At 39.4% G+C, this 144,179-nt stretch overlaps 1 protein-coding gene across 3 annotated transcripts; it reads left to right on the top strand.

Moving 5' to 3' along the window:
• Positions 1-33,279: 33,279 nt before the first annotated feature.
• On the top strand, positions 33,280-136,965 carry RASGRP3 (RAS guanyl releasing protein 3). 3 transcript variants are annotated; one of them, XM_060169272.1, is made up of 18 exons: positions 33,280-33,501; positions 93,046-93,174; positions 95,977-96,168; positions 97,182-97,284; positions 99,115-99,177; positions 99,715-99,846; positions 101,279-101,426; positions 102,884-103,057; positions 103,442-103,558; positions 105,540-105,815; positions 112,771-112,848; positions 116,222-116,338; positions 122,223-122,338; positions 124,914-125,061; positions 130,032-130,068; positions 132,806-132,931; positions 133,277-133,641; positions 135,201-136,965. In XM_060169272.1, exons 3-18 carry the CDS (start codon positions 96,099-96,101, stop codon positions 135,207-135,209), a joined length of 2,079 nt encoding a protein of 692 aa, XP_060025255.1. In that variant the 5' UTR covers positions 33,280-33,501; positions 93,046-93,174; positions 95,977-96,098; the 3' UTR covers positions 135,210-136,965. The 3 variants fall into 3 exon arrangements, with proteins under 3 accessions (XP_060025255.1, XP_060025254.1, XP_060025253.1); XM_060169271.1 differs by lacking the exons at positions 33,280-33,501; positions 93,046-93,174; positions 95,977-96,168; positions 97,182-97,284 and having other exon boundaries at positions 98,985-99,177; XM_060169270.1 differs by lacking the exons at positions 33,280-33,501; positions 93,046-93,174; positions 95,977-96,168; positions 97,182-97,284; positions 99,115-99,177 and having other exon boundaries at positions 99,384-99,846.
• The last annotated feature ends 7,214 nt before the right edge of the window (positions 136,966-144,179 follow it).

Below are 144,179 nucleotides of genomic sequence, written 5' to 3'. Positions count from 1 at the left end.
ATTTAAGAGGATAGAAATCACTTCAAGCATCTTTTCTGACTACAACAGCATGAAACTAGAAATCAACCACAGAAAGAGAAACAAGAAAAAACAATAACATGGAGACTAAACATCCTACTTAAAAAAAAAAAAAAGGCTCAATGAGGAAACCAAAGAGGAAATTAAAAAATACTGAGACAAATGAAAATGAAAATACAACCAAAGTTTATGGGATGTAGCAAAAGCACTTCCTAGAGGGAAGTTCATTGTGATACAGACCTTCCTCAAAAAAGAAAAATCTCAAATAACCTAACCTGTCACCTAAAAGAAAAAGAACAAATAAAACCTAAAGTCAGCAGAAGGAAAGAAATAAAGATCAGAGAGGAAATAAATAAGAGGTTAAAAAATAGATAAAGTTAATAAAACCAAGAGCTGTTTTTGTTTGTTTGGTTTTGGTTTTATTTTGCGGTATGCGGGCCTCTCACTGTTGTGGCCTCTCCCGTTGTGGAGCACAGGCTCCGGACCCGCAGGCTCAGCGACCATGGCTCACGGGCCCAGCCGCTCTGCGGCTTGTGGGATCTTCCTGGACCGGGGCACAAACCCGTGTCCCCTGCATCAGCAGGCGGACTCTCAACCACTGCGCCACCAGGAAAGCTCCCAGGCTCCTTTTTGATAAACACTCTGATGGGGAGAGATTTCTAATTGTCCCAAGAGGCTCAATTTCTCCCTTTGTCTGCTTGTTTATCCTTAACATAGCTAAGATTTTTATTTAACTTAGCTTTTAAACAAGTTTTACTATGAAAATACCTTGTGCTTTCTAAAGTATAAAGATTTAAATCACAGACTGCCCATGCTCACCCCACCCCTTTTGGACCATCATGATCAATCGCAATCGTATTCCAGTTCCTTCCTCAACGTGCTGTGTGTTCCCCCACCCCCCCACCCCAAAACCCTTTGCAGACCTTGTTACTTCTGCCCGGAATGCTTTGCCCTTCTTTGTGGCCAAGTGAATACCTACTTATTCTTTAGGACTCAGCTCCAGTGATACTGTATCCATAAGGATTTTTCCAGCCCTTTTCAGTCAAAGTTACATGTTCCTTTGTTTCTGCTCCCTTAGTCGCCCCCTCCCATGTTATCATAAAACACTGCTTTATAGTTGTTTTTCTTATAAGATGGCAAACTCCACGTTTTAAAAATTTATCTTTATACACAGTGCTTAATGAATGGTAGGCCTTTAGTAATATTTCTTGAATTAATAAGAGACATTCTTAAGTGATGAACTCTGCAAAAAAGGGATACTGCTACTGGATTTCTATACCAGTGGTTGACAAGGCCAAGAGGCAATTACTCCGAAAAGGAGTAAACTATTTAGATTTAGAACCTGAGAAAACAAATTAATCTTCAGATGCTGGGAACTCCATTTTATATTTTTGGCCATGCCACACGGCTTGCGGGATCTTAGTTCCCCAACCAAAGATCGAACCTGGGGCCCCTGCAGGGGAAGTATGAAGCCCTAACCATTAGACTGCCAGGGAATTCCCTGGGAACTCCATTTTAACCTCACAACCCTTGGGAACCACTTGGGTCTCTCACTGGTTGGTACACTGATGAGAGCACTTTTGGGTGCTTTTTGTACAGCTTTGTCATCCCCCCATACAATTGGAGAATAATTTGTTGGCCATAATAGTTATAATGCTTTTAACTCATGTATTTAAAAAAACAATGAACAACAACAAAAAACCCCCCAGAGTTACCATATGATCCAACAATCCCACTCCTGGACATATATCCAGAAAAAATGAAAACTCAAAGATACCTGCACCCCTATGTTCACTGCAGAATTATTTAAAATAGCCAAGACATGGAAGCAAACTAAATGTCCATCAACAGATGAATGGATAAAGAAGATGAGATATATATATTATACATATACGCACACAAAATGGACTATGACTTGGCCATAAAAATGAAATATTGCCATTTGAAGCAACATGAATGGACCTAGAGGTTATCATACTAAGTCAGACAAAGATAAATATATGATATCACTTGTATGTGGAATCTAAAAATTACAAATAAACTTACTTACAAAATAGAAACAGATTCATAGAAAACAAAGTTTTGGTTACCAAAGGGGAAGGGGGAAGGAATAAATTAGGAGTATGGGATTAACAGATATACACTATTATATAAAACAGATGAACAACAAGGACTTACTGTATAGCACAAGGAACTATATTCAGTATCTTGTGATGACCTATAATGGAAAAGAATCTGAAAAAATACATGTATACATGTAACTGAATCACTTTGCTGTACACCTGAAATAGTACTGTAAATCAACCATACTTCAGAAACAAAATGGGCAGAGGACCTGAATAGACATTTTTCCAAAGAGAAAATGCAGATGGTCAACAGGCACATGAAAAGATGCTCAACATCACTGATCATCAGGGAAATGCAAATCAAAACCACTATGAGATATCGCCTCATATCCGTCAGAATGGCTGTCATCAAAAAGTCTACAAATAATAAATGTTGGTGAGGATCTGGGGAAAAGGGACCCCTCATACTCTGTTGGTGGGAATATAAATTGGTGCAGCCACTGTGGAAAACAGTATGAAGGTTTCTCAAAGCTAAAAACAAACCACCATATGACTCAGCAATTCCACTCCTGGATATATATCCAAAAAACAAAGAAAACACTAATTCAGAAAGATTCATGCACCCAATGTTCATAGCAGCATTATTTACAATGGCCAAGATATGGAAGCAACTTAACTGTCCATCAACAGATGAATGGATAAAGATGTGGTGTATATACAACGGAATATGACTTAGCCATTAAACAGAAGAAAATTTTGCCATTTGCAACAACATAGATGAACTTGGAGGTATTATGCTAAGTGAAATGTCAGGCAGAGAAAGAAATACTGTATGATGTCACTTATATGTGGAATCTAAAAATACAACAAACTAGTGAATATAACAACAAAGCAGCAGACTCACAGATATAGAGAACAAACTAGTGGTTACCAGTGGACAGGATTAAGAGGTACAAAGTATTGTGTATAAAATAAGCTACAAGGATATATTGTTCAACACAGGGAATATAGCCAATATTTTATAATCACTATAAATAGAGTATAACCTTTAAAAATTGTGAATCACTATATTGTACACCTATAACTTACATAATATTGTAAAACTAACTTTAAAAAAGTTTAAAAAAGCAGATGTACAATATATGTTTGATAGGACACCAACAGCCTGTTTTACTTAGTATAAAATTCAAGTTAAGTCACGTGTAAGCGGAATGACTTTCCCATATATCAATATGTCAAAATTTCTTCCGTCAGTTCCAAACCCAAAGATTTTAGAAGGCTGAGAAATCTGTGCCTTTTTCTTTGACTCCTTATAGCCTCATTCAGCCAAAAAGTTCAGTCAAAACTGTATTTTGGTCTGAGGGGTCCTTTGTCTTACTAGCAGAGTATCATCCACATACTGGAGCAGGGCTCCCTCGTTTAGTTAAGGGTCCCTCAAATCTTTTGCCAGGATTTCTCCAAATATTGTGGAGGAATTTTTAAATCCTTGCAGTACTGTCTAGCAGTACTGTTGTTTAACTTTTGTATCTAGATCTTCACATTCGAAAGCAAACAACTCCTAGAATTCAAAACTGAAGGGTATAGCAAAATAAAAGGCCGGGGGGGGGCATCCTTCAAATCCAATACGGTAAACCAACAAAAATCTCTGGACAGAGTAGTGAGCAGAGTGTATGGGTTAGGGACTACTGGATGAATATCTTCTAGAATTTGATTATTTGCTCTCAAGTCCTGCATAAACTGATATTCATCTGTGTCTGGTTTATGGACTGGTAAAATTGGAGTATTGCAAGGTGACCAGCAGGGGCATATTAAAACATATTCAAGGAAGTCTGTTAGCAGGGGTTGAACTCCATACTTTCCCTGCTCCTTTATGTTTGGAATTTTTGCCCCAGGGCCAAGACTAACCTTTATAGACATAGCCTCCTTGCTCTTGCTGGTGTCCCACCTACCCATACCTCTGGTCTCACCTTCTGTAGTATCTCTTCCAGAATGGTTGCTGGCCATTCTCTTTGGGTTTCGAGCAATAGTCTGCAATGCATAAGCCTGCTCTGGTGGTACTTCAATGTCCATTCGTCCAGGTGCAAATGTAATCTTGGCATTTAATTTAGTTAGTAAATTTCATCCCAGAAGAGGAATGGGGCATTCAGGCATGTATAGAAAGCTATGCTTCCAAAAAAAAAAAAAAAAAGCTATGCTTCAGATGGATCTCCCCTTTTGACAGTTTATCAACTGGAAAAAAGGTTTTTCCAAAATTTCTCTGGATACCCCAGTTACTAAGTCTCAGAAGAAAGTTTAGAAAGCCGGGTATTTAAAACCAAGTAAGTGGCCCCCCAATAGATCAGAAAGTCTAAAAGTTGATTTCCCACCAACATAGTCACCTGGGATTCCAATATTGATGTACTCAGTGGGATTTAAAGGAACCCCTGGGCCCCGTTGTCATTCACTGTCATTCTCATTTACATGGCCATCTGATGTGCCATCTGTTATTTACCTTCAAGAATCTTATTCAGGATGGGACAGTCTCTTTTCCAACGTCCCTCCTATTTGCAATATGCACATTGGCAGGTCCCTACTATCAGGTGCCTCATTCGAGTGGAAGGTAGGGGCTTGAGGCCTCCTACCTTTTGCTGAGTCCCTTGCTGGGGTGCTTCATTGGGCCTGGCTCTTCCCTGTATAAAGACAGCTTCAAGCAGAATAGCCTATTTCATTCTTTTTTTGTTCCTTTTTCCTGAACCTGGTCGCTGTCGTTAAAAACTTTGAAGGCAATTTCAACAAGTTGAGATGAGACAGGCTGGAACCTGGAACCCTTTGCTGCTGTGCTTCACCTGGACAAACGTATCCTCGAGCAACAGAATACAAAGAAATTATAAGGAACTAAAAATAACTGCATGCAGTTGGGACAAATTATAGGCAACAAGATACAAAAAGACCAAAAGGATCCAACTGCCACTTCTGAAGAGCTGGGAGCAAAAGCAGGGTATCGCACATGCTCCCTGTACACCCACCACAAACGGCTGGGCGAAACACCTAAGCCACTCCTCCAGCCCAGCCCCTGGACACACCCCTACACTCACCCCATATAAGGAACCAGCGTGCCCCTCCTCGAGGAGTAACCAAGGGAACCTGTTACTTGCTTTTGCTCCCTTGTGCTGCAGCAGGAGCCCCAATAAAGCCTTGCCTGAATTTCTTGTCCAGCCTCTTATCAATTTCTATTGATTAAGGAGGCCAAGAACCCTGGTTGGTAACAGAGACATAGGCAGTCCTAAAGCCTCTTCCACCTTCTGCAATTTCTTCTGTGTATGGGGGCTCTCTGACCAATAAAAGCCATTAACCATATTTAAATTATCTGGTTGCCAAGTGGGGGTGGGGCAGGGGAGGGTTGGATTGGGAGTTTGGCACTAGCAGATGCAAACAATTGTATAGAAATGAGTAAACAACAAGGTCCCACTGTATAGCATGGGTAACTATATTCAATATCCTGTAATAAACCACAATGGAAAAGACAAAAATAAATTCTCTGGGCCTCAGGATGTAGATCTGTATATTGCTTCTAGGATTTAAAGACCTCTTCTAGAAATTCTGAAGGATCCTAATGCAGTTTGTTTTACCTCCTGTACTTCATTAGAATCCGCTGTTGGCACAGCTACTCTTGCAGCAGCCAGTACTGGGTTACCAGGGGTTTCTTTATGAAGCCCACCTGCCTCTCTCCTAGCTTTATCCAGCACCATTCTACATTCTTCTCAAGTGAGGAGGTTATTTAATACATTTTGAACAGCTGCCTAGGTTGGGTTATGGGTTGCAGAAAAAAAAAAAATTGATGAAAAGGATTTTCCATACTCTTTGGGTCATCTCTAAGTTGACATATTGTTCTTCCAACTAAATAAATCCAAAGTTGAAAAAGGGGAGTGGACCCAGATCAATCCCATCAGCTACCCAGTCTCAGCATTCACATCCCCAGTGGGGACCTGACTTAACGGAGATTGCTCCACCTGAGTTTGGGTAGCTCCCTGGCAGGTACGAGGGGGCAAGACCATTCCTATTTCTCCCTCTTCAGAGACAAGGGTGGGAGTCGGGGATGCTAAGCCTGTGGCTGAGGCCTTGGCAGCAAAGGAGCAGCGGCAGCATCTACGTAAGGTGGGAGAAGGAGCCTTCTGAGTGTCCAACTAAACAGCAAGTTGTCCTCCTTTTCATTAGAATCAAGAAAAACAGGTTTGCCTTTCCTTCCTGTTGGATCATAATCTTATTTTCTTTGCACACATTTATTTTGATACAACATACAAGACGGTACATAGGTATTTCATCCCATTTTTCTCCCCATTTACAAAATACGTCTATTTGCAAAATTATATTGTAATTTAAGGGCCCATTTTCAGACCATTTTGCTCTGGAGTCTAAAAGCTATTGTGGCCATGCAGTATTACCAAAAAATACCATCTTTTTCTTTTCCCCAGATTCATAATTGAATGTACCAGTTTTGGAGAATGCAGCAGAGAGGGCTGCAAGAGGGAATTGAATGAACGTTTCCCACCTTAAAGAGGCATTGCTTCCAAGGGTCACAGCAATGAAATCTTTCTGAGGGTCCTAGCCAAGAAGTTTAATCCCCAATAGCCAGGTTTTGTTTTTGTTTTTGTTTTTGTTTTTTGCGGTACGCAGGCCTCTCACTGCTGTGGCCTCTCCCGTTGCGGAGCACAAGCTCCAGACGCGCAGGCTCAGCGGCCATGGCTCACGGGCCCAGCCGCTGCGCGGCATGTGGGATCCTCCCGGACCGGGGCACAAACCCGTGTTCCCTGTCTCGGCAGGCGGACCCTCAACCACTGCGCCACCAGGGAAGCCCCCCAGTAGCCAGCTCTTAACAATTAAGACAATCAGACGTAAACGGACATGGACAAACAAGATGAAAACAAAAACCAGAGCCCCAGGCCTTTAATCCAGGTAGTGAGTATCTCAGCAGCTGTAACTTTTTATACTGTCTGACAAAATCCAGACAAAACCAAACTGTTTTTGCCCAGTTGGGCCACCAACCCACTATCTGGTCAGAATTGCAAACACAATCTAGAAACGGGTGTGGTTCTTTATTGAAGTTACTCACCCAAAAGATGTCTTCCTAACCAAACCTCCAAAACCGTTTGTTTCTCCGCTGCAAAACTAAGCACTGAAGGTCGGCAGCACCTCACCGCGGAAAGCCAGGGATGGTGCCAGAGCTAATGGACGAGACGGCTGCTGGGACTTGTCCACAGGTTCTCAGTACCTGCACGGGGCTGAAGAGCCATGGGCAAATGGTCCATCCAGACTTCCCTCCTGGACTTGCCCTCAACAAATCTGTTACCAACTCAGGTTTGTTTTGCCTGACGCACAGCAAGCCAAAACACGGAGACGCAGAGGTTTGCAGCAAAGAGAAACCTTGTTCGCAAGGCAGCCAAGTGAGAAAACTGGAGAACAAATCTCAAATCAGCCTCCCAGAGGGCGTGGGCTCGGAGTATTTGAGTTAAGGAATAAAGAGGCAGGCAGCGTATGGAAACTGGTGGGGAGTGTCGGGAACGTGGGGGGCGTGGAAAGGCGTGGAGCCGTGATTGGAAAAAGGTGCGGGAATCATGGTAATCATCATTCTGCACAGGCGTAGCTAAACTACAGGTCTGTGTACTTTCAGGTCACCAGGTGGACACTTGCGCCTGCCCAGTTGAACAGTCAGTGGTCCCATCTTGTCTTAACCAGCTCAACTGAAATAGACACAGCTAACTCCAAGTTTCTGGAAGACACCTGGGCCAAACATCTTACTCTTTAAGTTACTTGCCCCTTGGAAGACATGTAAGTCTTCTGTGGCAACAATTAAAACGGCCTTGATAGGTCAAGGCAGGTTACCGGTGAATTGGATTTAACTAACGATTACCCTCCGCTTCATCAGCAGCTTTCACCTATCTTTGAGAGTGTAGGACAGCCATTGTTGAAGGAGTAACAGTTATCTTCCAAGGCATTTATGAAGAGTGTTTTTCTTTTTTATAGATGACTCTAAGCATAACTAGAACATGCAATGCTTTCTTGTGAACAAACACAGAATATTGACTAGGACTCATTATCCTGATGCTTCCTCCCCACATGCTCCCCATGCCCACACATGTATTTACATAAGAATTCACTGAAGCCTGCATGAGAATTCCACCCCCTCCCCAAATACCCCTGAAGCCAGGCACACTCAAAGTGTGGTCCTCAGACCAGCTGTATTTCCTGAGAAACCTTCAGAAATGCAGAATCTCTGGCCTACAAACAAGATTCCGCAGATGATTCCTCTGCATATTAAATTTTCAGAAGCATTGTTTTAAAGAAGTGGGTTTTGTTTGGCTGTGTATTGGAATCACTTGGGGAGCTTGAGAAACTGACGGCCCTATTTCCAGAAGTTCTGATTTAATTGGCCTGGGGTGCAGTGGAATTCTTAGAACTGTTACTCTTTGAACCATGTTCCTTATCTATAAAATAGGGACAATGATACCTGCCCTTACTACTTCACAGGAGTGGAGAAGGGATCAAAATAAGATCATATAGGAAAAGCTTTACAAACCAGGATTCATTGTGCGCAGATAAGGAATGATTATTCGTTGCCCCATGTCACTAAACACTTTAAAACCTTGACTCTTCTACATGATCCTTTTACTACAGCAAAGAATTAGTCTGGATTCCTTCTTCTCTCTTCCCTTCCCAGCTGCTTTCCTCCAAACCCGAGGCTTTGTTTTGATACACTTTCACTTAAACTCTCCACGTCTCCAGGATCTAGAGACCCTATTCCTTGCCCAGATACTGAAATAATTTTCTGGAGGAAATGGCTGCAATGGAGGATCAGAAACAAAAGATCTTGGAGGGTCAAACTAGAAAAGTTATATGTAAAATTTAGGAGTCATCTAAACCTTCTAACAAAAAGACATCGTATAGCAGAGGGAACTCTGCTCAATACTCTGTAATAACCTAAATGGGAAAAGAATTTTTTTTTTTTTTTCAATACGCGGGCCTCTCACTGTTGTGGCCTCTCCCATTGTGGAGCACAGGCTCCGGACGCGCAGGCTCAGCGACCATGGCTCACGGGCCTAGCCGCTCCGCGGCATATGGGATCTTCCCGGCCTGGGGCATGAACCCGCATCCCCTGCATCGGCAGGTGGACTCTCAACCACTGCGCCACCAGGAAAGCCCCAGGAAAGGAATTTGAAAAAGAATAGATACAGGTATATGTATAACTGAATCACTTTGCAGTACACCTGAAACTAGCATAACATTGTTAAAAACAAAAAAAAGCATGGGATTTTGGAGGCAGAATCTGTGTTAGAAGGTGTGGGAGAAAAAGGGAATTAATCAGAGAACAAAATGCCTTTAGCTGCACAAGCTGGTTAAGTGTCATTTGAGACACAGTTTAAAAGTATTCAATTTTCAAGGTCTTCTTGGATCCTCTCTTCTTTGGAGAAAAATGGCCACACTGACCCACATAATCTGAAGTGTACCTGAGGCTTTATTCTCCCACCCTGAACGGGATCGTGAGACATAGCCAGGGCCCTAGGAGGGAGGCCCTGCCATCAGTGTAGCCAGAGTCCTGCCATCACCAGAGTCCTGGTGATTCAGTGAGAATAGGCCAGAAACCTTCCACCACCATGTAGAGTGAGAGGCAAGCAATTCCTGGATAGCATGGTAGGCTCGGTCTGAGAACACCCAGGCTGTTTTCCTGGGACACCTTTCTTCCCAGCAAGGCCATGACATTGAGCTTGAGGACCAAGAAGCTGTGTGACCAAGAAACAATCTGTTGACCAGAAAAGCACTCAACTCATTCAGTGCAATTGCCATTCATGATTTTCAAGCTCTAACTGCAAAATTACTTAGCTGGACAAGGGCCGGGACACCTTTGGACGACTTTCACCTTTGTTCACTGAACTGAAAACACTGCAGTTTCTGCAAATTGTCTGAGAGCAGTTAAATGTCCTCCAAAATCTTCCCAGCCTGGTTGATGGGCCAGAAACTCACTTCCCGAGGGATATCACTCCTTCCCTCCTTTTCAAATCCTCCTTTGCATTCTCTTCATTAGTTCTCTGGACCAGTGCTGTCCCATAGAACTTCCTGCCATGATGGGAAGGTTCTATATCTGAGCTATCCTGTATGATAGCCACTAGCCACATGTGGCTATTGAGGACTTGAAAATTAGCTAGTGCAACTGAGGAACTGAGCTTTAGATTTCATCTACTTTTAGATAATTTTATCTAAATTTAAATAGGCACCTGTGGCTAGTGTGGACAGCACAGCCCTATGGTCTGACCGTACACTGGCCCTCACACTTCACGAGGATCCATTCTCTCCCAATTCCCTCCTCCAACCTGTAGCTCCCCAGTGAAGTACTGGGCAGAAAGCTGTTTATGGCAAAGGAAACAATGTCTTTGTGGCTGCCACAGCCCTCCAAAGCAAATTTACAATCAATGTTTAAGAAAAACAACAAATGAACTCACATAAATCATCTTGTCTTACCTTCAGAGATCACTACACACATTTCACTTCTGCCAAATATAATCAATCATTTTTGGCATAGCAGCAAACAGGGGCAAAAGGAGGATTACGGAGCCCTGAACCCCGGAGAAAGAAAGCCAGAGATACCTGCCAAGACAGAGAAAACTCCATCTCTAGCTCCTCTGGCCGTCATTGCCATAACTCAGGTGTTCTCCAAGTGTGGGCCCCAAACAGCAACATCGGCATCACCTGGGAACTCATTAGAAATGCAAATTCTCAGCTCTACCCCAGACCTACTGGACCAGAAACTCCGGGGTTGCAGCCCAGAAATGTTTTAATGTTTAAGCCCTCCAGAGAATTCTGATGCATGATAATGTTTGAGAATCGCTGCCATAAATAACTGGACTGGGGCACGAACAGTGCCCACTAGGCTCCAGAAATCATGGGACTTCTTTCAAGAAGATCCTACACACAATGAGCTCCCAGGCACAGATCTTGAGATAAAAGCTCAGTTTCATTCTCTTTTTCCTATTTCTGCCCCCCAACCCACCAGCTTTTCCTATTAACCAGCCTGAACTTCACCCCTCCAAGTGGGCCCAAAGTAAATGCCTTTTTTCTCACCTTATCCAATAGTACTGGATAGTATTTTATTTATTGATGGTCTACTAGAGCACTCCACTAATTATTTTTCATACATTTCACACTTAATCATCATAACAACCCTGTAACCTAAGTATTAAGAGGTGTTGCTGGAGCTGGCAGTTACCAGCTCATGAGAGCTAATCGTGCATATCTATTCCCAGCTCACTGGTGGCTGGAAACTGGCCATGTGAGAGTATTTACACCAAAGAAATTGGCAGATGGAGAGCAGATTATTAAACATTTACCAGAGCACCACTGAATGATTCTTTCTTATAAATGAGGGAAACAGGATCAATGAAGTTGAGTTGGCAAGATTCCATATATAGGAATTTTAACCCAGGTCTTGTAACTCCCAGATCAGCCTGTTTTTGTTACAAGGCTCTCCTGGTGATACCTGAGTTTGTTTCAGTCAACTGGGGGGGCATCCAGAAGGCACCAGGCTCTGCCCTTGTGTAGGGCAGAAAGAGCTGTATCAGCTCAAACTGATAGAATTAGGTGGGGTGGAAGAGGAAATGTATTAATTGGATAACAATAAAGCCACGCCTTTGAGTACAGCCTTAACTAGTTTTGAAATCATTCCCCTTTAAGAAGGTCTTTTATGTTTAAGGTTTTCTTGGCTCCTCTCTTGGAAAAATTGGCCACACTGACCTGCAGAAATCTCAAGTTTAACTGTGGATTTGTTCTCCCATCCTGAACAGGATCTTAAGACACAGACAGGGATTTTGATAGGGATTGCGCTGAATGTGTAGGTCAATTTGGAGAGCAATGCCATCTTAACAATATTAAGTCTTCCAAACCATGATCAATCTTTCCATTTACCTAAATCTTCTTTAATTTCTTTCAACAACTTTATGCAGTTTTCAGAATGTAAATTGTACATTGCTTGATTAAATTTATTCCTAAGTATTTTATTCTTTTTGGTGCTAATATAAATGGAATTGTTTTCTTAACTTCAATTTCAGTTTACTTATTGCTACTGTAGAGAAATACAATAGTGTTCTACATATTGGTCTTATGGGCCCCACTCCCAGCAAAGCACTTTCTGCCACAGCTGCATTAACCATCCCTTTCTGTGCCATCTCTTTCTGGTCTCCTTTTCCAAACATTAAACCTGCTACTTATTGATCCCTTGTTCTGTGTCAAGCCTATCGTCTGATTTTCATGAGAACCTTACTCCATCTCCATATTATACACGAGGAACTGTGGCTTGGAGAGGTTAAAGAAAGGCCCAGGGTTCCACAAGGAATATTACCCAGAGCCTCAGCTGAGTTCCCAGCCCATACTCCCATCCATCATGTCTCAATTGCCCACAGTCTTGCATACTCTTGCTTAGGAAGAAAACATACACTCCTCAGTTTACATCAGGAAATTAAAATGGGTGTAGAGGATATTCTCCTGCAGAGTCTCTTAGGGCAAGTCTTTTATCAGACTCCTGGTTACTTAGCATTAATTAGCCCCAGGTCACAGAGGCTGAAGAACAATGTCAGGCTCAAGTGCATATATCTCCTCCCATTCATTCATTCCCTCAATAAAGATTTACTGAGTACTGCTATGTACCGGCTGGCATATGAGGTGCTAGGATACAGCAGCAATCTTATAAACAATATTCCTGTCTTCATGGAACTTCCATTCTAGTGAGGGGGCAATAATAAGTATAACATCATGCTAGTAAAACCTCTCTAAAGTTAGATGGAGGGCGATGGAGACAGCTATTTCCTGTAATATCAGGGAAGGCATCTCCTGGGATTATATTTCAGCAAAGGCCTCAGTGAAGTAAGGGCATGAAAGGCCTGCAAATATCTTGGGGAAGGAACTCTTCTGTCTTAGAGGAAGTACAAAGAACCTCAGGTGGGGATGTCTGGGGAACATTCGGGCCAGCAAGGCCGGTGTGGATGCAGTGGAAGGAGCACCGGGTAGAGCAGTAAGTGATGGCTTCAGAGAGGCAGAGGGAACCCTTCTCCTGTGAGGATTACGGGCCCGGGTAAGAAAGTTTTCCTACTTCTTAAGACTTGTTTTAAACGTTCCCCTTCAACCTTAGGCATCTCAACTTTTCATTCCATTTCCAGACTCAAATGTCCTTAAATGGTGAATCATTTTTCTGCTATTTGTAAGCAAACTCTGCTTCCTCGCCATAGGGGTGATCTCCGCTTGTTCCTTCCCTTGTGGCTTTTACAGTCCCCTACAGATTATTCTGGGCTATAAAGATCCCAGGGCATCCTACGGCATACAGAACAGGATGTCACGTTGCTCCTGAGCCTTAGGTGGCCAGCTCTTGGAAGAGAAAACAGCCCTTTCCTCTCACCATTTGGAAGCCCAAAGAGCAACTGCAAGGGGTGGTCACTAGGAAACACGCCCAGCAGGGTCCATTTCAGCTCCTTTCCTTTTAGACCCAGGAGTTCCTACCAGGTGGGATCCTTGGGGTGTTATGTACACCTTATCCACAGGTGGGCAGGGAGCAGAGGGAAAGTGGTTGAAAAGGGGGAAATGATTTGATTAGATTTTTCCCACATAGAACTGGATGGGCACTAATTAGCTTCTGCTGAGATTTTAAAGGCCAAAGAGAATTGTCATTATCTCATCTATCCAATAAACATGTGTTAAATGCTTATTTTACCAGGTATTGTGCTTGGCCCTGGGAACACGGAGATGAATAACTTGTAGTGTCTGACCCCACAGCTAGCTCAGAAAACAGATGTGAGCCCAACTAGCTGTACTACAACGAGGTAAGTAATTCAGTGGAAGCTAGAGCTCAGTGTTATGGAAACAAGGATGACCCAATTGATTCTGCCTGGCTGCGGGGGTGGGGTGGGATGGGGTGGAAGCCCTAGGGAGAAGATGAGATGATTGAAATTGTATTGGACTTAAATTTCACTAGGAAAAAGAAAGCAACGTCACAGCCACTTCATCTGTCTTTCCTTAGAGCACCGAACTTGGCATCTTAGACTACCTACCTGGTCCTAATTTCTGGCTCTTCCACAGCCAGCTATGAGACCTTGAACAAGACCCTGTATCTCTTGTAACTTTGGTTTTTGATCAATAACATGAGCTCCGAAGTCCCTACCATGTCAAAAATTGTCTAATTCTTCGATTTCCTTTTATCGAAATGTCTTCTCTTTCCCAGCCTGATTTCTTAATCCTGTTAAGTGTGAGCACATACATGATTCCTTACTTTCGAATGGCTTAAGCAATCTCAGGAAAAATCTTTGGAAAGCTGGCTGTTTCTGTGTTCCACAGATGCATAAGAACAGGCGGTGAGTGCTCTAACAATACACTGCATTCTGCAGATTAGAGCTTCAACATTTGAAAGACTTGACATGAAAAACATTGATTAGACTCCAAACCCACTGGCATTATGACAAGAAATTTCAATTTTATATTTGCCAATGTGAAAAAGGAAGAACTTCTTTAAATATTCTTTTAAATGTCTTAAGTTTCTGAATGATTTTTAGAAGATTTAAAAAATTTTAGCCATCTATTTGTGCAAATTTTTCACTCAAGGTGACTGTTAAAGTCTGAGAGATCAAAGCAAAAGTCTTGATAAGAACTGCAGGTGGTCATTTAAAAGATAAAACATTAAAGTTTGCAGCTACAAGCTCGAGTTTCTCAATAAAACTTTAAAAGACATTTTATTAGGAAGGGTTAGGAAAATTGTCCCATACTTAATATTATACCTGCTGCTTTCATATTTTATCTTTCTTAAAAATGAGTATACGTATAATGTAAAGAAATTTTAATGAATTTTTTTCCTTCAAGCTCCATTTAGTGGCCTCAAATTTCCTCCCTCTTATCCCAGTGTGCCAAATAAATACCTGTGAAATAGGCTTTTTCCCATCATTTGAAAAACACTAGGAAGCATTATTTCAGGGTATTTTCCTGTGGGTGGAGGCAATCGTTTTATTTAATAGTCATCCTTTACCCCACTGATCTGCAGTGACAGCTCTGACATAGATCAAGTTCCCACTATGCATGGTTCTACTTCTGAGCACTCTGTTCAATTCCATCACTTTTGGTTTATCTCTGAGTCTATACCATAGGTTTTTATTATTATAGCTTTTTCTTAAAGCTTTCATTTTTGGTAAGATCAATTCCTCCATTCCCCCCCCTTTTTTTGTTTTAAGGAGTATATTCATTATTGCTTTTGTTTTTTTTTTTTAATTAATAGACTTTGTTTGGGGGCAGCTTTATGTTTATTGAAAAATCGAGAGAAAGGACAGAGGGTTCTTGTCTACTGAGCTAGTTAAGACCTCCAGTACAATATTGAATTGTAGAGTGGTGAGAGCAGCCATCCTGATTTGAAAGAAAATCCTTTCACTGTCACCCTCTTTAATATGGTGTGTGCTTGTTTTCATGTATGCCTTTTATCTGGTGAATGTTCCTTCCTATTCCTAATTTGCTAGAGGGCTTAATATGAATATAAATGTTGAATTTTATTGAATTATTTTGCAGCTGAAGAAAATATTCCTTTTGGTTTTGTTGCCTACAGAAACCTCATGCAACTCAAGAATAAACCTTTAAGTCTGACATGCCTGAACTGGCCTCTGTTTGGGGGGAATACTCAGTGAGTCATCCAAGAAACCCAGGTCACATAGGATTATAAAAATGTTCATTGATCGATTGAGATAATAAAATCTTTTATTATTCTCCCTTTAAGCAGGCAACTAAGTTAGTCAATTACTGGAAATTATAACTTGACTTCTCAAACAGTGTACAACTCTAAGTACATACATTGGTGCAAAATTAAAACCATGAGTGTATTATATTTCCAGAGGGGCTTGTCTAGGAAGCCTTCAGTTCAGAGGCATAGAACAGTCAAATGCAGTGCCCTAGCATCTAGGAAGCACAGATTTACTTTATTTGCTCTGGCGGCATACATCCTCTCCACCCCATCCCCCAGTGTACGCATATTAAAGATGAAAGAGCCAACAATGTAGAGAGGAAGTAAGGAAGGGTGGAGTAAAAAACAGGAAGACAATAGCAATAATGAGATCTCCTAGTGAAAAGAGCATGGAGACACCAACATCAGAGCAAAGTGGATATTGTCCATCTAAGAGCCAGTGGAGGCATTGCTATGATGTTAGTGTCAAGGGTTTGCACTAGAATCCATTAATTTTTTTCTGCTGTTTACTGTATATAGTCGGCCCTCTATATCACAGGTTCTGCATTCTAAGATTCAAGAGTTGAATCCTCTGGGATATGGAACCTGCAGATACGGAGGGCCAATGGTCCTATGCCATTTTATCAATGTATGAGGCGTCTGAGGATCTGTGGATGTCCTGGAACGAATCCCCCACGGATACGGAGGGATGACTGTACTAATATCCTGTGAAATATTTACTTTTACTATATGTATGAGTGTGAAATGGGCATTCTTTCACATTTATTTTCTTGCTGTGTGTTTTGTACCAAGTTTTTACTGACTCCTTTTGCAACCGTAGAAGAAACTGTTCTTATGTATTCTGTTTTGCTAGTTGATTTGTCTTAGCTTTTGTAAAAGTTTATTCAAATTTATCTCATGTTGTTATTAACTTTTGGTTTCCATTATTTGTTGGAAGAGTGTATTGATATCTATTTATACAGAATTCCATGTGGGATATGGGATTTCACTTACCAGTAAATTTGTTTTGTTTTATAGCCTACTCAGTACCAAATGTCACTGATATATTTCTTTTTAACCATGTGAATTTATTTTTTTTCCAGGATTAGTAGAATATTCTTGCATAATCAAAACCAGTGATTTTCATCTGGACGTCTGTATATTGAATACTATATCTACAGAACCCCTTTAAAACTCTCTTTAAAACAAGTAAGATGAAAACTATTTCAATTTTTTCCTCCACATTCCCATCTACCAAATTTCCTTGTAAAACTGGCATAAGTTATCTGCCAGTAAATACAATATATATTGACCTTTTATTGGATGCCAACTGCTTGCTTTGGTCTTTACATCCTTATGAATTATATAAGCAGAGCTTGCACAGCATTCTCTGGAGGTGGTTTGGGGTTTTTGTTGTTCTTGTTGTTTTGGTTTTTGGTCTGGGCCAGTCCCTGGAAGCCAGCTGCTCAAGCCACTAGATACAAGCAAAGCCCTGTGGTCTCCTGAGCCCCTACCCATTGGCATCTCTACAATGGACTACAAACCTGCAGGAGAAAGGAAACAGATCTGGGTGGTGTTTGTTTTTAGTGTCAAGGAATGACATCACTGCCAGAGATTATGGCATTGTACAAGCTGGTGTGTGGGCTTGGATTTATAGCACAGAAAGGTCAAACTTTGGTTAACAGGACACATCGTTAGTGCACAGAGAACACTATATGTGAATTTTAAAAGTAGGAAACATTAACGCTTTTATGAGCTTTGTGTAAACTGGATGGTGTTTGTCAAGGCCAAAAAGTGTGCTTTATATAAAACTTACATGATATGCTTGGGCCAATTTTTTTCTTTTATTCTAAATTTGGTGATAATTTTTTTTTTTTCTCCAGTAGGCAAAGGCTCTTGCTGGGTTAAAATTAATGAGTTGGACTTTGGCCAATTCCCTTTTTTATTTCCCTGGGCCTGAAATAGTCAATATAGGCGCTCACAGTTAAAATGTAGGCGCTCACAGATAAAAAATGACTTGGAAATGTCCAGTAGGGACTGAAAGGTGAATCAGTGATGTTCTCTCTCTCTCAGGGTGTGTAAATGGGCAGAGCTAGGGAGAACAGGGCAGGGGTTTGGGGTGTCATCAAGACAAGGGCTCTAATGGGCCAGATTCTCCCCACATTGAATAACTCTCAGAGTAAAGTGGTTGCTCTGGAAGCATATGATCTTCTTCAGGACCACAAGAGGACAAACTGAAGTCATTACTTTAAAATCAGAAAACCGTAATACAAATTTCATGGCAAGTTAGCATTGCAATTTAGTCCCTAAGCTTGAATGAATGGCATTTGGGACTTTGCAGTGGAAAACAGAGATTAATGATGGGCTTTGAACCACCTTTATCTGAGAGCACCACCACTGGATGGCAGTAACAATCCTTGGAGTTCCCCCCCTCTTTTTTTTTTTCCCTTCTACTCATTAGCTAGTCCATCTTGTCCACTTACAAATGCCATGCTTTTAGAGTTAACTTCTACCAGAACACCTTAATGTGATATGCTTATGACTTGCTAGGCTAAAGTTCAAAAATAAAAAAAGGAAAGATAATTATGTGTACTGTGGTTAAAACAGGATACAGAAATTTGGATGCCCACAAAAGTCAGGCAATTTCTCCATCATTTAAGGTCAATACTCAGTCATTATGTCATTTAAAAATCAAATTAGGTCCAAAGAGATGAGATATTGTTTACACAAGGTCTCATAGGGACTTCAAACTTCTAAATGCTAGGGAGAATAATGGTCTCAAAAAAGGACACAGGAGTTATATCTTCACTTGTTACCTTCAGAATTGAGCAAAAGGTTATTCAGTCCCTAGAGTGGACTTTCAAAAGAGGACTCACAGGCACTCAAAGGTCTCCATATCCAAAATTGAACTCATTATCTTAACTTTCAAGGTTACTCATTAACTCATTCATTTACTCAATAAATATTTATCGAATACCTACAGACTGGAGCTGAGTGCTGGAAATATAATAATACCCAAGGGAATCAGAATCTCTGAGAATGGTATAAGGTCTAGTCATTTTACTTTGGTAATTTTTAATATTGATGTAAATTCAAACTTAAAAGTTGCAAGAAGTGTATAAATAACCTCCACAGTTTTTACCCACATTCGCCAATTGTTTCCATTTTGCCCTATTTTCTTCTTTTTGTCTGATCTTCCACCTCTCCATGTACAATTTTTTTCTAAATCATTTGAAATTAAGTTGCAGATATTGTGTGCCTTTATTCCTGTTTTTGTCAGTGTGTTTCCTAAGAACAAAAACATTCTCTTATATAAACACAATATATGATCAAAAATCAGGAAATTTAACATTGGTACAACCCCATTGTTTAAAAAAGAGTCCATATTCAAATTTCATCAGGTGTCCCAGTGTTTTTGTAGTAGGGTGGGGTTCCCAGGAAGCAAAGTCTGGGATGGAGATCAGTGTGCAGAAATTTTTCTAGGGAGCACCCTCAGGATCAGGGAGAGAAGGAAGCAATAGAAGAAACTGCACTGTGATGTGGTCTCAGCAAAGGCTAGGCTAACCCTCTGGGGACCCTGAAGTTCTGATGTCCTTTAATGTCCTGAAATAAGGTGAGGGATTTGGGCCTTTATATTATACATTGACCAGTTATTAGATCTGAGCTGCCCTGGGGAAGGAAGCATGGGAACTTTGTGCAAGGCAGAACTCTCCAGCCTATAGTAATTTCTGAGGACTGTCAGCCAATGGTGCCCTGAATAGCTGGAGGAATAAGTCCTTCAGTCTTCGAGGAGACAGAGTGGCACATCACAGCTTCCACTATGGTCCACCATTTGCACTACTCAGATCCACTTCATATAAATTCTGGGAAGAGTTCCTCCAAGATTCTGTTGGATCTCTTTTCCTGGGGGATATGGATAAGAAGGTTAATAGATAAATTACACCCCTGGCTGTAAGCAGTTGGAGCCCAAACACTTGGGACCACAACTGATACTCATCATCTACTACCCATTCCAGATTGTCTCATTCTCAGCCACTGTCTTTGCCGAGTAGATGCTTTACCTGTTGGCAAGACCCAGAATTCATTTCTGAGGCCTCTGAGCTCCTGATCTCCATGACTTTCTTAAGTATTACTGCTGTGTTTATCCGTCTATCATCAAGATGAGCAAGGAATTGTCAAGAGGCACTCCAGTGGATCAGGAGGATACCATCACATTCTTCTCTGTCCCATTATATAGAGCAGCCCTCCTCCTTCTGATGATCAGGGTCCTCACTGCTAGCTGGCTAGTCAGGTGGCAGCTTCAGAATCCCACATGAGCATCTGTTTTCTTGGACCACTCCTACCACTGTTGCAAGTTGAGTTTCCTGGGAAGCAGACTCATCACACAGGAATTGCATTAGGGAGTGTTTTTGGGAACATGCTTGTAGAAGGGAAGAGAAGGAAGTGATATTAGGTAGAAGAAGAAAATGGATTTTCAAACTCAGCAGACTCTCCATCTCCTTACAATCTTGTAAAGTTCTACTGTTTAAAGGTTTTCATTAAAACCAATCACATCAGTGGCATCAAGTAGTATCACTGGCACTTCTAGCCTCAATTTCTTCACTGAATTAGCTCCCCCAAAGAATGAAACATTGGATGAACACCACAGAGATGAACATCCCTGTCAGGGTTTCCAAAATCCTTGTATTCCTCTGCAGGAATACCTTTTATTCTTCGAATTCAGTGGTTACACTTCAATAGGTTTCCCATAAAAATATTGTTTTTATTTATGAAATCATTTATCACTGGGATATTCTTTGGTAGGATTTTTCAGTAAGATTTTTTAAATGCCTCACAAAAAAAGCAGTTCTTTGGGAATGTAACTGTTGAAATAGAATCTAACAAGTACCATAGATGTAGACATGTTACAAACGTTTGTACTTTCACCCCAGTACATGGCCAATCTGTTCTAATATTTGTTTCTTCATATCTTCAGCAATGTTTTCTATGTGGCTTCACCAAAAATGTGCTGACAAAGCAATGCTTTTGAGTTTGTTGGTCCTTTGTTTTATAATTACTTCAACCATCTTTTACTGTGGCAGGAAGAACCAGAGACACTGATGGTTCGTGGCTTTTGTTCCTTAATTGTAAACTGAAAAACCTCAAAAGAGGCTTCTAAGCAATTATCAGTAGGTTTCATGAGATTTGTCAAGAACTGGGTTTGTTCCACGTAACTTTAAAAATCTCCAAAAAACTGCTGAAGTTTGTCTCCCTGTTCTGAATGCTTAGCTTTTAAATGTCTGGTTAATCACTGGAATTCATATTATTAATAGGTAAGATCTCAAGACATAATATGCTAGCCAACTAGGGAGAATTTTATCATGAATGTATATGTCCATTAGTGTAAGTCGATGTAAATCCATATTTTAAATGGTCTTCTTGATAATTTTAGATTTGGAGGGACTCCTTCTTGCTGTTCTAATCGCATTATCATTCTTTTTTTTTTTTTTTTACCATAATGCAGCTGACTTGTACTCAGAGTAGAAAGGCTTGCTATGCCATTTTCTTTAAGTTCATTTTGCTGTTATCTTTCTTTCACCAGTTACTTTTTTGTAGAAAGCTTTTTAAACCATTTTTCCAAAATGAGTGTTAACCTAGTTAAAATGAGATATTATCTGAAAATCTCCTTACTGGGCACACGTTAATGGAATGTCTGAAGACTTGCTAGAAGCAGTCAATTGACTGAGCCAGGACTGTCATCTCTTTGGCACTTTTTCCTCCCTTGGATATCTTAAAACCACTGAGGCTTGGAAATTATAGCAATTAGCATACGCTGACTAATGTAACATCAATGACAAGTTTGAAAAGTATGGGATCCTGTTAAGCCATGTCTCCCCCTTCTGAATTTGTGCAACTGTTTTTTTTAACCTCAATGCAGAATTTTACCTTTGCTCCTATTAATTTCACTTTCTGTCATTTGTCCCTGTACTTTAGCCTGTCAAGATCTTTTGAGATTCTGATTCTGTCATTCAGTATGGTTGCTATCTCTTTCAAGTTTGCATACCCTCTACGTCTTTATTCACAACTTTAATATACATATTAAGAAGGATATCTCTTTAAGACAAAAATAAAACAATACAAAAAAACCACAACTTCCTTCTGCTCCAGTTGCTCAGCCCCTTGTGTGGTGGACAATGGCAGGATGGTGTAGTCTGTACTCTCCACAGGGTTGCCTGCCAGGGCACTTCTGCATTTCAGAATCAGGCAACAGGAGTCAAACAACTCTTTGAATTTGTGTTCTCAAACTCCTCCTGCAGATCAGAGCTAGAGATCTTCAGAATTCTCTCCCCATGTTTCTAATCACCAGCCCCACCCCCCATTTGCTCATGATTCCCTTGTAAGAGAGACATTTGAATAAAAGTCTTTCCCAGATTTACCTTTTACTGATTTTTTTCCCAATTAGGCAACAAAATTTCATTTTATTCACTGATATGTCACATAGATTATCCAAGCAGTTTGAAGTCAGTAAGAGAGAGGAAAAAGGGAAGATTCTAGGATGACACCAGATTTCTGGTTTCAGTGGCTGCATTGAAGAAAGCTATTGCTTCTCACCTACTTCTCATGAGGAAAATTGAATGAAAAAGAAATGGAATCCAGTCTTGAACATCATGAGTTTGAGATGCCCAGGAACATCCAAGTGGAGATGTTGAGATGCCATGAGATGAACCAGTCTAGAGCTTAAAAGTCCACTGGGATTAGTACTCTGCAATGTTCAGGTAGTAATTCTGAGGACACATTGAGTAAGTGCTCTCATAACTTCAGTCTCAAAGCAATTCTGGTCCTTGCAGTAAACATGGTGGGCCAGAAAGAGCCACAGGGCAAAAAAAATCCCTCTTTTCCAGGTGTGTCTTACTCTATGACCATAGGCAACACACATTAGGAATCATTTTGCAAGCTGCCTTTGGAATTCATCAACCCCAAATCTAGACAAATGGAGATTGCTACCTGAAGAGTTAGTTTCCGTCCTCAGCCTACACAACTCCAGGGGTGAACTGCAAGCCACAATAGCTGGTTATGGTCACCACTCTCTGCTGCCACCTCCAGGTGGGCACATAGCCATCCATGTATTGTGCTGGGGCACCTCACATATATGGGGACTGCTCTGAGCAGCACACATCTGCTACTGGGAAAATGAAGCTGGCCAGGCCCCCCCCACAGAGATCAGAACAATCAGTGCCCACCAACAAGTTCAAGCCATAGTAGAATCAGAGGCTCCCAACAGCGTCAAAATTTCCATGCATGACTTGGGGGCAGCAATTCAGCTGGGAGGGGGAGCTAAGGAGTCTGCCATTAAGCTGCTTTTGCATAACAAACATCCTATTTTTACTTACTTTGTATGCTTATTTGGGATGACTTTGGGTGTGGAGGCTAATGGATGTCATGGGAGCTAATGGCCCTCTTAAGACACCCTTTGGTGCTATGACTTGGACCACCAATTCTGCTATGAAAACCACGCCATAACTTAGGGATCCGAATAACCTATTAGCCAAAGAACTCTCAGACTTCCATATACCTCCCAGACTTCCTTGTTCCTTCTCAACCTTAGGATCCTTACCACATCTAATTCTTAGCAAGATGCTTTCATCATTGAGAAGAAAAATTGTGCCTCTGCACCAGGAGAGCATCTTCCTGTTACACAGCACTTGACCCATGTCCTTCCCCAGTAGGTAGTTATTGTTAGAATTTGAGGTGTAGATAGGGAAATTGATATTTAGATGGTTTAAAGCAGGGGTCCTCAAGCCCCCATCCGCGGCCTGTTAGGGACCGGGCCGCACATCAGGAGGTGAGTGGCGGGCGGGCAAGTGAAGCTTCATCTGCTGCTCTCCATCGCTCCCCATCGCTCGCATCACTGCCTGAACCATCCCCTCCCTTCCCCCGCCCCGCACCACTGTGGAAAAATTGTCTTCCACAAAACCGGTCCCTGGTGCCAGAAAGGGTGGGAACCACTGGTTTAAAGGTCATCCGGATGGTAAGCGGCAGTAGAATTTGAAGTTGGGTGTGTCTGGCTTCAAAGTGTAGGCTCTTTCTACTTTTTCCATGCTTTCTTTCCTAGAGCATGGCTTGGATGAGCTGCAGAGCCACCCCAGCATACACAGCAGGAGAGGTGTCTAGTTCTCCAGATTGATTAGTTTAATGTTTTGGAGGAACCTTCATATAAGTTCTTGACTTCCTTCAGGCCATCTCCCCAGCCCTGTTGGACAATCCTGGCCTACTCAAAGCATTAACCATGGTCCTTCAGAACTTCTGATGGCTCTGTATTTCGAATGGTGCCTTTTGACACTTAATTCTAATGACATCTGTGCCCAGAAAGCAGAGACCCACAATGCCCCACAGCCTGCCTCAACCACTCCAGTCCTAGTAAATTATCACAGTGGGTTTTATCACAGATCTGCCCATCTCCCAAGTCTGCAGCAAATTTTGGAGGTGGTAAATATCCTTTATAATCCCCAGTCTTCATCCTCTGACCTCCTTCTCATCTACTTTCATCATAGTCATTTGTTCACCAAAGATGTAGGAAGATTATCTGACATGACAGTGGCTTACAGTTCTAATCTGGCTTCAGAGAGCACACCTCCCTGGCCTCCAACACCCACAGCCAGAAGGCCAAATTCTATCAACCCAGTTCTGGAAAATGCCTCTGCTTCTACATCCATCTGTCTTTGCTTTGCTCCTTCCTTCTGCTTTATGATCTCATTTCTTAACTCCAACCCCCAATTTTGGTGTTTAGACTCAACTCTCCTTGCTCTCTTTTTCTCAGACCTGACACTTCGTCATTGGATAGTGTTTTAAAAATGGCTCCTTCATCTTAGAAACAGAAAGTAGCATGGTGGTTACCAAGGGCTTGGAGGAGGGTGGAAAGGGGGAGTTGTTGTTTTAAGGGTATAGAGTTTCAGTTTTGCAAGATAAAAAAGTTCTGGAGATCTGTTTCACAACAATGTGAATATACTTAACACTACTTAACTGTACTTAAAGTTTGTTAAGATTGTAAATTTTGTGTTAGGTGTTTTTTACCACAATAAAAAAAATGCAGAAAAAAAATTTTTTTAGCACCCAGAAAAAAATAAATGGTCCCTCCATCCTGATTTTTTCTGAGAGACACAAATTAAATTTGCTACAAATTTGAACTTGTTTTAAGGGAAGTTTATGCTATAACATGTATTCCAATATGGAACCTTGATGTTGGCTACGGCTATAGTCAGAATTCATGCAGTAATTACATAACCTGATCCTTTGGATCACTCTCTTGTATTAGTTAAAAATATATGTTTTGACCCCTGGACCATGGGTTCTCAAACTTCAGTGTGTAATAACAATCACAGGCTTATTATATATGCATATTCCAAGGCTTACCCTATGCCTACAGAATTAGAAATCCTCTGAGTCTGAGGCCCAAAAATCTGCATGTTAAATAAACTCTATGTTATGTTGAAACAGGCTGTCATTGAACCACAGTTTGAGAAATTCTGTTTTAGAAGGTATGCTGTTTTTAAGGCAAGGACCAAATATTTAATTTTATTTTTTCTTCTATGGGCTCAATCTCAGAGATTTGTACTTAGTAAGGACTCCCATGTGGTTGAAAAAATACAGTAAAAAAAAAAAAAAAAAGCATTTTGCTGGACTTGTCCAAATAAAATACAATCTGTAGCATGTGGTTTATTTTAGAATTAATTGTGCATTAATATGTATTTGAGCAAGCCATATAATAAAGAGCTATAATGTGATGCTATCTCCAAAAATGTGGCTTTAGTGTTTAGTGTTTTGAAATCCAGACTCTGAGAGACTCTGATCTCATATAGCTCTAAAAATGTCATTTCCTTTTTGAACTTTTTATCCCTCTTCAGCCTCTAGATGGAAATGAAGCATTCCTAGTTTCAACCTGACTTGCAACTTTCAATGTGTTCTCAAGGAAGTATTGGAGAACATTTATAGCATTCATTTCATCGTGTAGTCTGTCCATACAAGAATAACTGTGAATATACTTTTAAATATCATATATTTTAGAATTTAACTTTTTGTCTGAAGAAAAAAAGTGTCATTTATCTAGTGAGCAAAGCAATTTGGAGTTGCCTCATTCAGATTAAATTCATAATTTTAATAGTCATTTACATTTATGATATCACAAGGATGTGCAATGACAGTCTTTTTACTTAGACATTAATAAGACAATTTGTTCTTCATGTTCTGGAGGATTTTTGCCCATTAGATGGATGTTTAGATAAATGTCTGTGAAGGCTCTATCTAACCCTGAGAATCTGTGAATTTATACTGCCAAAGTAATTTTTGATACACTCAATATTACTTGGATGTAACGTGAAATGTAATCTGTTCCCCACGGAGAACATAGTTTTAGCCCAAAATTTGTCTGTACAAAGTGAATTGTCTAATAGTTTTATCTTCATGTATTTTTAGAATGATGTCATACTTTAGAAATATAAACATTCAAGTGGAAAATCAAACATTGGATCAGATAGTAACACCCCAACTGATTTGTCTTTTAAGTTTTCTAAGGGATTAAGCTTTTATATATGCTCTTCCCCGCCCCCACCCCCATTTTAAGGTTTCAACAGTAACACAATGGTCACCAAATGCATTGTATGAATACAGCCAGGATTTGTGACATTCCAAAATGTCTTGAGAGGCTTGAAGGGGCAGGTCCAAAGTCACAGAAGCTTAGAACTGAAAGGACCTCAGAGTTGGAGCAGAAGAACATTTAGGTTACTGAGTTGCTCAAGAGTGTATAATGGTGGAGAGATGACCTGCTTCTCTGTTGAGGCAGTGCACTTCCCACTGCTTTGAAGGAGGAAAAATTAAGTTGTTTTGTCTGTTCTGCCTGTGGATAACACTGTCCTCACTATCCTTTAGAAATCCACTTGGTATTATGTCTACTTGTTTCTTCTTTCTAGGTTGGTTACCCACTGTGGTAGACAAACTCTAGGGTGGCCACCATGATCCCCTGCCTCTTGGGATTCACACACTTTTATCCCCTTCCCCCCGAGTATAGGCAGGACCTATGACTTCCTGCTCACTAATAGAATGCAGCAAAGGTGATGGAATATACATGGTTATGTGTATATGATGACCTTACACATGACTATAAACCAACTTGATAGGAGACTCTCTTAGCCTGCCTGGCCAGACATGAAATAGCTGGGTCCACTGATTCAGAGTCTTACAAGGATGCAATCAAGTTATCAGCTGGGGCTTTGGTCTCATATGAGGCTTGACTTGGGAAGGAGCTGTTTCCAGCCCATGTGGTTGTTGGCAGCGTCCAGTCCTTGCATGCTGCTGGATTGAAGGCCTCAGTTTCTTGCTGACTGTTGGAGGGAGGCTGCGTCAGTACCTTGCCACGTGGTGCTCTCCAGAAGCAGCTCACAACATGACAGCTTGCTTCTTCAAAGCCAGCAAGGGACAGTCTTTGGGTCACATTGGCTACAACCAGAAGACTCAGTTATTTTATTTTATCTTTTTTATTTTTTTAACATCTTTATTGGAGTATAATTGCTTTACAACAGTGTGTTAGTTTCTGCTTTATAACAAAGTGAATCAGCTATATATATACATATATGCCCATATCTCCTCCCTCTTGCGTCTCCCTCCCACCTCTCTAGGTGGTCACAAAGCATTGAGCTGATCTTCCTGTGCTATGCGACTGCCTCCCACTAGCTATCTATTTTACATTTGGTAGTATATATAAGTCCATGCCACTCTCTCACTTTGTCCCACCTTACCCTTCCACCTCCTTGTGCCCTCAAGTCCATTCCCTATGTCTGCTTCTTTATTCCTGTCCTGCCCCTAGGTTCTTCAGAACCGTTTTTTTTTGTTTTTGTTTTTAGATTCCATATATATGTGTTATCATATGGTATTTATTTTTCTCTTTCTGACTTACTTCACTCTGTGTTACAGACTCTAGGTTCATCCACCTCACTACAAATAACTCAGTTTTGTTCCTTTTTAGGGCTGAGTAATATTCCATTGTATATATGTGACACATCTTCTTTATCCATTCATCTGTTGATGGACACTTAGGTTGCTTCCATGTCCCAGCCATTGTAAATAGAGCTGCAATGAACATTGTGGTACATGACTCTCTTTGAATTATGGTTTTCTCAGGGTATATGCCCAGTAGTGGGATTGCTGGGTCATATGGTAGTTCTATTTGTAGTTTTTTAAGGAACCTCCATACTGTTTTCCATAGTGGCTGTATCAATTTACATTCCCACCAACAGTGCAAGAGGGTTCCCTTTTCTCCACACCCTCTCCAGAATTTATTGTTTGCAGATTTTTTGATGATGGCCATTCTGACTGGTGTGAGGTGATACCTCATTGTAGTTTTGATTTTCATTTCTCTAATGATTAGTGATGTTGAGCACCCTTTCATGTGTGTTCGTTGGCAATCTGTATATCTTCTTTGGAGAAATGTCTATTTAGGTCTTCTGCCTATTTTTGGATTGGGTTGTTTGTTTTTTTGATATTGTGCTGCATGAGCTGCTTGTAAATTTTGGAGATTAATCCTTTGTCCACTGATGTGTTTGAAAATATTTTCTCCCATTGTCTTTTCATCTTGTTTATGGTTTCCTTTGCTGTGCAAAATCTTTTAAGTTTCATTATGTCCCATTTGTTTATTTTTGTTTTTATTTCCATTTCTCTAGGAGGTGGGTCAAAAAGGATGTTGCTGTGATTTATGTCATACAGTGTTCTGTATATGTTTCCCTTGAAGAGTTTTATAGTGTCTGGCCTTACATTTAGGTCTTTAAATCAGACTCAGTTATTTTAACTTGCTGCATCTAACTGGTGTGAATTTGCACCCCGTAATTTTTTTTTTTTTTTTTTCAGTACACGGGCCTCTCACTGTTGTGGCCTCTCCTGTTGCAGAGCACAGGCTCCGGACGCGCAGGCTCAGCGGCCATGGCTCACGGGCCCAGCCGCTCTGCGGCATGTGGGATCTTCCTGGACCGGGGCACAAACCCGTGTCCCCTGCATCGGCAGGCGGACTCTCATCCACTGCGCCACCTGGGAAGCCCTGCACCCCGTCATTTATATTAGGATTCTAGAGCTTGTGATTGTGTTCACCTTGACAACATCAATATAAACTCAGTTTATAGTTTTTTCATTAATTGTATAGTCATATGTTTCAGGGGATTATGGAGTATATTGACTCTATTATGAATTCAAACTAATCTATTGTGTAAGCAAGGAACCTGTATGAACTATTAAATCAGCAACCAACCTACCTCTTGGCCTCCACTAGACTAGAGTGTCTGCCAAAGCAATAAATTTTACCTTAGGTAGGTAAATCAATTTCACTGCCATGTTCTCTCCCCTACTTCCTTCCCTTCTTTCCAAATGTTGCACCAAAATGTTATATTTGGGCACCAATGCTCTTGGAGCCCATGGCAATCTCCCTCTGTCTTCAGAAGTGTGCCATGCACTGTGCCTACAATGATCTGTTTTCTTTTCTGCATATTTTCCTCCCAGTGATGGTTTTGCTTCTTCTTGCCTCCACCAGTGATTAGCTTCACAAACCACCGTATGGTTGAGTCCAAAGGTTTTTCCCCAAAAGAACACACAACTGACAGAAACAATAAAATGAAAGTGTCCATGTTTTAAAATTAATAGAAAAACTTTTACTACAACACCAGTTAGAATTTCCTTTAGTTATTATGACATCAGATTTTAGTCTTGACAAAACTGATAAGCTCTAGACATTCATAACTGGAGAGTTTCAAGATCATTTTTTTTAAATCATCATTACACGGAAACTAGTGCTGTTTTATTTTAGGTGCATGGCAAACTGACAGAATACCAATCCAGTCCAAAGCTAAATCCAGTGAGGGCAGTCTAATTTAGATTTCTCCACTGAATTTTAACCAAGGCTGGGCTTCTGCTGGGCGATACTGTGAACTGTTTCATTTGTGCCAGGATTACTGTAATTTTGCAAGGTAACTTTAACATTATTAGGCTAAGTAAAAAATAAACTACTGATGAACAAAATTTATGGAAATTAATGGAAAAGTTTCACCTTTATCCCACTAAGTCTTCTAATTCCTTCAAAGAGTTAACTTTTATATTTTATTTTTATAACATAGAGCTCATTCCTGACTTTCAACCAGCTTTTCAATGTTCCTGCTAAAATTTAGAGACCCATCCTTTACTGATGTCCTTTTGATTATTCATTCCAGCAGCTCTGATTTATTTTTATTAGTATGATACAACAATTCAAGTCAAAGGAACACAGTTCCCCACAATTTGGTAATACCTAGAACTTCTGCACTTTGTGAACGAAGACAGGCTTTTTAAAAAAATACCTGCAAGGCACACAGGCTCAGATACATGCAGTGCATTCAGGTCATTTGAGAAATAATATGCAGACTTCTTTCACATTTTCCTTGAGGACTTTTGCTTGGGTTTCCTTTGTATTGTATACATTGAAATTCTTTGTAGATGACTGCAATAAAAAAATGTATTTTCCTCCACTTGCAAAACCAAAGCAGTTGAAGAAATTTGCACATTACCTTTCCTTGCGAGGCCTTTGGCTTTTTCCCCTAATGCCTTTTAAGAGAGTCTATCGTTAATTTTAGATGAAGAGTACAGAGCCTTTCTGTTTCCATAAATGTTTTAATGCTTCGTTCCTAGAGATGGGCTATATGGGGAGCTCTGTGAAGTTGTTCTTTTTGAGAAGTAAAATATTTCCCCACGAAAAGAGAAGGAAAGTTTCCAGAGAACAATGAAAGCCTGGTAATTGTACTCGGAGTTTCTTAGAAGAGTTCATTCTTCGCACACGGGAGGGTGGTTTGCTCCCAGAAACTTATTACCCCGTTGCCAGTCATTTTTCTGCCAAAGTCAACTCATGTACCTTTTAGCCACTTCAGTACACTGCAGCTGTTATATCCTGACCACCGTGGACTTCCTTCTTCCTTTCTGCTGTTACAACGAGGTCATTCATTCCTTTCTCTCTCTCTCTCTTTTTTTTAAAAGAAATCTTTTCCTCCCCATCTGTGCCTGGGATGCAGATACTGTTGCTTTTCCCTCACCAGCTGGGGCTGCGCTCATTGTTCAACCTATTGTTTCTCAAAGATAGGGCTTTGCATTAAGGCTACGAACGGACAAAAAACGGCTGGCTCAGAAAACCGTCATCAAATTACTAAACAAAAATAGGGAGTGGAATATTTTGTCTGCATTTAGAGACTTTACTTTTAATTTCTTCATATTTTCTTTGTTTTGCTTTATTTCAGGTAGCAACGATTTTCAAACATCCACATTAGTAAATTCTGCCTTGAATTCATCCTTTTTAATTACGATTAACCCCAAATGAGAGAGTGCTTTTGTCTCTCCCTTAAATACCATCAGCTTGCTCTTTCCACTGCTTTTGCCTTGCTTTAGATAGTTTCCTCCTAAGTAACTGGGAAATTAGTATGTCTTCTTAACCTTTATGTGTAAGAACTCTTCTAGCCTTCTAAACAGGAGTCACTGGCATTAAGTGTTTAAAGTTATCCTTATTTTTCCACAAAATAAAATCACTTGTCTCAAACCCTTTCATTTTCATTCATTTTTGCTTATTTTAATTGAGGTATAATTGACATATAACTTACCTAACCTACCTAATGGTTTGATATTTGTGTATATTGCGAAATGATCACCACCGTAAGTCTAGTTAACATCCCCACCATTCATAGTTACAAAAAATTTTCTTTCTTGTGATGAGGACTTTTAAGATTTCCTCTCTTAGTAACTTTCAAATATGCAGTATGGTATTATTAACCCTTGCCACCCAGCTGTACTCTCAAATTCTTTTCAGAGGGTGGGATACTAATAAACAAACAAACAAAATAATTCTATAGGCTGGTGCTTCTCATACTTTAGTGAGCATGAGAACCATCTGGAGTTAAAATACAGATTGCTGGGCCCTGCCCTGGAGGTTCTGATCAAAGTGCTACTGATGCTATTGATCTGTGGACAGTGCTCTCAGTACTCAGCCCTTCCCCCACAAAGAGATTCCTGGGTATTCCAGGGTTGCTTCTTAAAGCGTTACCCAATGTAAACCAATGAAAAGAAAAGCTTGTTGAGACGGTAAGTGTATAATGATTGACAGATAGATGATGGATAATAAATAGATAATAGAATCCTATGAATCCTATGTTATTATTTATTACTTAAGTAATAACAGTTTTAAAAATTCTACCTTTTAATAAGTTTTTAAAGCATGGCATACACAGTATAAAAGTTAAAAGAGGGCTTCCCTGGTGGCACAGTGGTTGAGAGTCCGCCTGTCGTTGCAGGGGACACGGGTTCGTGCCCCGGTCCGGGAAGATCCCGCATGCCGCGGAGCGGCTAGGCCCGTGAGCCATGGCTGCTGAGCCTGCGCGTCCGGAGCCTGTGCTCCACAACGGGAGAGGCCACAACAGTGAGAGGCCCTCATACCGCATAAAAATAAATAAATAAAAAAGTTAAAAGAGCACAAAATATGTATATCAGCAACTAAACTGTTCCCCCTTTCTAGATCTCCACTCCCGCTTTGCAGAATCAAGCATGTTTAAGTATCTTGTTAGAGTATGTGCACTTAACATTTTGAAAGAGGTTGCGAATTGCCCTCTATCAAATAGTCAATGCCAGTTTACACTCCCATCTACTATTATACAGATGCTTATTTCTCCACACTTCAATGGTAGCAGACAATATCCAAAATTTTGATCTGCCATTCTGACATGTGAAAAATGACGTCTAATTTTTATTTTACTTTGTGTTGCATATAATTATAAGAGAAGTTAAACAACTTTGAGTAGCAAGACTGTGCACAATCTATTAATTTAGTACAAATAGCTGACTGGCTTATAAATTCGACGTCATATTTTCATCCAAGCAAAAGTATCTGCTTTTCTTGTTCACCTGATATTTTCCTTTTGTTGAATCTTGCTTCAAAAAGTACTGCTTCACCTCCTTTTGAATGAAAAGAAACAACTACGGTAACCCCCCTTGTCTACCCCTTTCCTCAGTTCCCCCAGAAAATTTGATTTATTTGGCAATCCTTTGAAAAATGAAGGCTTAGATGTAGATTTTCTTATGGTCTGTAGAAAATAATACATCTCTAAACCCAAGCTTTGCTTATGAGAAATGACAGCTTATAGCCAAACTGAGGTTATAGGAAATCAAAGAAAATATTGACTATGGTGCACGCACCAAAGCTGAATTTTCCTTAACTTGTTTATTGGTGTTCACTTGAAAGAAACACACACACACACACACACACAACCCTAAGACTGCTTTTTGAAATCAAATGTATTTCCTGCCTTCTTCTTTCCTCCGGACTCTTACGACCAGCCTATTTATAGCCCAGGAAAGGAAAAAGCTCCGCTGGAGGCAGGAAAACTAAGTTCAGAAAGAATAGAAGGAAGTGTGCCTGCCATTTAGCCAAACAACCTTTAATTCAGTGAGCTCAAAGCTTAGCAGCTTCGCTGTCGTCGTTAGGCGTAAACAGCTTGCAAATTCGAATTTTTTACTCTCCCCATTTTTGAACTGGATTTGGGCAATGGAGGTGAACGCAGCATTTTAGAAGAGAGAATAGGAATCTCTAGGTGTTTAGATACGTGGAAGAGAAACTTGTAACGGGTTGGTGAAGCAGAAGAGAGGATTCAACAGAGGGATGCCCTTGAAATGATTCCACACCTGCGAGTTAAGGTAAGTGTCCTTTTTAAGACTGTCTATTGTTGTGTCTACATGCATATTATGCACTGTGGATATTAACCCCAGACGGTGCATATAATTTGAGGGCGGTCACTCATGAAGAGCTCATAAGCTTTGCTTATATCTCTGAAAAAATGTGGAAATCAGCCTCACTTGTGACATCTTCGCTTTTTAACAATAATGTTTTTAAAGTAGTTGTTTCCTTAAGATAGCTTTATAGCCACTAAGTTTTCTTTGGTTTCATTATCACCAGGGGATTAAACAGTATACATAATTTCATTGAAGATCATTTTTGAAAAATAATTTCTTGATACTTGTCTGTTTTTCTACCCTTTTCAAAGTGCTGATGAGTGATCCATATACCATTTTGGGGGTATCAATACTGGTTTAGAATATATTTAATACAGAGGCCCTCAAGCAAAATTGGTCTATTTTAGAAAAGTTATTTTAACCAAAAATTAAATTTTGTATAAAATTATGTAAAGATTAAATTTTTTTTAATACAGAGCTTCTCCTGAACATTCATTTTCAGACCAAGAAAAACCCTCTAGAAGCACAAAAAACAGCACTTAACAGCTCCAGTGATAGAAACTGTTCACAATAATTATTTACATTTAAGTTATTATTTCAAAACATTCATTCAACATATATTTTTGAGTGACCTGAAAAAATGTCCCTGGGTTTGGAAGTGGAAAGGTCAAAAGGGAATGGATTAAATCCAAGAGCAGTTGATGCTGCCCACAAACACTTGTAAAGCTCCTAGAGACATTCCAACTTCTGTTAACGTTCTTTGCCATCAAACAAGTACGTTTGTTTAGATGATGCACCGTATTTGCATTCACCGCTGATAATATCCACATTCGTGTCCTGGAGAAACGTGATTAATGTCACCATGATGTCAACCAAAGGAATAAGATTCTGGTGGTTTATTGAAAAGGAAGAGCCAAAGGAAATGTGTTGTTGTTATTTTGGCTTATCCCAGTTTGAGACTGGTATGTTTAGAATCTGTCTTAAGAAGATAGCAAATCTGGAAGCCAGAAAAGCTGAGCCAGCCAGATTGCAACTAGTGCAGGAGGCCAAGGCTCAGTTCTGTCTCAATGTGGATCGCATTGGCTGTTCTCTTTCATGGAAGAATTTAAGGGTTATTTTCTTCTGATTAGAAAATTATAATTCATTCCATGGAAATATCAAAGTATAATATTCTTGAGTAGAAAGAGCGATATTTCTTAGTTAAAATTAGGTTGTAAAAAATAGAGTAAAATAAAATTAATCTGGACAAATATGATGGGTCTGAAGAAACAAATAAAACAAACTCTTAGCCCTTGTTTCAAGGACATTCCGGTGCTACAAAGTCCTGAATTCAGTGCTGAATCCATTTTATTATTTCCACAAAGAAAAGTCTGAGGTAACCTAATTAATTGCTACTCCAGGTGGGTCAGCGATAGGGACATTGCTTACAGTGATCCTGATTTCTGTTCATGTTGAACCTTTCCTCTTATAATTTCAAAACAACATTCTCACTTGACACATTCATATGTTTACATGATGAGAATAAAAATGTTTTAAACACTATTGAAGGTTTAAATAATAGATAAAATAATGAGTTATGTATTTTATTCTAAGAATATGTATTTTTTCACTTTTAAAAGTCTTGTTGTTGGTCATTGGTTTCTGGTTGCCCATAGATGCTTATAAATGTATCCATGAAATGCCAGTTATTTAAAATAGATTTCTTGGGAATGGCTTAATAGTTTCATAGCTTTCTTGATGTATTCTCAAGCTCCTGAGAATACGGTACGTTATTAGAGTTAGCTAATTCTGAAAAAAAAATTGCCAATTTTTTTAGCTTCTCTATTAATTAAATAGTCATTTATTTCTTCATTTCCTGCATAACTCCTATAATCACTATATGTTTACAGGTTGCATAGTATAGCCACCCCGACTCTCACATAGAAATATAAGTGAAATCAGATTACTCTTCAGATAGAGTGGAGTTTTAAGAAATTTAGTCACCAATGTAATCCACAACTTGTAGGATGTATTGAAGGTGGGGTGTAGGAAGAAGCATGCCAAGGCCAGGCAGCCATACCCACCTGGCCTGATGCTATGGAAGGATGGGGAATTGCAAATTGATTTTTGTGGGTCTATGAGCACCTTAAATCCAGATTAGTGGCCTCTGGATGTTCTCTTTCTCCTGTGCTCTCATCCTCTCACATCCTATATTACAGGTCAGCACAGCACCACACCACCAAAGCATATCTGTTAAGTTCTCCTACTTATAATACATTCTCTACCTTTGATAAACTCAACATTTACTTGGAGAGTGGGAGTTATACAGAACACAAGGCATACTATATATGGAACGAAATGAATGATGTAGATAATAAGTACAGATAAGGAAGGCCTGATCCAGGCAGTCTTCATGGAGGGATGAGGCTGAGCTGAGCCTTGAAGGGCAGAGGGAGATCTCATGGGTATGGCAAGAGATAAGGGCATCCAAGACAAGAACAGAGCTGTGTGCATGGGAAGAGATAGGAATGTATTGATACTTGGGTTGCTGGATGAAATACAAGATTCCCACTGAAATATGAATTTCAGATAAACGACATATACTTTCTTTAGTAAGAGTATGTCCTATTTCACTGGTGTGTATGAGGCGTATTGCATGAGACATACTTATACAAAATATATTTGTTGTTTATCTGATTCACATTTAACTGAGTGTCCTGTGTTTTTTATTTACTACTGGCAACCCTACCAGCGAACTCTGTGTCAACCAGCTTGATAGGAGCAGGGGCAATGCCCATACAGAACAAGAAGAAAGCATCTGGAGGAGGTTGAAGTCAGACTGCAGTGGGACAATAATGCCAGACTAAGGAATTTAGAATCTAATTTGAAGACCCTGGGGAGTCACTGAGGATTTTGAGAAGGGAAGTGACATCAATAAGACCTGCCCATTCAAGGCAGGACTTGCTGGGGCAAAGAGCAGGTCACCAAGGTCTGGGTGCTGGTGACAACAGAGAGAAAGAAACCATCCCGATTGGGGACACATTAGAGAACATATCCCACATGTTTTGTAAACTGATTGGATATGGTTTTAGGAGGAGAAGAAGTGTTAGAGAGGATATTATGTTTTACGTAGAGTCCATTCAAAGAAATAGCCAAAGAGATAGAAGTAGGTCAGGGAGTTAGTGAGGGAAGCAAGGATTTTATTTTCAGACATATTAAATTTGAAGTGATGATGGGATAATCAAGTAGAAATAGTAAGTGGACAGCTGGAAATGGGAAACAGCTTAGGAGAAAGGTGAGGGCTGGAAATAATAACAACGGCCAACATTGATGGAGAATTTTCTATATGCCAAGCTTTTTAATATACATTCTCTTATTTCGTGCTCACAACCACCTATGGGCAGGTTCCATTGCTAGCCACATTGTATAAGTGAGAAAACTAAGGCTCAGAGAGGTTAAGGGACTTGTCCTTAGTTACCTAGCTAGAGACAGAAAATGGAAGCCAGGTGTGCATGAGCTCAAAGCCATGTACCCACTCATTCCCCTGGAGAATGTATCTGCTGTGGATTCACTTTCTCCATCTGCAAAGATCTAAGGGCACAATTGTTCATGCTGTAACCCAATTTTTAACCAGATGCCTGGTCTTTGTTCCTCACTACGGTAGCCCTCACAATTCTGCACCTTTTGGTTAATCTCTCTGAGGAAACGGGAATAGTTTATACACAGAGATTTTCTTATTGATTTTACTTATTTGTATATTTATTACCTAAATTGTTTTTCCCTTCAGTGCCTCATTTTTAGATTTCTCCTCGGTTATCTTATGAAATAAAGATTATACCATACCGAAGAGAAAACAGGACCAAGAAAGGGGTTAAACACCTCTCCCTGTCCTTGGCTGCCCTCTAGTGGCAGAACCAGGTAACAATGCTCAGCCCAGGTCAGGGACAGTGCAGGCAGCCGCTAGAAGCAAGCTCTTTAGGAAACTAAGAGGTCACAGAATCACTGCAGAATCATCTGTGGGCTCCTAAAGGGTTTGGAGGCTAGTTGTGCTAAAAGATTCTGGAAAAGGACTTCGTGGAATTACTTAGACTTTTACAGCTGGCTGGCCCAAAGGGCATTTCGGATAACCCGTTGTAGATTTATCTTAAACTTTGTAATCATTGAAAATATTTCACTTGTTTATCCTGTTAGGAAGGTACGTATATCAAGCTCGGTTATTAAATTTTTAATGCACATCTGTGCCTTGATTGTTAAGGAATTTTCCTAGACATTTTATTCTAAATATTTATTTCAAAATACACAATATTTTTTCTACTAAAAAGTAAATAGTCTGGGGCTTCCCTGGTGGTGCAGTGGTTGAGAATCCGCCTGCCAATGCAGGGGACACAGGTTCGATCCCTGGTCCAGGAAGATCCCACATGCCGTGGAGCAACTAAGCCTGTGTGCCACAACTACTGAGTCTGTGCTCTAGAGCCCGTGAGCCACAACTACTGAGCCTGCGTGCTGCAACTACTGAAGCCTGTGCACCTAGAGCCCATGCTCCACAACAAGAAACCACTGCAATGAGAAGCCCGCGCATCGCAACAAAGAGTAGCCCCCGCTCACCCAACTAGAGAAAGCCCACGTGCAGCAACGAAGGCCCAACACAGCCAAAAATAAATAAATTTTAAAAATATATATATATGTACATAAAAAAGTAAATAGTCTATCTTTTAGGAATATATCCTAAGGAAATATTCATAGATTGAGGCAAAAATGTATGTAAAAGAAAGTTTATCTATTTGAAACAGACAAATTTTGGACAAATATACAAAATAAGGAAATTGCCAAATAATATCCCACAATATGAAATTACAAATAGCCATTAAACTACATTAAAATATTTAATGGCATTGGAAACTCTTTGTAGTAAATGTTAGGTGAAAAAGAGAAGACAAAAAATTATGTACATGGTGTGATCTCATTTTCTTAAAAATTATAAATGTATATATGAAAAAGAGTTAAGAACTAAAAATTCATACACCAAAATGTTAACAATAAGAATCTCTGGTCAGTGAGGTAATGGTGATTTTTATCTTCTACTTTGTCTCTGGGATAGCATGTACTACTTTTATTTTTTATTTAATTTGTATTGGAGTATAGTTACTTTACAATGTTGTGTTAGTTTCTGTTGTACAGCCAAGTGAATCAGTTATACATATACATATAGCCCCTCTTTTTCAGATTTCCTTTCCATTTAGGTCATCACAGAGCATCGAGTAGAGTTCCCTGTGCTATACAGTAGGTTCTCATTAGTTATCTATTTTATACATAATAGTGTATATAAGTCAACCCCAGTCTCCCAATTCATCCCACTTCCCCCACCTTGGTATCCATAAGTTTGTTCTCTACAACTGTGTCTCTATTTCTGCTTTGCCAATAAGTTTATCTGTACCATTTTTCTAGATTCCACATATAAGCAATATTATACAATATTTGTTTTTCTCTTTCTGACTTACGTCACTCTATGACAGTATGACAGTATGACAGTATGTCATGACACTCTATGACACTCTATGACAGTATGACAGTATGACAGTCTCTAGGTCTATCCATGTACTTTTATAATCAGGTACAAAAACCAGTATATTTTGAAAAAGTGGAAAACTAAGTCCCAGTGCTCTAATTTCTTGCTGTCATGGCTGACAGTCAGGTTTGTGCTAATTCAACCCCATTTTGGCTTCTTTGCCCAGTAAAGCACTGTATCCTGTTTGTGACAGCATAATTCATTGTAATGGAAAAGATTATGATGCACTAGTCTGGTCTATGACTTCACTGTATTCATGGGCAACAGGAAACAAAGACAGACACTTGTTTTTTTCATAATTGTTTTAGCAATAATTGACAATTGGAGGAAATGAATGGCAGAAAACAATTATGGGCAGACAAGATGGTCAGCAAATCAGACTGGGAAATGCAATGGAGCCTGTCTTAGTTCTATTAGTGCAACAATTTCAGAACATTACAAAGATATTATTGTTTTGTTTTCAATCTACTCCTGAAATCACTATTGTTTTTACCAGCAGTTACACAACTCTTTGCTGGCAGTAGTGACCCCCAATGTGTTTTTAATTCAGTAATCTGGTAATCCCACATCAGTGATTTGGGAATGAATTTTGATGTATGTTAATATTCAGTGTCAGTGTGAACTTCTCCACGTGCATGACGTGTCCAGTTATAATGCTGCTATAATAATAACTAGCCCCCTGTTGCCCGTACACAGAATCTTAAAAGTTTTATTTTCCATTAAATTTTTAAAAATCAAATTCACGTTTCTATTTTCTGTGAAAAGATCCCTTGTCTTCATTTTAACAGCAATGGTGGGGGAAACCAACAACAAAAAGTCAAAACAAGTGAATTCATGATTCCCTCTCTTGTTTCCGTGCTATGAAATGAGTACAGTTAACAACGACTGAGATGAAAAAGAAGGATGTGTTATCAACTGGGAAAGAGCTAAGTAAGGCAGGTACTACGTGCACTGCAGTGACATTTATCAGTATCTCAACCAGTGACTTGTGTCCTTAGACATGACTTAACTTTCCTGTTGGGTATTATTAAAATGCTTTGGTTGGGAAAACTAAACATGAGAGGCTGCTTTAATCTTTACTCCTGGTCATATTCTCCTCTGATTAGCCCAATTTGGAATAAAATTCTGCAGCGGCTCTGACTTCCAATCTGAAAGACTAATTACTGGTCATGCAATTTATTGTGGAGGCCTCTAGACTAAGCACTGTCCAGTAGAAATATAAAGTGAGCCACAAATGTCATTTTATATTTTCTAGTGGCCACATTAAGGAAGTAAAGAGACAGGTAAAAATTAGTTTTAAGAATCTCATTTGTTGAACCCAATATATCCAAAACATTATCATTTTGACGTGCAATCAATATAAAAGATTGTTAATGAGATATCTTACCTTCTTCTTTGGTCCAAGTCTTTGAAATCCAGGGTGTATTTTATGCCTGCTACATATCTCGGTTCACGGGCCTCATTTCATGTGCTCAGTGGCTTGAGGTGCCTAGTGGCTACTGGAGTGGGCAGTGCAAATCTCAACAGCAGAACTGCAGTGCTATGCAGTTACATGAATGGCATGTGAAGTTTGGGCTGAGAGATTCTGCTGTCTGTTCAGGACTCACAGTCTTCTTTCTGATGTACTCAGCAGGCCACTCTTACATGTATCAAATAAAACTGAATCACTGAAAGGCAAGCAAAGGATTGAGAGTTTCTAAGTTTTGGCCTCTTAGAACAGTCCAACTGTTCGTTGGATCAACTGGAATGCTGAGAGTAACGATGGATTTTTCAGTTGAGAATAAGGGTAATAGAGGTTTTAAAAAACTCAATTTTTGAAATCTGGGTTATATGATTATAAGAAACTTTATTTTATCATGATGTTTCCAAGTGAATTTAGACATGGTAACAGATATTACACAGCCTAAAATGAACTTCTAGAAAGCATTATAGATGTTGTGCTCTTAATAATGCATAAAACTTAGTACAAAGAAATCTTTAGCAATTCACTCACACACACACACACACACACACACACACACACACACACACTTCTTCTACCATTGTGACCATTTCTGATGTCTTTTCTGCAGTCTGCATTGTCTTATTTGAAGGGTAGGAAGTATGCTTCAATAATCTTGTATAACTACTATGCCCTGGGGACTCTCATGCCAGTCAGCTGGAGTGACAAAGATAGTTCTGTGTGCTAAGTATGGAGATACAAAAATAGAACCAATGGAAGTGGATAAAACTAAAAGACACTGTAGGTTCTTAAGGCCCCGCCAATAGCAAGAGACCTGGAAACAAGGGCTTCTGAAGTCCTGGCAAGGAGTCACAGCCAACTGAAATGATCATATTTTGGGTTCATTTCTTATTCCATGAAGGTTTGGTTACGGAGCTAGATTTAAAGCAATCAGAAAATTCTAAAATCAAAATAAAAGTTAAAGACATTTAAAATATAAATAATGACCATCCATTGCATGATATACAGATTGGAAGTGTTCCAAAAGCTTGTTTTTAAGAATGTTCTTGGCCCTCTGAATAAACTTTTCATTTTTCCCATAGAAGCAAAGTTGTAGAGTGACTGGTGTGTGCACCTAAAATATCATATCTCATATACTTACAATGAAATCATTACAGTGTATTTACAACGTATTCACAATGTATTACATTAAATTATTATGCTTAAATCATTATAATTATTATAAATGTGTATTAATTATTCCAATGCATTTACAATGAAATATAACTATTAATGTATCATTTCTACATTAATACATTATACCATGCACTAATACTATGTTAATAACTACATTACATTTATACGTTAATAATACATGAATAATTAACCTAAACAGAAAAATAATATATTGAATCAACTTACAATCTCCATCTACCCAAAGCAAAAGCACTGATAGAGAATCTAGGAAGTGCCAGGTGCTCTATCAGATGCCGGGACAAGCATAAAACATAAATTGTATTTATCTTCTTTGCTAATGTCAGTAGGAAAGCAACTTCACTGGAGAAGAATGAGGAAATAGATGGAATTCTTTTCTCAGGAGACGGCCTTATTATCTGTGTGACGCCTAGGTGGAGAAGGCCTTTTCATTTGTGTCTAATTTTAACTTCTAAACTTTGGATTCTCCTATTTTTCCCCCGTCCTTAGGACCGAGTACCTCTAACGCTGCTCTTCAGGGTGTAGCCATAATTAGGAGCTTTTTTTGGTTCCTAAATAGGGCGTGATTTTCCTAAGTCACATTTGGCAGAGAGGTTAGAAGAGATGAAGGTAGAGAAAGGTTGCAGTGAAAGTGAATGTAGGGACACCTGAGAAAGAGAATTCTACAAGCTTGCTCCGTCCTTCTGGGGGCGTGGGCGGGCGTGGGCGGGCGTGGGGAGGCAGAGCACGGGGGAACCAGGACTTGGGTCATTCTCTAAATTTTCCTGTGCAGCTTCCAGAAGGGGAAAAAGGAGGGGAGGGAGGCGGCGTGTGCAACTGACCTTTGCGTGTGGAGTGTGCTTTCCGAGTCAGTCTTTCATACCTTCGTGAGCGCCATTAGCTGTTGGATCCTGCAGATACTACTGCTGCTTTTCCTTATCACTAGTAAACGAGGAGCAGGTGGCAAGGTTAGGCACTAACTGGTCTTTAGGCAAGGTCAAGAAGTCTGAGTTGAGTGGGGCCACTGATTGATTTCACAAATCAGCAAGAGAATTCAGGGACGTACAGGTGAGTTGAGATTATCCCATTCCTCCTTTACCGTCACTATTGCTTCTATGTTTGCTCCTTTTCCCCTTATTCAAGGACTCACTCCACCTGATTTCCTTCCCTCAGGGTCCCCCCTCCCCACACATTCAACTCTCCACACGCCTGGGAGCAGATTCGTCCCTTAGTATTCTCTATCTACAGGGATTGGTTCCAAGACCCTTGCTGGTATGAAAATCCTCAGATGCTCAAGTCCCTTACATAAGATGGCATAGTGTTTGCGTTTAAACTACACATACTATACTTTAAATCACCATCTCAGATTATGTGTAATACCTAAAACAATGGAAGTGCTATGGAAATAGTTGCTAGCGCATGGCAAATTCAAGTTTTGCTTTTTGGGATCTTCCGAAAAAAAAATTTTTTGAACCCACGGATACAGAAGAACTGACCAACTGTAATCTGTCTTGGGGGTTGTTGTGACTTCGTTGAATTAACATTTGTTAAGGAGAGCCCCAGGTGTAGGATGGTGAGCAAAACAAAAGACCACAAGAGAAACTGAAATGGAGAGGTTTATCCTGGGGGAAGTACTCAGCAGCCCTGGAGGGGGAGGTCAAGGAAGGGACAGGACATGGGGCACACGCTTATATTAGGGTAGAATCCGTGGGTGGAATGCTTTGGGGTTCCTGAGCTAAGGCTCAATTCAAACCAAAAGGAGCAGGGTTTTGGTAAGCTCCACGGGGCTCCTAACAAAGGGACACAGGGCTCTTGGAGGTAGGGGAGACTTTGATCACGAGGGTTCTTGGGGAAGTCATAGCAGGAAGTTAACTGTGATTCTTCTGGCTGTTTTCTAGGGCATGCCCTTGTATGAGGGGCGAGGGTCAGTTTAAGGCACCCAGACGGCCACTTAGCCGAACAAAATGGATGCCGAGGCCGCAAAAAAAAAATGGAGTCGCTTAGCTAAACGCTCGGCAGCCAAACTGCTTGGGATCTTAGCCAAGTTGCAATGAATGGAAATACATTCAAAGTAGCTATAGTGGTTATAAGAGAAAAAGTGTATCTCACAGAAGCACAAGTAATGAAGCTGAGACTGGCAGGGGCCTCCCTCCAGAAACCAGCTGATAAAGGGTCTGAGACCTGACTGGAGAACTTGATGGTTCCTTACCTCCACTCCTCCTGGGAAGTTCTGCTTCTCTCTGTCTCTCTCTCTCTCCATCTTTCCCTGCTTCACCATGACAGGGAGAAAGAGGATGTCCATTAGCTCCTGTTTGTCCTTTTTGTTCAAGCACTGATAGCTCTAAATTCCAAATTCTCTTGAGAAAGAATCTAATTATCCAGTTGACCTATACTTGCCTCAGGTGTCAATACCTTGTCTAGTCATTTATGGCCTTGGGAGTGGGGGGTCACTATACTAATCCTGCAGATGGGGGCAGTTTTCAGCAAAGAGGGGCTTGAGCTGAGACCGCCAAAGTCTCCCTCCAGACTTTCCTGTGCTGATCTGGCCAGCTAGAGTTATGCCACCCCCCTCCTTTCTCTCAATTCAAAGCCTGCATATGCTTCCAGATGCAGCACAGATGTGCTCTCTTTGATAAAACCATCGCTAGTCTTCTGTGACATCACCTCTTCTGAAATACTATAACACACTAATTGTCTAATATATTTAATCACATGATGTTTGGTGGTATTTCTTTCATTTATTCAGCCATTATTTGCCTATATAGTTAATTTTCCAGGAGTTCCTTCTCTCATCGACCTAATTATGAATTCCTTGAGGTATGAGCCATGTTTTGTGCTTTGAAAAACTCCCTCTGGAGTAGGTCAGTGTTCATAGAAGCATTATTCACAATAGCCAAAGAGTGGAAACAATCCAAGTGTCCATCAACAGATGAGTGGATAAACAAATAATGGTATATACATATGATGGAATGTTCTTTAGCCATAGAAAAGAATGAAGTTCTGATATATTCTACAACATGGATGTGTCTTGTAAGTGAAATAATCCAGACACAAAAGGAGAAAAATTGTGTAATTCCACTTATGTTAAATAACTTGAATAGGCAAATCATAGAGATAGAAAGCAAGTTAGATGTTATTGAAGGCTGGGGGCAGGGATGAGTGGAGAATTCTTCATTAATGGTTATAGAATTTCTAATCTGGGTGGTAAAAAACTTTTGGAAATAATGGTAATGCTTGCACAACATTGTGAATGTAACATCCTTATGAATTGTAAACTTAAAAACGGTCAAAGTAGTAATTTTTTGTTACATATATCTTACCACATTTTAAAAATAATAATAATGTAATATACCCAAACCAATGAATTGTATGGTATGTGAATTATGTCCCAATAAAGCTATTTTTTAAAAATTCCCTCTGGGAACCAGATACTATGTATAATAAGTGTGTAAGTAATACTTTTATCATTTGTTGTGAGTCATCACGACATTATAATTTGTAATGAGATTCGTTAAGACACAAATTTAAATGTGATAGAGGAGCAGATATGTTTTCTCAGTTATATATACAAGGTATAACATGATTACTCTGCACTTGGTGCTAAGGTAGGTGTTGAGACACATGTCAAGTGCTGCCCAGGTATGATTTGAGATCCTAAATTCTGTCAATCATTTTTATCTTTTGTGGAGTACCTGCTATAAAGTATTACACACCAATATACTAATTTTATGTTTGGTGAAAGAATGAATAAAAATATTAATAAGGTATACAGAATTTCTACTCATATATGTATTTTTTTCCGCCACCAACTTACCATCACTGGGGTTTCATTCTTTAGGACTGAGACATTGTTTTCCAAATATCTGCTCTTAAGACATAATATATTAAAAGAGAAGTTGATTTGTGAACTAGATTCCTGCTTCTCCATTCTCTGGCCATTAAATAAAGCTTTATGCTCTTTCAGTCTCAAAAAAAAGACATAATATAATATACTATGTAAGTAAGATGGAACATTGTGCAACCATGGGACAAATCATGTTTCAGAGGAATATTTGATGACATTGGAATCTTTGAGAATATTTATTGACATTGGAAATATTCATGATAAATTAAAAAGGTAGACTGAAAATCTATATGCCCATTTTAAATTTTATAAAAGATAGGAAAGATATTTATTAGTTACCTATTTCTGTGTAACAAGTCATTCCCAAACTAAGTGCCTTTAAAGAGTGGGTTGCAATCAGGTGTCAGGTGGGGTTTCAGTCATCTGAAGACTTGATCTGAAGTAGGGACTTGAAGACCTACTTTTGAAGCACATCATGCTCATGGCTGGCAGGTCAGTGTTGGCTGTTGGCTGGGACCCCCAGTTCCTCTCCTCTTGGATTTCTCTGTAGGCTGCTTGAATATCTTCATGACATGACATCTGACTTCCTTCCGAGTGAGAGATCCTTGACTAAGATGAAGGCTGGAATGCTTTTTATGACCTTGCCTTGGGAGTTACACACCACTGCTGCTCTTGTATTCCAGTAGTCATGCAGGGCCAGCCCTGGGTCAGCCTTTAGTCAGCAAGGACAACACAGGGCATGTGAGGATCACTGGGGACCATTGGCAGGTGACCACAAATATACACTGAAATAAGAATTTTAAAAACAGTATGATTAGAGCTGATCTTATTTTTCTTTGTGCTTTTCTATACTTTTCTTTTTTTTTATGGTGAACATACATGATTTTTGGAATCACACACAGTTTATTTTTGTGTATGGTGTTAGGGAGTGTTCTAATTTCATTCTTTTACATGGAGCTGTCCAGTTTTCCCAGCACCTCTTATTGAAGATGCTGTCTTTTCTCCATTGTATATTCTTGCCTCCTTTATGAAAGATAAGGTGACCATATGTGCATGGGTTTATCTCTGGGCTTTCTATCCTGTTCCATTGATCTATAGTTCTGTTTTTGTGCCAGTACCATATTGTCTTGATTACTGTCACTTTGTAGTATAGTCTGAAGTCAGGGAGTCTGATTCCTCCCCCTTCATTTTTTTCCTGCAAGATTGCTTTGGCTATTCGGGGTCTTTTGTGTCTCCATACAAATTTTGAGATTTTTTGTTCTAGTTCTGTAAAAATTGCCATTGGTAATTTGGTAAGGATTGCATTGACTCTGTAGATTGCTTTGGGTATCCTTCAATTAGTTTTAAGGCTTCAGAAAAATAGTTAAAAGAAGTTGAGTCAGGGAGCATTATCTGATCCTCTTATCTGTGTGTGTGAACACATACACATACACTCATATACACATACTCTTACACTCATACACACACATATCCTACACCTGTGGAACTGAATGGATTAAAAATGGATCCATCTTTTTTGTTTGTTATTTAATGATAGTCTTTGCATTTTAATGGTGAATTCAGACAATCAACACTGTGGTTGTTGAGGTATTTTTTATTTTCTATTCTTTTTCTCTCCTCTCCTGCTTTCTTTTGGATTTTTCAAGTTTTCTGTATTCCAATTTCTCCACTCTAGTGTTTTGAGAGTTATGTAATCTATTTCTTTTCTTTTATTAGTTATACTTAAAAATTTTAAATACATATTTGATTTAGTAAAGCCTAATGTTAATATCTTCATATTAACATCTTCCGAATAACATAAAGAAATCTTCTTCTGAATAACATAAAGATCTTAGAAACCTTTAATTCCAATCTCAGGCTCCCATCTTTTATATTCTTACAGTTGCAAATTTTAGCTCCACTTTTTATAAACAATTTTGTTGAGGTGTAATTGTCATATAATAAATGGCATATAATAAAAATACACAATTTGATGTCTTGACATATGTAATACATCCATACGTATCACCACAATAAACATAGCAATCAACCCCTTAAAAAAAATACTGATTGAGTTCACACACGAACATACCTGATTGCATGTAAACTTGTTTTATTTAAGGGGTTCTGTTGCTTCTGGACAGAAGTAACTATGATAATCACCATTCATCCAAGCCCGCTAGGCATTCTGCTAAGTGCTTTACATTAATTATTCTCATTTCTTTATTTATTGTCTTTCATTTTTAATTATAAATGCACTGCGAGTTTATTATAAGTGAATGTACTCAATATCAAAATGAATAGTATAAAAGAGGAAAGACTTGCAATCCTCTTTCTTTTTTCTTCAGAGTAGATACATGTTTATTGCTTGTTGTCACTGCAGATATTTTCTATGCATTTGACAACATAAACGATTGTAATAAAAATGGGGCTAGATACATTGGGGGGTTGTTTGTTGGCTTAAAACAATAATCATTTTTGCTTACTGTTTTTTGCAGCTTGCTTTTTTCACTTATTACATCAAAGCCATCTTCCCATCCATCCTTCTCATGACTGCATGATTTATTCAGCATTGATAATACATTGTGATTATTTTGATCAATCTCCCTTAATTTTAGGTTGTTTCCTTTTTATTGTTGTTATTACAAGTGTTGTATTGAACTTGTCTTATGTATATCCTTGTGCATTTATTGAATATTTTTAATAGGCTAGAAGTCTGAAATGCAACGCAATGCATTATTTCCAAACCATACAGCCATGCTTTGAGTCAGATATTATCATTTCCCTTTTGCAGTTGAGGAATCTTACACAGATCTTCCTCTACTTACAAGGGGGTTATGTTCCAATATGTCCATCATAAGTTGAGAATATCGTTAAGTGGAAAATGGATTTAATACACCAAACCTACTGAATATCATCGCTTAGCCTAGCCTACCTTAAATATACTCAGAACACTTACATTAGCCTATAGTCAGGCAAGATTATCTAACACAAAGCCTATTTTATAACCAAGTGTTGAGTATCCCATGTAATTGATTGAATACTGTACTGAAAGCGAAAAACAGAATGATTGTAGGGGTTCAGAATGGTCGTTAAGTGTATGGGTTGTTTCCCCTTGTGATTGTGGGGCTGACTGGGAGGTGCAGCTTGCTCAGCATCTACAGAGTATCGGAGTGCACACTGCTAGCCTGGGAAGAGATCAGAATTCAGAATTCAAAGTACGGTTTCTACTGAATGCATATAGCTTTCACAGCACCATAAGGTCAAAAATTTGTAAGTCGAACCATGGTAAATCGGGGACCTTCTGTACTTAAAGGATTAAGTGACTTAGCTAGTGAGAGGCTGATGAGGGTATGAGAATCCTGATTTCCCAGTTCTCCAATGTGCCAACATCCTCACCACTCACTGCTCAGCCTGTCCTACTAGTTTGGAAAATGGTTAAAAAAGGAAAAGTTTATTAATGTTGGAATTGTCAGGAAGATTACTGGGGATTTTCAGCTAATAGTAGTCCTATGGAATTAGAATGCAGGGGACATATTTCAGGCAATTTATAGTTTCACTTGGCCCTGAAGTTGAGGACACGAATATAAGAGTTGAGGGGCTATTTTTAGCAGGTTACTTTTAAGCATCCCTGGAGGGGTTGTGAAATAGCCTGTCTACCACAGGATGCTAGGAATTGCTTGCCTAATTTTTTGTTCTGAAGGAAAGGACACAGACCATCTAGGCCAGTAAGTTGGGTCCAAAACCGGACTCATGTTTATTTTACTTAATAAATGTGTTCTTGAATAATATGAGTTGAATTTTGGTTGGTCGAATGCCATTTTTAATGCACCAGGGGTACACATATTTCTTGTAATCCTGCAATGAGTGGCTTTCTAAAACAAAGAATGCTTTGGTAATGTGAACAATTTTCCCTTAATTTATGTTGAATATAACTTTTTTTTTCCTGAAGGCAGGGAACCCTATGCTCAGTCGCTTGTGTCTTAGAATGTGTTGGCTGGTATAGCCATATTAGTTAATGGTAATGTGGAATATATATGCTGTTAAATTACAGACTAATATAGTCCAAACTCTCACTCCAAAGTCCCAAAGCAAACGACATGGTGAAAGCATATAAATCAGAAGAGGTGGTTTGTGATAAACACCCCACGCCAGGAGGAGTGTAGTTGCAGACCTTGGGTGCTCCTATCCTTATGTTTGGATTGTGGGCCCCATTCCTGCCTCACTGAGATGGCACGTGGAAGAGGTGTCTCTTCAGTTACTACAGCCACAGTCCAGAAAATAAGATAGAAACAAGTGAGGGTGCATGAGACCCCTTTTCACACTAGTACCATTGCATGCTTTGAAAGTATAGTCCAAAATTTCTAGTCCAACCTTAACATTTTTGTTCTTTCTATCAGTTCACATTTGCTCATACACTTTAAAAAATCAATCAGCAGTTGATTTTACAATTGGAATGGCCTTTAGAGTTCATGGAATTTTTGGTGTATGCAGATAATAAGGATTAGCCAGAGAGAAATAGACTCCAGCTTTTAACTTTGGCCAATTTTAGTCAATTTGTCTTAAGATGCTTTGTTTTTTTTTAAAAAAATATTATTCTACATGAAAAGCAGGCAAATATCTTCAATACAAGTGATTTAGTTAATATGCCTGGTAGGATAGGATTCAGAAAATGAATAATGAATAATCTTGATGCTCTAAGTTGACATTTATCAGTCTTTTAAAGGCCATGACTCTTGCATTGCTTTTAGTTTAGTCTTGGGAAAATAAATGAGAATGCATAGTAAAATGAATAACTTTGCAATCCCAATAATCCCAGTTTTGGAGATCTATACTCTGGAAATAAAAGCACCAGAAACTAAGATATATGTGCTAGAATGTTTAGTGTAACACTGCTTACAGAGGCAAAACACTGGGAGCATCTTTAGTGTTCAGCAATAAGGTGAATTAACTATAATATAACTACACTGTGAAGGAGTATGAAACTATTAAAAAGAATAAATTAAATCTGTATTCTTGATCTTGGAGCCAATATATATAACCATGATACACTGTTATGGGGGAAAATCAAATTACAGATTAATTTTTAATTGAAAAATAGAACCCTACATGTGTATGTATGTAGGTATGAGATACATTTCTCATAGGTGTGTGCTATCTCAGTGAGAAAGAGGGGTTCCATAATAATATATTTTCTTTATGTGTATCTCTGTATTGTTTGACTTGCTACAATGAGCATTATTGCTTTTTAAGTTTAAATATCTTATAAATTAAAAAACACACAAGCATACTGTTTTTCTTATTTTGTAAAGGGAAACAAGACCATTCTTCCAAGTGATAATGTAGTTTTTCTGACCACTAAAATATAGATTTAAAAAGAATTTATAGGCATTCAAATACGTATTGAAGCCTCACCATTTAGGTTACTTTTCAGCTGTTTTAGCCCATGCTCTCCTGCATTGATCTCTCACTACCATGTGTTTATTTCCACCAGCCAAGAAGCTTTGGCTGACCTTCTTACTTCCTATGGTTGTATTAAGGAAACAGCACCCACCTCTCAGCTCTGACCCCTCCCCTGCGCTTGCCTTTCAATTTGAGAGTTTTACCACAACGTAAGTGGATCTACTGCCTTTCACTGATAAGAATGGCAATCACCAAGAAAAACCCTGAGAACAAACACTCCTTGTTTAATTAAAACATGAAGGAAAACTAGAAATGTCCCTACCACTTTTTTATGTGCTTCTAAAAGGGCTTTCTTAGTTTATTCCCTGTGATCTGCAAATAAAAAAACCCTGTAGCAAAATATTAGATCCTCATTCCTTGGCAGGTTCCCACTCTGATTGTGGTTGCCTTTGTGTTTTGCCAGGAAGTCATAAAAAAGAATATCTTATCCAAAGGATTTCTACACACAAAGAGTATAAGTAAGCCTGAGATGCAGCCAAAAGTTTCAGCAAATAAAGTGCAAGTAAACCATGGCGATATTTAACCAAGTGTATGATAAAGACAGTGATACCTTAGGAAAAGATATGGAAATGAGGTTAGAAGCTCAGGCCTCACAGATTTATTACCTACAGGTGGTGATGGTTGGATTAAAACTTGAGCAAGTAGTTTGGCACTAAAGACTGGAAAACAGCGTGGAGAAAAGCGAACCCTCTTGCACTGGTGGTGGGAATGTAAATTGATACAGCCACTATGGAGAACAGTATGGAGGTTCCTTAAAAAACTACAAATAGAACTACCATACGACCCAGCAATCCCACTACTGGGCATATACCCTGAGAAAACCATAATTCAAAAAGAGTCATGGGGCTTCCCTGGTGGCGCAGTGGTTGAGAGTCCACCTGCCGATGCAGGGGACACGGGTTCCTGCCCTGGTCTGGGAGGATCCCACATGCCGCAGAGCGGCTGGGTCCGTGAGCCATGGCCGCTGAGCCTGCGCGTCTGGAGCCTGTGCTCCGCAACGGGAGAGGCCACAACAGTGAGAGGCCCGCGTACCGCAAAAAAAAAAAAAAAAGATATTAAAAAAAAAAAAGACTGGAAAACAGGACTTGTAGTCAGCTGACTGGGTTTGGATAATATGGTATAATGAAGAGCAAAAGTGATTAAGTAGAACATTGACATTGTTTAGAACTATGCACAATTTTGAGCAATTGGATTTGGTATCAAAATATTGTGGCTATTTATAAGTATAACCATGGTGTAAACATAAATTCATTCATTCAGAAAGTGTCCACTGAGCATCATCCTGCAGTTCAGGCCAGTGGGCTGTGGTGTGAACCCAGGACAGCTTAGCTGACTCAGAAGGAGGCCAGTGTCTAACAGGAGCAAAACAGCAATGAGAGGATGGGGAGAAGTGAGGCCGAGGGGGCCTATAGTTTGCATATGAGAATAAGAGGGTTCGGAGTTTCTCACTACTCTTTTCCTATGATTCCTAGGAAGATCAAATTGTGCCCCACCTCTTGCACTTAGCTGTCACACATTTCAAGAAAAAAAATAAATTTAAATATTTTCTTTGCCTCATTTATCACTGAATCAGATTTGTATTTTATGCTTTGAAATAGCAATGATGCTGACCCTTAAATAGAAAGGAAACCATAAATCTGAAAACTCCCCTCCTATTATTTTCTACACACTAAATGATTCTCAGAAAAATGCACAGAGGTGGCCTCAGGGATTTTATTTTTATTTATTTATTTATTACTCTAAGCAGCCTTTTTCAAGAACTAAAATAATTGTGGAAACAGCAGTGGCATTTTAGAAGATTTAGATTTAGTTTAACTTTACCACGAGTCTGTGGTTTCTAGGGGTGAGATCTTCAAAGACCGATGAAATTTGCTGTCAAGTCAGGGTTTTGAAATAAAACTATTGGGGGAAAAGTTATTATGTAAGTAATTATGCTAAGTAAGGTGTTTTATGCCGTGAACGCTTAATTCTCCTTCCTGGGTTATTGAATACAGCTTCAGCTAGAAATCTAGCATAGTCTAAGAAGCTATGCTAAGAAGTCTAAGAAGCTTAGATGGAGGGAAAAATGTTGCCATAAAGATAAATTTAAATGAATTAGATTGAATAAATGCAACTATACTAATATGTAACGTGTTTTTAAAAAGTAAATGAAATTTTATAAAAAAGGAAGAAGAAAAGAGAAGAGATAGGCAGGAAAAAGAAAGAGACTGAAAGTGGAAGCCTATTTTTAATCTGGACTGATTTGTCCAGAAATTTGCGAGTTTCTTCAGGGATGGTGCATAAAAGGGAGGCGTAGAGGATGGGGTGTGAGGGCATCTTCTGCTGAGGCATCCTCTGGTGAAGACTGTCCTCCTTATTCATTCTCCTCTTTATTTTTCTACAGCCCGTCTCCAATTTATGAAAGGCTTCGGTTCCAAAGTTTCACTTGTGAATCAGTTATTTGGAACTCAAGATGTTTTTAACCCATAGAAGCAGTATCCACAGAAGCAATGTTATAAATGCCACTCAGTCTACCAGGCCACCTCACGACCACTTAACCAATATCACTGGCTGAAACAGCGTACATTTGCAATGGATAATAGCAGCAAACTACTGTGGTGATGCCAGTAGTTAGCCCCCAAAGTGCAATACAATTGACTTGGCTGTTGTGCTTGAGGATAAGCAGGTTTAACTAGAAAAGGACAAGCAAGTCTATGAAAACTTCTATGATTACTAAATCATTTTGTGGGATAAATGTGCAGGGTTTGGAGTCAGACAGGCAGTCACATCCAAATGTCTCCTTTGCTGCTTACTAGCTGTGGGCAGGCTAGTTAATCTCATTAAAGGTCATCTGGGGATAATAACAGCATCTCCATAGAACATTGCTGTGAGAATTAAAGGAGCATTTTGCAAAGATGTTAGCTTGTTACATACTATTAACAATATTTTAATATAGTATAGTATCGGTTAGGCCAAAAAGTTTGTGTGGGTTTTTCTGTATGATGAAAAACCTGAACGAACTTTTTGGCCAACCCAGTACTGATAGATACTGATTGTTATGATATATAATTATCATTATTCCTATATATGGCTTTCTACATGTTCCACTTTTCTTCCAGAGACATTATAAGCCTTGAGAGCAGAGATTTTTGTCACGTACTTTGGTGAATCCCTAAATGCAATGCACATTAAACACAAGACACTGTATTTTCTCATTTATTGACAATGATTTGCTTTGTTCAAGGGCTTTGGAGATTAAAAGCTCTACTCTGATTCTTTCACAATTTTTTTCTTTCTATTTGTTACAGGCATGTAGCCAGCACAGCTCTTATAATTGATGGTGATTCGGTATTTATTTTGGTTCACACATGGTTCAAGGGGTAGAAAAAGGGAAGAACAAGAGGGGTAGAGAAAATTCCCCATGAATTTTAGACAAATGTTGGACAAAAAAGAGAAAGAGAGAAAGGACCCCAAAAGTATATGTAACTGAGAAAGAAATGATCAGGTAGAATTTACTGAATTCAAAAAATAAGAGAGTAATGTTGCCTACAATGTCCCCTGAAAAGAAGGTGCGAGTGGGGATGCAGCATGGAATTAGTACCTCAAGTTGACCAGCAGGTGGTGTGTCACCAACTTGGAGCAGCTTGTTTGGAGTTTGGCACAAAGTAGATGGCTGGCTGGGCAGCTTTAGGAGGGGGCAGCTGGCAGGGCTTGGTTCGTGCTACCTGATCATGCGTGCATGGGATGGATACCATTTGGGAAATTCTGCTTATGGGAATGCCTCTGATAGGCACAAAGGCCCATCAGGACGTCTCTGAGAAACTGAATCCAAGGTGTTCAAGCCAGACCGCATTTCCCTCTTCTTCCTGCATCCTTTGAACCTGGTAGTTCCACCACTTCAGTGATTTGCAATATTTATTGCATCCAGGACCAGCAGTTTAGAGAATAGAGACTTAGTTGAGAGGAAGTGTCTGGCTTTGTTAATGGATGGTGAGGCTTTCCTGCCCTTGGTCCTTTTTTCTTGATCATATTTCTTGTCAATGGCTTTCTCTTTGCGTAGATGATTAAAGTACTTAAGTAGAGTTATAGGTCTGTATCTTTTTTCTTTTTCTTTTTTTTTTTTTTTTTTTGTGGTACGCGGGCCTCTCACTGCGTGGCCCCTCCCGTTGCGGAGCACAGGCTCGGACGCGCAGGCTCAGCGGCCATGGCTCACGGGCCCAGCGGCTCTGCGGCACGTGGGATCCTCCCGGACCGGGGCACAAACCCGTGTCCCCTACATCGGCAGGCGGACTCTCAACCACTGCACCACCAGGGAAGCCCTATATCTTTTTTCTTATATAAAAAAGATCTCATTTGAAAATGAACAACTGATACACATTTGTCATGGAAACAGTAGAAAAAAAGCTGATAAGCATAAAGAAGGGGGGAAAATTGCATGTGACCCCAACTCCCAAAGATAACCACTATTAAAAATTTGATATCTAAAGTTTCAGACTTCTACATGTTCACATCTTTTCTTAGAAAAATGAAATCATACTGAATAAATTGTTTTGTAACTTGTGTTTTTCACTTAATCTATGCCAAATATTTTTCCACGTTAATATATTTCAACATTATTTTATAATGATTCCATAGTGCTACCTCTTATGAATGTGTTATGATTTATTCTACTACTTCTGGCACATAGATTGTTTCAAATTTTTCGCTAGTATAAACAGTGCTGTGAGAAACACCATTATATATGAAAATCCATATTATATTTTTGGGATATATCTCTAGAACAGGAACTGAAGAATTAAATATTATACATATTTTTTAAAGTTTTGCTACATATTACAAAATTATCTTCCTCAAATGTTGTAACAATTTATACTCTTGCCAGCAGACTCTGTTAGTGCCATTTTCCAGACCTCCTGCCAACATTGGGAAGTATCAATTTTCCATCTTTGTCAAGCTTATAGGTAATAAATGGTATCCTATTATTGTCTAATTTGTACTCATTTTTAGGAAACTGAGTATTTTCCAGATGTATATTGGTCATTTATATTTCTTCCCTTGTGAACTCTTTATAATATCCTTTGCCTAGTTGTTAATTACAAATGCTATTCATATGTTAAGGCTCTTAAACCTTTAACATAAAGGTTTCATTTTTTAATCTCATTTTGTCATTTGTGATTTAATTTTGGCTATGGTGGGATTTTTTCTGACATACACAAATTTTACATTTTATTCATTTAAATAGTAATTTTTTTCTTTATGGTTTCTGCTTTTATGATCATAGAATAATTTTCATGATAAAAATATTTAATCATGATTAAAATGATTTTAAGGTTATACATTTTCTTCAAGTTTGTGGTTTTATTCTCACATTTTACTCTTCGGTTCACTAGGCATTTACTTTGTGTATGATATGAGGTAATAATGGATCTTCATGTTTCCTAATAATTAACTATTCAACAAGTTACTGAATAATTTTTCCCCACTGGGTTTAAATACTGTATTTAACAAATAAACATTTTATTATAGTACTTGTATTTATATTTCTGGGCTTTCTGTTCTGTTCTATTGCTCTGCCTCTCTTGGCATCAGTATCAATCTTCTAATTCTTGATTTTTTTAGCCTATTTAATACCTAGGACCACTCCCCTGTTGTTTTCTAAAAATTTCTTTACCATTCTGTTTTTTATTCTTTCAGATAAACTTCAGGATTTCTTTTTTAAGCAGTTCAAAAAATCTCTTTGGGATTTTAACCAAAAATTAATTATGTTTATAAATTAAATAGGGGAGAATTGACATCTTGACAATGTTGAGTCTTCCGGTCCCAGAAAATTGTATAACTCTCCATTTATTGAAATATTTTCTATTTTCTCAATAGAGTTTTATAAAATTTTTTAATATGTTATTCACTTTTTTTTGTCATTCCTAGAAATTTTGTTGTTGTTGTTACTATTATAAATGAGGTTTTTTTCCCCCATTATGTTTCCTATCAGGTTTTGGCTGTTATGTGGAAAATTCTATTAATTTCATGTATTTATTTTTTAACTGTTCACCCCACTGATATTTCCAATTATTTAAAAAGTTGATTCTGTTGAGTAAATGATTATAACACGTACAAGCTGGGTAATTTTGTCTCCTGCTCTCTCATAACTCTTTTTTAGCTTCTTTTTCTTATCTGGTCCAGAATAGTATGCTAAATGATGGTAGTGACAATGAGCATCCTTTTCTTGTTTGTTTCTGATTTTAATGTTAATACTTCTAGTATTACACCTTTAGGTATGATGCCTGTGTTTGGTTTGAGATACACAATCTTTACCATGCTAAGAAAAATTGTCCTATTTTATTTTTTAAAAATTGATATTTAATTTTATCAAAAGACTTAAGATTACCTATTGTGCTAAACTGAAAGCTTTTTTCCATTGATATATTTATGTTACTATGCTAGTGCATTCTTTAATATTGAGTTTTTTTTTTCATCTCAAGGGTAAACTATGTTTATACAGGAGGTTAGTCTGTGGTTTCCTTTATTATGTTTTATCAGTTTGTTTGTTTAAGTCAAGGGTATTATGTTAGCTTTCTGTTAGTTTTGTCTACTTGAACATTTTATATAGCCTGGGAATTATCTGTGGCTTCAAGCCCCAAGAGAACTTGATTGTGTAAGTAATTTGGACCAAAAAGTTTTCTTGGAAACAAGTTCTCAATAACTTTTGCTTTTTTCCATGATTATTGAGCTATTGTTTTTCAGGTTCTTTTTGAGTCAGTTTGCCTCTAATGAACCGTTTTGGCTTTGTGCACACTTTTTGGTATGTAGTGTTCTCATTATTGAAATCTTCTAAGCATTCTATAGATGTTTTTTTCTTCTTTACCAGTCAATGATTTTTTTAAAGAAGAGTTATAAAAATTTTCCAAGAGCTTGGCTCCTTTCTAACTTACACTTTTGTAATTGTTTTATAGTTTTACTATAGCATGGTCATAGAATGTGGACAAAATAATTTCTTTTGGGGGGAAATTGCTTAGGATGGTTTGATGACCTAATATAAAATGTTTTTGCACACTTTAAAAAATATCTTTTCTTAAAGGAGTAGGCAGAAAATCCTTCTCTTTAATCATTCATTTATTCATTCAGCATGGTTTCAGCCATGTGTCTCCTATATGTCAGGCATTGTATTAGGCGTTGCAGGCTATAAAATGAATAAGTCATACGCTTTTTCTAAGCTAGTCAACGTTTGGATGCAACATAGATACATGAAGACCTAATTATAATACAGAGTAAGAAATGCAACAGCAGCAGAAAATACAAGAGAAAAATTCAAGCCCAGTCATAGGTTCTGGGAATATGAAGGTACCAAAGACACCACCATGGCCCCTGAGAGGCTTTCATTCTAAAAGTGTAAAAATAAATAAATAAATTGAAGGCAGAGACAGGCTTTTGGAGGCAAAGCGACTAATTAGGAAACCACTATAGTCATTCAGTAATAAATTAAGACATATGAGAGATGTAAGAAAACATGAAGAAAAGTGGGGATTTTCACACTTAAGGGGCAAGTAGAAGAAAAGTCCATATAGGAGGCTGAAGGAGGTAGGAGTAAAATTTTACGGTAGTCTCAGGAGAACATTTGAAACAGTTGGGTCAAATGCAGCTGAGAAGTCGAGTAAAATAAAAGCAGAGCCAATAGCCTTGGTGTTTGGTGACTTGGGGAAGGCAGTTTCACTGAAATGGATGGCAGGAGCCAGACTGTAAGCAGGTTGAGACTTAACTGGGATGCGAGATGATGGAGACATGGAGTATTTCCCCAGAAGCTTAGTTGTGAAGGGAATGAGTGGGTTAGGGCAGGAATTAAAGAAGCAAAGGATCCCTTTTTTAGGAAATAGAAAACTGTGAGCATATTTAGATAATTAGGAGGGTGAGCAGACAGGGAATGAAGGCACGGCTATTGGCAAAAACATCCTAAACATTTAGGAGTTGCAGAATTAGACACAAACCCAGGGGGTGGATGGCCTCTGATGGGAGGAGGGCGACTTTTTTTAAGTTGAAGGAAATGATTGGTACCTGTAGACAGTATGGGCAGGGAGGTGGGATCTCCCCATTTCTTCACGAGGCTGGAAGGTGTCATTGTAGAACCTTCTATTACATTCCTGGACCCGGGAAGTTCCCGGGTCTTGGTCTGCAGTTGACAGTTTGCTTCCTAGGTATGATTCAGGATCCATCCCTTCCTCTCTGCCAAAAGGAGAAAGGCATTTCTGTGTTTACCGTTTCCTGAGTTTGTTTTTTTTTTCTATTGGTTATTGAAGGGTTTCTCTCTTTTGCTAACGATGTGGTATGCAATAGATCCTCAGAACAATGAACAAGTCAATTGCAAATGAAGTAACTGATGGATGTCATAAGGTCACAAAAGTTTCTGTAGTTACAAAGTAAAAATAAATCAAAGTAATATTTTAAATCTTCAATAGGCCTCCTTTTCTGTTTCTGATTAATGATTGTCATATCAACATACAAGGAAAAAATGTTTATGAAGCTGACATGTATTTTAGCACATTGTATGTTGATGTCTTATTTCTATTACTAACTTTGAACCCTTAAAAAGGGATACAGTTTGAAGCTTGTAAAAAAATTTTCATTTGTACTTTGGGCTCTCACATGATGTTAACAAGTGAATCCCCTGAAAGACTGGTAAGACTGAGGGGTTTTTAGTCCTTTGCTGTTATTCTGGAAAAAGAGTCTATCTTCCGTATGGAGGGAAACTTCTGGTTTGATTAACACTGTAAATAATTAAGAGACAAAAATCGAGATATGAAAAATTGCCCACACAGGCTCTTCTATTGAGTAAGATCTCACTTATTAAAAATCAAAGTTGAAAGTTTAACAGGCTCATTATGGTTCAGAAATCCCCTGGGACATTTTAACCTTTTAAAATCTTTTTTGGATGTTCAGTTTGCCCAAAGGGCTTACGCTCTCTGTCATATCTCCACTCTACGCTGCTTGGGCACTGATTTGGGGAAGTGTCACTCTTACTACACCAAGAGGTCAGATACCCGAGGTTAGATACCACCCAAAGTCAGATAGTTTAAGGGCTTTCTTTGGAGAGAGGGACGAATAGGAAGTGGGGGGTGGAGGGATTGGGAAAAGCAGCCCAGGTGAGAAGCATGAATTCAACAAAGCATTCAGGATGATTTGCCACTTTTGTGAGCAACACAGGAAACAGCAGGCTGGTCCCATTTCCTAGCATACCAAAGGGGGCAGCAGCACATCTGTAAAGTGCTTTGTAAATTTCTATAATTTCTGTTTCCACTCTCATTCCCTGGCTGGTAATTTCAACAGTGCCCCCAAATGTTGACACAATCCAACAGATAACTATGCGGAAGTTTGGTCTTCGGCTGCCTGAAATCATTTCCATTAGCTCTTTAGATAAAGCTGCGTTTTTGATATTCCTCATTAACCCCACACACATCTGGCCCTCAGCATCACTGGGCACAGCAGCCCTGTCCTTTGAAACTAAACCTAAGCATCCTTAGGCTGCTAGTCTGCCCTCCTCAGAAGAGTCCACTTAGTCTGTGGCTCTTCCAACAAACTGGAGGCTGGGATGCTGAGAAAACGAAACCAAGATGGAGCAAAGTAAGTGGCAGATTGATGTAGTCTAGGGGCACCTGGAAAGAAGAGCTGCTGCCACCTGCCGTACTGCCTGGGGTTCCTTCTTCCTGCTGTTCACGTGTCCCAATGAAAACCTGCGGGAGATAAGAGAGCAGACGGACTGCCAGCCCATCCCTCCCAACGCCCTCCCCAATACAAACACATCAACTTTCCACTTGCAGTGACCTGCTCTCCAGGGTGACCTAACAGCTGTTTGGGTTTTGTCACTAAAAGAAAACAAATTATGGAATGTACTGCTTTACAGGCTAATGAAATGGCTGAGCCAGCACAAGGGTTACGAGAAGGTTTGTGAATTAGGAGAATAATGATCTTCAGTTTCTGACCTCCTGGCATGCAGCGGCATTTATCAGGAGGTGCATGTGACTGGTTAAGACACAGAGCCCCAGCATGAAGGAAACAGCTGCTCGCAGAGTGCTCTTGGCACTTGGCAGCTGAACAGGCAGGGTGCTGATGTGAGGAATACCGCGCCCAACCGCCCCAGTAAGTAACTGGAGAACTTTCTTCTGTGTGCGTGTGCGTGTGCGTGGTGTGTGTGCGCGCGCGTGCGTGTGCACACGTGTTTTGCAAGCCACTGACAATTTTTAATTTTTATTTCCTTCTGGCACTAAAGGAGGTATTTTATTTGTTCCTGTTCCTAATAACCATTTGTCTTTTTACTGATTTTTTTTTTTTTTAGAAACTGTTCTTTTCAGCAATGTTGTTTTCTAACTTTAAGGATTAGTGAGGCATATTGCTTGATTCCTATCTAGGAAACAGCGAGTTTATTTCCTGGTATTCGGAATTTTTATGGTCCATGGTGTTTAGGTTCAAAGCCAAGATTCAGGTTACGAAGTAGAGACTATTGAAGTGAGTTGATGACTAGATTTGATTTTAGTCAGTTTTATCACTGAAACTTTTTCTTTAACCATTGAAAATGTTGTTTGAGAAATAGCTTGTGAATCAATTGTATGTCTGACTGGACCATTCCTAATCAATTTTGAAGACTGTCTCATTTAACTATGTGTAAAAATCTGCAATACAGAAAGCTAACAAAATATTTAGATTAGCAATTATATTTAGATTTTAGGCATGCTTTCTAATTCTTTGAAAGATATACTTTATAATTCTTTTCTTCTCATCTTCATTACTTTACAGCTTTTCTAACTCACTTTCATCACTTTACAGCTAACATTTTTAGTTGTCCCTGGTCTTCCTTCTTTTAGATACGGGAAAGTTCATGTTTTTATGATGGGCAGAGTCTTTCTTCCTTGTTTATGACCTGGATCATAAAAGTGTTGTCTGAAGCCAATTATCAGCTCTAGGGTGTGTGTGTTGGGGGGGTGTCCTGGCATCCAAAACTGAGAGGACTTGTTCTTTCTTTGGTTCATTCGGCAGTCACGGAGCTTTCTCTTGGGAAAGCAGCAAAGCAGGCACAACCCTGGAACAAAGCTGTTGTTCACAGGCTTTTGTCCTTCCATGGTTGTCACCAGACAGAATGTTTAAGAAGAAAGGAAAAGGGGAAAGGGAGAGGGCAGAGCCCTGCATCAATGATGTGAACCCCTGAAAGCGACAGACCTCTGAATCAGACCAATGGGGGCAGGTGACCAAACAAGTTCGTTTTTCTGGATTGCCTGGACATTAAAGAGGGGGGCAGAGAGTGGTGTTTTGATTTGAATTCTGACCAAACAGTTATTTTGCTTGTGAGAAACCCAGGGCACCCCGAAGTGTGCTTGTTTCCCCAAGTGACTGACAGATGGTCACACAGGCTCAAGCTGTACAGTTTGCTTGCAATTTCTGCCTGCTACACGGAGGGAGCACTGCTCTCCCTGCACCCCTGCCACCTCTCCTCGTATATGGAGGATGGATTGAAAATGACACGCTGGTTCTATCCAAGTTTCCCTCAGCATGGTTGGTCTTGAGTTGCCACATCAGCCAAAGATCTGGGATGGAAGCAGATTCAGATGCCTGGCTAGTCTGGCATTGGGAGGTTTTTCTCCTTCTTTCCCTTAAAATGTAGGATTCACAAAACCTAGAATGTCCAATGAGAAAATAATATTTGCAACTCTTGTTCCTCTTTATGCCAGTTGGGTGAGGTCCTTGGGTCAGCCTGTGGCCACGTGGCCAGTGAGTTCACTGTCTGACTGCAGGGCACCGGCTGCCCAAGGGGCCATTCTTTAGGGAGTTTGCTTCTGGTATAGTTTCCCTTTTTCTGAAGGCTGATGGTGGAAAGGAACTCTCAGGTGAAATTGTGTCTCCAGAATCAGAGTCACACACCATAAAACCGAGAGGGTCTTAATGGCAATCTGAGTATCCTTTGAATTATAAAGAGTGTTGCATTTTTGAAAGCCCACAGATTACTTTGAAAAACCCCATGATATCTTGACTTTCAAAATATTAATATCAGAATAACAGAGATAATTATTTTACATGCAGATAGTATGTCCATAGAACCAAAGCTTTTAATTCTAGGATAGGAATTATAGAACATGCAACTTAATACCTTCATTTCAAAGATGAGGAAGTTGTAGAACATTTTTCTGGGTCCCAGTGCTAGTGAGTGGTAGAGCTTGAAAAGAGCTCAAGGCTTCTGCTACTACTACCATCATAATATTAACACTAATAGTTATAACTTACACTGATTGTGCACTTTGCCAAATGATGTGCTGTGCAAGTGTATTTATATTCATATAATCCTCACAGCAAGTCTATGTGCTTTATATAATTATTACAGTTTTATAGCTAGAGAAACTGACGTTCAGAGACTGTAGCCACTCAGCTATACATGACACAGGCAGAAGTGACACGGAGATCAGACTCCAGAACCTGCACACATTAAACAAATGAAAGTGGAGCTCATATGCTAATCTCACACATTGAAGCTTAAAAGCTCATGAAATGCAAATGAGACTATTTCAGCACAATACAATTAGACACACAATGTGTGTTCGGCCCTTTCGAACTCTCCATGGCAGGAAGGGTGAGGTTTCCCCTTGGGACAGTCCAAGCCCAGGCTATGTAGCAGCACTGACCGGCAGCATGTTTTTCTCCGTGAGAGTAGTTCACTGATGGCCCTCACATTGGTCAGAACAGCAATTGAGAGCTTTTTTATTTCCCAAGAATGCACTGCTCTCGCTGCCCCTGCTGGCCTTTGCCTCGTTTTTTCCTGTCACTCCTTTCCTTTGGAGGACAGCCACTCCACCCATGCCCCACCCCAAACAGCTGGCTTAGTGGTGATAACACTAGTGTCAGTCCTGTTCATTGTGTGACTCAACCTGGAAGGTTGGTTGTCCAAAGAGGTTGTTGTTGTTTAGGACTTAGAAGCCATGCAATCCTTCCCTCTCTTTGCTCCGTTTGTTCCTGACTGTGAGAGAGGGTCGCTGGCCAGGGGACGGGGTGGGGGTGGGGGTGTGTGTGGGGGTGTGTGGGGGTGGGGGGAGGTGGGGGAGAGGAGAGATGTGCTTTTCTCTGCTGACTGGGAGGCTACCTGCACCTGCATTTTTCTGGGTGCACACTCCTCCCCCCACCTGCCCCATAGCTGAAGACTGACCTTCTCACTTGTGGGCCATGAACCTGTGGCTTGCCTGGGTCATCAACCAGAGACAGAGCCCTGAGAAAAACCTACTTCTCAAACTCTTCTAAAAATTTAATTTAACTCTCTGTATTCCTCCATGTGGTTAAATGTCAAAATGAGGGCTGACGATGAGAAAGAGCACTGAATAAGTAGCAGAAGGGTCTTTTGGTTAATCAGGAGGAAAGTTTAGTAAGCAGAGCATTCAGGCATGTCTTTGAGAAAGGCTTCAATGTTTTTTCAAGGCTGTTATAACAATATTACACATTTTGAAGACCAAGCTCTTTGTAAAAAGAAGAAAGAATTTTTCATCTACTTCTCACCTGCCTGTTGCTTCTAAACCTAAGCCCAATTCAAGAGCAGCCAGCAATACAGTCTGCTAACCCAAAGCCACTGGAAATTACCTCCAATTCTTAGCAATTGGTGTGCTGCGGTGGGTGTTATGTGGGGACTTGTGAGATGGATTCAGAATCGCAGCAGAATCCACAAGTCATACTCCAGACCTGGTTTGAAGTAAAATAAAGTGATTATTTTCGTGGGATCTTTTATAAGGAAACAAATTTTGTGATGCAGTGCTTGTTTTATTTATTTATTTTTTTTGCCAGCTTGTGTTCCAAAGAACCTGTTCCCAAAGAGTTAACTCCCTTGGGTCTCACTTTCTCTTTGTACTGGTTGCTCATGCGCCCCCGCTGGAGTTGTTTAGCTGTTTGTGTGTCACATTCCCATTGTTTTATGGATTTGAAAGTTTGGGTTTCTTGCTTTCAAATGATCACAGTAGGGTACCTCTGGAGTCTGCGGTGTGTATCTGAGTTCGCTGTGCTTTCATCTTTTTTGAGCCCATCAACTCTATCGAGAAGACAAACTCCTGCATTTTTATGGAACTCTTCCAGTATTAGACACTTTTTTGCACGTTGCCACAATCCTATGAAAGAGAGGAGACACTGTTACCATTGTTTACAGTGAGGAAACTGAGAATGAGAGAAAGTGAGTGACTTATCCATGGTCATGGGACCAAGCCCAACTAAATCCCCAGTTTTCAGACTCTGAATAATATCCACGGAATTGTTCTTTGTGATCATAGGGCTATGATTTGTGTTATCTTCTCATGGGTGAAAGGTAAATGGATGATTGATTCATGATGTGCCATCTCACACATGTCAGTGATGATGTTTCCAAAGCCTTTGGATATTTGGCTTCAGAAACAGGGTCAGCTTAGTTAGAGACACAATAATATTTGCTTTGGTAATATTTGTGAAGGAACTTAGTGGTCATTTTCCTACCCTGCAGACCCAATGTGGTTAAGTTGGAGTCATATTGACCTTGGCATGATGTAACATTCAGCTTTTAGAAGGGATCTTGTTGTTTTTTGAGATTAAAAAGTATAGTCTGATGTCCACTATGCACTCCCCTTACCCAACAAAACCATCAGCATTCTTGGAAGTTCTGCCTGGTTTAGTACCCTTATTCCCATGGGAAAATAGTGTACTCTGACCACCAGGAAGAGAGTCCCTGCCACCATTTCCCTCTGCAAAGTTATCTGCCCACAACTGAGAGAGTCTTAGCTTGCTAGACTAGTTGAGAATCTTCACTACTAGTCAATTTTCTGTTATAGCAATCCAGTCCATTGTATAACAGCATAATCAGTACATTGGCAAGGTCCTAAAAATGACAGGGTGTGTTGCCTGATGATTTTACAGTGCAGCTGCACGTTACGATGGCTAGGGCTTAGAGGCAGAGGATGGGCGAAACAAGTGAACAGCTTTATCACAATAACAGCTATTATGTTTTTTCTTTCTAAAGTAGCTTTTTAAAAATATGCATGTGAAAAATATCCTTCTTCAAATTTAAAAACTCCTGAATAATATTTAATTCATAAAATGACTCAAAGAGCATTTTTCCTTAGTGATTACAGTGTAATAATCAGAACTTTCTGCGCCTGTCAAAGAAAAAAAAAAAGAAAAGACAAAGATGAAATAGTGGGTTAAAGGCTTACCTTCCTGTGTTATAGTCTGTGGAACCTGAAGTAATATAAACTTAATGCCCCTATTGTAAGTGGAAAATTCAACTCAATATATGAATGACTTACACTGCAAATATCCCAACATCTTTTAGGTTTCTCTGTGATCAAACTGGTAATTTTGTTTTCTGAAGCCTTCTCTATTTGCCAGTTGCTGCCCTATCTTTGCACTTCACTTAGTGTTGGTTTAGGTGAACCTGTCCCTACCTCACAAAATGTTCCAAGACCCTTGCATAGATCATTATGCCATTGGCTTACTTTAGTATTATAAGCGTACTCAGAGTTTCGTCTTTGAATGTGTTCCAGGTACAATGTTTGATCGAGAACTAATAAGGAGGGAAAATATCAATAACATGGAAAGATTAAGTTCATAGTTAATCACAGAATTTCATTTTAGTCACCACTTTGCTGATGCTTAATTGTTGCAAAAGTCACAGACAAGTAACTACATTGGAATGTGTGTAAGTGATTTTAATTGCTTCTCTTTTCCCCCTCTGAGGTATTTGTGGCAGAGACTTTAGCAATTGATGAGCTGGCTAAATGGAAGGAGAACTCAGGCAAAGGGTCCATCAATCAGCCATGGAATCAGACTCCATAGTTTTTAAAAACAGAAAAGAAAAAGGGACTATTTAGTCACTCCTCTGATTTGTTTTGAGAAAGTAATATTTTTCCTGTCATCCAACAACTCAAAATGGGCTGAACCAAGTTTCCTTAGAGTCTTTTACTTAAGTTCACTTTGGGAATGTTCCACCTAGGGATTCCTTTTTAGGAATTGACACACTGTAAAACCACCCTGGTTTTGCAGAACTCTTTAGACCTAGGATCAAGGAGCTAGGAAGGACTAATATTGTTTTCCAGCCACACTAACAACTTGCCCTGTAACTATGAAGAATGAACGTTCCCAAATCTCTAGTTAATATAGATTTCTGGAGCTCATAAACTATGCAAGAATTTAAAACAGTCTTAAAATAGAAGAACTGAGTATAATTTCCATATTTGGTTCTAGAAAACTAATACCATGAGTTCAATTTGACTAAACTTTGGATTCTGCTCCACTTAACAGTTCTGCTTTTTAGAAGCAGATAGAATTTCTTTTATGCATGGAATGACTGCCATTCAAAATCCTATAAGTTGACAGAATATTTTAGAGATCGCTATTTTTTTATGGCTAGGACAGAGCTCAATCTGAATGGTGGTGCTCAAGATTTCTCTGTGGTCTCTTTCTGTCCCCGGTCACATCACTCTGATTTTAAGATGAATCTGTCTCTTTCTATTTTCCTTCTGTAGTAGGCATTTAAACTGAATCTGCTGCTGGGAGAGGAAAGAAACTGATGTTTATTTTTACAACACCCAGAGGCAGACACTACTGTGACACTTACAGAAGAAAAACTAAATTTCGGGGAGAATGAGGGCCTTGCCCAAGGTCACAAGGCAGTGAGTAGTAAAGCCAGAATTCTGGCCCTGGTCTTCATAGAAGCAAAGTGCATGCCTTTTCTATTCTATCACACTGTCTATATCATTACGTTTATGTTAAAAACTGATGCTCACTATGGAAAAGGCAGCCATTCTGTGGAGTCCGGATTCTGCTGTTCTTGTCATGCCCAATGCATAGTGATATCCATTAGAAGCATGCTGCAAGACAAAGAAACATACTAGGAATCTGGATTCAAGATTGGATTCTGCAGTATCATCCTGTTTCCATTGCTGAGGTGTTCCCTCAACTGTGGTGCTCTGTACACTGGCCAGGGCACCCCTGCAGAGCTAAGCCTCTGGCAACACTCAAAAATTATTATACTGTCTCAGATGATGACAGGTATAAAAAAGATCATGACTCTAGGACCTGGCTGATTAACCAGCAGTGACAGTTTGCTTTACATTATGTTTGGTTTTTACAAGAAATGACACAATATTGGCACCAAGATGGCAATTACGTTCACTCCATGAATTGATTCTTGGGGCCATAGTTACAAGTAGATAGAAGGGCTGAGCAGAACTTGAAGCAGGACCAGTGGAACATATTTCACCTTATTTTATTTCTCCATGTTTTAGAAGAAATATCTTCAAACTCTTTGGAAGATGCAAGAACTTTGATTGACTTAAGCCACTGATGGTGTTATTGTGTAAGAATTAAGGCTTTATCTTTTTAGCTACAAGGATGACTGAGTAGCATGCATAGCCTGTCATTTTATGACATGCATAAAATTCTGCAACTATTTGGAATACTGTCTCACATCAAGTTTGTGGAAGAGGCTAAGATATTTGAAAAATGGTTTAGCGTTGTAATCCTCATATTTGGAAACTTCACTCAACCAGAAGTTATCAAAACCTCACTAAGTACATTCTAGTTTATGGGACCTCTTACATGGAAGTCAGAATTCACATTTGGGTGACAAAAGTAAAAGAAAAATCCAAACTATATTTTCCTATGATTCATTTGGCAAGTATTTTTAAACATATGCTTTGCACTGCATATTGCACAAACATAAATAATGGCACAGACTTTACAGGACATTACCACTTAGTTAAGCACATTGATATTTAAAAAAATTATTACATCAAACATCTTACAAATACTTTTCTATAAAAGAGGTTTGTACAGTGTTCTATAGATGTCTGGGGAAAGGAGATGACTATATTAGGGTGAGTCAGGGAAGGTTCCTTAGGGTTGGTGACATTTGAACTGGGTATAAAAGGATAAGTAGTCATTGTTCAAGAAGAAAAAACTATATTTTGAAAGATTCCTTTCCAGAAGTAACATGTAACTTGGTAGAGCTGAATCATAGGGTACATGTTGGAGGAGGAACTGGATAAAAGGCTCAAAGATAAGGTAGTTCCCGATGGTTAAGGGTACTGTTTGCCCTTCTGAAGCATTTAGATATTTTTGAGAACAATTTAAAGTAAAAAAATGTTTTTATTATAGAAAATTTCCAACATACACAAAAGTAGGTAAAATTATATAATGAGACCCCATGTGTTCATTACCTGACCTTAACAATTTTCAATAGCCAATCTTGTTTCATTTGTATCCCCACCCATGTTCTCTCTGTCCCATATTAGTTTTGAAACAAATGCCAGACATTTCATCATTCTACCTGTAAATATTTTAGTATACATTTCTAAAAGATAAGTTCTCTTTTGAAAAATCCATAGTACCATTAATAAATGTAAAATAATTAACAATAGCTTTTAATGATTATTGAAGCTTGTCAAGTAAAGGAGTGATATGAATATATTTGCATTTTGGAAAGAAAACTCTGGAGGCAATGAGGAAGACAGGTTGGAGAGAAAAAATGCCAAAGACCAATAGACGACTCCAGAGATGAATATGAATCAAGCCAGTGGTGAGGATGGAAGAATTTTCAGAATGTTTAAAAAGTAAAGTTGATAGTTCTTGAGAGCAATTGGATATGCAGATGAAGGAGAGGAGGGAGTTGAGAAAATTTTAACTTGTGTTAACTTGGAGATTTTAAACTTGTGTGGTCAGCATATGAATATGCCAATAACTGATGTAGTGTAGGGATTCTGTGAAAAGAAATTTAGCCTGGTTCTTCATTAGCCAGAGACTACTGGAAACAAATCCAAAAATATTTTCTTATTACCCTCAAACAAAACTTTGAGACTTGGACTATTTGGAGTAAGTTTGATTGCTCCACCTTAAGAAAGTCATTAGCAAAAATTGGAAAACATCCAGAGAATAGCATCTAAAATTCTCCAGGGTAGAAAGGAGCCACTTGGACAGCCTCATAACTGACACCTCTTTGGTTTACATATGACTGATAGTTATAAAATCATAAAGGCTAATGAACGTGACTTATTCACCAAATCCCCAAACACTAAAAGTTTGAAAGATGTAAATTTAAAATGATGACAGGACCCAACAGATAAAAGTCCAGGACCAGATGGCTTTGCAGGTGAATTCTACCAAACATTTAAAGAGGAGTTAACACCTATCCCTCTCAAACTATTCCAAAAAATTGCAGAGGAAGGAATACTTCAGACTCATTCTATGAGGCCAGATTCATCGTGATACAAAAACCAGACAAAGATACCACACACACACATACAAAATTACAGGCCAGTATCACTGATGAACACAGATGCAAAAATCCTCAACAAAATATTAGCAAACCGAATCCAACAATACATTAAAAGGATCATACACCACAATTAAGTGGGATTTATCCTAGGGATGCAAGGGTTCTTCAATATCTACAAATCAATCAATGTGATATACCACATTAACAAATTGAAGAATGAAAACCATATAATCATCTCTATAGATGAAGAAAAAGCTTTTGACAAATTTCAACATTCATTTATGATAAAAAAAAAACTCTCCTGAAAGTGGGCATAGAAGGAACATACCTCAATAAAGGTCATCTAAACACCCATATATAACACACCTCAGCTAACATCATATTCCACAGTGAAAAGCTGAAAGCAATTCCTCTAAGATCAGGAACAAGACAAGGATGCCCACTCCAGCCAATTTTATTCAACATAGTATTGGAAATCCTAGCCATAGCATTCAGACAAGAAAAAGAAATAAAAGGAATCCAAATTGGAAAGGAAAAACTAAAACTGTCACTGTTTGCAGATGACATGATACCATACATAGAAAATCTAATGATGCCACCAGAAAGCTACGAGAGCTCATCAATGAATTCGGTAAAGTTGCAGGATACAAAATTAATATACAGAAATCTGTTGCATTTCTATACAATAACAACAAGCTATCAGAAAGAAAAATTAAGGAAACAATTCCATTTAGCATCACATCAAAAAGAATAAAATACCTAGAATAAACCTACCTAAGGAGGTAAAAGACCTGCACTTGGAATACTATAAGACATGTCTGAAGGAAATTTAAAGATGACACAAACAGATGGAAAGATATACAGTGTTCTTGGATTGGAAGAATTAATATTGTTAAAATGACCTTATTATCCAAGGCAATATACAGGTTCAGTTCAATCCCTATCAAAATACCAATGGCACTTTTTTACAGAACTACAACAAATAATTTAAAAATTTGTATGGAAACACAAAAGACTATTGGTGGGAATGTAAACTGGTACAGCCATTGTGGAAAACAGTATGGAGGTTGCTCAAAAAATTAAAAATAGAACTACCTTATGACCCAGAAATTCTACTCCTGGGTATATATCCAAAAAAACACCCCAAAAACACTAATTAGAAAAGATACATGCACCCCAATGTGCATAGCAGCATTATTTATAATTGTCAAGATATGGAAGCAACCTAAGTATCCATCAACAGATGAATGGATAGAGAAGATGTGGTATGTGTGTGTGTGTATGTATATGCATATATATAGTGGAATATTACTCAGCCATAAAGAGGAATGAAATTTTGCCATTTTGCAGCAACACAGATGGACTTGGAGGATATTATGCTAAGTGAAATAAGTCAGACAGATAAAGATATGATATCACTTATATGTGGAATCTAAAAAATACAACAAACTAGTGAATATAACAAAAAAAGGAGCAGACTCAGAGATATAGAAAACAAACTAGTGGTTACCAATGGGGAGAGAGAAGCTGGGAGGGGCAATATAAGGGTAGGGGATTAACAGGTATAAACTATTATGTATAAAATAAGCTACAAGGATATATGGTACAACATGGGGAATAAAGCCAATATTTTTAATAACTATAAATAGAGTATAACCTTTAAAAAATTGTGATTCACTACATTGTACACCTGTGACATATAATATTATACACCAACGCTACTTCAATTTAAAAAAGATTGGTTGACTGTAAAAAATGTAAAAATAAGATATAAAATAATGGAAGGAATTTTTCACACTTTATGATGAAAATGTTCAAACAAGAAGAAGTTGAAAGAATTGTATAGTGAATATCCATCTACTGCCAATTCAATTTTACCATTAATAATTTACTATGTTTGCTTTTTCACATATCTATCCATTTATTCATTCCTCTATCCATCCATTGGTCCATATTTTTTTTCAGTATTAGTTGTAGACAGCAGCACACTCCATTCCTCACCATTTCTTCATACATATCATTAACTGGAGTTCAATATTTGTTTATGCAGAATTTATATTTTACATGAGAGATTAAATTTATACATTTGTTTTGCCAAAAGGAAAGGCTGTGATTCAAGAAAGATTAACAAAATTCATAGCTGCTTGTTACTGGGTCATTTATGAAAACGAAAAGCTGTTTGAGAACCTCTTGATCCTCAAAAGTTGTTGCCATATGGAGCAGACACACCCTCCCACAAAACAGCCTTTGAGGCACTGTCAAGTATTGACTTGGCCAAACTACCTGCCTCTCAGTAAATGTTAATTGGATTTGAATGTGAAAAAAATGAGACCCAGAAGCATAAGCTATTTGCCAGTAAGTGATAGAGCTGGTAAGAGAATAAATCACCTCTAATAGTTTCACATTGAGCATCACTCCCTGCCTGGAACAACTCTGCAGAGTAACAAGGGAACAGAGTGGATGATTTATAAGTAAAAACTGTAATACAGGCAATGCATTCTATATAGAATCATCCTGAGATTATTCAAGGGGAGCCAGTATTTGGACAATGGGAAAGGAAGTGAACTGTTCTCGCAAAATAGGATTCTTTATTCACATATTGAAAAAAAAGCCTCTGTTCATAAATATTTATCATCTGATATCATCCAAAAGGGGTTAAAACAGCTTATGATAAACAGCAAAAATAAAATAAAATGAAACTCCAAATCATTAACATAGGAATAAAACAAGCATCAAAATATGCCAGTTAGTAGAGTGAGGAACAAGTTTAGACTTAGAAAGCTTTGAAATGTTGTAAATTGAATCAAATTCTGCCATGTTAAATCTTGCCAGTTGGTTCAAGAATTGAAACTCAAGCTGAGATGATGTCTAGAAGATGTGTTTGTTCAAATGTTTGTTGTTGCTGAAGATATCTAAGATTCATTTGAAAACTGAAAAATTCAAATAGTCAGACATTTGTCTACACAAAAAGCAGACATTCTGATACTAGAAAAAAATTTTAAGTGTTTGATTGACTTTTTCAGTTTCCATTTTGATGTTATGACATCTGTCTATATCAATGGTTCCTAACTAGGAGCAGTTTTACCCTCCACGGGACATTGGGCGATGTCTGCAGGTTTAGGGCTGTCCCTGTTGGGGGGGGGGAGTGGAATGCTCCTGGCACCTCGTGGGTAGAGGCCAAAGGTGCTGCTAAACATCCTACAATGCACAGGCTGGACCCCTGCAGCAAAGAATTATCTAGCTGAAGTATCAATCGTACCAAATTTGAGAAACCCTGATCCATATGGGTCAGTTACAAATCTTACTCTAACATGCCTTCAAAAAACTTTAGATTATTTACAGACGACATTTCTTCTCCGTAACTGCTGTCGAACAGTAAGTAGTGACAACCTAATACTCTTAATGAAATGCTACTGCATCATCACCAGGGCAAAAATAAGATGTAAAATGACTAGTCATTCAGAATAAGGTTCACGAAAAGCCAAGCTGAGTGGTTCACAACACAAGCAGACAGCACTCTTTGGTGTGCAAGAGCATCAAATGTTGTCAGGCAAGAATACAGATATTTAACTAACAGTATTTTTACTGTTAGTTGTTAATAGTACAACAGCAGAATTCCAAGGAATTAGGGCCACATTGTTTACTGGAGCAGGAAAAAGGATCATTAGATCCTAAGTCATGGGACGGTTCATCCTAGGACATCTCCCTCTGGGACTTGGGGAGTTCATTTCTCTCTTCATTTGCTCCTTTTCAAAAACTCAGGAAGGAGATCTGAGGGTATTGGAAGCAGGTAGATTAGATAAACTCCTGCTGCCAACCTGATGATTATATGCCTCTGATTGATGTTATTCTCCTTCCTCTTACCCTTACCAAATGTATATACTCTACCTATGTTTGCAACCATGTTGTCCTTCTTTCTTCATTCTTGTTACAACTGGCACCCATGCCCTCATCTTCAGTTATCTCTTCCTCCTTCTGAATCTTTAACGTCTTCCTCTCTACTAGATCATCCCCATCAGCATCCCGGTATGTTCCAGCAACTCTCATCTTATAAAAAACTCCCTGATCCCCACATCATCTGCCAATTTCTCTTCATTCTAATCCTAGACAAACTCAATAAACTCACATTCTACACGTGCTGTCTTTGTTTCTTTATCCCCCATTCACTCTTCAACTTACACTAACGTGACTTCTGCCAACAGGTCCGCTAAAGCTGCTCTTGTCAGCGTTACCAGTGATCTCCTTGTAGCAAAAATTTTAAAGCAGATAGTTTTCCATCCTTCTCCTATTTGACCTCTCAGTAGCATTCAACATAGTTGGTTGTTTTAACTTCCACGATTATGTTCTTCTCTTGGCCTCATGGCACAAAATGATCTAAGTTTTCCTTCTACCCCTCTGACAACTGCTCCTTAAGATGCTTTGCTGCTTTGCCTCTTCTCTCTGACCTTTAGATGTTGGAATGCCTGAGGCTTAAGCCTGGACCCTTTCGTCCTTTCTCTTTATACTTTCTTCCTAAGGAATCTGAACCATTCTTATGGCTTTAAATGCTATTCACATGGGGTTAACTCCCAATTTTAAATTCCATCTCAGAACTTTTCTTGGAGCTCCGTATTTGTATAAATAATAGCTTCTTGAGACCTGCACACAGGAGTTTCACAGGCGTGTTAACATTAAGGCATCTTAAGCATTGGATTTCTTCCAGTATACCCACTCCCTCCATCCAGTCAACCTTCTCCAACTTGGCAAATGTAATTATGATCCAGCCAGTTTTTCAAGCCTTTCTTTCCCTCACATCTTTCTCTAAATTAATCTCCGAGTTTTGGCTCTTGGCTTAAGTATTATCTTTTCAAAGAGATCTTTACTTATCACTCACCTAGAATAATCCCTCTTATTCTCTAGCTTACCATCTGGTTCGGATTTCACAGCTTTCATAAAAATTTGTAATGATATGCCAACTTGTCTGTCTATTTGTTTGATGTTGGTTTCCCTTGGTAAATTGTACAGTCCACTGGACAGGGACCTGATCTGTTTTATTCACCACTGGATACCCTGGCCCTGGCATAATGTCTGGAAGGTAGAGGTATGTGCTCAGTTGATATTTGTTGAAACAATAAAAGACCCGGGATTGGGATACTGAACATAAAACAGACTCTTTTTTTTTTTTTTTCCTGAGAAAGTAAGAATCAGGTCCTTTGCTGTTAGAATTATATTTTTAATTATATTAAAAGGTAGCATTTAAACATCACCCAGAGGGGGAAAAAAAAGAGAAAAAGACAGGTTATTTAATAAATGCCTGTTGATTGATGGATAGATTAACCAATTAAATATTTACTTAATTCCTTTAATTCCCATTTAGTTATAACAGAAATAACACTATTAATTCTCTTTTCCAGAATTATTTTATAGGGCAAAGTTAGATTATTGCCCTTTAATCTCCTTTGAAGAAAGACATTAAACACGCACAAAGTCCCATTTGAGATGGTGCAGAGATTACACATACTATCAATTTCTTTAGTCTGAGAACTGCGCTGCACTAATGTCTGAACTCCTGTGGTTTGTGAGCCAACAAAATGTCATCAGTCTAAATCGTTATACGCCCTATTTGAAAGGACACCATTTGACAGTGTTTTTGTGGAGTGGGTAGAATTATATCATTGTCGATGCAGCCTCAGAGCACTCCTCTCGGCTGCCCTGCCCTGTGGGAAGTGTCTTATGAAGCTGGTGGACCACACAGAACAGTGCCTACCCCCCACTTCCCTGGCTGATGGCGTCTGACCAAGGTACTGAAGGGTAATGGAGGTGAACGAAGTGGTATGAAGGAAGCAACTTCACAGGGAGGAGTAGGGGTAGTATTTCTAGACCTTGACAGGGGCATAGATGCCTCTGCAAAAAGGAAACCTTATGTTTTTTAATTGGATATTAAGTCTAAGGTGGCTCATGGACTCTTGGGAGGGTGTGAAAATTTCTGTATCTCAAATTTTTGTGACTCTAAAAAGCTGGTGGTGAGAATCAGGGAATAATGTTGTGTTTCCTCTCCTTCTGCATTAGGCAACTTTATCTGTTTTAAGATATAAAAAAATGACATCAGATGGTGCAACCTCAGGGAATACGGATTTTCCTGTGTCTTCTGAAATCCTCTAGGGCAATCATTCTCTGTGTGTTTGAGCAGTGGTTCTTTAACTTTTATTGATCACAGGCCCCTTTGAGACCCTCTCTCCAGAAAGAAGCTCATGGGCACAAAAACAAAATTCTGCATATGATGTCAGGGGTTTTACAAATCTCTGATTCTTGGTTAAAAGCCTTGGTGTGGACTGAATTGTGTGCTCCCAAATTCATATGTTAAAGCTTTAACTCTCAATGTAACTGTATTTGGAGATAGGGCCTATTAAGGAGGTTAAATGGATTAAGTTAAATTAAATTAAGGTTAAATGGATCCTTAGACATGGGGGCCTAATCCAATAGGGCTGTGCTCTTATAGGAAGAGACACCAGAGCTCTTGCTCTCCACCATGTGAGGACATAGCAAGAAGGCTGAAAGCCAGGAAGAGAGTCTCACCAGGTACTGAATTGGCAGCACCTTGATCTTGAACTTCCTAGCTTCTAGAACTATGAGAAATTTCTATTAAGCCACCCAGTCTGTGATATCTTGTCATAGCAGTAGGAGCAAACTAATACAAGTCTCTATCCTAGAAACTGCTCTTCCCCTCAAAGTAGCTATGTTTATGGTCACTGATTCATGAAGGAGTGGAGCTGGGGAGGGGGCTCCCCAGTGAGCAAACTCTGTGTGTGGGAGAACTGCCCTGAGGAGTGTGTGGGAGCCTGGAAGCACAGGGACAAGATCAGCTGGCAGCACCAGGCCTGGCTCTCTGTCAGCCCTGGGCTTCATGAGTCCACATTACAGAGCAAAGTATGAAGGCCATGCAGAAGGATGATGTGCTCCTATGCTAGGCTTGGACATTTTCTATAGGTTCTCCTTCATTTCACTGGGCAGTTTGTCCATCTGAGCCCAGAAGCCTCCTTGAATTTCTTTCAAATATTTAATAAGAGGCAGGTTCCTCCTGAATACAAAAATCCCTTTTTGTAAAGTAGAGAAATCCTTTCCCCCGGAGTTAAGATTGGAGCCACCTGAGCCAAAAATAAATTGCTGGGAATGTGGGAAGTATTTGCTCCATCATTATCCCTCTTGAAAAAGCTGCTGCTGTCTGATGTGAATGGAATTTGAGGACAAGGACAATGAGAGCTGCAATTCGTAGACTATTTGGTCCCCAACCTGGGAGAGCAGGAACAGAGTCTCAAAGCCCGTAGTGGTGTTGAAGAAGCGAGTTTAGACTGGGGGAGTGGAGCATGTGCAGCTCTTTTCTAGAAGACTTAAAAAGAGAAGTCAAAGTTTGAGTGACCAAAGGTAACCAAGAAAATATGTGGGGTTCCACGTGATAAGAGTAAATGACTGGACAGGGTTTAGGATCCAAGCATCAGAACCAGAGAGCCAGATGTGCCAAGATGAATTTTGAGTTCCAAGGCTCTACCTTCTCATTTCACCTTCACTACACGTCTTTACTCATCTCAGAGGTACCCAGAACTGCTTCTGATGCCCAGCATCCACCAACCAGGGATTTAAAACCTCCGTTATCATTTTAGACCCCTGAATACAAAAATTATTTTGACGAAGGGAGATGATTAGGTTGGAATAGTTTTTGCAAAATCAGAGAGTCAAATTCCCTTGAAATCAGACTGGTGAACAGAAATTCCACATCATCAATGCTGATTCATTTCTCCATATCTAAATGGCAAAAGAGCTGCTTCGTATCAGAAAACTCACACTTTCTTAAGCAGATGGATTAGTTCAAAATCATCCTCTGAAACATGCACATTTTATGTCCCAGGGACCCCACCCAGTATGATCCTGGATTCTATGGAAGCTCTACTGTGATGGCATGTTTTCCTTTCTCCCATTAACTCACTGTTTAAACTTGGGCAAATTATGTTATCTTTTTGGTCCTGGGCTTCTCCTTTATAAAGTGAGGCTGTTAACCAGATAAACAAAAGGTCCCCTTGAAAAATGGAAAAACATCTTTCTGTCTCTCCTGTACCACAAGCTGTTTTTCTATTAGAACTACAGAGTTTCTCTGAATAGACAAAAAAAGTTCCATCAGAAGACTTGAATGAGCAAAATGATGAAATCAGGTGTTTAGAGGCTAATCCTTGCAGCTGCACTGACTAGTAAATAACCCTCCCCTGATTGCTGGTTTCTTTCTTTACAATCATAAACAACAACAAAGGAAGAATACCAGCTCAACTTGTGTAGTCCCTAGTCATCCAAGTGATGACATCCAAGTGACTTATTGTCTAAGTGCTGGAAATGATCTTGGGAGTTATCCACAGGAAATTATCCTGAGAAGTCCATAGTACCTCTGAGTTACTTGAATCTGACAGGGAGGAATAAGCTGCCACTAATTGTAGTCAACAAATCCAAAGCAGCAGAGAGAGGAAGTGGGAGAGAGTGAAACTAGATACTTACTGTAGTGTGAGGAATCTGAAAATGTATTTGCCTCTAAGCATGAGTAGGTACATATTTGTTGTATAGCTATCCCAGTATACATTCTATTTTCCCATAATCTTTCCAGAATCTACAAAGCAAAGTGTTGAGAGGGCATTGGCACCAAGTCCCATGCTCTTTGGGAATCGTTAGTGAACATCTGTTTTGTTGATTATGAGAACTTTTCTTTCTTTTTTCTTTTGGCTGTGCTGTGCGACTTGCAGGATCTTAGTTCCCCGACCAGGGATGGAGCCAGGGTCCCCTGCAGTGGAAGCATGGAGTGCTAACCACTGGACCACCAGGGAATTCCCCAAGAACTTTTCTGTAAAAGAAAAACATAGAAATCTGTGGAAATTGCAAAAGTTGGAGGTCATCTGGACATTTTAAACATACTGTAAGTGGAAATAAATAAGAATTTATTAGCCTGATCAGCGTTGACAAATGCTATAGAAATCCCCAAACTTACTTTCTTGCTTGGGCAAGGGTTTGTCTTGCAGTTTGAACCTACTCTTTTAATGGAAATAGGTCAGAAGGCATAGTAGTGGGCTTGTGACTCTTCCTTGTCTAATCCAAAAATAGGAACATTGTGAAGAGTCCTCCTTAGCATCTGTGATGTCAGGGGGCAGCCTGGTGGGCCTGAGGTAGGGGCTTGCAAAGGCAAATGTTTGCAGGGCCAAGAAGATACTGGAATAAGTGATGTGGATTAGGGATAAAAAGAATTCTCTTTGGGACAAGTGATATTTCACTTTCCTCTTAAATGTACTAAAAAAGAAAAGGCACATAGTGGGATAATAAATGGCCATGACACTTGGCCTCAGATTGGGGAGACAATAGAGGGTAGTGGAGACTTTGGGGAACTGGGAGGCAATTGCTACTCAGTTCCAAACACATGTTGCCTCGTAAGAATGCAGCCCTAAAGCCGGTAGATCTGATGTTTCCACAAGAATCTAGAAAACTGGATTGTTTCAAGTGGAAGTCTGGGTTTGTACATTTTTGCAACTTTTGTGAGAGCCAATCCTGTGTGAGCCTAACAAAAAAGTACATCTATGAGTTAGATCTCTGTTTAGGAGGTCACTATTTTATAACCTGCAGATGCTGAGTGAGGAAGAACTTGTTAACATACACCCTCTTCACTTTGGAGAAAAAGCTAACACTTGTGGTTTATTATTTGTATGTCTTTAAGTAGGCTTTCTCAGATAAAGGGAAAAATGCAAAAGAGAAGGGCATTTGAGAACAGTGTTTATAATGTGTATACAGCCACTAATACTTTCATATCTAATTGCTATAACATCAGAGCTAGAGTCCTTGGGTTATTACAGAAATCATGATTTTGTGTTAAGACCCACAAGCATATCTATGTGGGATGTTGCTGATGTCAAGCATGACATCTGTTCAGTCACCTTGGTGTGAATATGGTTCTCAATTAAAAAAAACCAAAACAACTCATTGGAAAGACTCAGGTTGTTCCATATTATAATGAAGAGATGGAGGTTTGGATACATTATAAAACAGATGTTTGGCACTTTATAGACAACACATTATTGAATTTAAAACTCCTTATCCAAAATCAAAATTAGATTTTAGGAAAGAACCTATAATTACTGAAAAACAGAAACACTTTTACAAAACCTGGACTCCCTTCACATTACTTTAGATGCATGAAGGTACTATATTTTGGTCTTGAGCCTTCTTTGATTTTTCAGTGAGATACTGCTTCAGATATTCCAGTACTTTTTGCTAGTCATTGATGTTTTTATGGTGGGTTTTTGCCTTTATCTCCCAAACCAAGTTTTACTACATTATTATGGAGTGGTAAGTTAATGATTGATTTAAACATTTTCTTTTGTATTTTTCTGTTTTTAAAATGCCATTACTAATTTGTGTTGCATTTAGTAGTGAGGAAGTATCTTTTTACCAAGTTCTTGGTGAATACCTTCAAGTTTTAAGTGATTAATAGTTAAAGAGGGTCTAAGGTAAATAAATAAATACATGTCCAATCTCCTGGACTAGAAATTACAAGCAATTGTTGAAAAGAAGTCACTGAAGATAAGATATTGTGGTGAGATAAAGATTGGCAAGGGTATAAAACTGTGTGAACATGTAGACTTGTGAAATCCCCACAAATTACCACAGAAGCCGATGAGGTTCTTGTTCTAATTTTAGCACACAGCTCGGTTTCACTTACTATTTCAACTCTTCAACATCTTTCTTGTGGCAAGTAGATCCATCAGCAAAACTTCTGGTGGAAATGTTTTTGTGTAATACCCACTCTCAAGAATTGTTTTTGAGGATATTATTAAGCTGACATTTATTTCCATTTTGCAGAGGAATGAATGCAGTGTCGGGACTGGGATCCCATTCATGACTCATTGGTACACATGAGATACTGCTGGCATTTCTATATGTATTTACTGAACTCTCCTGGTCTCTTTGGGGGCATGTATGTGTCTTTGTATCCCCTTAAGTACATATCTTATGTGCTTGATAAATATTTCTTTAAAAAAAATAGACTGTAACTGACAATAAAAATATAATAGGTTGGGTTGTATGTCTAGAGACAACTAGGTCTATCCTTCCAAAATAATGAATATTAGAGTAGGTAGCTGATTACAGAATCTTCATTTAAAAAATTTTGGGGACTAAGCCACAGTTGGTAGAAATGGAATTTAAACTAGTTCTTATTTCATTATTCAAATTTCCGGCCTATGCTTCCTTTCCCCCTTTTTTTTTTCTCTCTCTCCCTTTCTCTTTTTCTTTCTTCCTTCCTTCTTCTCTCCCTCCTCCCCTCCTTCCTTCCCTCCCTTCTTTCTTTCCTTCCTTCCTCTCTCCTTATCACTCTCTCTCTTGCAAAATGTGTATATATAGGTAAGATATATGTGACTTATGAGTTTGAGAGAGATGACATATATAGGAATCATTTTATCCCACAAGTTGAAGGCAGTTATTGGTTACTTGCCAGGAAAATAATAAAAGTAGCTAACATTTATGAGAATATACTATGTGCCAGTGAATAAGCACTTTAATTGTATTAACCCATTTAATTCTCATAACAACCCTCCAACAGAGATACCACTATTATCCTACCATATAGAGAAAGATACAGAGACAGAGTTTGCTAAAGGGCACACAGCTAGAAAGCACAAGAGTTGAATTAGATCTCAATTGTCTGGCTCTAGAATCCAGACTCTTAACCATTAAGCTATACTCAGAAATCATTAAATTAGTAAAATGTGTGAAGCCTACACAGACCCCACAGGAAAAGGCTACCTTGGATTACATCACATAGACCATCACAGAGGCCTTTTTAATTAATTTTTATGGGAGTATGGTTGTTTTACAATGTTAGTTAATTTCTTGCTGTACAGCACAGTGAATCAGTCATACATATACATATATACACTCTTTTTAAGGTTTTGTTCCCGTTTTGGTCACCACAAAGCATTGAGTAGAGTTCCCTGTGCTATACAGTAGGTTCTCATTAGTTATCCATTTTACACAGAGTAGTGTATATATGTCAGTCCCAGTCTCCCAGTTCATCCCACCAGAGGCTTTTAGTTCTGATCTTTAGAACATGGTAGTCTCTCTCCCTCTCTCTCCATGTTTGTTGAGTAAGTAAATAAACACATAGGTACTTTAAGTCCAGTTTTAAGACCTCACCATTCTGTTGGCATTCCTGCTTTTCCATACCTATCTGCTTTTTTCAGTGTCATTTTCTTTGCAACATTTTCTTTTCAGTGTTCTTTTCTCTGCTCGGTGCAACCTCACTCATGCTTCAAGGCACAGCTCAATTCTGTGAGTCAGAACTTGTTTTTTACTTCTCTCATGACTCTTTCATAATGCCCTGTGTCATAATTTCTGCTCATGTGTGTCGCCTCTTTAGACCCTAAGTTCTCTGAGATCAAAATCTGTACCTGATATATACTTGTACCTCTGCCATGGTGTTAATCGCACTGTCTGACACAGAAATAAGTATTTATTAAATAGATGAGAAAATGACTGGAAGAAGTATTTGGTGTATTTTTATTCTCTCTAACATAAATCTGTGCTACCTCAAATCTGGAGGCATGTCTTGAAATTCCATTATGGACATGTTAATATAAAAGAAGTAAATTCATTCAATAATCAAAAGAAAAAGTTTGAGACAAGAATAAGGTTAAAGATGAAAATTGGAGAAGAAACAAATTTGAAGTTTGAAGACGATGTTGGAAGAATAAGATGGCAGAGAAAGATAACCATATAAAGATTACAGACATACTTCAGTGTTGGGGGCTAGAAAGACAAGAGACAGGGTCTAGTTCTTAAGAAACTACTGGGGAGACAGAACCATTCAGTAACATAAATCATACAAAGCCTAAAGGAAGTCAATACGTTGAGTGCAAAAGTCTGCCTGGAAGAATTGGGAGGGAGGAGGAGAATTCAAGTAGACATTTGAGAAGTGAGTATGTGATTGCCATGCAGACATACTTGGGGGAGGAGAGGCATTCTAAAATAAAGAAAGAATATGTGCAAAGCATGATGTCTTAGTTCAGCCTTCTATAACAACAGTATCATAGACTGGGTGGCTTAAAAAACAAACCACCTTCATGAGTTAATTACCTCCCAAAGACCCCATCTCCAAATAACATCACATTGGGGATTAGGGTTTCAACGTATGAATATGGGGGGGACTCAAACATTCAGTCCCTATCACATGGGCACTATAAAAAAGAAGTTCATTTTACAGCAAAAGGTAAAGCGAGGGTGAAGAAAGAAGAGTGAGGGTATGGGTGGACAGAGTGAGGGTCATTCATGAAAGGCTTTGTATGCCAAGCAAAGACTTTAGATTGAGTCGATAGGGGATGGTGGAAGAATTTTGGATAGGGAAGTTATGTGATCAATCTGATAATTTGGAAAGATTGATTTGGCACCAATAGAGAGGAGAGATAAACAGGAGGTAAGAGTCAATCTGGAAGCCTGACAACTAAGCATTGCAGTGGACCAGGGGAAAGGTAACGACAGCTTAAACCCAGGAGTGGCAGCGGAGAGGAAAAGAAGTGGAGGTATATGAGAAACAGTCCACAGACAGATAATCAGACTTGGACATGGAGGGATGATGAAAGAAGGCACCAGAAAATCTAGGGTGAGTCCCAAGTTTCTGGCATGGAATATTGGGAGAAAGGTTGAGCCATAAATCAAGGAAGGAAATATAGGAGATGTAGTAGTTTAGGAAAATGAAGAGGGCATATTTTTTAATTAATTAAAAATTAATTGGTATAACTCACATACCATTAGAATCTACATTTTTAAAGTGTATAGTTCAGTGATTTTGAGTATATTAACAAGGTTGTACAACGATCACAACCCAATTCCAGAACATTTTCATCACCCCCAAAAAGAAACCCTGAACTCTTTGCAGTCACTCCCTATTCCTCCTTCCCTCAGCCCCTGGCAACTGCTAGTTTACTTTCTGTCTCTACCTATTGGATTTACCTATTCTGGACAGTGTATGGCCTTTTGTGTCTGCCTTTCTTAGCATAACTTTTAGAAGTTTTATCCTTATTAAAATATGTGTCAGTACTTCATTTCTTTCTATGGCTAAATAATATTCCATTGTATAGATATACCTCATTTTGTTTTTCCATTGATCAGTTCATGGACATTTGGGTTGTTTCTACTTTTGGGCTATTATGAGTATCAATGCTATGAATATTCGCATACAAGTTTTTTGTGGACATAAGTTTTCAATTCTCTTGGGTATATACCTAGGAGTGAATTTGCTTGACCATATGGTAACTCTATGTTTAAGATTTGAGGAACAGCCAAACTGTTTCCCAAAGTGGCCGTCTCCTTTTACGTTTCCACTAGCAATGCATGATGGTAAGATATGAAAACTTACCCAAAAGTTAAGTAAAACTCATCCAAAGTCACTCATTAGTAAAGAGCAGAGCTCAAACATGCCTCTCTCCAGAGCCCACTCTGTCCTCTACAGCACACCACACAGCTGGAGTCCAACACAGAGGTGGTGGTTGAATCTGTGGTTGTGGATGAGTTTACATGGAGGGTCTGAGGCAAAAGGAAAAGGCGTAGAGACCTGCGAGCCCTCAGCAGTAGGAGAAAGATCTGCATATCAGACTGGAAACGTGTGACCTGAGGCACAGGAGGAAAATGAGGGAAGAGAAGATGCCAGGAAAACCATCCAAGGGGAGAATTTTAGGCAGGGTGTGGTCAAGAGGTAACACATGGCTGCTGAGGCTTAATCTAACTTCTGACAAAATGCAGTGACCTCTACCAGAGTCTTTTTGGAGAGGTGTGCGGGTGCGGAGTGGAGGGAGAATTGATTTTGGTGGTCCGAAGAGGGGATGAAATAAGCCAATTCTACTTGGCTGTGAAGGATGGGAAGACAGGAGAGATGGCCAGTGGAGAGCTTGCATTCTTTGTTTTTGCTTGAGGCCAGGAAAGACACCTCCTGTTTACTTAAACTGCTAACAATTTAGTTCCAGTTCATCAGTTCCTCCCTTGTTTTACAACTGTGCCAACAAAATCCTTGTTCCCATTTCTTTGCCCCCTCTAACTCTTTAACGGTGGCTTTGTGAAAAGCTATTTTCTTCTCCCTCTATCTTTCTTTCTCCTCCTTTGCCTCTCTAGATCTAAAAATACCCATTAGTTTCATGTTTCTAGGAGTTACACAACTTCTGAAGGGTAATTTGGCATATAGGGAACCAGTGCTGTCAACCTCTGAACTTCTTGGGAATTCCAAAAGTTCTTTTCAGTATTTTTGACAAGTCTCCACCGACCTCCTTGTCCTCCGTGTGTAAACCTACTAGTAATCCATTTATAATATTGTCCTAATGGGGAAATATATTCTAAATTCTGAATAATGACTTTTCAAATATAGTTTGGGACATTTCGTAATTTTAGGGCTTCCTTTTTTTTGTTGTGTTAAATGCCCTTAAAACCTTTTCAAGTGAAGTTTTTTTGTTGTTCTGATGTGGAAGGCAGAGTAATGTTATTTCTCTCGTGTTAGGGATGATGAGAGTGAACCTTAGAGAAAGGAAGGTGAAATTAGTTAATGTCCTAGATGGGAGGAAGAGAGATATCACCATCTCTTGAGATTTGTTTTTCTTTTAGAGAAAGGAAGAAATGTTTGCTGTAGGAGAAAAATCTGAAATAAAAGAGAATGACAGAGTCATTAAGTGGCACCTTCTAATTATGGGCTTCAAGCTGTGTAAATTTAATTGAGAATACAGAAATAATTTAAAAAGCATTTTGGGGGGGGTTACTATATTTTACTTTTAATTGATTCCAATAAAAAGTGTAGCTCCAAATCCTTGATTCAGAAGTAATTTCAAACTAAGAATTTACTATACCATAAAAGAATGCTATAAACATACTAGTTTCTGAACAAGAGCAAAATGTTTTCACTTAGATGATAACACTGTACGGTTTCACTGGATAAGGAGAAATTACTATTACATCTTCAAGTAGGTCTGTATCTATGTATACAGAAATTGGCATCAAAATGACATAAGAAATCTAGTTTTTAAAGCCTATCAGTGTCAGTAGTAAAATTAGATAAAATAAATAATAATGATGGTGATAATAAAGCATTGTACAGTCCCTATCTTTTTGTGCTGCATTCATTTACTTATGCTTTTTTTAAAAGCCAAAAACAGTTCAGAACTCAACGCATACCTACCCAATCCCAATCATTTTACTCTCACCAGCTCTTATTCTAATATTGTCTTATGTGTGTTCTTATTCTTTTTTTACGTGATGAAAAGTTTTGATAGCAGGTTGGTAATATTTATCCTATGCCCAATTCTAAAATCATGCTCAGATATTTCTAGCCACTTTGCTGTCTGACACAAGTGAATTTAGCTGGTATTTTTTGTTTTAGTTCTGTGATCCATAAAACTTAACACTCTCAGGTGTCTCCTCTTTGAAGACATCTTCCTAGATCTGTTTGGTTGAATTTGGTCCAATTCCTATGCTCCTACAACATCTTGGGCATGTGTTTCTGACACTGGATTTAACAGGCTTATTGTTTTATAATAACCAGTTTATAATGTGTCTCCCACACAGGGATTTGGGTCCTTGTGAATAGCTCTTTACGTCTTCAGCTCATAACACAGTGCTGAACATTTAATAGGTATTCAATAATCATCGGCCTTTTAGCTCAATCAAACAAACGCCTTTCTCTGAGAGCTAGGAGATACTTTTGAAAACAATCTTTCATTATGTTAGTGCTTCTTGCTGCATTCCTGTGTAGCAACTTAGAGCTCAGGTTTTAAAATCCTTTCTTGAGGGTTTCCCTGGTGGCGCAGTGGTTGAGAGTCCGCCTGCCGATGCAGAGGACACGGGTTCGTGCCCCGGGCCGGGAGGATCCCACGTGCCGCGGAGCGGCTGGGCCCGTGAGCCATAGCCGCTGAGCCTGCGCGTCCGGAGCCTGTGCTCCGCAATGGGAGAGGCCACAACGGTGAGAGGCCCGCGTACCGCAAAAAAAAAAAATCCTTTCTTGGTATCTTCAGAGACAGGCAGCTTCCACTCCCAGCTCCAAGTGGTGATATGTGAGCAAGAGATTTTGTCCTCCAGGCTGTGTCTTCTGTTCACATTCTCTTGCTTCTTAGAGGTTTTCTGTGTAGTGTCTTCATTCTCTTGGAGCCTCCTTTGTGTAGATTCTGTCCCCTGAGATTGTCACCTGGTCCCAGTGGGAGGATCCCAAGTTTTACTTAACCCATGCCAAGTACTGAGAATGCCCTCCTGCTCATGGTGGGCACATAGGCATGAGGGTGCTAGTGCTGATACTAAGTACTAAATGGAAGTCAATAACAAGCTCAGAGCTCATCTCACAAAGCCTCCTTGCATTTTTTTCTTTTTTGGTAACAATTAAATAACAAAGTTTAGCTGCATTTTATTTATCGCTGGATTTCTGGGGTGGGGCCTAGCCTTCCAAAGTTCACTGGGTACAGTGCTCAGCACAGTGACTAGATAGGAGCACTCAGTAAGATGACTTCCTCCTTCTCCTTCTCCTTCCTCATCATCACCATCATCATCATCATCAAACTCACTCGGAAGTAAATGAATAATCAAATGATAAGGGAATGTGACTTTATTTCAAGGCGTTTGGAACCAGGTCCTCCAAAGTATTAGTGCCACAAACAGGATTGTTATGAATATAATATTGGCATCTTCAGGAGAGAAAATATTGATCTTAAAAAAAACAAACAAATCTATTTTCCCAAAGTTTAAAATGTTAACTTCTGAGCTAAGCCTTTCCTAGTTATGGGCCTTATTTGGGGGATATTATTTACAACTTGAACGCTGGAGTTGCCGTAGTAGCCATAACCCTTCCGTGTGGTTGAACGTGTCCATCTGGAAACCATCTGATTGCAAATGCCTCATATGTGTATATGTCGGTTCTCTTCCATGTTCGGCTACAGCCAAATGCCAGGGAAACACCTTCTTGGCTGGACTTTAGAATTCCATTGTATTTATTACTAGAGCTTCTTCAAGACTTTAATTTCTCATTCAACTCATGTCAGGTGGCTGTAAATGTGTTAGTTTGGTTGCCAATACTAAATACTGTTAACCAAGAAAAAAATAAATAAAATGCAGTTTAACCTTGTTACTTGTTACCAAAAAATGCAATGAGGCCTTATGAGATGCGCTCTGAGCTGGTTATTGACTTCTGTTCAGTGTCTGGTACCAGTTAGTCCCTGAATTGTCAGGCTTGCTGTACTAATGATGGTTATTCATTTGCAGACAATAGGGCCAGTGATAGAATGCCTAGAAGCTAAGCAAAGGGAATAGTAAACATTTGTTCTAGACAATGCCTAGAAATTGATCTAATAGGCAGCCTTAACAACAGCTAACATTTGTCTGGGTAGTGGAAAAAAATATAAATTTTTGGAGTCAGATGGGCCTAGCTTTGCAACTTACATGGTAATATGATATGGACAAATAATTTAACCTCTCTAGGCCTCAATTTCCTCCTGTATGAAATGGTGAGACTAGCACTTAGCTTTCAGGGTGTTATAAGATTTAAACATAATATAGGTAATTTTCCCAACATCATGTGTATCACATTATATGCCACCAACAAGTAATATTTGTAGAAATTATTGTTTTCTAAAATCCAGGACAATGTTGATTATTAATGCTCCATTAATTTAGTAAAAGCTTTTCGTAGGGAAAAATTAATAAACAACAAGAGCTAACAATTTAAAACCCAGAAAAACCTCATGGTTACATTAATTACACCCGTCTAAGGCAAGAATGAAAAAATTACTTTTAGGTTTGAGAAATTCAGTATTATGCATGGCTATTCCCTCCTGTCAGCCTTAAATAAACTTCAGGGATATTGCTCCACTATCCATAAATGTGGGATACTTTCTTCTATGGGTCACCATTATGGCCCACTTAGAATGTTTTAACTTTGCTGTAAGCACTGGGCTCATTTTTTAAGCTCATACTATCCCAGTTGCTTTGTGATGGAATCAACCTTGATAGTGCTGGCAATGAGACTATGACAGAGCACTCTAGGAAAAGTAACTGATTGAAGGAAATAAAGTAGGAAGATAAATTCAAAGAACTGAGAGGTGAAGTTGAAAGAAATGAGAAAGAAGATTAAAACAAGACCAGTGTAGAAGTACCCAAAGAATGCATGAAGAATGAACAGCAGTAATGTATCTTGTGATTTATGACCTTTTAAAAAGTAATAGATAACGAGGGCATTGGAGACTGTGCATGGTGAGACAGAGATACAGAAATATTGGCTGGGAGGGTAGAGAACATGGGAATAGTGGCTGAGGTTGAAGTTGCCAGAATGAAATATTCTGGAGCAAGTCAAAGGATGGGAGGTAAATTATTTCTTTATTATAATTTCCGTTCCAATAGTATCTTCTTCCACGTTTCAAGCAAAGCTAAGTGAGACTGGAGCAGGGACTCATGCCCTCATTTGGAAGTCACCTAGAAAATGCCAACCATGCTTCAGTTCTGAGGTTCATACTTACAGAAACTTATACGACTAGACTCTAACAACAGAAACTCAGAACTGCCTGGTCCATACAGGAGAAACTTGCCATGTGACTTGTTCCAGAAAAGTTACCTTAAATAATTTCAGAAACATGACACAAGTGAGTGATGTCACCCTAGGAACAAGGAACACTAAACTTCCTCTCAAAACAAACTCCAGAAGAAGAGAAACATCAGCCTTCTACTCTGGATGGAAATAACCCCAATACTTCTGGTTTCTTTCTTCTGCTCTTCACAGCATCTTTTGTTTATTTTCTCCTCTGGATAAATCTCAGATCTGTTTCCATCAGACCTTCCAGTGGACGACCTTATCTCCTTCTTTTTAGAGTAAATAGAAGTCACCAGACAGGACCCTCCTTGACTTCCTGCTATCAAAAGGATGAATATACCTCTATCTATACCCATTTTTTTCCTCTTTCGTGCTGTCACATTGAAAGAGGTGACCCTCAGCTTTATCCAAGGTAAATCCCTCCACCTGTGCATGGTCTATCACTCCTGTCCTCCCAGAGACCTTGTTATATAAATTCTCTTTCTCCTGCCCCTTAAATTTCCCTTTCCACTGATTCTTAGCACTTAAACATGATCATGTAACAGACATCCAGAAGCTAACTCAACATTCCCCTTAAGAGGTCTCAGACATCTCTAACTAAACACATCCAAAAGTGAATTCATCCTTTGCTGCCCCCTCCATGAACTTAACTACCCCTACACCCATCCCTCAATTTCTCAATCTCAGGGAAATGGCTCCATAACCCAACCAAATGTCTAGCTGGAAATCTGCAAATTATCCCTGATTCCTCCTTTCTGCTGATTCCCCATAGCCAATAGATCAACAAATCTCATTGGACCTATCTTCAAAATATATTCTGTGACCAACCACTTCTCTCCATCTCCATTTCCACACATTGGTTTCTCTTTCATGGATGGTTATAATTGACCACCAGCTGATTTCCCCATCATCAGTGTAGGTCTTAACTAATCTCTCCTCCATACTGCAGATGGAAGGATCTTTAAAAAATCCAGATATGATCATGCCATTCTCCTACTCACCTTTAAAACAATGGTTTCTCATTGCCCTTCAGATAAAGTCCATACTCCTTAATATAGCTTACAATACTATTTATGAGCTATTCCTACCGACCTTTTGGTCTCATCTCTTGTCTCATTCAATACTTCAGTCATTCTAAATGTCTTTTAACTTTTCTTGATTACCATTTTCCCACCCACACTTGGCCTAGCTAAAACTCCTCTGGCTCCTAGACTGTATTGGTGCCCTGCAACTTCATAGGATACTTTATGGTAATTACTTGTTTTATTCTTTGCTGGAGTGTAAGAGCAAGAATCGTGTTTGTCCTGCTCACCAATTTATCCTTCTCTTTGCTTATCTGCAACTTCCTCTACCAGTCACTCTAGTAGCTTGCTTGGTATCTGGTGTCTAATAGATCCTCAGTAAGTATTTGTCAAATAAATTCTGTCTTTCATAGTTTTGTCATTTCTCTTACTGAACTCAATAATCTTGATTCTCCTGTGGAGTCTCAGAGAATATAACGACAGCACTTTTAAAATCTCATGTCTGTGGTAAGAAAGGAAGATTAAGCTTGAGTGTTGCCAGAATAACAAATGCTATGACACCCTTGTTGTTAATCCTTAAAGTGTAAAGATTTGTAATAATTACCACTCATTTTATCAAAGGATTTAGGCATTTGGAGAAACCCCATGTCTCCATATGAAGGTCATATGAGTGTAAGAACATACACATGGTTATTTATCTCTAAAGACAATATCTGCCATTAGGAGGGAAAAGTATTCAAGAGTTTTTGTTTGTTTTTTCTTACAACAGAGATAGTGCTATAGACAAGACTATCTTTGGAAGTTCTAATATGGCCAATATAATTTCAAAACTATTTCTTGAATAGATATAATATTTCACCTTATACATTTTGCAATCCTAGAGCCAGGAGCAAACTTTGCTGTTATTTTGGTGTGTTTCCTAGACACTGTCTGGGAATTTAGTCTACAACATCTCTGACAGTCATTACCTTACTTTGGCTTGAGCACTTTCGGGAATGGGATTCCATTGCTGATGAGGCCACCTGCCCCACTACTAGATGCCCTAGTGTCACAGTATTTTTTCTCCTATTTCCTTCTCCCTTCTCTAAACTAACATCTCTCTTTCTGTCACTTCTAAATGTTGATCTTCTACTTCACCTTAAGTCCTCAACTTAAAAGCCTTTAAATACTGGAAGAGAAGAGGAAGTGTGGACAAAGGGAGACACCTTCCTGAGCACCCAGTGTTTTGCAGGATTGACAGTGGGTACATTTATGTTACCTCACTAACTTCTTAAACAATCTAGTAAAGTAAGTAGCGTTAATGGCGTTTTACTCAAAGTAGTAAAATTCTCCCCATTTGTCTATCTAATGTTGAAATCCAATTTTTAAAAACTTCTAAATGTTCTGAGTCAAGAGCCTGGGATGCTAATTAAGATCTGTCCGTGTATAGTTGCATGGAATTGGCTCCTTTTCACTATTTCTAACATTGAAAGCATAGTTCTTATTGTCCTAGGCAACCTCACAATGTTTTTGAGTCTTTACCAGTCACGTTAATGGTCTTTTTTGCTGCATGAAGACATCATGGCCTTTGGAAATCACACCAAACAGAACTCTATTGCCCTTCTGAAGTGAGACCTTCTCTCTTAGAAATAATTCAAGCCCTGGGGAAATTTTGGCTTATTGCGTCCTTTTCAGATTTGTGAGAAAATGTTTATGCTGAGGAGAAATAATTTTCAGTGCAGCCAGAGCATACCTATCAACACAAAAGCAACTCCTAAGCCATCAAGAGACTAAACAACCTGGACTAAAATAACATTGACATTCTTGTTGAGACAGTCAGGAGTGATTTATAGTCAGAGCTTGGTGATCACCACAACAAATTGTTTTAGAGATTTATTAACATTCCAAAGTCAGTGTTTGGAAATCCACCCATAGAAGTATATTTGGACTAAAATAGTATTTTACACTATGTGTATAAATTTTGGTTTGGTCACACATCATTTTTAATAGGCTGAATGTTTTAAAAACAATTTGATCTTAAAAGTATCATGGCACCAAATAACTACTTCAAATGTATTCTCTTTTTAACTAATGTTGTGGGTGACATTTAGACAAAAACCACTTATAATTGAAGGGTTTTGGAAATGCTTTAAAACAATGTGGATTATTCAGTGTTTCTATTATTTAACTCTGGGAATTTCTTTCTGTTCTTTTATCAGGTTCTCCAAAGTACTTATTATTCGAGTTGGGTAAACCAGTTCAGCAGACTGAGTCCCCAATGCATTTTCCAGTGATGATAACTGCCCTTAAAATTCTTTCAGACCTGGATATCTACCTGTGTGAGACCAGTAAGTAAGTGTTTCTTTAAACCATTTTAGATTATGTAAGAAACTCACCAAAATAATTATGCCAGAAAAACTAAGAGAAACATGTCGTAGTATTAACAAGAGTCCTTTGGATGATGAGATTATGGGTAAACTCTTTTTCTTTCCTTTTTTCATTACTGTCGTATTTTAAATGATGAATGTATATTGCCTTTGCAATAAAGAAGCTTTACTTTTGAAAAAGCAGTTGTAGATACAATAATATCCACACATATGAAATGAGATCTCAGGTACATATGCAGATGACAGAACGCTAAGCAGAGACACAGACACATCTACTGATTGAAGAAACAGATTGCAACTGGAGAGGCCCACTTGGCTCTCAGGTACTGGCTTCTTTACAGATCACAAATATAACTCCAAACATGGTGACAGGTGTTTGGTGCGAGGTTATTTCTAACCTCTTGTGGAAGGTCAATATCTTCCCCAAACAAATTAGCTGAATAATTTTGGGTTTGACCTAAGAATTAGTTTAGTTAATCTAGGTTGTTTGGTTCTAAGTAATACATTTACTATTCAGTAACAAGAATTAACAAGATTAAAAACCTTCCTGTTTATACAGGAAGGTAATCAAACCTGTCAATTGTCCATTGTTGACTTTTCTTGGGATTGACAGAATTTACGTTAAGGAAATCAGAGAAATGCTGCCCCAAAATGTCCTGGAAGAGGTACCAAGTTCTTATTATGAATAGAGTATAGGCAGATCCTATCACATCTAGAAGGCTAGCAGAAAGTCTAGAAAACTTCTGTCCCAGTGATGTTTACTAAAAGCTAGTTTAAATAAGTAAAACAAACTAAAAAACAATCCCTTAAAATTTTATAGTATCCACTCGTACAAATATATACATATTCAAAGACAAACTTTTTACCATTTTTATTTTATTCTTTCTTTATCCATCCATCCACTCATTCATGAGTTTAGCAAATTCTTTTTTGGGTATCTTCTATATGAGAGGCAAAAATCTTAGCAGCTGGGCAGTACACCAGAGAACTAACACAAAAATTCCTGCATTCATGGAGCTTACGTTCATAGTGCTAGAAAGATTAAAAAGTAAATAAACAAGTAAAATATGGAGTATGTCAAATGGGGATACGTGTTATGAGGAAAAATAAATCCAGTAAGAGAGGTAGGGCATGACAATTGGGAGGTGGGCTTGGAGGGAGAGTGTTGTTTTAAATTATGGTGGTCGGGAAAGGCCTTACCAATAAGGTGACTTGGTTAAGAGATGTAAGAGTTGGTTCTAGACAGCTTTAATATTCCCATTCCAGAAGTGGGACAGCATTGACCCAGTGTTTCCGTTATTTTTATGACACATGAAATAATCCTTCTTTTGATGCTCTAAGAGTAGTACCTTTTGCACAAGAGTATGTTTCCACCTGATTTATACAGCTGGTGAACAGACTCATTCAGATGTCACTCTTCAGTGGTACCACTAAACTAATACAGCCACACATATGGACCTTAGTTTTTTTTTTCGATTCATTCACGTGTTTGCCTTCTGAAGTTGACTATGAGCCCATTGAAGGCAGGGATAAGACAATGATATGTTCATCTTGGCAGCCTCAATGCCTTGCCTAGTGCCTAGCAATTGTCAGGTGCTCCATGACTACCAGTTGAACAAATAAACTTTGAGAGTAAAATCGACTTTAAACAGTTCATGAGTGAATTCCCAATGGCCACGTTTACCTCCTAAACTATCCACAGTGGGTAACTGTCTTACATCATGATGACCTCTCAATTTCTCTAAGCCTTATATGGAGCTGGCATCAAGGACTTGCTCTGTAAAATAAAATGATGGTATGTTCCCAACAGGGATACTTTCGGTATAAGCATCTCTTAGAGGTTGTTTCTAATCCCACTTTCCCCATGACAGTGCTATAAAATGGGACAGCTGTCATGCCAACATTTTTCTACTACCTCTGTAACAGATAATCTGGTTTATATCCTTTTTCTGAGGTGGTGTGGAGTGCCATTTTTCACACAAGATTAGGGGGCAAAATTATGACAGCCTTATGATATCCCCACTTGGGAGAGCAATAAAAGGGAAAAAGGGAAACCAAAAACTTTATTTTATAATGGAGTCCTGATTCAAGGCCATAATAATTGTATGGTTTTGGACCAGTTGCTAAATCTGTGTGAATCTCATGACCTTGTCTGTAAACTGGAAATAATAATCTACCTTACAATATTGTTATGAAGATCAAGTTGTATAATATATGCAAAGCATTTGGTGTAGTGCCTGGTACATAATGTGGATGTTCAATAGATTATTGTTAATATTTTACTACTATTAATAATACTGTTACTGTTAGAGAAGTTATGCAAATAAGTTTTTTTTTACCAGTTGTTGAACATTTACATGATCCCTGAGGATAACGCTCATCAATATATTTGCTCTTTAAAGTTATCTCCCTCTATATACTTGTAATAATATTAAACCAAGTAACGCTTATAACAATGTACTCTTGAACGTCTTTATCACTTAAGAATATGAAGTGTAACATGTTGTATCAAAAAAATTTTTCAGCTGCTAAATGGGATGGTATTTAATAGGGAACGTTTCCATGGTTTCAGAGCATCATACATGCTAAGGAACAGATTAGCAGGCATTTCACCATCATGGTGGTTCACACAATCTCTGTCACTTTGATGCTTTTCTTGCAGAAATATAGTCAGTGAAAGTCATTATCTTTTCAGGTAGGAAAGTCATGCTTTAACGGATAGCAGAACTCTAGTCTGATATTTTTTTCTTCTTGTTTCTTTAGAGTCTTGAGACTCTAGGACAGAGACCACCACTAGGCACAAACATCACCTGTTTGCATGATTATGGAGATGGTCTACATGATGTTGAAAATGCCCCTAGTTTTTTGACAACGGCTAAATAACCATGGGGTCAAGTGGACTTGGGAAAGCGGCAACATTAGATGAACTGCTGAGCACTTGCATTGAGATGTTTGGTATGAGCCTTTTCTCCCTTCTGTACATCTTGCTACTCTTACTTCCCCCTGTTCAGATGTAGGTGTTGCCGTGGAACAGAACTCAATCTCCATACCTTGGTATTTAAGGCCTTTTTGATTGACCCCAATCTGTCTCCCCAGTATCACTGCCCTCTGCATTTCCTTCCCTTTACTGCCCACAGCTGATACCCCAGCCATACTGTTCACTTAATGTTTCTGGAACATTCCCTACATCTTTCTACCTCCATGCCTCTATCATATTACTTCACTGAAATTCTACTTCAGAGCTCATTTCAGATGTCACCCTAGATGTTCATAATATCATTCCTAATCTCCCCTGTCAGGAATGCTGATTGCTTCCTCCACTCTCCCACAGCCCTTTATGACTTTCTTATGGTATGTGGTATATGCTGCTGTGATAATTTCTTGGTCTTTTGGCTTAGACAAGAGTGAGTTGCCCAAGCTCCTGCATTCTGTCTTTGTGTATATGTCTTGTATCTCCTACTAGGTTGTAGACTTTACAGTTATATGCCTTTTATGTTGTTCACCTACCTCAGCATTTTGGATTATTCCTTGCACAAACAGAGTCACAGAGGAGTTGTTTGTTGAACTGATTGTTATAGGAAGAGTTAAACCAGACAGAAAAGGGTTGCCAGATAAAATACAGGATGCTCAGTTAAATTTGAATTGCAGATGACCCACATTTTTAGTATAAGTATGTCCTAAATAGTGCATGGGACATACATATACTAAAAAATTATTTGTGGTTTACTTAATTCAAATTTAACTGTGTCATGCATTTTTATTTGTGAAATTTGGCAACCTTACATCAGAGGAAGGGTGAGACCTACCCACTTAATTTGCAAGGAAATACCAGCAGAAGTAGGAGGAAAATGATAATGGGGTCTACAAGAAAATTTTTACACTGATGTTTCTCTACTGATATTAGAAAAAGAGAAAAGTAGTATGTACTGTCGTCTCCTCACCTCTCATTTTATTTTATTTTTTAACAGATGACAATGGAGAGCTGAATAATAGTTATTTGCCAAGAATAGTTCTACTTATGCACCGATGGTATTTATCTTCCACTGAGTTGGCAGAAAAACTTCTCTGCATATATCTTTTCAACTACTGTGTAATTTTTACAATCATAAATCAAGTTCTGTATTTAGATAGAGTGTCTAACCACAGCCAGTAAATGAAGATGAATAAACAGTCTTCAGTCGGTTATCCAGCTGTTTTGTGAATATATATACATGTCTAGACAAAACATCTGGATGATTGACCAAATAGTTAACTATCCATCTGGATGTGTTGGCTCTGCTTGGAAATAATCACTAGATATAAAATGAAACAGGAGCTGTAGACTGAATGTTTCTAACTTGTCTTAAATATTTCTGCTGTTAGCATAATGAAAGAATATTTAACACTGATTCAAGAGCTAACTTATTCCTTTTAGGAATGCAGAATGGTGGACCTAGAGGATACAGTTTAGACATATGGAAATGCCAGCCAAAATAATATGATCTGGCTCAGGCATAAACACCACCTAAATTTTCACACTTCCCTTGCTGGCAAGACACAAGGAATATTCTAGCAGGTTTATTACAATTTGTTAATTGATATTAATTTTAAATTTTCTTCTGATATAAAAGCAAAAAAAGAATCCATAGTTAGAAATCCCATTCTATAATAAGGGCTTTTAGCAGTCCACCACTTTTGTACACGGTACAGTCCTAAAAGGTAGTTAAAGGCCAAATGACTGAAAATGGCTACAAAATAGTCACACATTTATACGGAGGTTTTATTCCCCGAGATCTAATGTTTATTATATAACCACTAATGTTGGTTCCTACAGTCTTTGCCGGCTGCAAGCCCAGGGGTCCTGCAGATGAGTGAGAAGCTTTTCAGGACAAGGGGAGCCTCAGAGGGAGAGGGTCCATTGAGTACTATTAGGGCCAGCGTGGCTTCCATCTGCTTACTTCAAGCTTCCTCCATTTTCTACTTCTTTCTTCCAACATGCCCCCAACCTCGGGGCAGAAGGGGATGTTAGAGAAGATAAGGGGACATTCACCCTGAACAGAGGTCCCTGGAAGTGAGCAAGATACTAGTACCCAGTGGTCCAAGGATTCCACAGGTCCCACTACTGAAAGGCAGTACATAGAGAAGGATGGAGGGAGCTGACTCAGTCTGGTCCATCCCGCCTCAGGATCCAAACAGTGTCCAGAAATGTGCCCACAAGCAGCACCCTCATCATTAGTAGGTCTGCTGCTGTATGAAACACAAATAGAAAGGGATATTTAGGCACAGTAAAGTTTAATATCTGAAAGTACAGATTGTATGAAAGTTGAAACTGCCTATGAATTAACATTTCTTTAGATATTCCTCCCTTTGGATTCCTTGCTCACTGCATATCCATGGTGCCTGGCATATAGTAGGAGCTCAATATATGTTAGTTAAAAAGAGTATGACTAAATAGACTTGAAACTAAATCACAACACAACATGTGTATTAATATACCCAAAAATGACATTTTCAAATACTAAAGAAATTAGAGTACTTATATAAAGCATTAATCCTATATATAAAATCTTTTTGGCTAAAATGGTGCTTTTATGTACTATTGATTTTAAATCATCTATAGTTGGTAGTATATTTGTAATTACAGCTGACAGTCATCACTTGGTAAGTGCTCAGAAAGGTAAAACTAATTTTATAAATGGCTTCTCTTCCAGACCAAAACAATACATCCCAGAGCAATAATACATTGTGTCAATTATTTAGCACTGATGTCATCAGAACACACTTTTCTCTCCATTTGAAGGTACACATAACCCTAATATTCCTAGTACGGCCCTCTTATTAGGAATTCATGTAAATTGATCAAACAGCTGCAGGTCTGTGCAAAGGAAACAACGTGCAAGGATTTTTCTTTAACTAGTGTACGTATCGAAATGCCAGTGGAGAAAGCTGTGATGAATTTCGATTAAAGATCTGTTACTTCATGAGGTAAATATTTACGAATTTAATTGTCTTGTGGTTTCTAGTTCTGCGATTGTTGACAGTTTCCTTTTCACCATACAACAGACCTAGTCTGACAATAGAATCGACTCAAGTCCCCCTTTTATTGATTTTATTAAAACTGTTCCTGGGAGTAGAATTCATCTTTCTTTTGGACTGTAGATCAAGCAGTGGTCAATGTGATTAGGGAATGAAAGCAGCTCTTAGAAAGAGTACATTCATTTTTTTTCTACTCCCTCACCATACACATTCCCACCTACTTGCCATGAATTGGGATAAGGGTTTCTTCTCAGCAGTGGTTCTGAAGAGAGAGAAAGAAAGGCTCAGGGTGGGAGTAGTGGATTTGAGTCCTTGATTAAAGGAGGGAAGAGGGAGACTCAATGTGATGGATGAGGGATGGGAGATTGCTAATTTGGCATGTGGTCTTGATGCATTGTTAAATGTAATCTGTAAAATGATACCATGGTTTCCATAGAGGTCTAGCTTGAAATCTTCCAGTTGTCAAAAATACTTGATGCCTTTCAGGTACTGGATTCTGAAGTTTCCTGCAGAGTTTAATTTGGACCTCGGTTTGATCCGTATGACTGAGGAATTCCGGGAAGTAGCTAGTCAACTAGGATATGAGAAACACGTCAGCCTCATCGACATATCCAGCATGTAAGAGTGGCACAGGCTTCTTTCAAACAAGATGAGTCCACTGTTTGAGGGAGGGGGTAGTGATGACCCCAATTGACCTCCATCCATACCATTTCAGAATCAAGGTGTGCTTCTCTGAGGAAAGCTTTGATGCAATGAGCACAGTCCCATCGGACAGAGTTTCTCTCTCCAAGCTTCAATTTCTGTATTTGTAGAATGGGGATTGTACTTTCTCATGGGGTATTATGAGCATCCAATGAATACCTGAGATAATATGTGAACGCATTTGGCACATAACAGATGCTCAGTACTCGGTTACTGAATCTAGTCTCCTATACCCTTGCCACTCATAGTGTGGTCTGTGGGTCAGCAGCATTGGCATCACCTGGGAGCTCAACAGAAGTGCAGAATCTCAGGCCCCACCCTAAACCTGCTGAACTGGAAACTGCATTGTAATAAGATCCCCAGCTGATTCATATGATCATTCAAGTTTCAGATGCTCTGAGGTCAGCCTGAGGCTGTACAAATGTTGACCATAGTTGTGCCATGAACTCGTTAGCTCAGGGATTAGGAACTTGGTGCTAATTAGGCTAGCATTTTATATTGACTAGCTAACTTTGTAGACAAAACTATTTTAGGCCTGTGAGTATGGTTAGCCATATTGCAAATATGTGCTCTTGTGTCCTAGGCATTCATACTCTAGTCTCTTTTCCTAGAATACTTCTTCAAGAGTGATCAACGGTGAGTGATCCAGGAGTTATTAGGGATGTTGTTAAAAATAAGGATTATTCAGCCTGACTCCTCTACTTACTAGCTGTGTGATCTTGGGTAAAATTTTAATCTCTCTGTGCCTATATTTTCTCATCTATAAAATGGGAGTAATAGTAGTAATACCTGGTAGAGTTGTTGTGAAGATCTAATGAGTTAATACTTGTGATTATAGTGGTGCCTGGGACATCTAAGAGTTTGATAAATGTTTATACTAAAAAATACAGATTATTCAGATTATTCATTCCTAGTAAATCAGAATCTCTGGTAGTGAGGTCTAGGTCTCTGTCTTTATAACAAGCTTTTCAAAAAATCCATATGTTGCTGAAGTGTGAGAACCAGCTTTTGATGGTTTCCATCACCACCTATATATTGATAAACTCCAAAATTTATATACCTAGCCCTAACCTCTCCCTCATGATCCAAACCTTACTGGTCACAGGAGAGACCAAGTAAGGGATTCTGGATGAATCAGTGCAAACCTACCCTGTATGGAAAAACAACTCGAAGTTTATATTCTATTGGCAATGGGTCAGTGGTTTTCTCTTCAAATATGAAGGACTGGGCGTGTATTTTGCACAAGCCCCTGGAAGCAGGCCAAGAGTTACACAGTCAGTAGGTTAATAACTTCCATTGAGTGAAATGAGCTTTCAGCACATTGACCAGACTCACTCTTCTTTTATAGTCCTTCCTATGACTGGATGAGAAGAGTCACACAGAGGAAAAAAGTATCCAAGAAGGGAAAAGCCTGTCTGCTCTTTGACCATCTGGAGCCCATTGAATTGGCTGAGCACCTCACTTTTCTGGAGCATAAATCTTTTAGAAGGATCTCAGTAAGAAACTGGACACTTATTCTTCCAAGGATAACAACCACCATGCCAACTTTACCAAGAGCTGCATTTTCATACTCTGAAGTGTTGGCAGCCTCTGTCACTGTGCTCCACTGGAAAAGTGCCCTTAACTCACAGGAACAATCCCTTTTAACCAAAGATAAATATTATCCTGTCTTTATTTTATGGCTCAGGAGCTATATTTCTGTTGCTATTTTCAATGTCTCCTTTCATAGGATTAAAGCATGATTTTCTAAATATTCAGTGGAGATTTAACCATTCAAGGTTTATTTAGCTCTGTTGACTTCTCCCAAGTGAACATGTTCAGCTGGGCCCTTCATTTTGGGAGAAGAAATATTTATTTAGGTTGGGATATGTATAAATACCTGATTATGGATATAGGTTGAAAATAGGAATTGTAAGCTTTCAGGAGAATCTCAACATCAGGTTGTTTCTTTCGCAGGGATGGATATCCTGGATTAAATTTTTCTTTCCTACTCTGTCTTGATAGAGTTCTTCCTCTGCATCCCTTTTCTTCCCCCTGACTGTGATCTCTTCCTAGCCACCTACTCACTATCCATTTGTTATGATATTTCCACAATGGTTCACAAACAGCCTTTGTCTTTGTCTAACCAAGCTCTGGGGAAGTCACTCCTTCTTTTCCAAGATGCCAAAGAATGAATTACGTTATTGCTTGCAAAGAAGAACATGAGGTTAGAAGTATGGATTTCTGAAAGACTGATTCTTTTCACTAAGTAACCCTACTTGGAGAGGACCTTTTGATTCCCCACAGGCAGGCCATGAGAGGGAATCCCCTGCTCTGTTTCTATGGTAGGAGGCTCATATGTATCTGATGACATCCATGCTGACTTCCTGAAAATGTGTCAGTTTTGCCAAAGAGCAGCCTTACTCAATTTCTGTTTTTTCTCTTTTCTTCTTGAAAACACATTGCAAACTTATTCTGACTTGAAATTATAATATTTATATTCATTTCCTCTTCTTTAATGTATGCCATTGTATCTCGAACTTGCCTGACCATTGGAATCACCAGTAGTGGGTGAAAAATGGAGATTCTTAGGTTATTCCTCTGGAACAGTGATCCTTTAGGTCTGACATGTTCCCCCAAACCAGTATTTTTGCAAATGCCCCAGGTGGATCTTATGATCCAGCAAATTTTGGACTCACTGGAATATGACTTTGAGTCTTGTCCCTTCCTCCTCCCATCAACACTGTGGTGTGTAATAAGTGTGCATCTGGGTGTGGAAGAGTGAAATGCAGCAAAATAACATGTTAAAGATGCAGATATGTTCAAACTTGTAAGATGCCATTATAAATGTGAAATGAAAGAAATCGTTATGCTGTTGTGAAACATTATCTCACCCCTTCCATGCAACATTCTAATTTATAATTTTTTCAAAGACTCCATTATAATTCAGAGTCTCTGAATCTTCCTTTACTAGTTCACTGATTACCAAAGCTATGTCATCCATGGCTGCCTGGAGAATAACCCAACCTTGGAGAGATCTATTGCTTTATTTAATGGAATCTCTAAGTGGGTCCAGTTGATGGTTCTAAGCAAACCAACCCCTCAGCAAAGGGCAGAAGTCATCACAAAGTTTATCAATGTTGCCAAGGTATGTATGTCTGTTAATTAGACTGGGATTCTCAAAGGATTCTAGATATTCATTCTCTCTACTGAGAAAAGTCGTTGAAAAAATTTGGGGTTCACAATATAAAAGCCAATTAAAATACCCATAAATGTCTAATGAGCAAATATACTTCTCTCATGCAAGAAGATTGCTTTTAATTGGCCGTATTTAGAAGCATTTAATGTAGCTATTTTTCTGTGTAATGATTGATATATTTTTCTAGTGGATTTCATTTGTACTTCATTTTGAATTGATACTATTTTCCCTACATCCTTGTTGTTAAATTGTAGGACTTCATCTGTACCTCAAAAAGGTCAGAATAATTCAAAAATTGTTACTAAGTATTGAAGTTAACCTTTTCTATTGCAGAAGCTCCTTCAGCTCAAAAATTTTAACACCCTGATGGCAGTGGTAGGAGGCCTTAGTCATAGTTCCATTTCCCGGCTCAAAGAGACCCATTCTCATCTTTCTTCAGAAGTTACAAAGGTACAGTGGATCAGATCATAACCCAAGTAGAAAGTTTGTTTGTAAATTGTTTAGGGGTAGGATGATCCTAACAAATGTCACTCAGAAGGGGAAAGTTTTCTTCTTAGACAATAGGAGGTTACAGCCATACCACCTGGAAAAACAGATTAGAGGTGGCAACAAGTGTCCTAATAGGAATGCTTTGAACACTGTTAACATACTGCAGTTGTAAATATTTAAAAAATATGTGTTTGGTGCTTACTATGTGATAGGCATTGTGAAATACATGGGGGTTACAAGGCAAATATGACAGAAATCATTCCTACCGTCCCGTCCTCAAATGAAGTCATTGAACACCTGCTCTCTTCATAGTACTGTGTTCAACACGGTGGAAGACACAAAGGAAGGGGAGGCAGAAAGAAATCTTTTGTATAGAAAGCCCTCAGATTTATAGCTCAGTTTTCAGGGATTAAAAAAAAAAATTTAAGCAATGATTGTTTCCCAAACTGAACTTTTTCTGCCATATTTATTTCCAGACTACAATAATATTTTTCCTTATTGAGCAAAAAAGAACATTTCGTCCTTATGAAAAGATTTCCTTGTAAGCGTGTACTTTGTTATATCAGTAAGGACACTTTCAGCTGTAAGTTAAAAAAAAAAAATCTTGGAATTGCTTAAACAATAAGGAAATGGATCGTCTCACATACCTGAAAGTCCAGAGGCAAGGCCAAGTCCAGGCATGGTCTGATCAGAGCTCTGGCTCAGTTGCTCTGTATTCCTCTGAGTATGAGGTTTTTGTTTTAGTTTTTGTTTTTCATCGGATTGGTTTCCCTCCTGATTGGGCTATCTGCAGCAACGGGAAAATTATGCTTTCTTGTTTATGGAAGTTGGAGATAGGGAAAACCTCTCTTCAGCTCTGCACCCATGGAATAAAAGACCTTCTTTTTTAGACAGATTGGACCATCTCAAATCACATGCCCACCCCTGGGCCAATAACAGTATCCAGAGGAATACAATGTACTGATTGGCTTAACTCTGTGTTCCTGAACCAATCACAAACCAGAGGGATGGAATTATGAAGATGGTAGATCAGAACCCATCCTTGGATCTGGGCACGGAAACAGCATCATCCGAGACACATGGGAAAGAGTAGACTGATCAAAAGTAGACACATGGGTCTATTAGGAAGGTATGGCTGCCGTTAGGCAACCAACAATAGCTTGTGCATATAAACAGGAGAATATAAACCACAGAAGCACTGCTGAGTGACCTCAAACACTGCACCCTTTCCAAGTATAATGGGGCTCATTATGTGTTTCATTTTCCTTTAGATTAGTAATGAATTTCCAGTAAAGAGCAAAACATATTTTAAATGTTGTAAAGAATAAGAATTCAGTGGAGGCTCATAGAAGCTTGCAACCACCAGTGTGTCTTCAAAAATTATTTATTTGAACTCCCCTTTCTTACAGAAAAGAAAACTGAGGTCCCCAAAAGTGAAGTGACTTGCTTAAGGTCACCCTCCTAGTTAGTGGCAGAGTCCAAAACCACAGCTATCTCACACATCAGTATGACTGTTCCTACCCCATACTGGCCCCTTCAAGTTATATCTTGAATGCAACTTTCTTGGAACAACTAGGAAATTTTAATATACTACATACTTCAATACAATACATGCTTGTATTTGTGGATTGTAATATTTCCATGAATTACAAAATACTTATATATACATGATGCTATTTAACATCTCAACACCCCTAGTAGGTAGGCAGAGTTGTGGGCTATTTCTCTTTTGACGCAGAATGGAACAGGCTGTCCAACTCATAGCCAAGCCTAGTACATTTTTCTAACTTTCTTTTCCCTGGTTAATATTTCCCTGCATCAACGTTGGTGCAATTGATACTTCTTTCAGTAGGCGAGGAATTTCCTAGCCACACACTGTTGGGCCTGAGGGTGGGCAGAAGGGAAGGCTGTTTGAAAATACTACTTTTCCATCTGTTCCCAGAACTGGAATGAAATGACGGAGCTGGTCTCCTCCAACGGCAATTACTGTAATTACCGCAAGGCCTTTGCCGACTGTGATGGCTTCAAAATCCCAATCCTTGGCGTCCACTTGAAAGACTTGATAGCAGTCCATGTCATTTTCCCAGACTGGATGGAGGAGAACAAAGTGAACATTGTGAAAATGCACCAGCTCTCCGTTACCTTGAGTGAACTGGTCTCCCTACAGAATGCCTCTCACCACTTGGAACCCAACCTGGATTTGATCAACTTGCTCACGGTGAGTCCAACGGACTAGAGTTTGTGCTAATAACTCTCCTGCACCTCACTTCCCAGGGTATGCAGGAAGATCCATGCCAGCAATTCACAATGGGGGTGGGGGAGGTGTTGAATTCAGGGTCAGTAGATGGGAAGAAATCTCAAAGGATGAAGGGAGAGAAACACACCTGTAACCCAAGTGACTTGAGACACCAATCTCCGAGCAAAGAAAGTTCCCTTTGCTTTGAGGGTCCCAGTCTCAGCCTCCACGGCTCTGGCTTCTGCAGTTCTTAGAGAGGCCCTCCAGCCCTGTCCTCAGTGCCTCATCACACTCATCTAATTCATCACCTCCTTCTCTATGCCCTCAACTCATCGGCTTCTCTTGATCCTCACTGCACTGCTGTAGTTGAAGCCTGGAGTAATGCGGGGACCTCCTCTGAGATCTCCCTCCCCGTTACCCCCACCAACCTCCCCAAGCCACCAGATACAGGTCCCAGTCTGCCACTGGAGCCCTTCACGACTTGTTTTCTGACTATCAGTTTCTCCTCGTTTGTCATCACCTGATCCCGCATTACACCTGCCTTTGAGGAATGTGGGACTTATACTTTCCACCACAAATTGCTGCCTTCTACTTTCTGGCTTTGCATTTTCTTGGAAAATTCCTTCCTTACCCACCCCCCAACCCCACCATGACTAGCTTAAATTCAAAAGCCTCTATCTTTCTGGAGCATTCTCTGTTTCCTTCCAAAGCAGTAAGGCATCTGTCACATGTGTTGCCCTTGTACTTTCTTATCTATAGGAGGTATCACTTGACATTAGATTTTTTTTCTATTTACCTGCCTTATACATCGCCCGTCCCCAGCACCTCTCATAGTATTGCATAACATCTTAACGGAAAAACCTGAAATAACTTTTTGGCCCACCCAATACCTGGCATATTTAGGAACTCAGCAGATGAACTGGGTGCTGTATTTAGGAGTGGGTTGGAAGAAATTCACCTACTGCTCATACGTTTTGGCCTTGGCGGCACGCACCATTAGCTGGTCTCTAGGTCCTAGCACTTTTAGACACACAGGTGTATAGTAGAGAACATTTCCCATTGGCTGCTTCTTTGTCAGGGGGAAAGAGGCATAAGCAAATTCTCTCACCCTTGCTTAAACAAGTGGAGGAGCAACTTCCTTGTTTGGGTTTTTGACACTGTAGCATCTGAAACTTGGCTGCAATACCGAATTGACTACTTTTCCTCCAGTAGCCATGGGGAATGAAAACAAGAAGCCCTCTGGAACTCCAAAGAGCTAAATCCTCTAGGACTGCTGCATTGGGATAAGAGTGCAGTTCCTAGACCTTCTCACAAACTGTTCCTAGAACACAGAATTGTTTACCAAGGAAGAGAACCCCTAGGTGTAGGCAATAATGGTAGCTGCATTCTTAGTATAAAGCAGAAGTAGCCAACACACAGAAGCACAAATCTCTTGGGGTTGAGTTTGTGTAACAAATAGTAAACACCCAGACATTCTCTGTTAGGGTGGGGGAACCTCACAATAATCCAGGCAGCTGCCTTTATTAACCATTTGCCATGTAAATCTGTTTCCATGAATAAGTGACCAGAGTTGCAGCCCCAATCAGACTGTAACCCCACAGCCACAGGTGATGTCTGAAGACCAGTCTCAGGGGGTAGCCTAGGCTCCAAGTGTCTGTGCTCAGGCTGCCTCCACGAGCTGGGGGAGAACTTCATGATCAGCTGCCTATGCTGGGCAATTCCTCATCTGGATAAAAAATAATGATGGAGTAGGGAAAAGAAATTTGAATTGTAAATGCAGCAGGCAACATCAGGACAGATATTTGAGAAATACTAAAGGATTTGGAATGAAATTTTGGGGCTGCAGATGGAAAATCTGAACTCCAGAAGTAAAAGCTAAGAAATAATTCATTTTTGCTGGAAACAAAAGAAAAAAGAAAAAGACTCAATCTCTCAGTCTCTCTGTGTATCTCTCTCTCTCTCTCTCTCTCTCTCTCTCAGGAATTGAAGGAAAATTTAGAAGCCACCAAGCACCATATTTAGTCACAGCAGCATTGTATAGTATAGTGTAATATAATGTCAAGAGTCTCAGATGGGAGACATAACTTTTTGTCCTGCCTCTGCAGTTACTTAGCTTTGTCTCCTTGCTAACTAGTCTTGACTTTGGATTTTTCCTAAAGGGTTTTGTGCTCATTTGTAAGATCTCATCCAGCTCTAAACTTCTGTGGTGCTAGATGTAAGGAATGGTGGAGCCTTGGGACTAAGGAACCAAGTGTCAACCTAATTCTGTGGTTCCGGCCCAGTGGCTCATCAGGATAGCACAGTTCCGCAGATGAGCACAATTGTCAAGCCAGTTTCTATTTAAAGCCAAAAGCCTTCCTCTCTCCCCACAACCAAGGAGAAAGTTCGGTGCATTCATCCTTCCTGGCCCTAGGCAGATTAATCTCCTCAGAATGAGGATGGAGGAGACTCCCAGGAGGTGTTCACTGGAGCCCAGTGAGCATTTCATGAACCACATACATGTTGAGATTAGAACCATACGTTGACTGCAGCTGCCCAAATGCATGTGAGGTCATTCTTATTAAGCACAGCATTGAAGGGGTGATCCTTTTTGCTCCAAGACTCTAGGTCAAGTTTCTGCCTGAAGTGACTGCTTCTAAACATGGTCCCAGGTGAGGAAGCTGATATATGATTGAGAGCCCTGGAAGAAAGAAAATGAGAACTCTTAAGTTAATGAACAATTGCTAAATGCCTGCTCTGTGCAGTAGGCTGTATAGCAATGCTTGAACTTTCTGTAATAGTTGATTACAGTTTTCACAGCACTTTTCACATACATTTCCTCAGTAGATTCTCACACACACACCCTGTGATGTAGCCTGGGCAGGTCAGAGGGTGTAACATCACCCCTGCCCCTTCCTATTTTAGAAATGAAGAAGCTGCGATTCATAACGGACAAAAGGCTTGCAAATAGCCAACTTCTGAATCCCAGTTTGTGTGTGTGTCTCTCTTTCTCTCTCTGATGGACATTTACTCTGTAATGTGGGAATATTGCTGACATTTACTTTATTTTGCATCTGTGAAAATTAAATAATCTCTCTCCCTCTTCATGGGTGTGTAAAGAAAGAGTTAATTACAAAATGAAATCTATGCGAGCAGGGACTATGTTTGCCATTTTTATCATTGTAATCTGAGCCCCCTGAACAGTACTGGGCACATGAAGGAAAGAGGACCACACCGCCAAACTGTTGGGATTTGTATTGTTCCCCTTTTTAGGGAAGATCTGGAGAAAACATTTTCCACTGTGATCCCAATTCATGTAACCAGGAGCTTTTAAACTGACGCTTCTTGTTTCATGGTATACAAAATAGTCTGATTTTTTTTCATAGTATTTTTAGATCTATCAGTTACATTTACCATTCTGAGTATATGCAAATTACTGGAAAGCCCCTGTATTTTTACAATCGAAGAAGAAGAAGAAGAAAGAAGAAAGAAGAAGAGGAGGAGGAAGAGGAAGAATTGCAAAAATGGTGAATGGAGATAGTTTGATGACCGAGTGTGTGTTATTTTACAATTCTCCAGTCAAGACAATGTCGGTCCTGAGGTGCAGACTAAATCCACAGCCATCTTTGCTGATAGGTTTGGATGTAAAAGCAACAACCTGAAACAGTGACTCAGAACATTTTTTAGAAACAAACAAGCTTAAAATATGTTAGACACAAATAAATATTTTTGAAACCCCATTGACAAGCTGCCTATATTATTTAAAAGGTGTGTAGGAAGTAGAACAGATCACTTTGTGCAGGGCCATAAGGCCCAGAGGAGATCCGAGAAAGCAAGTAGGATCGCAGCTTGGAAAGCAGAGAGATGGCTAGAGTTAACCCAGAAGGTGGCTCTGCACTCGTGGATGAGCACAGTGGCATTTGGCTGCTGCACTGATTGGGAGCCAAACCCTGCAGTTCCCATCTGTGTGGCCCTCTAAACAAATCCCATTGGACACCATTAGCTCATTTAATCCTCACAACAACCCTGGGAGGGAGCTATTATTGATGATTCCCATTTTACAGATCAAGAGACAGACTCAAGAAGATTAATGACTTGCCTAGGTTCATACGACCACTAATAAATGGAGAGCAAACATTGGGAGAAAACAAAAATATTTCCATCATAGAGTCAGATATCTGTCCATGTGACGTATGAAAATACTCAGGGATGTTCTGTGTCTTTTGAAAGAGCATCTCCCCTATTTAGTGTGTGGCTTATTTGGGTTTCTGGTTGGATGTTCTTGCACTGCTGGCATCTCCTTTCCAGCAGATGCCAGTGCCGTCATCAGAGGAAGAGTCAGGAGGACAGGAACATACTCATCAAAGCCCAGATTAACTCCTGACAACAAGGAAGTCAAAAGGAGGAAGTCAGTCAGTTTTCTGTCTATGTCACATTCACAGTGCAAGGTAGCAAACTAGGACTGGGATTATAGAGGTGAGATTACAAATGTACTGTCTCCTTTCATGAAGCTTAGAGACCAGTAGAGTCTTCTGTTGTGGAATTTACAAAACAGTGGGCAACTGCCCATGGCAGATGTGTTTTATTTGGCCCACATGGAATCATAAAAAAAAAAATCTGTTATTAGTTGCCAGTGCTTAAAAATGAGGATATTTTATATAAAACTCTAGATTTCTGACTTCTCTTGACAAATTAGATGTGGCAATTGTCATCAAACTGACAACAATTTGCCTTAGATGAGTAGTGGCTATCTCCCATTCATCAGTGATCACACCTTCCCCTATTGCTTCCCTAACCCAGAGATCCAGTGTCAAATTCCACTTATCAGCACAAATTTTTCTTATTGTTGAGCTATGAGGAGAGATCCCCAAGTTAATCATATCTGCAAAACTCTTTTACCAAATACATTGTTATACCAACGTCTCTATCACAATATCCCTTTCATGCATCTCCCTTCACTCTTTTATATGGTGGGCTGGTTCCTCAAAGCATTTGTTTGTGACATGGGGACAGTTCCTCTCCTGAAAAAAGGCAGGGCCCCTGGACGTAGAAGTGACTGCTGTTCAGAGGAAGGTGGATACAGTGTGCATTCTTTGTGAGCATGATTTTCATGATCTGAAATGATACTGGGGCAATTTTATAGTAAAGTCAATTTTATTATGCTTAAAAAAACCTTTAGATGACAAAGTCTAGATAATGCAATACATGACCAGATATGTGAAATCCTTAATTTAACTGCTGTATTTAGTAGCTAGAATAGTGACTACAATGGTCCCCGCCATATATTAGGTGACCAATGAATATTTGTTGAATGAATGATGCAAAAATGACAGTTTATAATGCCAATTTCTTTTTTAAAAAAATGAGATAGAACAGCAAGATAAATCCTTGAAAGACATCCTGTGCCTCTGAGTTTTCTCTTGCTCCTAAGCACCGGGCACTGAGCTGGAGATAAGGGATCCTTGATGTTACAGGCTAGGACCAGGGACAGGTGTATAAAATAAGACTTGGAAATGGAATAAAGCCTCTCACATTAAGCCTTTATCTTTAGACAAAATATGTCAAAGGAAAATTTTCATGCTTAAAATGATCAGAGAAAGGGCAGGGCACCTGGTTCTCTTCCCTGCTGATAAAATGGTATGATTCATCAGGTTCTTAACATTGAAGGGCACGTGTGGGAATTATCCAGGCTTATTTTAAATCTTATGACTTCTGTTTTAGGTAAGTGGGACCATGCATTTTAAGGTTTTGCAGATTTTATCCACGCAGTTTAATCTTCATTTACATTCTTATCCTTGCCTACCCTAATCTTTCTCTCTGTCTCTATTTCTCCAAGTCCTCCCAGTTAGGTCCCAGTTCACAAGTTCCTCTGTGAATCCATCCTGATCATTTCTGTCCTCAGTGGCCCCCACACATAATAATAAAAGTAGTTGTAACAGCTATAATAATAACAATAACATCAACAATACCAGATTACATTTCCTGAGATTTCACTGTGTACTAGGTCCTGTGTGAAGTACTTTACATGCATTATTTCATTTGATCCTGATAAAAATCCAATTAGATAGGGACTTTTGTGATCATTTTACAGGAGTGGAAACTGAGTGTCAGAGAGGAAATAACTGGCTCAAGGCCACAGAGCTAACCAGTGGCAGGCTCAGAATTTGAACTCAAACCCACCGGTCTCCAAAACCTCTCCCTCATGCTTTACACGCTGCCTCCCTGAAAAATTCCTATAGCACTTAGAGTGGGGCAACTTCCTTCACATTTAGCATGTGTTGCCTTTTGTTGATGTGAATATATCTTTTTGTGTTCAGGTCCTATTTAGTCAAATAAGGTGTCTGGCCCTTGAGGGCAGGAATGATTTTATACCATTTTATATCACCAGAATTTAGCACAATGCCCTGAAATAATTAATTGCTCTTTCATTTCTGCAGTTCTTTAGTCAAACCTCCAAGACACCATTTATTCCATTTCCAAGTCTTATTTTATACACCTGTCCCCAGTCCTAGCCTGTAACATCAAGGATCCCTTACCTCCAGCTCAGTGCTTGGTGCTTAGGAGCTACTCAATAATTATCAAGAAAAATTGAGTCAATGGTTCTTGTTGATGCTGATGACCACACTAGGCTTAACTTTTTTCTTTTTAAAATTTCGTTTTCTGGGACTTCCCTGGCGGCCCGGTAGTTAAGACTCCGCGCTTCCAATGCAGGGGGCGTGGGTTTGCTCCTTGGTTGAGGAACTAAGATCCCACATCCTGCATGGCCAAAAAATAAAATATTAAAACGTCTTTAAAAAAAATTTCATTTTCCACCTCTGCATGCTATCTTTTTAACGTTCTACATTTACTCAAGTTATTAGACATTGAGCTTAAGCATTCAGTTTGGAAAAATTTCAGTAATGTAAATAAGTAAATAAATGATTCAACATCCTTATTTATCCCTTCTAATTTGTTGTAGCTTTCTCTGGACCTCTATCACACAGAAGATGATATTTACAAACTATCACTGGTGCTGGAGCCTAGAAATTCTAAATCGGTGAGTATTGTTTTCTCTCTCAGGTTCAGTGACAAACACCATTATTTTATATTTACAATAATTGACCATTACAGTAGTGCTTTGTGATCTAAAGATTGAAGAATTAAAAAATCTATATTCTTCCCATTTTACCAATGGAACAGCTTAGCCCTGACAGATAATTATTTCTTCACATTAGAAGCTAACAAAGAAGAACATCATTTCCAGTTACTCTGTTTTATTGTTGATCTTCCATTTTCCCTCTGAGAACCTGCCCCGCCCCCAAAAAAGAAGGAACAATAATTTGAATGACCATTCTAGGCTTTTTTTAAAAAAACTGCTTCTACATAAAATTAGATTTAATAAATTTTAAATACCCTAATCATAATTCACAAATTTCTCTACTAATGATTCATCCAGCTCAGAATTTCAGTATCACATTGGATAGAGTCTCACTTAATTGATAGCTGAGTCTTAGTAAAAAAACATTATATAATGAGTTGAAGAAACTGAATTACTGAATGTACACTGCTCATTACTCTTATCAAGTGGACTGTAGCTCAGCTATGCTTTGCACTAGTAAAAAAACAAATATCTGGGTGAATATGAAATTTACAATGAGGATGAGGTTTGCATGTTGAAAAAAAATTTCTGTCTGCTTCTTATATCCTGAGATCTGTTTTCTTATGAAGGTCTCATTCATTACCTCCGTACCAGTTGAGTTCTGTGGCACATTGCCAGCAACCCTAGGGCCTAAGTCTGTCCATCTATTAATACCTACTACCATTCTGAACCATCGAACTGAAAGAGGCAGAATGACTGTGAATGCTGTTCACAGTAAAGGCCAGGTGGGAGACTATGAACTTGAGTCTGAGTCAGTTGACCTGGTAGCATCTGTTCTTAAAATAATGTCTATGGTGGTCCATCACCATGTTCCCCTCCCTGCCAACTCCAAGAAGCCCATCTCCTGGGGACACTGCAGAAGGCAGCCATATGGGAAGATACAGCACAGGCAAATGGAGGGGTTAGGACCAGACTCTTCAAAGTTCGCGTGATGAAGAGAGAGCTAGAAAGAAAAGTAATGTTACTGAAAAAAAGGAATTCGTAAGCTCCTCCCTCATTCCATAGCTTTGGTGTGATGAAGCTGTCCTGTACATGCACACACAGCATTGCCACCTCCTGACGCCTTCCTTTACCTATAACTAGGCACCTTAATTGCCACCTGTTGGTTGTTGGATGCCTGGCAGGTCATAATATATATGTTATCTCATTAACTCTGTTAAGGAAACAGAGTCTGGTGAGCATAGGTGTCTTACACAGACCACAGAGCCAGTCAGTAGGAGAATTTGGAGTGCTCTCAGGAGTCTGCCTTCACCGCCTGTGCTTTTTCTACAGCGTGATGCTGCCCATTATTTTCCCACCACCCCTTGTTCAGAAACAGGGTAAGAATGACCATTTTAGCACACATGCCTGATCTGTGCCTTTTAGATTTACTTTGGTTTATTTTCAGGATTAAGTTTTACCAATTTTAGGAGACATTTCCATCCAACATAAAAAAGTCTTTTTATCTCTTGTAAAAGCAGAAGCTTTCAAAGCCCCTTCCAAGTGCTAAAATCCCATGAATCTATGAAAACACATTTCCCAATCCCTTTCTGTCTCTTCTCTAAGTGGAATGTCACCTTATTTTGTATTTGGTGTTCGACGCATACTGGTAACTAAGAACAATTTCCCATCAGGATTATATTCCTGAGAGCCTGTAGCTTTAATGTGCTTACAGTTAGCACTGGCCAACCTCACCTAGTTAGTCCCAGAGCTTCTCAACCTTATTCTGTTCATGGCACCCTTAGTGCCTCATAATTGTTTGTGTTTTAATTCATGTCTCAGTTTTTTCATGCTCCCTCTAGGTCAGAAGAAATACCTAACAGTTTCACTTATAGAATAGTTAGGTCCAAGCAACTAAATATGTATAAACATTGATGTTCTAATGGCTTATTACCTGCCTGAAAAAATAATACACACAGATTGAAAACAATAACATTTTAATTTCATTCTTAAATAACCACAATTACTAATGGATATGTGTGCCTGTTGGGCATGGTACAATTTCTTAAATCTTGGAATCAGATTGGATACTGTCACCTTTATTGCTTGTTCCACATTGATTTTTTGCTTCTCAGGGGCATGATATCATTGATAGAAAGATGGCATGAGCTGATGGGTGAATTGTGAACTATTTCAAGCTGGTAGTTCGTGTGCTATTGACAAATATTGAGTATTGCTGTATTTCCCTCAGAAGTTTGAAATATCTTTCGGTAACCCTCTGAGTTCGTCGCAGTGCTCCAGAGGAGAGGTGTGCCTTGCTGTATAGTTTGGGAACCAAGGGTTTAATCCTTTATTATATCGACAAGATGAAAGGCTTGTGTGTGTGCATGTGTGTGTGTGAGAGAGAGAGAGAGAAACTGTGTGTGAGAGTGACCATATTCAGATGGCAGATAATTTTTTGTCCTGTTTGTAGCTCACAGCAGCACCCACCTCACAACATTGGTAGAGGCTTAAATCTTTACAGTTACGCCTCAACTCCTCTTGCAAAAATGGTTATCCCCAACTCGGTATCAAATTTAAAAACAACCTGCTAATACAGGTTTGTATGCATGCACCAGCAAAAATATTTCATCATATGAGATCCCTAGGGAGAGGATACGAAGTGCACAGCACTCTTGGCTCCCAATAGGATTGTGTTTCACACTTGTGTTGTGTAAACGAGTTATATATTATTACTACCATCTTCTCCACATTATTAAGTGAAAATGTCTTGCACGAATGTGGACGAACCTGTGGAGGAAACAAGTTCACCAAAGCGGGGCTCGAGAGAGCTAATGATTAGCCAAACCGTCAAGAACTGATTAAGCATATTGAGAGATGCTGGTAAGATGACATAAACTTGGCTGTGCACTGCTGGCCACTTACTGCACACACCTAATTTATCACTAGCACTAACTATTAAAGAATTAGATAACTGGTGTTTTATGTGCTTTGTATTATACAAGCAAAAAATTGTATGGATTGTTACAGAGATGTTTAAGGGTGTTTTAGTAGTATCTGGGGAACTTGGATAGGATTTTTGGGTGAGCTGGGAGAGCAATATTTTTTTCCACCTAAAATAATACAATCTAGGCTGCTGTTAAACAAAATATGTATTTAGTTACAGATTAGATTCTACAGACAAATTGCATTAACAAAATTTTCACTGATGTTTTCAAAATATTTAAGTACTACATAAACAGAAGTTTTTACTGATATTAATATGCAAAACTTATATGGCTTTCTCAGTGTCCCTGGTCCAAATTGCTCGAGGCCCCAGATAAAGTTGAAAAATGTGTGTGTTTTCTGTCAGCAGCCTACCTCCCCTACGACGCCCACCAAGCCCGTGGTGCCCCTGGAGTGGGCCTCAGGCGTGATGCCAAAGCCAGATCCTACAGTCATCAACAAACACATAAGGAAATTAGTTGAGGTAAGTGGTTGAGGGACAGTTAAATGTGAGCAGTTAAAAGGAGGCCCCTTTCTCTTTCCAGAATATTCTCTGGTTGCCCAGGAATCAGATGGAGTCCATGAAAACAGCCCTCTAGCAAGTAAGAGCAATTCAGTAGACACTTAGCTCTACCTGGCACTGGCTTCTGGGGAAGAACCTCCCAGGAAGTCCCCCTTTCCCCTTCCTGTCTGTCAGTTCTCACTTGCCCAAATACTCTCAGCTACTTAGAACCCCTCACTTCCCCAGGCATTTGACACTTCTGTCATTGTTCCTGCAACCCAAGGGACTATTTGAGGATTAGAATCTACTCATTAAAACCCACATGGGGGCTTCCCTGGTGGTGCAGTGGTTAAGAATCTGCCTGTCAATTCAGGGGATATGGGTTTGAGCCCTGGTCCAGGAAGGTCCCACATGTCGCTGAGCAACTAAGCCCGTGCGCCACAACTACTGAGCCTACGCTCTAGAGCCCACAAGCCACAACTACTGAGCCTGCGTGCCACAACTACTGAAGCCCACATGCCATAACTACTGAGGCCCACACACCTAGAGTCCATGCTCCACAATAAGAGAAGCCACCCACTGAGAAGCCCGTGCACCGCAACAAAGAGTAGCCCCTGCTCACCGCAACTAGAAAAAGCCCTCAGGCAGCAACAAAGAACCAATGGAGCCAAGAATAAGTAAATAAATAAATAAGTTTATTATTTATAATAAAAAAAACCCACATGGGTCACCATAAAATGCTGGATAAATTGGTTACCTGAGGGTAGGAAAAAAGACTGTAAGTTGAGTAGTTTCTCCAGCTGTATATATTTGGGGGTCTGTGACACCGCAGCGCAACAGCATTTAGGTCAGAAACATCACTTAATGAAGGGCAAGATTGTGTCAGAATTTTCCATATTAAAAACAACAAAAAAAGAGTAGATGCACCAATGTGGGAAAGATGGAAATATCTCAGACACTAGAAATTGTGATTGTTGATTAAACATCTCCCTTCATGGACTAGTACATCCTCAGATGCAATAGGAACAAGTCTTTGGGATATTATGTGCTCTTTGCTGGGAAAGGACGTTTACAGAAAAAGAATGTTCTATATCTTGGATTATCCATGGAACTATGAAGTGCTGAAAGAAAAGTTGCATGGGGCATGGGAGTCAGGAAGGGGAGATTAGAAAGGGTGAGGGAAGGGGATGAGACAGCCATAAGGTCCAGTGGAGACCATGTGATGATGTGGTAGTGACAGACCCAACGTGGAGCCAGGGAAGGTGGGCAAAGGATCTGGGTGCATGGAGTTGCAGCTCAGGAAGGTCTAGAATCAGGAAATGAATGAAGTATTTTTTCTCCTACTCTCTCCTCTGCTTTTCTCTGAATGCTCACTCCATTCTCTGCAGACAGACTTTCCTTGCTCCACACGAGGAGCCTCTTTCTCCCCCACCCCTTTGTACCTTACCTCTTTTCTCCAATTCCAGTTTCATGGGGGAAGGTTGGCCCAGTTTGGTTAGATTGAGTACTATTGATTTAATTGAATAAATGACTGGGTTTCATTTGAATTTCCATAATGAATTTTATTCCAAAAAAATCTTGTACTCTCAGTATAAATACGGGTATTAAACTATAAATCGTAAGCACTCCATAATAGTTCATTTTTAAGCAATTTTGATTATGGATAAGCATTGATAGTGAGACTTGCAAAAAAATTCAGTTATTTATGGATAAACTTGTAATGGGTGCTAAACAATCATATTTTTAATTAAGTAATTTGTTCATTTATACTTTGCCTACTTCCCAAAATACTCCTGAAGCAGTTGTGCCCTAAGGCAATACAGATAATATATAACAGAATCCACAGGGGAATTGCCAACAAACACATGAAAGAATGTTCAACATCACTAATCATTAGAGAAATGCAAATCAAAACTACAATGAGGTATCACCTCACACCAGTCAGAATGGCCATCATCAAAATATCTACAAACGATAAATGCTGGAGAGGGTGTGGAGAAAAGGGAACCCTCTTGCGCTGTTGGTGGGAGTGTAAATTGATACAGCCACTATGGAGAACAGTATGGAGGTTCCTTAAAAAACTACAAATAGAACTACCATACGACCCAGCAATCCCACTATCGGGCGTATATCCTGAGAAAACCATAATTCAAAAAGAGTCATGTACCACAATGTTCATTGCAGCTCTATTTACAAAAGCCAGGACATGGAAGCAACCTAAGTGTCCATCAACAGATGAATGGATAAAGAAGATGTGGCACATATATACAATGGAATATTACTCAGCCATAAAAAGAAACGAAATTGAGTTATTTGTAGGGAGGTGGATGGACCTAGAGTCTGTCATATGGAGTGAAGTCAGAAAGATAAAGACAAATACCATATGCTAACACATATATATGGAATCTAAAAAAAAAAAAATACGGTTCTGAAGAACCTAGGGGCAGGACAGGAATAAAGACGCAGACATAGAGGATGGACTTGAGGACACGGGGAGGGGGAAGGGTAATCTGGGACGAAGTGAGAGAGTGGCATGGACTTATATATTCTACCAAGTGTAAAATAGATAGCTAGTGGGAAGCAGCCGCATAGCACAGGGAGATCAGCTCGGTGCTTTGTGTCCACCTGGGAGGGTGGGAGGGAGATGCAAGAGGGAGGAGATTTGGGGATATATGTGTATATATAGCTGATTCACTTTGTTATAAAGTAGAAACTAACACACCGTTGTAAAGCAATTATACTCCAATAAAGATGTTTTAAAAAAAAAGAAATCACAGGAGAAAGATTGCTTCATTATAACTGGACTCTAAGTCAAATGTTTGCATACATGTGTTTGCAGGGAGAACTTACAAACTTTTTGAAAATCCAATTTAGCAGAGGGCAATGGAAAAATCTTTTTTCTTTTTTTTTTGCTGTACACGGCCCTCTCACTGTTGTGGCCTCTCCCGTTGCGGAGCACAGGCTCTGAACGCGCAGGCTCAGCGGCCATGGCTCACGGGCCCAGCCGCTCCGCGGCATGTGGGATCCTCTCAGACCAGGGCACGAACCCATGTCCCCTGCATCGGCAGGCAGACTCTCAACCACTGCGCCACCAGGGAAGCCCAAAAAAATCTTCCTTATTTTTCTCTGATTATAAAGAAAGCCAGGGCAGTCCACTGGTTAGAACTCAGCACTTTCACTGACATGGCCCCAGGTTAAATCCCTGGTTGGGGAATTAAGATCCCGCAAGCCACGTGGTGCAGCAAAAAAATAAAAAAATTAAAAAGCTGAATATTAAAACATTTCAGAAATAGAAAGTTTTACTTTCAGGACTTGATGTCTCTTCTGTCTAGGGTTAATCACTGGTAAATTGTAGATCATCTTGTATGATTTTATTCTCCCCCCCCATACACACACACATATATACATGTATATCTTTGAGAAAGCTTGTTCAGTTATTTCCTTAGAACAATTCCTAGAAGTGGAATTGCTGTGTCAGAGTAAGCACTGATTGTCCTCCAGAAAGATTGTGGCTATTTGCTTTACCAACTTGATAAAAGAGTGCCTATTTTCTCATAACCCTAGGAAATTATCAATTGTTTTAATGTTTTCCAATTTGAGAGATAAAAAAAAAGTTTCATTAGTATTTCCATAATTACTAGCAGAATTGAATGTCTTTCCATGAATGTATTGTCCATTTGTATTTTTACTTTGGTGATCCTCTGTTTTCCTTTTGTGTCCTCTCGTAAGTGTTGCAAATGATTTTCTCTGTCATTTATATTTAAATTTGTTAATTGAGCTTTTTTGATTCAGATATTTTGCATTTTATTGTAATGAAATACTTTTGTTTATGACCTCTGACTTGGATGTCGTCCTAAGAAAGGTCTTTCCTACTCAAAGATAATAAAACATGAAAAATATTTTTATCTATTTACCTTTGGTTTTTTTATAACTTAATTTTTACATTAAAATATTTAAGGCATCTGGAATTTAGTTTGGGGGCAATTTATTTTATAAGATTATCAGCCATTTAACTCAACAGCAATTATTAGATAACCCATAATTTCCCTGTGGATTTGAATAGATACTTTTGGATATTCTGAATTCTTACATACATATGGATCTGTTTCTGGACTGTACTCTCTGCAGTAAGTTGCAATACCATGTTGTTTTGACTAATGTATCTTTGATTTCTGATAGGGCACATTTCCCCTCATTACCCGTCATTGTTTTAGTTGAAATATAACTGACCTTCTAGGTGTTCTAGGTGCACAACATAGCGATTCAATATTTCTACACATAACAAAATGATCACCACAATAAGTCTAGTTACCATCTGTCACCATACAATGATATTAAAATATTACTGACTATATTACCCATGCTGTACTTTCCATCCCGTGACTCGTTTATTTTATAACTGGAAGTTTGCACTTCTTAATTTCCCTCACCTATTCATTCATCCTCCCACTCCTCTCACCTCTGGCAACCACGTGTTTGTTCTCTGTATCTATGAATCTGTTTCTGTTTTTTTTTTTTTGTTTGTTCATTTTTTTTTAAAATCCCACATACAAGTGAAATCCTATGATATTTGTCTTTCTCCGCCTGACTTATTTCACTTAGAGTAATACCCTAAGGTCTATCTATGTTGTCAAAAAAATGGCAAGATTTCATCCTTTTTTATGGCTGAGTCATATTCCATTTTATTTATATACCACATCTTTATCTATTCATCTACTGATGAACACTTAGGTTGCTTCCATATCTTGGCTATTGTAAATAACGCTGGAATGAACACAGGGATGTATATATCTTTCAAATTAGTGTTTTTGATTTCTTTGGAAAAAATACCCAGAAGTGGAATTACTGGATTGTATGATAGCTCTGTTTTTAATTTTTTGAGGAACTTCTATACTGTTTTCCATAGTAGCAGCACCAATTTGTAATCCCAACAACAGTACATGAGGGTTCCCTTTTCTCCTCACCCTCACCAACACTTGTTATTTGTTGTCTTTTTGATCATAGCCATTCTGACAGGTGTGAGGTGGTATCTGTGTGTGGTTTTGATTTGCATTTCCCTGAGATGAGTGATAAGTGATGTTGAACATCTTTTCATGTGTCTGTTGGCCATCTGTAAGTCTTCTTTGGAAAAATGTTTATTCAGGTCCTCTACCTATTTTTTAATTGGGTTGTTTGTTTTTTGATATTGAGTTGTATGAGTTCTTTGTATATTTTGAATATTATCCCCTTATCAGAGATATCATTTACAAGTATCTTCTGCTATTCAGTAGGTGGCCTTTTCATTTTGTTGATAGTTTCCTTCCCTGTGCAAAAGCTTTTTAGTTTGATATAGTCCCAGTTGTTTGATTTTGCCTTTGTTTCCCTTGCCTGAGATCATTACTCCTCATCTTAAACAAACAATTTTAGGTTATTCTCAACATGTTCACTTCTATAGGAACTTTAGAATCAATTTGTTCATTTCAAACAAATTCCCACCGGGATTTTGACTGCAATTACGTTAAATGTATACTTTGATTTTTGAGATAATTTAACATTTTAAAGTTTCATTTTCTATTGTCATGGTACTGGCATTTGTGAATTCACCAAGCCTTACTCCTACTCAACCCTGAGGTCTCAGTTGAGACCTTGCTTTCTCCAGGAAACATTTTAAAATCTCCCTTCTCCCCTCCCCCAGCACTCTGTCTTTATCCTCAGCATTGCACTTATCTCATTATACCATAAAGGCATCTCAATTTTGTTATCTCCCACTAGATTCCAAGCTCCTTGATAGAAAGAATAATATGCTAGTTATCATTGCTTTCCCAGTAACAATTCAGAGGCTGATTCGTAAATAGTCATTCAATAAATATTTGCCTTTCCTTTGCAGTCTGTGTTTAGAAATTATGACCATGACCAGGACGGGTACATCTCCCAAGAGGACTTTGAAAGTATAGCTGCCAATTTTCCCTTCTTGGATTCCTTTTGTGTGCTGGACAAAGATCAGTAAGTTTAATTTTGTTTTATTGTAATGCAACTGTCCCGAAGCAGAAAATTACTACGAAAGGAGAGCAGGGAAACCTTTAATTTATGTCTTGACAGAGTTGATCCTAGTGTATTGATGAAAGGTGTCTAAGGTGTCTTTTCACTGATTTTTTTCTTGGTGTCCACAAACATGACTGGCTGGATGGAATCACAGGGCAGACCACATCATCGGTGTTAAGTACAAGTGCTCACTTACAAATTAGCCCAGCTCTCCATTTCCGATTATTACTGCTGCAACTTAGCTAGTTCATCAACCCCAAAACCTCCATCAAAAAAGAATAGAGACTAAATATAGTTAGATCTAGCATGGTGGAGTCCTCAGCATCAGTGCACCCAGGGGCAATCTTAAAAGTCATCAAGTAAGTAAGATCTTTTTCTACATTACTTACGATCTTCAGGAGAGCCGGTGATGGCTGCAGATAGCCAAGAAGTGTTTATGCTTTGTTTTTTCATTTGCTAGTTCAGAGGTTGTCTTGAGAAACAAAGGAAAAAATATATTTCTCTTTAGCTTCAAATGATTCATGGGAGATTAAATAACTTCAGAGGCTAAAACCTGGATCATTAAAAAAATATAATGATTAAAAAAAACATTTGCCAAGAAACCCTGGCATTAATAATTTTATCACTTCATTTTTAGTTATGTGAGATCAGTTCCTAGTTTAAAAATCATCTGTAATGAAATGCTGGATTTTATATTGGTTAAATGTCCAAGTTATATCACATTAAAATTCTCTAATATTTTTGTTGGTGTGAGAATTAAACGAAAATTAAAGCCTTGGTACTTTATCATAAACGTCTTAAAACCTTAATCCATCTTCATTGTATAACAGAGAATACTTTTAAAATAAAATTAAGTTATTAGAAACATACACTTCCTTTATAAAATAAAACTTAAGTTTTATTTTATAAAACTTACTTCCCACTAACTACCCACTTCTTCCCTCAGTTTGTTTCTGTCAGTGACATGTTCGTAGAACATGAACTTAAAATCACTTCCCAGTCTTCATTTTGTTTCTCTGCCAGTTCTTGTTTGGAACAGAGAGTGTCCCAGCAGATATATTTTTTTTCCTAAAAAAACTTTTTTCCCCTAAAAATGAAGGTTTAAAGTATTCATAGCTTACATGATTTCTTTTGTCAGACAGGCTTAGATATGTTGATTTTGAGAGAAGAATGGACCATCCAGGAGAAGATTCTAACAAGTTGTCAAAGATATGGCGCCAAGATTCAGTAGAACGGTTAGGGCAAGAGGTGTAGATTGTTAGGTCTTCAGCCCAGTCATGTTAGCTGGAGTTCCAGGAGTGTGAGCACAGTCTGATGGGAAAGTTTAGAGGAACATGAGCACGGGGACCTGAGGAATGCAGCTTCAGGGACTCCTCTCCCCACGTGCAGCAACTGAAAGGAAGACATGGATCCTGCAGAAGAGCTGGCAAAGGAGGCACATAAGAGGCAGGAGGGAAACCAGGGCTACATGGAATCATAGGGGACTGTGGAGGAGGGAGTGTCAAAAAGGAGGAAACCTGTCCCATGTCACATGCTGCCAGGAGGTCAAGTTCAAGGAATGAGAAAAGGCTGCTGAGGATGTCACTGTGACAGTTTCAGTAGAATGGTGGGTTAGAAACCTGATTATATGGAGGAAAGAGTAATTGAAAGAAATGGAAAAAATGTCTAATGAGTACTCTTCTTGAAAACTGCAGAAGTAAGAGAAGAAAAAGGGAAAAGACAAATGTTGGAAATGGAGGCATGATTGAAGAAAGACATTTGTAAGGAGGGGAAGTCCTGAGTGTATTTGTAAACAGAGGAAAGAGTGAGTGACAAGATGCAGCAGGAGAAACATGGTCCTGGAGAGGCTGGAGAGTGGGGGAGGGGAGAATGACCCCAAGAGAGGACCGACGAGATATAAAGGAATTCTGAACTGGCATGGAAGGGTATGGAGAGAAGGCAATATGCAGCTCCCTTACGCCAATGGATTTGATCTTTTTTGGTAAACAAGAAGTCAGGGTGTGTGGTGGTAGATGCAACCAGAGTTTCTATGTGGAGAAGATCTGGGAGAATCACTCTAGTGAATGGTCTGTGAGCCAGTAAGACATGAATGAAAAGATTACCAATGGTAGTGGCCTGGATGACATCAGGCAGAATGAATATGAGAATGGTAGGTCCAGTTTTCACAGTTTTCTGCCTTTCTCCAGCAACCTGATTCTTGCAAACTCTATTGTGAGGCAAAGGCTAGAAAGGAGATGTCTTTCTGGAAGCTACTACTTGGTAATGAAGAAGACTTTCTGTGCTGCAGTGCACAAGCCACACACACACACACACACATGCACACACACACATATCTTCTGCTTGCTAAGAAAGCCTTTGACACTGAAAGCTGTCCTTTGAGTTTCTCTCTTTTCAGATGTGACAGGAAAGTGAACATTCCCCACCCCCCACCCCCCGCTTTTGTCCAGAAAGGTTTGGGAGGTGAGTGATTTAAGTGTGGCAACTACTTAGCAACATGGCATTCAAAGATCCCTCTCTTCTTTGATTCTCTTCACAGGGATGGTCTAATTAGTAAGGATGAAATGATGGCTTACTTCCTGAGAGCTAAGTCCCAACTACACTGTAAAATGGGACCGGGATTTGTCCATAATTTTCAGGAGATGACCTATCTCAAGCCAACCTTCTGTGAACACTGTGCAGGATTTGTAAGTCTGTTTTCCATTGCTTTCTCTTCTATGTAGTGATTTGTGCAGTATTCTGAGAATGTGGGAAAATGGTACATGAACAGAGTCGATTGTCTGCCTTAGATCCAAAGTAAAACATGATGGCTCCCTGAAATTAAACATTCAATTAAAAACAAAAGCAAGATCTGCACATTTAGCTATGTTCTTTCTAGGAATGCAGGGCTGGAGAAGACAGGGAAGGTTGGTGAGGCGTATTAACTCAGGAGAGCAGTTTGTCTGTTAATACCTGCCAGGGAAACGTTCTGCCCAATGAGCCAAGGCATCCATCACTGAGTGCAATTAAGTGGTATATTTATTATAGCCGGTTCCTCTCAGTTCTTGTTTCATATGGTGTCAGTCACTAGAAATCTATCATGATATGGCTCCATAATTCATAACTCAGAAAGGAAAAAAAAATCTTTTCGAAGAGAAGATGGTTATAATAATAAATAACATTTACTTGGCATTTGACAGTAATAAAATATTTCCTGAGGCATTAGTGTAATTAATCCTCATAACTAGCCCATAAGGTGGGCCTTTTACTCTCCCCATTTGCATATGAATGTAGAGAGGTCCAGAGAGGATAACTCAAGTTTCCCAGGTTTTCACAGCCAGTAATGACTAGAGCCGGGACTCAAACTCTAGTGTTCTGGCTCTACCTACACCACTGCAACAAATGAAGGTTGTACACCTCACTTTCCCACATCTGATGATCCTTTAGCAACTAAGGTCATGTTTGGCCCTGGTGTTAAACAAAGACCCTCGAGCTCTGAACATCTTCTAGTTGATATCCAAGTAATGTAAGATGGAAAGTGTAGTACTCTACACAAGGGTAGCCCAGCTGCCAGGTGAGTGGCATTTGTCCAGATGCCAGCTCAGTTTTGTTAGCTTCATTCAGCAGTCATGTCCCCCTGTGGACCCGTATGGAATTCGTAGCTGATATCATATACGCTCCCATTAAATTACATTTTTCGCTTTCAGTCTTGAATAACTGGCTTTGGGGAGCCAAAGGGCAGGCGTTTGAATTCAAGCACACACCCCGCTGAGAACAGGTAAATTAGAGACAGTGGTTACCTCAAAGATGGCCCCCCGTGATCATAGAAGCTGCTGTGATCAAGGGGCAAGGCAGCCTAGCCAGCTCTCTTAGCCCACCCCAGGGAAGGAGAGGTTCTCCTACCAGCTACACCACTGGGATTGCATCACCTGACCATTTTATCATCAAACAAATACTTTTCCTTCTTCATGTATCTCTCTTCTGATGGGAATGTTTGCCTGTATCTAGACCTGAAAAATGCTCAAGTGGTACGGAGCCATGTGTAACTCTCTCGTGCAGAGTGAGGCCCAGGGAATCTGTTTGGCCCTGGCCTGGCACAGCCAAAAGTCAGGCTGAGACATCTGACCCATGGTGTGGTGTGAGAATTGGTAGGTTCTTATCAGATCTCAAGGTCTTGTCTCTGCTCTCCAGTCCTTCTGGATGTCTCTCCCTTCCATGGAGGCTCTGGTTCTATAGAAGCAGCAAGGTAGGCTTTCTTGGGAGCTTCCACACACTTCCCTCCCCAACTCATCAGAGCGGATTTGCTGGCGCTAGGTTTTTGATGCAGCTGTGATCAGGTCGAAAGCTCTGGACTTGGAGTCCAGAACTCTGACTTTGAATCTCAATTCTGCCCCTTATTAATCTATGTCCTTGACCAAATTATTGATCATCTTTGAGTTGCTGTTTTCCTATCTGTAAGAGGGGGTTAAGACTTACCTGCCATGTTGTTGTGGTATTAAATGATATCAGACATGTTGCATACCACAGAGCTCAGAGTGAATCTTTCTCTTTTTTTAGTGTTCCTTTATGCTTTTGGAGTTTTATCGAAATTAACTCATTCAGAGTTTTAATATCCCTTTTTATTTTTCAAAATATACTTAATTTCCTTGCTACAATTTGAATTGATCTTTACTCACACACCTTTTTTAAAAAGCTCTTTGGTTTTCAAAGGGATTTATAAATACCATGCTCTAGCTGGGTCATTGAAAGGAACTGTGGGGGAATAGAAGGAACTATTTTTTAGTGCTTGGACCACCTGCTTTTGAAATAAATTCCATTTTAAGGGTAAGGAAGACAAATAGACACTGCTTGAAATACATTGATTTTAGAATTAGAATTCCAGAGCTGAAAGAGTTTTGCTAATTCCCTTATTTTGAGCTCTGGAGAAGTTAAGTGACTTCCCTAAGGTCACATGGATCACTAGCAGCAGAACCATGACTCATGTTTAGTTCTTCTTACTCCCAGTCGAGTGCTCCTCCCACCACAGTCACTCCAAGTCTTACAGTAGCCTCAGGTCTCTAAATCAGAGACTGTGGGAAGTACCCTCTCCTGTCCTTGGCTGGCACGCTGACCCAGAGCCTCTTCGTGCCTCGTGTTGTCTCCCGCTTTTTTTTTTTTTTTTTTTTTTGCGGTACGCGGGCCTCTCGCTGTTGTGGCCTCTCCCGCTGTGGAGCACAGGCTCTGGACGCGCAGGCTCAGCGGCCATGGCTCACGGGCCCAGCCGCTCCGCGTCATGTGGGATCTTCCCGGACCAGGGCACGAACCCGTGTCCCCTGCATCGGCAGGCGGACTCTCAACCACTGCGCCACCAGGGAAGACCCCCTGCTTCTTAAGTAAGCATTAGCAAGCAACGCCCTGACTTGCCCGCCTCATGGGACTCATGCTTGACTTTATCTTCTTCAGCAGTTTCTGCAGCTGTGCTAATAACGTGCCATAGCCAGAGATTTGGATGCTTCTTAAACCTTATCCTGTCTTGTCCTAGATCAGCGGCTTTTGTTCTGATCACACACAAAACTCCCAGGAGCAATGGTTTCCTCTCTTTCCCTGAAGTGACATACTCTTCACATTCTTCTTTTCCTACTTACTAGCTATGAGATCTTGCCAAATGACTTCACCTCTCTGTAGCTTAGTCTCCTCATCTGTAAAAATGAGAAAATTATTATTACCTATCTCATAAGGATATTGTGAGCATTAAATGAATTGCTACATGGGACTTCCCTGGTGGTGCAGTGGTTAAGAATCCGCCTGCCAATGCAGGGGACATGGGTTCGATCCCTGGTCCGGGAAGATTCCACATGCCATGGAGCAACTAAGCCCATGCGCCACAACTACTGACCCTGCACTCTGGAGCACGCGAGCCACAACTACTGAGCCCATGTGCCACAATTACTGAAGCCTGCACTCTAGAGCCCATGCTCTGCAACAAGGGAAGCCACCACAATGAGAAGCCCGTGCACCGCAACGAAGAGTAGTCCCCGCCGCCACAACTAGAGAAAGACTGCGCGCAGCAATGAGGACCAAACACAGCCAAAAATATATAAATAAATAAATTAATTAATTAATTAAAAAAATGACTTGCTACACATAGCTTAAAACTGTGCCTTTCACATAGCAAGAGTTCATTAAATGTTAGCTATCATTGTTATTTTTGTTATTACTATTACCAAGGGCTCTGTGAGGAAACGATTTCTCATCGCTACAAAGTTTCCCAAATGTGGGACCTTGCAAATTATTTAACTTCCTGCATCATCACACTCACCTTTTATAAAAGGGAAGCAAACTGGATTATCGTTAAGATCCTTATAGCTCTGACAGATGTGATTGGCCTACCCACCCACTTTCCTTTTCCGTACTGACACCTCCCCATCCCTTTTCCAGTCATCCTAGGCACCTGAGGCCTCGCTTCCAGTTAGTTGTCTTAATAATCCTTCCTGTCTCCAAGGCAAAGTGTTGCCCTGTCCCAAGAGACATTTGCATTTTAATAATGTTTTCTGGAGGACCAAATAACTTTTAAGGCTCAAAGGAATCACTCTCCACTGATGGAATTTCCTTGTCAGAAAGAGAGTAAGGAGCAACTTTCCCAAAGCCTTGAATCCCTTCACATCAGTAGCTACTCTCCTAGGGCCATGATGCCCACACTCAGGGCATTGTTCTGCTATCACACATTGTGAACAACACTCCCATCAATGCCAGTAGCCCACCAGCCCTCTTTCTTTCAAAATTATTTTATTAGGTAGATATCAGCCACTTAGCCTAACCACTCAAAGTGTAGAAATGGAGCTTCTCCAACTTGAGCTAAGCCCGTTTAATTCATCAGCACTGTATGTTCCTGATGCCCCTGGTTCCCATATGCAAGTGCTGCAGGAGGCCTGGGAAAGAATGTGGGAAGTTCCCTTCTTCACAGAGATTACAGTGTGGCAGAGGTTTGTGAAGACACCACCACCAGGATGATGCCCCTGAACCGCCTGGGCAAACACTCCCTTGTTAAACTGTAGGCCCTCACATCTCTCCTGAGACTCTCGTCACTTCCTACATCCTACTCCTTACTTGCTTGGCAGAATCTGAGCCTTTTCTGCATCTCCCACAGCCCCAGCACAGGCCAAACACGCAGCAAATGCAGAGAATAAATATACAAACAAATGCAAAATCTTTTCCTCTTCTGTATTCTTTCAAGGTAGAAATGCTTCTCAGAAGAGAATCAAGCAAAATCCAAATGCTTTAGTGGGATGCATTGCTTGGGTCGCTTAATTTACCGTAGGGGGCGCCAAGAGCAGCTAGTGTGATTTTAAAAAAAAGCAGAGGGAGCCAGGGGCTATCAAAGGCAGAGTGACAGAGTCTCCCTGTGAGTTTTGCTGAGAGCGCATTATGCCAAAGTCCAATAAATGCACCAACATCAGTTTCCCATCCCAGCTCCCGTTTGGCTCCCAGAAAGAAAAGGGAAGCAAAACTCCTGTTATTGCCCCAGCTGCGGTGGGCTGGGAGAGGGTCCTTCTATCTGACAGGAAGGGTGTCAGGAGCAGCTACATCCTGTTTGTGCTCCACCAGGCATCACGTTTCCCAGGACTTCCTTCTCTGTGGCCTTGTTTTCTTTCCAGATTTCTCTCCAGATTCCCTGACATTACTTTGTCTTTTGTTACAGCTCTGGGGCATAATCAAGCAAGGATACAAATGCAAAGGTAAATGTTACTTTGTTAAAATTTTTATTTTATTTTATTTTTTAAATTAATTTGTATTGGAGTATAGTTGCTTTACAATGTTGTGTTAGTTTCTGCTGTACAGAAATGTGAATCAGTTATACATATACATATATCCCCTCTTTTTTAGATTCCCTTCCCATTTAGGTCACCACAGAGCATTGAGTAGAGTTCCCTGTGCTATACAGTAGGTTCTCATTAGTTATCTATTTTATACATAGTAGTGTATATATGTCGATCCCAATCTCCCATTGTTAAAATTTCTAAATGTGACTTTTGGGGCAGGAATCATATTTGTCTGAGGGAAACTTTTTTTTTTTTTTTGCCGTAAAACTTTTTTTTTTTTTTTGCCGTATGCGGGTCTCTCACTGCTGTGGCCCCTCCCACCGTGGAGCACAGGCCCTGGACGCGCAGGCCCAGTGGCCACAGCTCATGGGCCCAGCCGCTCCACAGCATGTGGGATCCTCCCGGACCGGGGCACGAACCTGTGTCCCCAGCATCGGCAGGCGGACTCTCAACCACTGCGCCACCAGGGAAGCCCTCTGAGGGAAACTTTAAAGCTCTTGGCATCACAGAGAAATTGGGGCTTTGGGGCTACTGGCAACTGAAGAGTTAACGGTCCAGTAAAGGACTCCCTGAAGTTTTGGAGATCCCAGGCTGGAATTTTACCGCTTGTTACAAAGAGCAAGGAAACCACACTTATTATCCCACACACATCTAACCCCTATCTCTAAGATGTCTTGCCCATCATCAGCACACATTTAAGGTGGGAATTCTGAGGAGGGCAAGCCTAATGGAAATACTGTATATAAGAACTTTGTCCTTCAAGGGAAAAAAAAACCCATGCTCATTTCTGTAATACATATGCGTTTCTTTCTACTCTCACATAGCTATTCCTTTCTCTACTAAATCACAGATGATGATGAGAAAAGAGGAGATACATTTGCCCCTTTCAATGAATTTGTTCATATACTTCCCCCATTTAATTGAAATTTATAGCAATTGAATAAATATATATTTGATAAATGCAATAGGAATGTTTGGCTACTTGTAGATATATGATTATTACACATTATTGGTGTTCAGAAAACTGCTGGACATTTTATGCAGACTGTTTATACTAGTTCTTTTAAGAATCTGATAATGCTCTTGAAAAATATAATAAAGCCACAAAATGAAATATCTTAATCACAGAATGCCTTCAGATTAATAATGTTCCCTTGTGATGCCTTTTTTCTCAAGCTGTCTTTCAGTATTTGGCCCTCATTTTACATGGACAGGGAACTTCCTTGAACCTCTATGGGAGCCACCTTTTAGTGCTCAAAAAACAAACAAAAAAACCCTTCCCTTTTGTTCTCTGAATCAGTTGACTTAGTCTAACTTGAATTTTTACTTTCAAGCAGCAGAGATACTGGTTTCTGCCCCTTATCCCCTAGACACACACAGACACAGACAAACACACACACACAATTTTGTGAAGATGAAAATCAATTAAACCCTAGAATCTCTGTTCAGATGGTATTTCTCTTAAAGACATATAGAGTGAAAAGTCTAATTAAAATAGACCAGACATGTCATTGCAATTTGATCTTTCCCTGATGTTATTAAAAAATCATTTGAGGGCTTCCCTGGTGGCGCAGTGGTTGGGAGTCCGCCTGCCGATGCAGGGGACACGGGTTCGTGCCCCGAACCGGGAAGATCCCACATGCCGCGGAGCGGCTGGGCCCGTGAGCCATGGCCACGGGGCCTGCGCGTCCAGAGCCTGTGCTCCACAGCGGGAGAGGCCACAACAGTGAGAGGCCCGCGTACAGCAAAAAAAAAAAAAAAAAAAAAAAAAAAAAATCATTTGAAACAAGACCATTTAGGGGAAAACGGGTATTGGAAATAATGAGAAAATTCCTCTTTGATGGTGAGAGAAATATACCCTATAAAATGATCATATCTGTTCAGTGATTTCAGAGAAATGTAGGACCCTCATCGTATGAAGTAATTGTGTTGCTATCTTCCAAAGTGGCCAAAATTTTGTACCCCAAGTAGCAATTAATATCTACTTTCTTAGCTAAAGCATCTAATGGGAAGGCCACAGAATCTGCTGCATGCCATTTCCAAGCCATAGTCAAATCTGAGACATGTTTATTGAGCATATGCTCACCTTGTCTTCTGCTTCTATGCCAAGAAAGGAAGCAAAAGATATAATCGCTTGCTCTGGAAAAGGTTTTGGGAAATGAAGAAGAATAGAAAATGCAGACAAATACTGAACGGAGGGACACCTTGCTGTAAATATTTAGAGGCAACTGTAGGTCCTGGGAGAGACTAGATGCTGAGGTTTCTCACCCTCATTCTGGCTCAGAGAGCCTCTTTGTGGAGAATCCATCTTGGTCTGGAGAAGAACCCCAGTTCCATGTAATTTGCATTTAGTTTTGGGCAAAGGCAACTCCCCATTCAGGCTGCCCCTGCTTGTTGCTCCCCAGCACTTCAGTGAACTGTGTAGAAGAAGCAGCTGGACAAATACAAGAGAGAACTTTAGGAACCCCAGGAAGGGAAGAGAGTCCCACTGGCCCTTTTACTAGACCTAGACACACCCTGTGGACCTGAGATTAAACACAGAAACAAGGGTGGGGGAGGGGAGGCGTGAGAGCCCAAACGCCAACCTGGAAGCCTGATCAGCACCTGACGTGTGGTTCACACTAATCACCTGTGATACTTTTGGTTGTTTCAGACTGTGGAGCCAACTGTCATAAACAGTGCAAAGACCTCCTGGTTCTGGCCTGCCGGAGATTTGCCCGGGCGCCCTCCTTAGGCAGCGGTCATGGGTCACTGCCTGGAAGTCCTTCGTTGCCTCCAGGTAATGTCCTCAACTTTCTTTCCTACTGCGATTTCTCTCTGCTCACCTTCCATGCCTGCACTTTGGTTGGGTTCTAGATCTAAAGCTAGTCAGAGCCATTATAAACATAAGGTCTTGAGGGTAAGCAGCAGTGGCTAAAGACCCTTGAACCCTACATGCTCCTTTTGGCTTTTGGGTCTCAATAACATGCAGTTCACCTGAGGTCAATATCATTTCACCTCTGGTCTGTTCCTCTAGGACCTTACCCGTAGGACTCCTGTTGTTTGCACCCACTTTGACGGTTTGCTGTGAAGCAGTCAGATGTATGATTAATCACAATAATCACAGTAATCTTTCCCCTTCCAGTGCAGGATGAGGTTTTCGAGTTCCCTGGCGTCGCAGCTGGACACCGAGACCTGGACAGCAGAGCCATCACACTGGTCACAGGCTCCTCTCGCAAGATCTCCGTGCGGCTGCAGCGGGCCACCACCAGCCAGGCCACCCAGACCGAGCCTGTGTGGTCAGAGGCTGGCTGGGGGGACTCAGGGTCCCACACCTTCCCCAAAATGAAGTCCAAGTTCCATGACAAAGCAGCAAAGGACAAAGGCTTTGCCAAGTGGGAAAATGAGAAGCCCAGGGTGCAGGCTGGTGTGGATGTTGTTGACCGAGGCACTGCGTTCGAACCAGACCAGGATGAAGCTGACATGGTTGAGACCAGACAGGATGGTGAGGTCAGTGCTGGTCAAACCACAAATAAAATCAGAAGAGGGAGGCTGAAAGCAGCTGAGATGAGTGTTATAGTGAGTCCACAAGGCAGCCTGGTAGTTTTGAAAGCAGAATGGTTGGGAATCAAGACATATCACTTTTAGTCTTGTCTTTGGCTAGTTATGTGACTCTGGAAAAATGGTCTCTTCTCCTTGGACATCAGTTTTATGATGTATAAAACTGAACCGAATGGGTTCTAAAACTCAGTGAAGGTTTCTGTGTCTGTATACTGACATGATGTCCAGGGACCCTTGACTGTTGCTTGTATCCAATATAACAGTACGCTATACCCATCAGCTTAGTTTTCTGAGCTAGAATCAGGGTCCAAACTCAGAGGAGGCAGTGAAAGCAAAAGACATGTAGATAGAGAAGGAGAGCTGGAAACTCTTGCCCCTACTTAAAAAAAAAAAAAAGGGCTTTTGTCAGCATCATGGAGGAGACGGTGGTGAATATCAGAGACATGGGGACCTCAGGGTTCTATGTGTCAGGCTTTGCCTCCACACAAAAAGTATGTTCAAATCATCCAAAGCAAATTGGGAAACATATGGAATTTGTTAGAACAAGCTGAAAATATAAATTGATTCAAGATGGACTTAGATAAATTTATTAGTCAACAGTCCATAGTGTATTAAGAAAAAGGATTTGGGGAAATTGGTGTCACATTCCTAACCTAAAAGTAATGTCATGGAGGGAAGCCATTGCCTCCCTACTGAATCATTTTCATAAACAGAATATTAGGTTAGGTAGAGACCCTACTGGATCAAGCCAGTGCTCTTTTTTCTCATGACTGGTCCTCCACATTCCACCTGTCCTCAGGAGATCTAAGCGCACAATCTCCATAGTTTCCTATGATGAGAAAATCGCCAATGACCTTTAACCAAAATTCCTCTAGTTCCTTCCTCATCGAAGACAATTAGTAAGGATGCCGCACATGGTCTTCAGTAGTATGAAGTTTATTGTAAGTTCCTTCTGAGCCATTGTTTCCTTTCTTTTAACACCAACTTTTTTTTTTTTTTGTGGTACACGGGCCTCTCACTGTTGTGGCCTCTCCCATTGCGGAGCACAGGCTCCGGACGCGCAGGCTCAGCGGCCACGGCTCATGGGCCCAGCCACTCCGCGGCATGTGGGATCTTCCCGGACGGGGTCACGAACCCGTGTCCCCTGCATCGGCAGGCGGACTCTCAACTACTGCGCCACCAGGGAAGCCCTAACACCAACTTTTAAACAGTTTTATTGAGATATAATTTATGTACTATAAAATTTACCCATTTAAAGTGTATAATTCAATGGTTTTTAATATATTCACTGAGATGCACAACCACCACTACAATCTAATTTCAGAACATTTACATCATGTGCTGCGTGGACTACATGATCTTTTATTTCCCTCTATAAATCTTGAGTATACAAGGCACTGATCATTTGAGATGTTCCCTTGAAATTAACTGATAAACTGCTTTCTAGGAGTAGTCTTATTTTTTTAAATGAGATGCAGCCATACAACAGGTTCTGATTCGTATTGCAGGAAGGCTGACTTCAGGCTGAGGACACTGAAGGCAACTGTGTTGGCATTTGGAAGGAGCAAGATGAGACGCTCTGAAGAACACTCCAAAACTCAGGAAGTTATCTGAAAAGATATCTGGACATTTACTGCCTTGTGACACTGTGGGATCTCCCTGATTGAACTATGGGACAGAGGACTTACCCTATGAACTATTTATTTCCTCCTTCCCTGCTCCTAGTGAGGTGCCACAAAGACTGTGTTATGTAGTTGGTAGTTTTCTCTCCTATCTTTCTCTAGAGCCATTTATATACGGGTGAAATGAAAGCTTTTGTGCATGTACTTGATATTCGTTCTCTAAACTCAGACTTTGCTTTTTCTGTGAGAATGTTATTTCAGTATTTTTATAAACTTTTGAGGGGGGTGTTTAACGAGGAGTCGATTTAGGGGTCTTTTTGTGGGCTTTTTGGACGGGACCAGGACTTACTTTTTTGAGGGACAAGGAAGCTCTTCCAGACTTGGAAGGCAGTGGTTCTTCTAATGATGATCTGCTGCAAGGAGAAGCTGTTTACATTGTTCTTACCATACAGTTGCTATTATAATGTGTAACAAGTCACACTTCTATAATCATATAAGTCTTGCCAATTCTGTATCACTAGGTAGCTATGACACAGTCATGAAAACTATCCTAATATTTATCATTGCCATGGGGGGAAATTAACTAAATACATGTCCCATCTCACTAGGTTTAGCCAGCTTTCATAAGACTGCTATTAAGAAGTATGAATAACAATTTAAAAAATCAATTCAAGTTTTTGGGAATAAAATTCAGGAGAAAAACAAACCATCCCTCAAACCCCTTACTGAAATGCAATTTTTAAAATTCAACCAGCAATTTTTAAAACCTCAAAATAGTTTTGAGAATTTTGTTTGTTATAAAAGAAAACTTTTTGGTTGTGAAAGAGAGCTCTCATGCTCTTCCTCAGAAATTGCCATCATGATTAAGAAGAGTCATAGAAAGCAAATCATCACAAACCACCTTTGATTAACATTTCATTTAAACTTTTAAAGTATCAATATTTTGAATATCTTCCTTTGACCCAACATTACTAAACGCGGGTCTGTTTCTTACATGATGAGAGAAGAAAGAACTTGGTTGAAGATGTTCAAAAATAGAGATGGGTTTGAGCCTATGGCTGAGGAGAATGACCTGCTACCAAGTGCCCAGTCAGAAACTGGACCCACAGAGGTGCACTGGTCTGCATTTGGTAGTTTAAGTGTATATAATCCACATAAGACTGAATTTGTTTCTTTTGGGGCAGTCGCTTCAATAAAAAAATGCCTTTCTTCTCATTTTCCATTAGGTAAATGAAGACAGTTCTGTTCAGCAAACACTTGTTGAGTACCTGCTCTGGGCAGGTCCTGTGTTAGATGCACAAAGAGGAACAACTCTTCGTCTCTGCCCTTGGGAGCTGAGAGCCCATGGGCATTTAAGGCAAGATGACCCCTTAAAATAGAGTTTCAAATTAGCTAGAACTGACTTAATCATGCCAAACAGATTCAGAGATCAATTTGCAGAGATATTGCAAGTTAAATGAAGTTATTAGGTGAGGGAGTTGTGATTAAGCTCAAAAATGTAAGAACTCACCATTTGCGAGCACCTCAGAAAGCAAATAGCCATCCCCAGTGTTGGTTCCATGTATATATACTCTCTATTCCTATTCATAAACGCAATGAAATACATGTTAACAAAATTAAAAAGAGAAAACGGCAATTTAAGTACAAGAAACCCTTCTTGTGTGTGTGTTTTTTTTGTTAATGAATGTTAAGACTATTCTTTTTCTTCTCAAAGCAGTTATTTCACTTGCCACTTAGTTTGGGTTATTTTTGATTTTTCACATATGAGAAGAGTTTTATAGGATCAGCCTTCCTGTTACAACGATACTAAATGAACCTCGAGTAAAAACAAACCAAAAAAATAATAAAACTAACATATTATGTGTATATATGTACGTAAACTATTTTTGTATATGTGTGTATATATGTGTTTATATGTATACACAGGCATGCAAACACACACACATACACACACATACTACTATTATTACTTTGCTGAAGAGGAATTCGAGTCCATAATAAAGCTGCTTTATAATTTTGATTATATCATTTACTCATAACCAATGGTGACTCTGATGTTTCCAATATGTCAATTTCCCATAATCAATAAAATAAGTAAATTAGGCAAACCCATGGTGGAGCAAAAAGAACTATGATGGTTGGTTCCTCCAGACCTTCCTTTTGTAGGTTTGATGATCACTGTCAAAGCAAAAACAAAACCAAACTCTTAACAGTGAATATTGGGAGTTCCCTGGTGCTCTAGTGGTTAGGATTCTGGGCTTTCACTGCTGTGGCCTGGGTTCAATCCATGATCGGGAACTGAGATCCCACAAGCTGAATGGCACAGCAAAAAAAAAAAAAAAAAATTAATAATATTAGATACCAAGAGAGGAAATGTTAGATACTGCAACTGGGTCTTCATTGAAGGATGTGCTAATTGTATTGATGCTTTTTGAGATCTGCCTAAATCAGAGAGTGATCCTAACCGGTATTTGAACATTTTATGTTGAGTGGTGTTTCCTGAAGCAATAATGTCCCCAGATTTCCATGGTAAAACAGCCTCTCCAAAAGACAGAGAGGTTTGCTGTTTAACAATGAAGGCAGGACTCCTACAGAAGGAAGTACCAAACTGTTATTGATGGCAAGAAGCTTAAGCATTCCTAAGATAAACACCTTGATTTTTGACTGAGGAGGTAAATTCAGTCAAATGAGATTCCCACAGCATATCTTTGGCATGCAATCCACAGCCAGATTTAAATCCCATCTATGCTAGTTGTAGTCATGAGATCCTGGGCAAGTCATATACATCTATTTGAGCCTCAATTTTCACATTTGAGAAGGAGAGATTTTACAACCTTCTTCATAGAGTTGTTGTAAGGATCAAGTCTAATAGTACATGTAGAAGTACTTTGTAAAGACCTTATAAATTAATATTATTTTACAGTTAAACAAGTTTCTTCTCTACAATTGTCTTCAGACTACATGTTTACATGGTTGTGTTCTTTGGAGGCTCTAAATCCAACATTTAACTAAATTTTGTGTCAAAGAATTAAAAAAAAATATTCACAGGGGTTTTTCTTACGCCTGGCACTGTGTGTGTATAGGGTCAGTTCTGCTCTGTTTTCTAACATTAGCTATTCTCACTCTGTTTGAAAATAGGTAGACAAGATTGAGAAACCAAATGGGTAAAATGTAAATAAGCTTAGAGAAAAATAGGTCAAAGTATAAATGTGCTTAAGAGGCTGACTCTTGGAAGAATTTATTTTACTACAAGGAGACAAGGAAAATAAAAATTAACTTTTCAGATAAAAAGGACTCCATTTATTTGACAACTAGAATGTATTTTATAGCGATTGAAGGTGGTAATGATAGGAAACTACTTGGAATTTAAGGCTCATTCAGGAAATATCTTCCTCCATGCTTTATCCAAAACTTGCTTGCTGAAGTTTAGAGAGTACTCAGACCTCAAACAACAATATTTATTCTCTTTTTAAAATGTTAATGGCAAGCACGTTGGAATTCACATCTATTTAAGTGACTTGCAGTTTATACATAATAGCATAAGGAAAGCATCACATGGGGCATTCTATAAGGCAGTTGACCTGAATGCTTCAAAAATAAAATGTCTTTAAAAATAAAAGGAAAAAGGATGAAAGGAGCAGTTATGGATCAAACTAAACACAAAAGAATGCAGTGTTGTAAACCTTGATTGGATTCTGAACCAAAAAATAAATAAAGCAGACATTTTTGGAGGGCAACTGTGGAAATTTAAATGTGAACTACATATTAAATGACATGGAATGAATGTTAATTCACTCCAGTATGATAATGATTTTATGGTTATGTGGGAGAATGTCTTTATTTTTAGGAGATAGCTGGTGAAGTAGTTAGGGCTATTACAAGTTAATCACTAAAGGGATGTTCCCTATCAGCTTAAATTATACATCACTGCCCATCTCTGGGAAACCTGCCTCCCAGGTAATGAGCCTTAAGCTAAAATACCTTTGTTTAGCTCACAGGAAACATCCTGACCAGGCCCACCTGTGAATGACTGCAGGCAGGAAGAAGTTAACACACCCCTTCCGGAGGCTGACCAGAACCAGGAAATGTTTGACTTTACTCCCGCCCCTTTTAGTATAAAAGAAGCCTGAATTCTAACTCAGGCAAGATGGCTCTTTGGGACACGGGTCTACCATCTTCTCGGTCTGCTGGCTTTCTGAATAAAGTCCCTATTCCTTGCCCCAGCAAGTCTCTTGATTTATTGGCCTGTCGTGCAGTGATCAGTATGAGCTTGGACTTGGTAACAAATTTTGGTGCAGTCAGCCAGGAGCCTTGCTGCTCGTGGCTAGCCAGCCCTGGTTGGGGAATTTTCAGTTAAGGCCCTAGCAGCTGCAGGGGTCACTTGCCCTGAAGATCCTCCTTTCAGATTTCCCCAAAGTGGCACTGGTTGCCCCAACGCTTGGCAGTTGGAGCAAGGAATCAACACTTGGGAGCCGATGGGCTCCAGACAGCAGGTAAGTCACTCTGGTGAGTACAGTTGGCACTTTCTTTCCTCCCTGGGACTTTTTCTCTGGAATAAGCCAATTTATTTTGTATTTGAGCGGGGTACCCTGTTGATGAGAGAGAAGAGTTGTTGGACTTTTACCCAATTTGTGAACTGGTTCATTTGTTTCTTTGGATGATAGCATTTGTGTGTATAGTTTGTGTTTTGCTTGTCTTGAATTTCTGTCTTTAAAAATGGGGAACGTTTCAACTAACCCTAAAGAAAATCCTGTGTGGCACATTTTGGATAAGTGATCTGATTGTAGCTATGAACCCATGGGTGAGAGGAAGATGATTTTTTTTGTAAAAATGTGTAGCCATAGTACCTGTCAGGAGTTTAGGCAGGGTTATCCTGCGGCCCTGTGCACCATGTACTGCTACTCTTGCTGTGTTAATTACACAATTTATGGTCTCCTGTGTCGTTGGTGTATGTAAAACCCCAAGACCAAACTTGAGGGTTTATTTAGGATTTTCTGTTTGTCCTTTGGATTTTTCATTTTATTTTGTTTGGTACTGTTTCTCTATTTACAGCCAAATCAATTCTGTGATATTTAAAACTTTTTTTTTAACATCTTTATTGGAGTATAATTGCTTTACAATGGTGTGTTAGTTTCTGCTTTATAACAAAGTGAATCAGTTATACATATACATATGTTCCCATATCTCTTCCCTCTTGCATCTCCCTCCCTCCCACCCCTCTAGGTGGTCACAAACCACCAAGCTGATCTCCCTGTGCTATGCAGCTGCTTCCCACTAGCTATCTATTTTATGTTTGGTAGTGTATATATGTCCATGACACTCTCTCACTTTGTCACAGCTTACCCTTCCCCCTCCCCATATCCACAAGTCCATTCTCTAGTAGGTCTGTGTCTTTATTCCTGTCTTACCCCTAGGTACTTCATGACCTTTTTTTTTCTTAGATTCCATATATATGTGTTAGCATATGGTATTTGTTTTTCTCTTTCTGACTTACTTTACTCTGTATAACAGACTCTAGGTCCATCCACCTCACTACAAACAACTCAATTTCATTTCCTTTTATGGCTCAGTAATATTCCATTGTATATATGTGCCACATCTTCTTTATCCATTCACCTGTCGATGGACACTTAGGTTGGTTCCATGTCCTGGCTATTGTAAATAGAGCTGCAGTGAACATTGTGGTGCATGACTCTTTTTGAATTATGGTTTTCTCAGGGTATGTGCTCAGTAGTGGGATTGCTGGGTCATATAGTAGTTCTATTTGTAGTTTTTTAAGGAACCTCCATACTGTTCTCCATAGTGCCTGTATCAATTTACATTCCCACCAACAGTGCAAGAGGGTTCCCTTTCCTCCACACCCTCTCCAGCATTTATTGTTTCTAGATTTTTTGGTGATGGCCATTCTGAATGGTATGAGATGATATCTCATTGTAGTTTTGATTTGCATTTCTCTAATGATTAATGATGTTGAGCATTCTTTCAGGTATTTGTTGGCAATCTGTATATCTTCTTTGGAGAAATGTCCATTTAGGTCTTCTGCCCATTTTTGGAATGGGCTGTTTGCTTTTTTGTTATTGAGCTGCATGAGCTGCTTGTAAATTTTTGAGATTAATCCTTTGTCAGTTGCTTCATTTGCAAATATTTTCGCCCATTCTGAGGGTTGTCAAATGGAGGAAATAATCAGGAAAAAACCAAAAAAAAACCCTGTCTGTTCTTGTCTAAGAGTGGGACATTCCCAGGGAGAAGAGAAAGTTTCCACTTGGCTCCTAAAATCACCAAAAGCTACAAATAGAAGTGTCTTTTCCATAAATACTAGTAAAAAGGGTTTAGCCATCTAGACAGGTGATCCTGATTTCTCCCATCTGCCAGAAACCCAATTTGAATCCAATCTCTTTTGTAACTGATGGGTTTTACATTGTTATACCTGATTCATGGCTGAAATTTTGGAATGGGAACTATGAGGTTCCTGTGTTTGTATGTGTGTTATAGATGCATGGCACTGCCAAAATTAATTTGTAAAAGAGCTCTATTTAATTAGCTTAAAGGAAATTAAGCACTTATATAAATACTCAAACATAAAAGACTGGCCAGAATGAATTTTGGGTTCATGTGATCTAGGAAATATTCAATATTGAATTAATATCTGGTATTAAAGTTAGCTTAAGCTTGCTTGTTCGATTAACACAGACATGTCTTTAGAGTCATCAATTTAGGTATAATACATTTATGGTACCTAGGTCTACTAGAAATAAAATAAGACCTTATTATTCCTGTTACAAAGTTTGTCAGCAAGAAAGATAACAATATGACAAAGCTTTTAAGTAAATAGAGGTAAATGAGGTAAGAGTTTTAGATAAACTCTATAGGAATAATTATGTTTTGGGAATGTCTAACTAAAATAGTCTCTCCAGATTTTCATAACTTGAAACTAAACTAAGTTAAATGAAGAGAATTCATTGACTATCTGGGTCATTTCAAATAGGATAAAATATTAGAACATTAATTGCTGGGCAGTCTAAGTTTACCTAACTTTGCCTTCTTAGGAGAGGAAGACTAAAGCATACGTTTGTCAATCAGGAAATGCTAGTATGACAAACAGATATGGATAGTCATTGTTTTTTTTTTTTTTGCGATACGTGGGCCTCTCACTGTTGTGGCCTCTCCCATTGCGGAGCACAGGCTCCGGACGCACAGGCTCAGCGGCCATGGCTCACAGGCCCAGCCACTCTGCTGCATGTGGGATTTTCCCGGACCAGGGCACGAACCCGTGTCCCCTGCATCGGCAGGCAGACTCTCAACCACTGTGCCACCAGGGAAGCCCTCACTGTATTATTTTTAAGGCTTTTCTGAAGGTTTGTAGTTTTTAAAAGTTGTGGGGGAAAAAAAATTACTGCTTCTCTTACTGGAATTCATCAAAACAGCAACCATGAAAATAAAAACAAACAAACAAAAAAGCCAAGCTCCATTTGCAGAGAAACTAGAAGAGATCTGAAATACTAGGCCCAACAGAGGAAAGATAAAAGCATCAGAGATTGATCAGAGAGGCTTGCAGGAGAACATGGAGAGAAGTTGCTGTAGTGGGGAGGGATTTAGCAGCTGCAATATAAAGAAACAAAGAAACAGCAGGCAGCGACAAATACCCCTCTCAGCACAGAGGGGCACAGTCTGAAGTGCAAATCCTCAATCCATTGTTTAAAACCAAAGGAGTGGATACCAGCAGGTGGTGGTAGCTTCCTGGATCTGGTCTGGTTCTGAGAAGCAGTAGGGAAGGAACACACAGATGGAATATTGGCAAGAAGTGATCTGTCTCTAAGATAGCAAACTGCTAGAGAGTCCTTCTGACGGAAAAAAAAAAAAAAAAATCCCACAGTTGCCAATCCTTGCCAATTAGCCTTTGGTAAGCAAAGTTACATGTAAAACCTAGGATCATAAGACAAATTTCACCTGGCCTGGATATTATCCTGGCTTCTCTCCTACAGGAACTTCCTACAAATTTTGGATAAGAACTCAAAATTAAAATGGTTAAGACAAAACAAAAAACCCAGAACATACTAGAGGGAAAAAAAGGATAGTTAAATGTGAGACCTCTCACCAGAAAAACAAACAAACAACGCTGTTACAAAGCTAAGAACTAAAGCCACTTAATGAATTCCTGATCCCAGAAACCATGATAATAATAAACACTTATTTTTTTATATCTTTATTGGAGTATAATTGCTTTACAATGGTGTGTTAGTTTCTGCTGTACAACAAAGTGAATCAGCTATATGTATACATATATCCCCATATCCCCACCCTCTTAAGCCTCCCTCCCACCCTCCCTATCCCACTCCTCTAGGTGGTCACAAAGCACCGAACTGATCTCCCTGTGCTATGCAACAGCTTCCCACTAGCCATCCATTTTACATTTAGTAGTGTATATATGTCAGTGAATGCTTATTGTTTTAAGCTACTAAGTTTTAGGGTGTTTTATTACACAAAATACCCTACTTGGTGATTAAACCATAACGTTTGGATTATCTTCTCTACTGCACAGAAATAATTTGCACCTCTATCAGATAAAAATCATTTGCATCTTAACAAATTTTCTTCAAGTTAGCATCTGGGCCCTAATCCATAATAAATAGTATATCAAACAAAGTTACATTCTCCTAGAAGAGTTTTTCAACCTCTGCACTACTGACATTTTGGTGTGTATAATTTATTGTTGGAAAGGGGTGGGGGCTGTCCTGTGCGTTGTAGGGTATGCCACTAGATGCCAGTAGTACTCCGTCTCCCCTCTGAAGTTGTGACAATCAAAAATGTCTCCAGATATTTCCAAATGTCCTCTTTGGGACAAAATTGCTCTTGTCTGAGAACCAC

The sequence above is a fragment of the Lagenorhynchus albirostris genome, chromosome 13, assembly GCF_949774975.1.
Source record: "Lagenorhynchus albirostris chromosome 13, mLagAlb1.1, whole genome shotgun sequence".
NCBI classification, from domain to species: Eukaryota; Metazoa; Chordata; class Mammalia; order Artiodactyla; family Delphinidae; genus Lagenorhynchus; species Lagenorhynchus albirostris.
Note: the sequence above shows the minus strand (reverse complement) of the source record. Positions and strands in the feature narration are given on the sequence as shown.

Bases quoted from the DNA above. Each gene is read 5' to 3' on its own strand.
- RASGRP3 (XM_060169272.1), top strand. From the start codon at position 96,099: ATGGGGTCAAGTGGACTTGGGAAAGCGGCAACATTAGATGAACTGCTG. The intron at 103,058-103,441 runs GTATGTATGTCT...TTTCTATTGCAG, and splicing joins AGTTTATCAATGTTGCCAAG to AAGCTCCTTCAGCTCAAAAA. The intron at 112,849-116,221 runs GTGAGTATTGTT...GTTTTCTGTCAG, and splicing joins AGCCTAGAAATTCTAAATCG to CAGCCTACCTCCCCTACGAC.